General features: G+C 38.7%; 1 protein-coding gene across 1 annotated transcript; it reads left to right on the top strand.

Annotated features, from left to right (window-relative positions):
- Positions 1-43,781: 43,781 nt before the first annotated feature.
- LOC122565559 (mucin-16-like) lies at positions 43,782-97,213 on the top strand. The gene is made up of 70 exons (XM_087975846.1): positions 43,782-43,974; positions 44,274-44,420; positions 44,665-44,826; positions 47,812-47,982; positions 49,350-49,517; positions 51,007-51,120; positions 51,973-52,130; positions 52,219-52,286; positions 52,746-52,915; positions 53,536-53,562; positions 55,267-55,427; positions 55,577-55,644; positions 56,179-56,348; positions 56,520-56,546; positions 57,876-58,036; positions 58,189-58,256; positions 58,783-58,949; positions 59,125-59,151; positions 59,789-59,949; positions 60,098-60,165; positions 60,700-60,866; positions 61,042-61,068; positions 61,700-61,860; positions 62,010-62,077; positions 62,886-63,052; positions 63,228-63,254; positions 63,892-64,052; positions 64,202-64,269; positions 64,804-64,970; positions 65,145-65,171; positions 65,803-65,963; positions 66,113-66,180; positions 66,989-67,155; positions 67,331-67,357; positions 67,992-68,152; positions 68,291-68,358; positions 68,947-69,116; positions 69,280-69,306; positions 70,840-71,000; positions 71,148-71,215; positions 71,657-71,826; positions 71,985-72,011; positions 73,682-73,830; positions 73,919-73,986; positions 74,862-75,031; positions 75,183-75,209; positions 77,063-77,211; positions 77,397-77,464; positions 78,532-78,701; positions 78,859-78,885; positions 80,097-80,245; positions 80,334-80,401; positions 81,180-81,349; positions 81,508-81,534; positions 82,526-82,674; positions 82,767-82,834; positions 83,671-83,840; positions 83,999-84,025; positions 84,923-85,071; positions 85,165-85,232; positions 86,776-86,945; positions 87,120-87,146; positions 88,472-88,632; positions 88,738-88,805; positions 90,017-90,186; positions 90,583-90,755; positions 90,968-91,035; positions 91,505-91,665; positions 93,872-93,984; positions 95,573-97,213. The coding sequence occupies exons 1-70, from the start codon at positions 43,782-43,784 to the stop codon at positions 95,663-95,665; spliced, it is 7,848 nt and encodes a 2,615-aa protein (XP_087831972.1). The 3' UTR covers positions 95,666-97,213.
- The last annotated feature ends 46,966 nt before the right edge of the window (positions 97,214-144,179 follow it).

Consider the following 144,179-nt stretch of genomic DNA (forward strand, 5'->3'; position numbering starts at 1 on the left):
ACCACTGCACTGGCAACCTCTTCAGAAACTCTTGCATCAACTACCACACCTGGTGCAACAAGCACCTTGACTTCCACTCCAGCATCGACAAGCATCTCAACATCACCGCTCACGACCAGTGGTGGGTTATCAATAATCATTATCGCCAGTTCCACCTGATTGATGGAAATCCAGTGTAGAGGCTGATGGAATTCAGAAAGTTTATCAAACATTTCTTCAGCTTCTACTTTTAGGTCTTTGACACTGCAGGTCTCAAGAGTACGGGTTGTTGCTGGTGCATTTCACAAGCTTCAATTTTTATATGTTTATTGTCCTGCCAAATTTCACAAACTGTGGTAGCAAAAGAATATAGCACACTGTACAATGGGTGACATTTGCACCATTTGATTCCAAGTGGCCTGATAGCCTGACTAAACCTATTACTTACTTTTCACAGTCACTCTCGAAACCTCAACCAGTGCAGAGACCACGACTGAAACAGTGACTACAACATCAACTCCAGAACCAACAAGTTCAACAGCACAAACAACTGCAATCAGCTCCGCTTCAATATCAGCAGTGGAATCGACAACAGCTTCAACAACACAGGGCTCGACTTCAACTGGTCAGTGGAAATAAAAAAATTCCTTATGTACATTAAATTTGATTGCATTCAATACAAAACTGCATAAAGAGAAGGTGGTGGATTAAGTCAAAATACTACTGCATTTTTGTTCATAATTATGAGAACGAAAGTGAGTTACATAAATTTTCTTCCCACTTCTGTTTCAATGAGACATCATCCCACCATTACATATTGAATCAATTAGAATAGCGAGGACTTATCGCATATAAAGGCAATGTGTAAACTCATACATAACTAAAAATATTAATACTAATTGAATGTATGTTTCAATTATGCCATTAATTACATTCACTGCTACAGCAGAAACATCAACTGCAAGTACAGTGACCACTACTGGAGTACCGAGTTCTACGTCAACTGCTGCATCCACCAGTACAGCTGAATCAACAACTACAAGCAGCTCCACTACAACCACTGCAGCTGAATCCACAACAACCGAAACAACACAAGGACCTACAACAACTGGTGAGAATCCTTTTACCTTTGTGTTGTAATTTATTAATATGCTGAAAATGTGTTGCAGGAAAAGCGCAGCAGGTCAGGCAGCATCCAAGGAACAGGAGAATCGACGTTTCGTGCATAAACCCTTCATAAGCCCTTATTAATTTATTAATATCTCAATTTGAGCAGTACTTGGTCAAAAACTCAATGAATAAACAATAACTGTTGTTCCCAGACTCTAGTAATTTTACTCAGACGTTAATTGATTTGCCAGCTTCACATTCACAGATTGATCTTTCCCGATGAAGTTTGGAAAGCAGCTTTACATCTCATTGTGAATAAATCAATGCAGTTTGTAAATCAAAACACATTTCTGTGTATGGTTTTCCTTGTACACCTATCTGAATCGCATGTCCCACTTTCACTGCACCAACAGAAATATCAGCTGCAAGTACAGACACAACCACTGCACTGGCAACCTCTTCATCAACTCTTGCATCAACTACCACACCTGGTGCAACAAGCACCGCAAGTTCCACTCCAGCATCGACAAGCATCTCAACATCACCGCTCACTACAAGTGGTGAGTTTGCCATAAACATTATCGCCAGTACCCCCTGATTGATGGAAATCCAGTGTAGTAGCTGATGGAATTCAGAAAGTTTAGCAAACATTTCTTCCGCTTCTACTTTTCGGTCTATGACCCTGCAGGTCTCAAGAGTACGGGTTGTTGCTGGTGCATTTCACAAGCTTCAATTATTATATGTTTATTTTCCTGCACAATTTCACAAATTGTGGTAATAAAAGATTATACCACACTATACAATGGGTGAACATTTGCACCATTCGATTCCAAGTGGCCTGATAGCCTGACTAAACCAATTTCTTACTTTTCACAGTCACTCTCGAAACCTCAACCACCAGTGCAGAGACCACGACTGAAACAGTGACTACAACATCAACTCCAGCACCAACAAGTTCAACAGCACAAACAACTGCTAGCATCTCCGCTTCAACATCAGCAGTGGAATCGACAACAGCTTCAACAACACAGGGCACTACTTCAACTGGTCAGTGAAATAAAATTTCCATATGTACATTAAATTTGGTTGCATTCAATACAAAACTGCATAAAGAGAAGGTGATGGATAAAGTCAAAATATAACTGCATTTTTGTTCATAATTATGAGAACGAAAGTGAGTTACATAAATTTTCTTCCCACTTCTGTTTCAATGAGACATCATCCCACCATTACATATTGAATCAATTAGAATAGCGAGGACTTATCGCATATAAAGGCAATGTGTAAACTCATACATAACTAAAAATATTAATACTAATTGAATGTATGTTTCAATTATGCCATTAATTACATTCACTGCAACAGCAGAAACATCAACGGCAAGTACAGTGACCACTACTGGAGTACCGAGTTCTACGACAACTGCTGCATCCACCAGTACAGCTGAATCAACAACTACAAGCAGCTCCACTACAACCCCTGCAGCTGAATCCACGACAACCGAAACAACACAAGGACCGACAACAAGTGGTGAGAATCCTATTACCTTTGTGTTGTAATATATTAAGTCCTCAATTTGAGCAGGAGTTGGTCAAAAGCTCAATGAAGAAACAATAAATGTTGTTCCCGGATTTTAGCCATTTTACTGAGATGTTAGTTGATTTGCCATCTTCACATTCTCATTTTGATCTTTCCGGATGAAGTTTGGAAAGCAGCTTTACATGTCATTTTGAATAAATCAATGTAGTTTGTACATCGAAACACATTTCTATGTATGGTTTTCCTTGTACACCTATCTGAATCGCATGTCTTACTTTTACTGCACAAACAGAAACATCAACTGCAAGTACAGAGACAACCACTGCACTGGCAACCTCTTCAGAAACTCTTGCATCAACTACCACACCTGGTGCAACAAGCACCTTGACTTCCACTCCAGCATCGACAAGCATCTCAACATCACCGCTCACGACCAGTGGTGAGTTATCAATAATCATTATCGCCAGTTCCACCTTATTGATGGAAATCCAGTGTAGAGGCTGATGGAATTCAGAAAGTTTATCAAACATTTCTTCAGCTTCTACTTTTCGGTCTATGACCCTGCAGGTCTCAAGAGTACGGGTTGTTGCTGGTGCATTTCACAAGCTTCAATTTTTATATGTTTATTGTCCTGCCAAATTTCACAAACTGTGGTAGCAAAAGAATATAGCACACTGTACAATGGGTGACATTTGCACCATTTGATTCCAAGTGGCCTGATAGCCTGACTAAACCTATTACTTACTTTTCACAGTCACTCTCGAAACCTCAACCAGTGCAGAAACCACGACTGAAACAGTGACTACAACATCAACTCCAGAACCAACAAGTTCAACAGCACAAACAACTGCAAGCAGCTCCGCTTCAATATCAGCAGTGGAATCGACAACAGCTTCAACAACACAGGGCTCGACTTCAACTGGTCAGTGGAAATAAAAAATTCCATATGTACATTAAATTTGATTGCATTCAATACAAAACTGCATAAAGAGAAGGTGGTGGATTAAGTCAAAATACTACTGCATTTTTGTTCATAATTATGAGAACGAAAGTGAGTTACATAAATTTTCTTCCCACTTCTGTTTCAATGGGACATCATCCCACCATTACATATTGAATCAATTAGAATAGCGAGGACTTATCGCATATAAAGGCAATGTGTAAACTCATACATAACTAAAAATATTAATACTAATTGAATGTATGTTTCAATTATGCCATTAATTACATTCACTGCTACAGCAGAAACATCAACTGCAAGTACAGTGACCACTACTGGAGTACCGAGTTCTACGTCAACTGCTGCATCCACCAGTACAGCTGAATCAACAACTACAAGCAGCTCCACTACAACCCCTGCAGCTGAATCCACAACAACCGAAACAACACAAGGACCTACAACAACTGGTGAGAATCCTTTTACCTTTGTGTTGTAATTTATTAATATGCTGAAAATGTGTTGCAGGAAAAGCGCAGCAGGTCAGGCAGCATCCAAGGAACAGGAGAATCGACGTTTCGTGCATAAACCCTTCATAAGCCCTTATTAATTTATTAATATCTCAATTTGAGCAGTACTTGGTCAAAAACTCAATGAATAAACAATAACTGTTGTTCCCAGACTCTAGTAATTTTACTCAGACGTTAATTGATTTGCCAGCTTCACATTCACAGATTGATCTTTCCCGATGAAGTTTGGAAAGCAGCTTTACATCTCATTGTGAATAAATCAATGCAGTTTGTAAATCAAAACACATTTCTGTGTAATATTTTCCTTGTACACCTATCTGAATCGCATGTCCCACTTTCACTGCACCAACAGAAATATCAGCTGCAAGTACAGACACAACCACTGCACTGGCAACCTCTTCATCAACTCTTGCATCAACTACCACACCTGGTGCAACAAGCACCGCAAGTTCCACTCCAGCATCGACAAGCATCTCAACATCACCGCTCACTACAAGTGGTGAGTTTGCCATAAACATTATCGCCAGTACCCCCTGATTGATGGAAATCCAGTGTAGTAGCTGATGGAATTCAGAAAGTTTAGCAAACATTTCTTCCGCTTCTACTTTTCGGTCTATGACCCTGCAGGTCTCAAGAGTACGGGTTGTTGCTGGTGCATTTCACAAGCTTCAATTATTATATGTTTATTTTCCTGCACAATTTCACAAATTGTGGTAATAAAAGATTATACCACACTATACAATGGGTGAACATTTGCACCATTCGATTCCAAGTGGCCTGATAGCCTGACTAAACCAATTTCTTACTTTTCACAGTCACTCTCGAAACCTCAACCACCAGTGCAGAGACCACGACTGAAACAGTGACTACAACATCAACTCCAGCACCAACAAGTTCAACAGCACAAACAACTGCTAGCATCTCCGCTTCAACATCAGCAGTGGAATCGACAACAGCTTCAACAACACAGGGCACTACTTCAACTGGTCAGTGAAATAAAATTTCCATATGTACATTAAATTTGGTTGCATTCAATACAAAACTGCATAAAGAGAAGGTGATGGATAAAGTCAAAATATAACTGCATTTTTGTTCATAATTATGAGAACGAAAGTGAGTTACATAAATTTTCTTCCCACTTCTGTTTCAATGAGACATCATCCCACCATTACATATTGAATCAATTAGAATAGCGAGGACTTATCGCATATAAAGGCAATGTGTAAACTCATACATAACTAAAAATATTAATACTAATTGAATGTATGTTTCAATTATGCCATTAATTACATTCACTGCAACAGCAGAAACATCAACGGCAAGTACAGTGACCACTACTGGAGTACCGAGTTCTACGACAACTGCTGCATCCACCAGTACAGCTGAATCAACAACTACAAGCAGCTCCACTACAACCCCTGCAGCTGAATCCACGACAACCGAAACAACACAAGGACCGACAACAAGTGGTGAGAATCCTATTACCTTTGTGTTGTAATATATTAAGTCCTCAATTTGAGCAGTAGTTGGTCAAAAGCTCAATGAAGAAACAATAAATGTTGTTCCCGGATTTTAGCCATTTTACTGAGATGTTAGTTGATTTGCCATCTTCACATTCTCATTTTGATCTTTCCGGATGAAGTTTGGAAAGCAGCTTTACATGTCATTTTGAATAAATCAATGCAGTTTGTACATCGAAACACATTTCTATGTATGGTTTTCCTTGTACACCTATCTGAATCGCATGTCTTACTTTCACTGCACAAACAGAAACATCAACTGCAAGTACAGAGACAACCACTGCACTGGCAACCTCTTCAGAAACTCTTGCATCAACTACCACACCTGGTGCAACAAGCACCTTGACTTCCACTCCAGCATCGACAAGCATCTCAACATCACCGCTCACGACCAGTGGTGAGTTATCAATAATCATTATCGCCAGTTCCACCTGATTGATGGAAATCCAGTGTAGAGGCTGATGGAATTCAGAAAGTTTATCAAACATTTCTTCAGCTTCTACTTTTAGGTCTTTGACACTGCAGGTCTCAAGAGTACGGGTTGTTGCTGGTGCATTTCACAAGCTTCAATTTTTATATGTTTATTGTCCTGCCAAATTTCACAAACTGTGGTCGTAAAAGAATATAGCACACTATACAATGGGTGAACATTTGCACCATTCGATTCCAAGTGGCCTGATAGCCTGACTAAATCTATTACTAACTTTTCACAGTCACTCTCGAAACCTCAACCAGTGCAGAGACCACGACTGAAACAGTGACTACAACATCAACTCCAGAACCAACAAGTTCAACAGCACAAACAACTGCAAGCAGCTCCGCTTCAACATCAGCAGTGGAATCGACAACAGCTTCAACAACACAGGGCTCTACTTCAACTGGTCAGTGGAAATAAAAAATTCCATATGTACATTAAATTTGATTGCATTCAATACAAAACTGCATAAAGAGGAGGTGCTGGATTCAGTCAAAATATTACTACATTTTTGTTCATAATTATGAGAACGAAAGTGAGTTACATAAATTTTCTTCCCATATCTGTTTCAGTGGGACATCATCCCACCATTAGATACCGGATCAATTAGAATAGCGAGGACTTATTGCAGATAAAGGCAATGTGTAAATTAACACATCTTTCAATATATTAAGACGATGTGAATGTAAGTTTCAATGATGCCATTAATTCCATTCACTGCAACAGCAGAAACATCAACTGCAAGTACAGTGACCACTACTGGAGTACCAAGTTCTACGTCAATTGCTGCATCCACCAGTACAGCTGAATCAACAACTACAAGCAGTTCCACTACAACCCCTGCAGCTGAATCCACGACAACCGAAACAACACAAGCGGCTACAACAACTGGTGAGAATCCTATTACTGTTGTGTTGTAATATATTCAGACCTCAATTTGAGCAATAGTTGGTCAAAAACTGAATGAAGAAACAATTAATGTTGTTCCTTGATTTTAATAACTTTACCGGGACGCTAGTTGATTTGCCTGGTACCCATTCACATTTTGATCATTCATGATGAAGTTTGGAAAGCAGCTCTACATCTCATTGTGAATAAATCAATGCAGTTTGTCATCCAAAACACATTTCTGTGTATGGTTTCCCTTGTGCACCTCTCTGAATCGCGTGTCTTACTTTTACTGCACCAACAGAAACATCAACTGCAAGTACAGAGACAACCACTGCACTGGCAACATCGTCAGCAACTCTTGCATCAACTACCACATCTGGTGCAACAAGCACCGTGACTTCCACTCCAGCATCGACAAGCATCTCAACATCACCGCTCACGACCAGTGGTGAGTTTGCCATAAACATTATCGCCAGTTATACCTGATCGATGGAAATCCAGTGTAGTAGCTGATGCAATTCAGAAAGTTTAGCAAACATTTCTTCCGCTTCTACTTTTATGTCTATGACCCTGCAGGTCTCAAGAGTACGGGTTGTTGCTGGTGCATTTCACAAGCTTCAATTTTTATATGTTTATTGTCCTGCACAATTTCACAAACTGTGGTAATAAAAGAATATAGTACACTATACAATGGGTGAACATTTGCACCATTTGATTCCAAGTGGCCTGATTGCCTGACTAAACCTATTTCTTACTTTTCACAGTCACTCTCGAAACCTCAACCACCAGTGCAGAGACCACGACTGAGACAGTGACTACAACATCAACTCCAGAACCAACAAGTTCAACAGCACAAACAACTGCAAGCAGCTCCGCTTCAACATCAGCTTCAACCACACAGGGCACGACTTCAACTGGTCAGTGGAAATAAAAAATTCCATATTTACATTAAATTTGATTGCATTCAATACAAAACTGCATAAAGAGAAGGTGGTGGATTAAGTCAAAATACCACTGCATTCTTGTTCATAATTATGAGAACGAAAGTGAGTTACATAAATTTTCTTCCCACTTCTGTTTCAATGGGACATCATCCCACCATTAGATACCGGATCAATTAGAATAGCGAGGACTTATTGCAGATAAAGGCAATGTGTAAATTAACACATATTTCAATATATTAAGACAATGTGAATGTAAGTTTCAATGATGCCATTAATTCCATTCACTGCAACAGCAGAAACATCAACAGCAAGTACAGTGACCACTACTGGAGTACCAAGTTCTACGTCAATTGCTGCATCCACCAGTACAGCTGAATCAACAACTACAAGCAGTTCCACTACAACCCCTGCAGCTGAATCCACGACAATCGAAACAACACAAGCGGCTCCAACAAGTGGTGAGAATCCTATTACTGTTGTGTTGTAATATATTCAGACCTCAATTTGAGCAGTAGTTGGTCAAAAACTCAATGAAGAAACAATTAATGTTGTTCCCTGATTTTAATAATTTTACCGGAACGCTAGTTGATTTGCCTGGTACACATTCTCATTTTGATCTTTCCTGATGAAGTTTGGAAAGCAGCTCTACATCTCATTGTGAATAAATCAATGTAGTTTGTACATCGAAACACATTTCTGTGTATGGTTTTCCTTGTGCACCTATTTGAATCGCACGTCTTACTTTTACTGCACCAACAGAAACATCAACTGCAAGGACAGAGACAACCACTGCACTGGCAACCACATCATCAATTCTTGCATCAACTACCACATCTGGTGCAACAAGCACCGTGACTTCCACTACAGCATCGACAAGCATCTCAACATCACCGCTCACTACCAGTGGTGAGTTTGCAATATACAATTATCGACAGTAGCACCTGATTGATTCCAATCCAGTGTAGCATCTGAAGGTATTCAGAAAGTTTTGAAATCATTTCTTAAGCTTCGACTTTTAGGTCTATGACCCTGCAGGTCTCAAGAGTACAGCTTGTTCCTGGTGCATTTCACAAGCTTCAATTTTTATACATTTATCGTCCTGCAAAATTTCACAAACCGTGGTACTGAAAGGATATATCAAATTGTAAGATGGGTGAACATTTACACCATTCGATTCCGAGTGGCCTGATTGCCTGACATAACGTATTACTTACTTTTCACAGTGACTCCAGAAACCTCAGCTACCAGTGCAGAGACCACAACTGAGACAGTGACGACAACATCAACTCCAGCACCAACAAGTTCAACAGCACAAACAACTGCAAGCAGCTCCGCTTCAACATCAGCAGTGGAATCGACAACAGCTTCAACAACACAGGGCTCTACTTCAACTGGTCAGTGGAAATAAAAAATTCCATATGTTCATTAAATTTGGTTACATTCAATAGAAAACTGCATAATGAGAAGTTGCTGGATTAAGTCAAAATATTACTGCACTTTTGTTCATAATTATGAGAACGAAAGTGAATTACATAAATTTTCTTCCCACTTCTGTTTCAATGAGACATCATCCCACCATTACATATTGAATCAATTAGAATAGCGAGGACTTATCGCATATAAAGGCAATGTGTAAACTCATACATAACTAAAAATATTAATACTAATTGAATGTATGTTTCAATTATGCCATTAATTACATTCACTGCTACAGCAGAAACATCAACTGCAAGTACAGTGACCACTACTGGAGTACCGAGTTCTACGTCAACTGCTGCATCCACCAGTACAGCTGAATCAACAACTACAAGCAGCTCCACTACAACCCCTGCAGCTGAATCCACGACAACTGAAACAACACAAGGACCTACAACAACTGGTGAGAATCCTTTTACCTTTGTGTTGTAATTTATTAATATGCTGAAAATGTGTTGCAGGAAAAGCGCAGCAGGTCAGGCAGCATCCAAGGAACAGGAGAATCGACGTTTCGGGCATAAGCCCTTCATAAGCCCTTACTAATTTATTAATATCTCAATTTGAGCAGTACTTAGTCAAAAACTCAATGAATAAACAATAACTGTTGTTCCCAGACTCTAGTAATTTTACTCAGACGTTAATTGATTTGCCAGCTTCACATTCACAGATTGATCTTTCCCGATGAAGTTTGGAAAGCAGCTTTACATCTCATTGTGAATAAATCAATGCAGTTTGTAAATCAAAACACATTTCTGTGTATGGTTTTCCTTGTACACCTATCTGAATCGTATGTCCCACTTTCACTGCACCAACAGAAATATCAGCTGCAAGTACAGAGACAACCACTGCACTGGCAACCTCTTCATCAACTCTTGCATCAACTACTATACCTGGTGCAACAAGCACCGCAAGTTCCACTCCAGCATCGACAAGCATCTCAACATCACCGCTCACTACCAGTGGTGAGTTTGCCATAAACATTATCGCCAGTACCCCCTGATTGATGGAAATCCAGTGTAGTAGCTGATGGAATTCAGAAAGTTTAGCAAACATTTCTTCCGCTTCTACTTTTCGGTCTATGACCCTGCAGGTCTCAAGAGTACGGGTTGTTGCTGGTGCATTTCACAAGCTTCAATTATTATATGTTTATTTTCCTGCACAATTTCACAAACTGTGGTAATAAAAGATTATACCACACTATACAATGGGTGAACATTTGCACCATTTGATTCCAAGTGGCCTGATAGCCTGACTAAACCAATTTCTTACTTTTCACAGTCACTCTCGAAACCTCAACCACCAGTGCAGAGACCACGACTGAAACAGTGACTACAACATCAACTCCAGCACCAACAAGTTCAACAGCACAAACAACTGCAAGCATCTCTGCTTCAACATCAGCAGTGGAATCGACAACAGCTTCAACAACACAGGGCACTACGTCAACTGGTCAGTGAAATAAAATTTCCATATGTACATTAAATTTGATTGCATTCAATACAAAACTGCATAAAGAGAAGGTGCTGGATTAAGTCAAAATATAACTGCATTTTTGTTCATAATTATGAGAACGAAAGTGAGTTACATAAATTTTCTTCCCACTTCTGTTTCAATGGGACATCATCCCACCATTAGATACCGGATCAATTAGAATAGCGAGGACGTATTGCAGATAAAGGCAATGTGTAAATTAACACATATTTAAATATATTAAGACAACTTGAATGTAAGTTTCAATGATGCCATTAATTCCATTCAATGCAACAGCAGAAACATCAACAGCAAGTACAGTGACCACTACTGGAGTACCAAGTTCTACGTCAATTGTTGCATCCACCAGTACAGCTGAATCAACAACTACGAGCAGTTCCACTACAACCCCTGCAGCTGAATCCACGACAACCGAAACAACACAAGCGGCTCCAACAACTGGTGAGAATCTTATTACCTTTGTGTTGTAATATATTATGACCTCAATTTGAGCAGTACTTGGTCAAAAACTCAATGAAGAAACAATTAATGTTGTTCCTTGATTTTAATAACTTTACCGGGACGCTTGTTGATTTGCCTGGTACACATTCTCATTTTAATCATTCCTGATGAAGTTTGGAGAGCACCTCTACATCTCATTGTGAATAAATCAATGCAGTTTGTCAACCAAAACACATTTCTGTGTATGGTTTCCCTTGTACACCTATCTGAATCGCATGTCCCACTTTCACTGCACCAACAGAAACATCAGCTGCAAGTCCAGAGACAACCACTGCACTGGCAACCTCTTCATCAACTCTTACATCAACTACCACACCTGGTGCAACAAGCACCGTTACTTCCACTCCAGCATCGACAAGCATCTCAACATCACCGCTCACTACAAGTGGTGAGTTTGCCATAAACATTATCGCCAGTACCCCCGATTGATGGAAATACAGTGTAGTAGCTGATGGAATTCAGAAAGTTTAGCAAAGATTTCTTCCGCTTCTACTTTTATGTCTATGACCCTGCAGGTCTCAAGAGTACGGGTAGTTGCTGGTGCATTTCACAAACTTCAACTTTTATATGTTTATTGTCCTGCACAATTTCACAAACTGTAGTAATAAAAGAATATAGCACACTGTACAATGGGTGAACATTTGCACCATTCGATTCCAAGTGGCCTGATTGCCTGACTAAACCTATTTCTTACTATTCACAGTCATTCTCGAAACCTCAACCACCAGTGCAGAGACCACGACTGAGACAGTGACGACAACATCAACTCCAGAACCAACAAGTTCAACAGCACAAACAACTGCAAGCAGCTCCGCTTCAACATCAGCAGTGGAATCGACAACAGCTTCAACCACACAGGGCTCTACTTCAACTGGTCAGTGGAAATAAAAAATTCCATATGTACATTAAATTTGATTGCATTCAATACAAAACTGCATAAAGAGAAGGTGGTGGATTAAGTCAAAATACCACTGCATTTTTGTTCATAATTATGAGAACGAAAGTGAGTTACATAAATTTTCTTCCCACTTCTGTTTCAATGGGACATCATCCCACCATTAGATACCGGATCAATTAGAATAGCGAGGACTTATTGCAGATAAAGGCAATGTGTAAATTAACACATATTTCAATATATTAAGACAATGTGAATGTAAGTTTCAATGATGCCATTAATTCCATTCACTGCAACAGCAGAAACATCAACAGCAAGTACAGTGACCACTACTGGAGTACCAAGTTCAACGTCAATTGCTGCATCCACCAGTACAGCTGAATCAACAACTACAAGCAGTTCCACTACAACCCCTGCAGCTGAATCCACGACAACCGAAACAACACAAGCGGCTACAACAAGTGGTGAGAATCCTATTACTGTTGTGTTGTAATATATTCAGACCTCAATTTGAGCAGTAGTTGGTCAAAAACTCAATGAAGAAACAATTAATGTTGTTCCCTGATTTTAATAATTTTACCGGAACGCTAGTTGATTTGCCTGGTACACATTCTCATTTTGATCTTTCCTGATTAAGTTTGGAAAGCAGCTCTACATCTCATTGTGAATAAATCAATGTAGTTTGTACATCGAAACACATTTCTGTGTATGGCTTTCCTTGTGCACCTATCTGAATCGCATGTCTTATTTTTACTGCACCAACAGAAACATCAACTGCAAGTACAGAGACAACCACTGCACTGGCAACCACATCATCAATTCTTGCATCAACTACCACATCTGGTGCAACAAGCACCGTGACTTCCACTACAGCATCGACAAGCATCTCAACATCACCGCTCACTACCAGTGGTGAGTTTGCAATATACAATTATCGACAGTAGCACCTGATTGATTCCAATCCAGTGTAGCATCTGAAGGTATTCAGAAAGTTTTGAAATCATTTCTTAAGCTTCTACTTTTAGGTCTATGACCCTGCAGGTCTCAAGAGTACAGGTTGTTCCTGGTGCATTTCACAAGCTTCAATTTTTATACATTTATCGTCCTGCAAAATTTCACAAACCGTGGTACTGAAAGGATATATCAAATTGTAAGATGGGTGAACATTTACACCATTCGATTCCGAGTGGCCTGATTGCCTGACATAACGTATTACTTACTTTTCACAGTGACTCCAGAAACCTCAGCTACCAGTGCAGAGACCACAACTGAGACAGTGACGACAACATCAACTCCAGCACCAACAAGTTCAACAGCACAAACAACTGCAAGCAGCTCCGCTTCAACATCAGCAGTGGAATCGACAACAGCTTCAACAACACAGGGCTCTACTTCAACTGGTCAGTGGAAATAAAAAATTCCATATGTTCATTAAATTTGGTTACATTCAATAGAAAACTGCATAATGAGAAGTTGCTGGATTAAGTCAAAATATTACTGCACTTTTGTTCATAATTATGAGAACGAAAGTGAATTACATAAATTTTCTTCCCACTTCTGTTTCAATGAGACATCATCCCACCATTACATATTGAATCAATTAGAATAGCGAGGACTTATCGCATATAAAGGCAATGTGTAAACTCATACATAACTAAAAATATTAATACTAATTGAATGTATGTTTCAATTATGCCATTAATTACATTCACTGCTACAGCAGAAACATCAACTGCAAGTACAGTGACCACTACTGGAGTACCGAGTTCTACGTCAACTGCTGCATCCACCAGTACAGCTGAATCAACAACTACAAGCAGCTCCACTACAACCCCTGCAGCTGAATCCACGACAACCGAAACAACACAAGGACCTACAACAACTGGTGAGAATCCTTTTACCTTTGTGTTGTAATTTATTAATATGCTGAAAATGTGTTGCTGGAAAAGCGCAGCAGGTCAGGCAGCATCCAAGGAACAGGAGAATCGACGTTTCGGGCATAAGCCCTTCATAAGCCCTTACTAATTTATTAATATCTCAATTTGAGCAGTACTTAGTCAAAAACTCAATGAATAAACAATAACTGTTGTTCCCAGACTCTAGTAATTTTACTCAGACGTTAATTGATTTGCCAGCTTCACATTCACAGATTGATCTTTCCCGATGAAGTTTGGAAAGCAGCTTTACATCTCATTGTGAATAAATCAATGCAGTTTGTAAATCAAAACACATTTCTGTGTATGGTTTTCCTTGTACACCTATCTGAATCGTATGTCCCACTTTCACTGCACCAACAGAAATATCAGCTGCAAGTACAGAGACAACCACTGCACTGGCAACCTCTTCATCAACTCTTGCATCAACTACTATACCTGGTGCAACAAGCACCGCAAGTTCCACTCCAGCATCGACAAGCATCTCAACATCACCGCTCACTACAAGTGGTGAGTTTGCCATAAACATTATCGCCAGTACCCCCTGATTGATGGAAATCCAGTGTAGTAGCTGATGGAATTCAGAAAGTTTAGCAAACATTTCTTCCGCTTCTACTTTTCGGTCTATGACCCTGCAGGTCTCAAGAGTACGGGTTGTTGCTGGTGCATTTCACAAGCTTCAATTATTATATGTTTATTTTCCTGCACAATTTCACAAACTGTGGTAATAAAAGATTATACCACACTATACAATGGGTGAACATTTGCACCATTTGATTCCAAGTGGCCTGATAGCCTGACTAAACCAATTTCTTACTTTTCACAGTCACTCTCGAAACCTCAACCACCAGTGCAGAGACCACGACTGAAACAGTGACTACAACATCAACTCCAGCACCAACAAGTTCAACAGCACAAACAACTGCAAGCATCTCTGCTTCAACATCAGCAGTGGAATCGACAACAGCTTCAACAACACAGGGCACTACGTCAACTGGTCAGTGGAAATAAAAATTTCCATATGTACATTAAATTTGATTGCATTCAATACAAAACTGCATAAAGAGAAGGTGCTGGATTAAGTCAAAATATAACTGCATTTTTGTTCATAATTATGAGAACGAAAGTGAGTTACATAAATTTTCTTCCCACTTCTGTTTCAATGGGACATCATCCCACCATTAGATACCGGATCAATTAGAATAGCGAGGACTTATTGCAGATAAAGGCAATATGTAAATTAACACATATTTAAATATATTAAGACAACTTGAATGTAAGTTTCAATGATGCCATTAATTCCATTCAATGCAACAGCAGAAACATCAACAGCAAGTACAGTGACCACTACTGGAGTACCGAATTCTACGTCAACTGCTGCATCCACCAGTACAGCTGAATCAACAACTACGAGCAGTTCCACTCCAACCCCTGCAGCTGAATCCACGACAGCCGAAACCACACAAGCGCCTACAACAACTGGTGAGAATCCTATTACCTTTGTGTTGTAATATATTAAGACCTCAATTTGAGCAGTACTTGGTCAAAAACTCAATGAAGAAACAATTAATGTTGTTCCTTGATTTTAATAACTTTACCGGGACGCTTGTTGATTTGCCTGGTACACATTCTCATTTTAATCATTCCTGATGAAGTTTGGAAAGCAGCTCTACATCTCATTGTGAATAAATCAATGCAGTTTGTCAACCAAAACACATTTCTGTGTATGGTTTTCCTTGTACACCTATCTGAACCGCGTGTCCCACTTTCACTGCACCAACAGAAACATCAGCTGCAAGTCCAGAGACAACCACTGCACTGGCAACCTCTTCATCAACTCTTACATCAATTACCACACCTGGTGCAACAAGCACCGTTACTTCCACTCCAGCATCGACAAGCATCTCAACATCACCGCTCACTACAAGTGGTGAGTTTGCCATAAACATTATCGCCAGTACCCCCGATTGATGGAAATACAGTGTAGTAGCTGATGGAATTCAGAAAGTTTAGCAAAGATTTCTTCCGCTTCTACTTTTATGTCTATGACCCTGCAGGTCTCAAGAGTACGGGTAGTTGCTGGTGCATTTCACAAGCTTCAACTTTTATATGTTTATTGTCCTGCACAATTTCACAAACTGTAGTAATAAAAGAATATAGCACACTGTACAATGGGTGAACATTTGCACCATTCGATTCCAAGTGGCCTGATTGCCTGACTAAACCTATTTCTTACTATTCACAGTCATTCTCGAAACCTCAACCACCAGTGCAGAGACCACGACTGAGACAGTGACTACAACATCAACTCCAGAACCAACAAGTTCAACAGCACAAACAACTGCAAACATCTCCTCTTCAACATCAGCAGTGGAATCGACAACAGCTTCAACAACACAGGGCACGACTTCAACTGGTCAGTGGAAATAAAAAATTCCATATGTACATTAAATTTGATTGCATTCAATACAAAACTGCATAAAGAGAAGGTGGTGGATTAAGTCAAAATACTACTGCATTTTTGTTCATAATTATGAGAATGAAAGTGAGTTACATAAATTTTCTTCCCACTTCTGTTTCAATGGGACATCATCCCACCATTAGATCAATTAGAATAGCGAGGACTTATTGCAGATAAAGTCAATGTGTAAATTAACACATCTTTCAATATATTAAGACAATTTGAAAGTAAGTTTCAATGATGCCATTAATTCCATTCACTGCAACAGCAGAAACATCAACGGCAAGTACAGTGACCACTACTGGAGTCCCAAGTTCTACGTCAACTGCTGCATCCACCAGTACAGCTGAATCAACAACTACAAGCAGTTCCACTACAACCCCTGCAGCTGAATCCACGACAACCGAAACAACACAAGGACCGACAACAAGTGGTGAGAATCTTATTACCTTTGTGTTGTAATATATTAAGACCTCAATTTGAGCAGTAGTTGGTCAAAAGCTCAATGAAGAAACAATAAATGTTGTTCCCGGATTTTACCCATTTTATTGAGATGTTAGTTGATTTGCCTGGTACACATTCTCATTTTAATCATTCCCGATGAAGTTTGGAAAGCAGCTTTACATGTCATTTTGAATAAATCAATGCAGTTTGTACATCAAAACAAATTTCTATGTCTGGTTTTCCTTGTACACCTATCTGAATCGCATGTCTTACGTTCACTGCACAAACAGAAACATCAACTGCAAGTACAGAGACAACCACTGCACTGGCAACCACTTCAGCAACTTTTGCATCAACTACCACACCTGGTGTAACAAGCACCGTGACTTCCACTCCAGCATCGACAAGCATCTCAACATCACCGCTCACGACCAGTGGTGAGTTTGCAATAATCATTATCGCCAGTTCCACTTGAATGATGGAAATCCAGTGTAGAAGCTGATGGAATTCAGAAAGTTTATCAAACATTTCTTCCGCTTCTACTTTTAGGTCTGTGACCCTGCAGGTCTCAGGAGTATGGATAGTTGCTGGTGCATTTCACAAGCTTCAATTTTTATATGTTTATTGTCCTGCACAATTTCACAAACTGTGGTAGCAAAAGAATATAGCACACTGTACAATGGGTGAATATTTGCACTATTCGATTCCAAGTGGCCTGATAGCCTGACTAAACCTATTACTTACTTTTCACAGTCACTCTCGAAACCTCAACCACCAGTGCAGAGACCACGACTGAAACAGTGACTACAACATCAACTCCAGAACCAACAAGTTCAACAGCACAAACAACTGCAAGCAGCTCGGCTTCAACATCAGCAGTGGAATCGACAACAGCTTCAACAACACAGGGCTCTACTTCAACTGGTCAGTGGAAATAAAAAATTCCATATGTACATTAAATTTGATTGCATTCAATACAAAACTGCCTAAAGAGGAGGTGGTGGATTCAGTCAAAATATTACTACATTTTTGTTCATAATTATGAGAATGAAAGTGAGTTACATAAATTTTCTTCCCCCATCTGTTTCAGTGGGACATCTTCCCACCATTAGATACCAGATCAATTAGAATAGCGAGGACTTATTGCAGATAAAGGCAATGTGTAAATTAACACATCTTTAAATATATTAAGACAATTTGAATGTAAGTTTCAATGATGCCATTAATTACATTCACTGCAACAGCTGAAACATCAACTGCAAGTACAGTGACCACTACTGGAGTACCAAGTTCTACGTCAACTGCTGCGTCCACCAGTACAGCTGAATCAACAACTATAAGCAGTTCCACTACAACCCCTGCAGCTGAATCCACGACTACCGAAACAACACAAGGACCGACAACAACTGGTGAGAATCTTATTACCTTTGTGTTGTAATATATTAAGACCTCAATTTGAGCAGTACTTGGTCAAAAACTCAATGAAGAAACAATTAATGTTGTTCCTTGATTTTAATAACTTTACCGGGACGCTTGTTGATTTGCCTGGTACATATTCTCATTTTGATCATTCCTGATGAAGTTTGGAAAGCAGCTTTACATCTCATTGTGAATAAATCATTGCAGTTTGTCAACCAAAACACATTTCTGTGTATGGTTTTCCTTGTGCACCTATCTGAATCGCGTGTCTTACTTTTACTGCACCAACAGAAACATCAACTGCAAGTACAGAGACAACCACTGCACTGGCAACCTCTTCATCAACTCTTGCATCAACTACCACACCTGGTGCAACAAGCACCGTGACTTCCACTCCAGCATCGACAAGCATCTCAACATCACCGCTCACTACCAGTGGTGAGTTTGCAATATACAATTATCGACAGTAGCACCTGATTGATTCCAATCCAGTGTAGCATCTGAAGGTATTCAGAAAGTTTTGAAATCATTTCTTAAGCTTCTACTTTTAGGTCTATGACCCTGCAGGTCTCAAGAGTACAGGTTGTTCCTGGTGCATTTCACAAGCTTCAATTTTTATACATTTATCGTCCTGCAAAATTTCACAAACCGTGGTACTGAAAGGATATATCAAATTATAAGATGGGTGAACATTTACACCATTCGATTCCGAGTGGCCTGATTGCCTGACATAACGTATTACTTACTTTTCACAGTGACTCCAGAAACCTCAGCTACCAGTGCAGAGACCACAACTGAGACAGTGACGACAACATCAACTCCAGCACCAACAAGTTCAACAGCACAAACAACTGCAAGCAGCTCCGCTTCAACATCAGCAGTGGAATCGACAACAGCTTCAACAACACAGGGCTCTACTTCAACTGGTCAGTGGAAATAAAAAATTCCATATGTTCATTAAATTTGGTTACATTCAATAGAAAACTGCATAATGAGAAGTTGATGGATTAAGTCAAAATATTACTGCACTTTTGTTCATAATTATGAGAACGAAAGTGAGTTACATAAATTTTCTTCCCACTTCTGTTTCAATGAGACATCATCCCACCATTACATTTTGAATCAATTAGAATAGCGAGGACTTATCGCATATAAAGGCAATGTGTAAACTCATACATAACTAAAAATATTAATACTAATTGAATGTATGTTTCAATTATGCCATTATTTACATTCACTGCTACAGCAGAAACATCAACTGCAAGTACAGTGACCACTACTGGAGTACCGAGTTCTACGTCAACTGCTGCATCCACCAGTACAGCTGAATCAACAACTACAAGCAGCTCCACTACAACCCCTGCAGCTGAATCCACGACAACCGAAACAACACAAGGACCTACAACAACTGGTGAGAATCCTTTTACATTTGTGTTGTAATTTATTAATATGCTGAAAATGTGTTGCTGGAAAAGCGCAGCAGGTCAGGCAGCATCCAAGGAACAGGAGAATCGACGTTTCGGGCATAAGCCCTTCATAAGCCCTTATTAATTTATTAATATCTCAATTTGAGCAGTACTTAGTCAAAAACTCAATGAATAAACAATAACTGTTGTTCCCAGACTCTAGTAATTTTACTCAGACGTTAATTGATTTGCCAGCTTCACATTCACAGATTGATCTTTCCCGATGAAGTTTGGAAAGCAGCTTTACATCTCATTGTGAATAAATCAATGCAGTTTGTAAATCAAAACACATTTCTGTGTATGGTTTTCCTTGTACACCTATCTGAATCGTATGTCCCACTTTCACTGCACCAACAGAAATATCAGCTGCAAGTACAGAGACAACCACTGCACTGGCAACCTCTTCATCAACTCTTGCATCAACTACTATACCTGGTGCAACAAGCACCGCAAGTTCCACTCCAGCATCGACAAGCATCTCAACATCACCGCTCACTACAAGTGGTGAGTTTGCCATAAACATTATCGCCAGTACCCCCTGATTGATGGAAATCCAGTGTAGTAGCTGATGGAATTCAGAAAGTTTAGCAAACATTTCTTCCGCTTCTACTTTTCGGTCTATGACCCTGCAGGTCTCAAGAGTACGGGTTGTTGCTGGTGCATTTCACAAGCTTCAATTATTATATGTTTATTTTCCTGCACAATTTCACAAACTGTGGTAATAAAAGAATATAGTACACTATACAATGGGTGAACATTTGCACCATTTGATTCCAAGTGGCCTGATAGCCTGACTAAACCAATTTCTTACTTTTCACAGTCACTCTCGAAACCTCAACCACCAGTGCAGAGACCACGACTGAAACAGTGACTACAACATCAACTCCAGCACCAACAAGTTCAACAGCACAAACAACTGCAAGCATCTCTGCTTCAACATCAGCAGTGGAATCGACAACAGCTTCAACAACACAGGGCACTACTTCAACTGGTCAGTGAAATAAAATTTCCATATGTACATTAAATTTGATTGCATTCAATACAAAACTGCATAAAGAGAAGGTGCTGGATTAAGTCAAAATATAACTGCATTTTTGTTCATAATTATGAGAACGTAAGTGAGTTACATAAATTTTCTTCCCACTTCTGTTTCAATGGGACATCATCCCACCATTAGATACCGGATCAATTAGAATAGCGAGGACTTATTGCAGATAAAGGCAATATGTAAATTAACACATATTTAAATATATTAAGACAACTTGAATGTAAGTTTCAATGATGCCATTAATTCCATTCAATGCAACAGCAGAAACATCAACAGCAAGTACAGTGACCACCACTGGAGTACCGAATTCTACGTCAACTGCTGCATCCACCAGTACAGCTGAATCAACAACTACGAGCAGTTCCACTCCAACCCCTGCAGCTGAATCCACGACAGCCGAAACCACACAAGCGCCTACAACAACTGGTGAGAATCCTATTACCTTTGTGTTGTAATATATTAAGACCTCAATTTGAGCAGTACTTGGTCAAAAACTCAATGAAGAAACAATTAATGTTGTTCCTTGATTTTAATAACTTTACCGGGACGCTTGTTGATTTGCCTGGTACATATTCTCATTTTAATCATTCCTGATGAAGTTTGGAAAGCACATCTACATCTCATTGTGAATAAATCAATGCAGTTTGTCAACCAAAACACATTTCTGTGTATGGTTTTCTTTGTACACCTATCTGAATCGCATGTCCCACTTTCACTGCACCAACAGAAACATCAGCTGCAAGTACAGAGACAACCACTGCACTGGCAACCTCTTCATCAACTCTTGCATCAACTACCATACCGGGTGCAACAAGCACCGTTACTTCCACTCCAGCATCGACAAGCATCTCAACATCACCGCTCACTACAAGTGGTGAGTTTGCCATAAACATTATCGCCAGTACCCCCGATTGATGGAAATACAGTGTAGTAGCTGATGGAATTCAGAAAGTTTAGCAAAGATTTCTTCCGCTTCTACTTTTATGTCTATGACCCTGCAGGTCTCAAGAGTACGGGTAGTTGCTGGTGCATTTCACAAGCTTCAACTTTTATATGTTTATTGTCCTGCACAATTTCACAAACTGTAGTAATAAAAGAATATAGCACACTGTACAATGGGTGAACATTTGCACCATTCGATTCCAAGTGGCCTGATTGCCTGACTAAACCTATTTCTTACTATTCACAGTCATTCTCGAAACCTCAACCACCAGTGCAGAGACCACGACTGAGACAGTGACGACAACATCAACTCCAGAACCAACAAGTTCAACAGCACAAACAACTGCAAGCAGCTCCGCTTCAACATCAGCAGTGGAATCGACAACAGCTTCAACCACACAGGGCACGACTTCAACTGGTCAGTGGAAATAAAAAATTCCATATGTACATTAAATTTGATTGCATTCAATACAAAACTGCATCAAGAGAAGGTGGTGGATTAAGTCAAAATACCACTGCATTTTTGTTTATAATTATGAGAACGAAAGTGAGTTACATAAATTTTCTTCCCACTTCTGTTTCAATGGGACATCATCCCACCATTAGATCAATTAGAATAGCGAGGACTTATTGCAGATAAAGTCAATGTGTAAATTAACACATCTTTCAATATATTAAGACAATTTGAAAGTAAGTTTCAATGATGCCATTAATTCCATTCACTGCAACAGCAGAAACATCAACGGCAAGTACAGTGACCACTACTGGAGTACCGAGTTCTACGTCAACTGCTGCATCCACCAGTACAGCTGAATCAACAACTACAAGCAGTTCCACTACAACCCCTGCAGCTGAATCCACGACAACCGAAACAACACAAGGACCGACAACAAGTGGTGAGAATCTTATTACCTTTGTGTTGTAATATATTAAGACCTCAATTTGAGCAGTAGTTGGTCAAAAGCTCAATGAAGAAACAATAAATGTTGTTCCTGGATTTTACCCATTTTATTGAGATGTTAGTTGATTTGCCAACTTTACATTCTCATTTTAATCATTCCCGATGAAGTTTGGAAAGCAGCTTTACATGTCATTTTGAATAAATCAATGCAGTTTGTACATCAAAACAAATTTCTATGTATGGTTTTCCTTGTGCACCTATCTGAATCGCATGTCTTACGATCACTGCACAAACAGAAACATCAACTGCAAGTACAGAGACAACCACTGCACTGGCAACCTCTTCAGCAACTTTTGCATCAACTACCACACCTGGTGCAACAAGCACCGTGACTTCCACTCCAGCATCGACAAGCATCTCAACATCACCGCTCACGACCAGTGGTGAGTTTGCAATTATCATTATCGCCAGTTCCACCTGATTGATGGAAATTCAGTGTAGAAGCTGATGGAATTCAGAAAGTTTATCAAACATTTCTTCCGCTTCTACTTTTAGGTCTGTGACCCTGCAGGTCTCAAGAGTATGGATAGTTGCTGGTGCATTTCACAAGCTTCAATTTTTATATGTTTATTGTCCTGCACAATTTCACAAACTGTGGTAGCAAAAGAATATAGCACACTGTACAATGGGTGAATATTTGCACTATTCGATTCCAAGTGGCCTGATAGTCTGACTAAACCTATTACTTACTTTTCACAGTCACTCTCGAAACCTCAACCACCAGTGCAGAGACCACGACTGAAACAGTGACTACAACATCAACTCCAGAACCAACAAGTTCAACAGCACAAACAACTGCAAGCAGCTCCGCTTCAACATCAGCAGTGGAATCGACAACAGCTTCAACAACACAGGGCTCTACTTCAACTGGTCAGTGGAAATAAAAAATTCCATATGTACATTAAATTTGATTGCATTCAATACAAAACTGCCTAAAGAGGAGGTGGTGGATTCAGTCAAAATATTACTACATTTTTGTTCATAATTATGAGAATGAAAGTGAGTTACATAAATTTTCTTCCCCCATCTGTTTCAGTGGGACATCTTCCCACCATTAGATACCAGATCAATTAGAATAGCGAGGACTTATTGCAGATAAAGGCAATGTGTAAATTAACACATCTTTAAATATATTAAGACAATTTGAATGTAAGTTTCAATGATGCCATTAATTACATTCACTGCAACAGCTGAAACATCAACTGCAAGTACAGTGAGCACTACTGGAGTACCGAGTTCTACGTCAACTGCTGCGTCCACCAGTACAGCTGAATCAACAACTATAAGCAGTTCCACTACAACCCCTGCAGCTGAATCCACGACAACCGAAACAACACAAGGACCGACAACAACTGGTGAGAATCCTATTACCTTTGTGTTGTAATATATTAAGACCTCAATTTGAGCAGTACTTAGTCAAAAACTCAATGAAGAAACAATTAATGTTGTTTCCTGATTTTAATAACTTTACCGGGACGCTAGTTGATTTGCCTGGTACATATTCTCATTTTAATCATTCCTGATGAAGTTTGGAAAGCAGCTCTACATCTCATTGTGAATAAATCATTGCAGTTTGTCAACCAAAACACATTTCTGTGTATGGTTTCCCTTGTGCACCTATCTGAATCGCGTGTCTTACTTTTACTGCACCAACAGAAACATCAGCTGCAAGTACAGAGACAACCACTGCACTGGCAACATCTTCAGCAACTCTTGCATCAACTACCACACCTGGTGCAACAAGCACCGTGACTTCCACTCCAGCATCGACAAGCATCTCAACATCACCGCTCACGACCAGTGGTGAGTTTGCCATAAACATTATCGCCAGTTATACCTGATTGATGGAAATACAGTGTAGTAGCTGATGCAATTCAGAAAGTTTAGCAAACATTTCTTCCGCTTCTACTTTTAGGTCTATGACCTGCAGGTCTCAAGAGCACGGGTTGTTGCTGGTGCATTTCACAAGCTTGAATTTTTATATGTTTATTGTCCTGCACAATTTCACAAACTGTGGTAATAAAAGAATATAGTACACTATACAATGGGTGAACATTTGCACCATTTGATTCCAAGTGGCCTGATAGCCTGACTAAACCTATTTCTTACTTTTCACAGTCACTCTCGAAACCTCAACCACCAGTGCAGAGACCACGACTGAGACAGTGACGACAACATCAACTCCAGAACCAACAAGTTCAACAGCACAAACAACTGCAAGCAGCTTCGCTTCAACATCAGCAGTGGAATCGACAACAGCTTCAACCACACAGGGCACGACTTCAACTGGTCAGTGGAAATAAAAAATTCCATATGTACATTAAATTTGATTGCATTCAATACAAAACTGCATAAAGAGAAGGTGGTGGATTAAGTCAAAATACCACTGCATTTTTGTTCATAATTATGAGAACGAAAGTGAGTTACATAAATTTTCTTCCCATATCTGTTTCAGTGGGACATCATCCCACCATTAGATACCGGATCAATTAGAATAGCGAGGACTTATTGCAGATAAAGTCAATGTGTAAATTAACACATCTTTCAATATATTAAGACAATGTGAATGTAAGTTTCAATGATGCCATTAATTCCATTCACTGCAACAGCAGAAACATCAACAGCAAGTACAGTGACCACTACTGGAGTACCAAGTTCTGCGTCAATTGCTGCATCCACCAGTACAGCTGAATCAACAACTACAAGCAGTTCCACTACAACCCCTGCAGCTGAATCCACGACAACCGAAACAACACAAGCGGCTACAACAACTGGTGAGAATCCTATTACTGTTGTGTTGTAATATATTCAGACCTCAATTTGAGCAATAGTTGGTCAAAAACTGAATGAAGAAACAATTAATGTTGTTCCCTGATTTTAATAACTTTACCGGGACGCTAGTTGATTTGCCTGGTACATATTCTCATTTTAATCATTCCTGATGAAGTTTGGAAAGCAGCTCTACATCTCATTGTGAATAAATCAATGCAGTTTGTCATCCAAAACACATTTCTGTGTATGGTTTCCCTTGTGCACCTATCTGAATCGCGTGTCTTACTTTTACTGCACCAACAGAAACATCAACTGCAAGTACAGAGACAACCACTGCACTGGCAACATCTTCAGCAACTCTTGCATCAACTACCACACCTGGTGCAACAAGCACCGTGACTTCCACTCCAGCATCGACAAGCATCTCAACATCACCGCTCACGACCAGTGGTGAGTTTGCCATTAACATTATCGCCAGTTATACCTGATTGATAGATATCCAGTGTAGTAGCTGATGCAATTCAGAAAGTTTCGCAAACATTTCTTCCGCTTCTACTTTTCGGTCTATGACCCTGCAGGTCTCAAGAGTACGGGTAGTTGCTGGTGCATTTCACAAGCTTCAACTTTTATATGTTTATTGTCCTGCACAATTTCACAAACTGTGGTAATAAAAGAATATAGCACACTGTACAATGGGTGAACATTTGCACCATTCGATTGCATTCAATTCAAAACTGCATAAAGAGGAGGTGCTAGATTCAGTCAAAATATTACTACATTTTTGTTCATAATTATGAGAACGAAAGTGAGTTACATAAATTTTCTTCCCATATCTGTTTCAGTGGGACATCATCCCACCATTAGATACCGGATCAATTATAATAGCGAGGACTTATTGCAGATAAAGGCTATGTGTAAATTAACACATCTTTAAATATATTAAGACAATTTGAATATAAGTTTCAATGATGCCATTATTTACATTCACTGCAACAGCTGAAACATCAACAGCAAGTACAGTGAGCACTACTGGAGTATCGAGTTCTACATCAACTGCTGCATCCACCAGTACAGCTGAATCAACAACTACAAGCAGTTCCACTACAACCCCTGCAGCTGAATCCACGACAACCGAAACAACACAAGGACCGACAACAACTGGTGAGAATCCTATTACCTTTCTGTTGTAATATATTAAGACCTCAATTTGAGCAGTACTTGGTCAAAAACTCAATGAAGAAACAATTAATGTTGTTCCTTGATTTTAATAACTTTACCGGGACGCTTGTTGATTTGCCTGGTACATATTCTCATTTTAATCATTCCTGATGAAGTTTGGAAAGCAGCTCTACAACTCATTGTGAATAAATCAATGCAGTTTGTCAACCAAAACACATTTCTGTGTATGGTTTTCCTTGTGCACCTATCTGAATCGCGTGTCTTACTTTTACTGCACCAACAGAAACATCAACTGCAAGTACAGAGACAACCACTGCACTGGCAACCTCTTCAGCAACTCTTCCATCAACTACCACACCCGGTGCAACAAGCACCGTGACTTCCACTCCAGCATCGACAAGCATCTCAACATCACCGCTCACGACCAGTGGTGCGTTTGCCATAAACATTATCGCCAGTTACACCTGATTGATGGAAATCCAGTGTAGCAGCTGATGCAATTCAGAAAGTTTAGCAAACATTTCTTCCGCTTCTACTTTTAGGTCACATGAGTACGGTTAGTTGCTGGTGCATTTCACAAGCTTCAATTTTTATATGTTTATTGTCCTGCCAAATTTCACAAACTGTGGTCGTAAAAGAATATAGCACACTATACAATGGGTGAACATTTGCACCATTTGATTCCAAGTGGACGAAAGTGAGTTACATAAAGTTTCTTCCCACTTCTGTTTCAATGGGACATCATCCCACCATTACATATTGAATCAATTAGAATAGCGAGGACTTATCGCATATAAAGGCAATGTGTAAACTCATACATTACTAAAAATATTAATACAAATCGAATGTAAGTTCCAATTATGCCATTAATTACATTCACTGCCACAGCAGAAACATCAACAGCAAGTACAGTGACCACTACTGGAGTACCGAGTTCTACGTCAACTGCTGCATCCACCAGTACAGCTGAATCAACAACTACAAGCAGCTCCACTACAACCCCTGCAGCTGAATCCACGACAACCGAAACAACACAAGGACCTACAACAACTGGTGAGAATCCTTTTACCTTTGTGTTGTAATTTATTAATATGCTGAAAATGTGTTGCTGGAAAAGCGCAGCAGGTCAGGCAGCATCCAAGGAACAGGAGAATCGACGTTTCGGGCATAAGCCCTTCATAAGCCCTTATTAATTTATTAATATCTCAATTTGAGCAGTACTTGGTCAAAACCTCAATGAAGAAACAATAACTGTTTTACCCAGACTCTAGTAATTTTACTCAGACGTTAATTGATTTGCCAGCTTCACATTCACAGATTGATCTTTCCCGATGAAGTTTGGAAAGCAGCTTTACATCTCATTGTGAATAACTCAATGCAGGTTGTAAATCAAAACACATTTCTGTGTATGGTTTTCCTTGTTCACCTATCTGAATCGCATGTCCCACTTTCACTGCACCAACAGAAATATCAGCTGCAAGTACAGAGACAACCACTGCACTGGCAACCTCTTCATCAACTGTTGCATCAACTACCACACCTGGTGCAACAAGCACCGCAAGTTCCACTCCAGCATCGACAAGCATCTCAACATCACCGCTCACTACAAGTGGTGAGTTTGCCATAAACATTATCGCCAGTACTCCCTGATTGATGGAAATCCAGTGTAGTAGCTGATGGAATTCAGAAAGTTTAGCAAACATTTCTTCCGCTTCTACTTTTCGGTCTATGACCCTGCAGGTCTCAAGAGTACGGGTTGTTGCTGGTGCATTTCACAAGCTTCAATTATTATATGTTTATTTTCCTGCACAATTTCACAAACTGTGGTAATAAAAGAATATAGCACACTGTACAATGGGTGAACATTTGCACCATTCGATTCCGAGTGGTCTGATAGCCTGACTAAACCTATTTCTTACTTTTCACAGTCACTCTCGAAACCTCAACCACCAGTGCAGAGACCACGACTCAGACAGTGACGACAACATCAACTCCAGAACCAACAAGTTCAACAGCACAAACAACTGCAAGCAGCTCCGTTTCAACATCAGCAGTGGAATCGATAACAGCTTCAACCACACAGGGCACTACTTCAACTGGTCAGTGGAAATAAAAAATTCCATATGTACATTAAATTTGGTTGCATTCAACACAAAACTGCATTCTGAGAAGTTGCTGGATTCAGTCAAAATATTACTGCATTTTTGTTCATAATTATGGGAACATGGATGTGAAACATTAATTTTCTTCCCACTTCTGTTTCAATGAGACATCATCCCACCATAAAATACTGGATCAATTAGAATTGCGAAGACTTCTTGCAGATTCAGTCAATGTGTAAATTAATACATAACTAAAAATATTAAGACAATTGAATGTATGTATCAATGATGCCATTAATTCCATTCACTGCAACGGCAGAAACATCAACTGCAAGTACAGTAACCACTACTGGAGTACCGAGTTCTACGTCAACTGCTGCGTCCACCAGTACAGCTGAATCAACAACTACAAGCAGCTCCACTACAACCCCTGCAGCTGAATCCACGACAACTGAAACAACACAAGGACCTACAACAACTGGTGAGAATCCTATTACCTTTGTGTTGTAATATATCAATATCTCAATTTGAGCAGTTGTTGATCAATGAAGAAATAACAAATATTGTTCTCACACTCCAGTAATTTTACTGAGATGTTAGTTGATTTGCCAGGTTCAGACTCTCATTTTGACCTTTCGCGATGAACTTTGGAAATCAGCTTTACATCTCTCAGTGAGAATAAATCAATTCAGTTTCTAAATCAAAACACATTTCTGTGTATGGTTTTCCTTGTGCACCTATTTGAATCGCATGTCTTACTTTTACTGCACAAACAGAAACATCAACTGCAAGTACAGAGACAACCACTGCACTGGCAACCTCTTCATCAACTCTTGCATCAACTACCACATCTGGTGCAACAAGCACCGTGACTTCCACTCCAGCATCGACCAGCATCTCAACATCACCGCTCACTACCAGTGGTGAGTTTGCAAGAAACATTTATCGCCTGTTCCACCTGATTGATTGCAAACCAGTGTAGCATCTAATGGAGTTCAGAAAGTTTATCAAACATTTCTTCCACATCTACTTTTAGGTCTATGACACTGTAGGTCTCAAGAGTATGGGTTGTTGCTGGTGCATTTCACAAGCTTCAATTTTTATATATTTATTGTTCTGCCAAACTTCACTAACCATGGTACTAAAAGAATATAGCACACTATACGATGAGTGAACATTTGCACTATTTGATTCCAAGTGGCCTGATTGCCTGACTAAACTTATTTCTTACTATTCACAGTCATTCTCGAAACCTCAACCACCAGTGCAGAGACCACGACTGAGACAGTGACTACAACAACTACTTCAACTGGTCAGTGAAATAAAATTTCCATATGTACATTAAATTTGGTTGCATTCAATACAAAACTGCATAAAGAGAAGGTGATGGATTAAGTCAAAATATAACTGCATTTTTGTTCATAATTATGAGAACGAAAGTGAGTTACATAAATTTTCTTCCCACTTCTGTTTCAATGGGACATCATCCCACCATTAGATACCGGATCAATTAGAATAGTGAGGACTTATTACAGATAAAGGCAATGTGTAAATTAACACATATTTAAATATATTAAGACAACTTGAATGTAAGTTTCAATGATGCCACTAATTCCATTCAATGCAACAGCAGAAACATCACCAGCAAGTACAGTGACCACTACTGGAGTACCGAGTTCTACGTCAACTGCTGCATCCACCAGTACAGCTGAATCAACAACTACGAGCAGTTCCACTACAACCCCTGCAGCTGAATCCACGACAACCGAAACAACACAAGCGCCTACAACAACTGGTGAGAATCCTATTACCTTTGTGTTGTAATATATTAAGACCTCAATTTGAGCAGTAGTTGGTCAAAAGCTCAATGAAGAAACAATAAATGTTGTTCCTGGATTTTACCCATTTTATTGAGATGTTAGTTGATTTGCCAACTTTACATTCTCATTTTAATCATTCCCGATGAAGTTTGGAAAGCAGCTTTACATGTCATTTTGAATAAATCAATGCAGTTTGTACATCAAAACAAATTTCTATGTATGGTTTTCCTTGTGCACCTATCTGAATCGCATGTCTTACGATCACTGCACAAACAGAAACATCAACTGCAAGTACAGAGACAACCACTGCACTGGCAACCTCTTCAGCAACTTTTGCATCAACTACCACACCTGGTGCAACAAGCACCGTGACTTCCACTCCAGCATCGACAAGCATCTCAACATCACCGCTCACGACCAGTGGTGAGTTTGCAATTATCATTATCGCCAGTTCCACCTGATTGATGGAAATTCAGTGTAGAAGCTGATGGAATTCAGAAAGTTTATCAAACATTTCTTCCGCTTCTACTTTTAGGTCTGTGACCCTGCAGGTCTCAAGAGTATGGATAGTTGCTGGTGCATTTCACAAGCTTCAATTTTTATATGTTTATTGTCCTGCACAATTTCACAAACTGTGGTAGCAAAAGAATATAGCACACTGTACAATGGGTGAATATTTGCACTATTCGATTCCAAGTGGCCTGATAGTCTGACTAAACCTATTACTTACTTTTCACAGTCACTCTCGAAACCTCAACCACCAGTGCAGAGACCACGACTGAAACAGTGACTACAACATCAACTCCAGAACCAACAAGTTCAACAGCACAAACAACTGCAAGCAGCTCCGCTTCAACATCAGCAGTGGAATCGACAACAGCTTCAACAACACAGGGCTCTACTTCAACTGGTCAGTGGAAATAAAAAATTCCATATGTACATTAAATTTGATTGCATTCAATACAAAACTGCCTAAAGAGGAGGTGGTGGATTCAGTCAAAATATTACTACATTTTTGTTCATAATTATGAGAATGAAAGTGAGTTACATAAATTTTCTTCCCCCATCTGTTTCAGTGGGACATCTTCCCACCATTAGATACCAGATCAATTAGAATAGCGAGGACTTATTGCAGATAAAGGCAATGTGTAAATTAACACATCTTTAAATATATTAAGACAATTTGAATGTAAGTTTCAATGATGCCATTAATTACATTCACTGCAACAGCTGAAACATCAACTGCAAGTACAGTGAGCACTACTGGAGTACCGAGTTCTACGTCAACTGCTGCGTCCACCAGTACAGCTGAATCAACAACTATAAGCAGTTCCACTACAACCCCTGCAGCTGAATCCACGACAACCGAAACAACACAAGGACCGACAACAACTGGTGAGAATCCTATTACCTTTGTGTTGTAATATATTAAGACCTCAATTTGAGCAGTACTTAGTCAAAAACTCAATGAAGAAACAATTAATGTTGTTTCCTGATTTTAATAACTTTACCGGGACGCTAGTTGATTTGCCTGGTACATATTCTCATTTTAATCATTCCTGATGAAGTTTGGAAAGCAGCTCTACATCTCATTGTGAATAAATCATTGCAGTTTGTCAACCAAAACACATTTCTGTGTATGGTTTCCCTTGTGCACCTATCTGAATCGCGTGTCTTACTTTTACTGCACCAACAGAAACATCAGCTGCAAGTACAGAGACAACCACTGCACTGGCAACATCTTCAGCAACTCTTGCATCAACTACCACACCTGGTGCAACAAGCACCGTGACTTCCACTCCAGCATCGACAAGCATCTCAACATCACCGCTCACGACCAGTGGTGAGTTTGCCATAAACATTATCGCCAGTTATACCTGATTGATGGAAATACAGTGTAGTAGCTGATGCAATTCAGAAAGTTTAGCAAACATTTCTTCCGCTTCTACTTTTAGGTCTATGACCCTGCAGGTCTCAAGAGCACGGGTTGTTGCTGGTGCATTTCACAAGCTTGAATTTTTATATGTTTATTGTCCTGCACAATTTCACAAACTGTGGTAATAAAAGAATATAGTACACTATACAATGGGTGAACATTTGCACCATTTGATTCCAAGTGGCCTGATAGCCTGACTAAACCTATTTCTTACTTTTCACAGTCACTCTCGAAACCTCAACCACCAGTGCAGAGACCACGACTGAGACAGTGACGACAACATCAACTCCAGAACCAACAAGTTCAACAGCACAAACAACTGCAAGCAGCTCCGCTTCAACATCAGCAGTGGAATCGACAACAGCTTCAACCACACAGGGCACGACTTCAACTGGTCAGTGGAAATAAAAAATTCCATATGTACATTAAATTTGATTGCATTCAATACAAAACTGCATAAAGAGAAGGTGGTGGATTAAGTCAAAATACCACTGCATTTTTGTTCATAATTATGAGAACGAAAGTGAGTTACATAAATTTTCTTCCCATATCTGTTTCAGTGGGACATCATCCCACCATTAGATACCGGATCAATTAGAATAGCGAGGACTTATTGCAGATAAAGTCAATGTGTAAATTAACACATCTTTCAATATATTAAGACAATGTGAATGTAAGTTTCAATGATGCCATTAATTCCATTCACTGCAACAGCAGAAACATCAACAGCAAGTACAGTGACCACTACTGGAGTACCAAGTTCTGCGTCAATTGCTGCATCCACCAGTACAGCTGAATCAACAACTACAAGCAGTTCCACTACAACCCCTGCAGCTGAATCCACGACAACCGAAACAACACAAGCGGCTACAACAACTGGTGAGAATCCTATTACTGTTGTGTTGTAATATATTCAGACCTCAATTTGAGCAATAGTTGGTCAAAAACTGAATGAAGAAACAATTAATGTTGTTCCCTGATTTTAATAACTTTACCGGGACGCTAGTTGATTTGCCTGGTACATATTCTCATTTTAATCATTCCTGATGAAGTTTGGAAAGCAGCTCTACATCTCATTGTGAATAAATCAATGCAGTTTGTCATCCAAAACACATTTCTGTGTATGGTTTCCCTTGTGCACCTATCTGAATCGCGTGTCTTACTTTTACTGCACCAACAGAAACATCAACTGCAAGTACAGAGACAACCACTGCACTGGCAACATCTTCATCAACTCTTGCATCAACTACCACACCTGGTGCAACAAGCACCGTGACTTCCACTCCAGCATCGACAAGCATCTCAACATCACCGCTCACGACCAGTGGTGAGTTTGCCATTAACATTATCGCCAGTTATACCTGATTGATAGATATCCAGTGTAGTAGCTGATGCAATTCAGAAAGTTTCGCAAACATTTCTTCCGCTTCTACTTTTCGGTCTATGACCCTGCAGGTCTCAAGAGTACGGGTAGTTGCTGGTGCATTTCACAAGCTTCAACTTTTATATGTTTATTGTCCTGCACAATTTCACAAACTGTGGTAATAAAAGAATATAGCACACTGTACAATGGGTGAACATTTGCACCATTCGATTGCATTCAATTCAAAACTGCATAAAGAGGAGGTGCTAGATTCAGTCAAAATATTACTACATTTTTGTTCATAATTATGAGAACGAAAGTGAGTTACATAAATTTTCTTCCCATATCTGTTTCAGTGGGACATCATCCCACCATTAGATACCGGATCAATTATAATAGCGAGGACTTATTGCAGATAAAGGCTATGTGTAAATTAACACATCTTTAAATATATTAAGACAATTTGAATATAAGTTTCAATGATGCCATTATTTACATTCACTGCAACAGCTGAAACATCAACAGCAAGTACAGTGAGCACTACTGGAGTATCGAGTTCTACATCAACTGCTGCATCCACCAGTACAGCTGAATCAACAACTACAAGCAGTTCCACTACAACCCCTGCAGCTGAATCCACGACAACCGAAACAACACAAGGACCGACAACAACTGGTGAGAATCCTATTACCTTTCTGTTGTAATATATTAAGACCTCAATTTGAGCAGTACTTGGTCAAAAACTCAATGAAGAAACAATTAATGTTGTTCCTTGATTTTAATAACTTTACCGGGACGCTTGTTGATTTGCCTGGTACATATTCTCATTTTAATCATTCCTGATGAAGTTTGGAAAGCAGCTCTACAACTCATTGTGAATAAATCAATGCAGTTTGTCAACCAAAACACATTTCTGTGTATGGTTTTCCTTGTGCACCTATCTGAATCGCGTGTCTTACTTTTACTGCACCAACAGAAACATCAACTGCAAGTACAGAGACAACCACTGCACTGGCAACCTCTTCAGCAACTCTTCCATCAACTACCACACCCGGTGCAACAAGCACCGTGACTTCCACTCCAGCATCGACAAGCATCTCAACATCACCGCTCACGACCAGTGGTGCGTTTGCCATAAACATTATCGCCAGTTACACCTGATTGATGGAAATCCAGTGTAGCAGCTGATGCAATTCAGAAAGTTTAGCAAACATTTCTTCCGCTTCTACTTTTAGGTCACATGAGTACGGTTAGTTGCTGGTGCATTTCACAAGCTTCAATTTTTATATGTTTATTGTCCTGCCAAATTTCACAAACTGTGGTCGTAAAAGAATATAGCACACTATACAATGGGTGAACATTTGCACCATTTGATTCCAAGTGGACGAAAGTGAGTTACATAAAGTTTCTTCCCACTTCTGTTTCAATGGGACATCATCCCACCATTACATATTGAATCAATTAGAATAGCGAGGACTTATCGCATATAAAGGCAATGTGTAAACTCATACATTACTAAAAATATTAATACAAATCGAATGTAAGTTCCAATTATGCCATTAATTACATTCACTGCCACAGCAGAAACATCAACAGCAAGTACAGTGACCACTACTGGAGTACCGAGTTCTACGTCAACTGCTGCATCCACCAGTACAGCTGAATCAACAACTACAAGCAGCTCCACTACAACCCCTGCAGCTGAATCCACGACAACCGAAACAACACAAGGACCTACAACAACTGGTGAGAATCCTTTTACCTTTGTGTTGTAATTTATTAATATGCTGAAAATGTGTTGCTGGAAAAGCGCAGCAGGTCAGGCAGCATCCAAGGAACAGGAGAATCGACGTTTCGGGCATAAGCCCTTCATAAGCCCTTATTAATTTATTAATATCTCAATTTGAGCAGTACTTGGTCAAAACCTCAATGAAGAAACAATAACTGTTTTACCCAGACTCTAGTAATTTTACTCAGACGTTAATTGATTTGCCAGCTTCACATTCACAGATTGATCTTTCCCGATGAAGTTTGGAAAGCAGCTTTACATCTCATTGTGAATAACTCAATGCAGGTTGTAAATCAAAACACATTTCTGTGTATGGTTTTCCTTGTTCACCTATCTGAATCGCATGTCCCACTTTCACTGCACCAACAGAAATATCAGCTGCAAGTACAGAGACAACCACTGCACTGGCAACCTCTTCATCAACTGTTGCATCAACTACCACACCTGGTGCAACAAGCACCGCAAGTTCCACTCCAGCATCGACAAGCATCTCAACATCACCGCTCACTACAAGTGGTGAGTTTGCCATAAACATTATCGCCAGTACTCCCTGATTGATGGAAATCCAGTGTAGTAGCTGATGGAATTCAGAAAGTTTAGCAAACATTTCTTCCGCTTCTACTTTTCGGTCTATGACCCTGCAGGTCTCAAGAGTACGGGTTGTTGCTGGTGCATTTCACAAGCTTCAATTATTATATGTTTATTTTCCTGCACAATTTCACAAACTGTGGTAATAAAAGAATATAGCACACTGTACAATGGGTGAACATTTGCACCATTCGATTCCGAGTGGTCTGATAGCCTGACTAAACCTATTTCTTACTTTTCACAGTCACTCTCGAAACCTCAACCACCAGTGCAGAGACCACGACTCAGACAGTGACGACAACATCAACTCCAGAACCAACAAGTTCAACAGCACAAACAACTGCAAGCAGCTCCGTTTCAACATCAGCAGTGGAATCGATAACAGCTTCAACCACACAGGGCACTACTTCAACTGGTCAGTGGAAATAAAAAATTCCATATGTACATTAAATTTGGTTGCATTCAACACAAAACTGCATTCTGAGAAGTTGCTGGATTCAGTCAAAATATTACTGCATTTTTGTTCATAATTATGGGAACATGGATGTGAAACATTAATTTTCTTCCCACTTCTGTTTCAATGAGACATCATCCCACCATAAAATACTGGATCAATTAGAATTGCGAAGACTTCTTGCAGATTCAGTCAATGTGTAAATTAATACATAACTAAAAATATTAAGACAATTGAATGTATGTATCAATGATGCCATTAATTCCATTCACTGCAACGGCAGAAACATCAACTGCAAGTACAGTAACCACTACTGGAGTACCGAGTTCTACGTCAACTGCTGCGTCCACCAGTACAGCTGAATCAACAACTACAAGCAGCTCCACTACAACCCCTGCAGCTGAATCCACGACAACTGAAACAACACAAGGACCTACAACAACTGGTGAGAATCCTATTACCTTTGTGTTGTAATATATCAATATCTCAATTTGAGCAGTTGTTGATCAATGAAGAAATAACAAATATTGTTCTCACACTCCAGTAATTTTACTGAGATGTTAGTTGATTTGCCAGGTTCAGACTCTCATTTTGACCTTTCGCGATGAACTTTGGAAATCAGCTTTACATCTCTCAGTGAGAATAAATCAATTCAGTTTCTAAATCAAAACACATTTCTGTGTATGGTTTTCCTTGTGCACCTATTTGAATCGCATGTCTTACTTTTACTGCACAAACAGAAACATCAACTGCAAGTACAGAGACAACCACTGCACTGGCAACCTCTTCATCAACTCTTGCATCAACTACCACATCTGGTGCAACAAGCACCGTGACTTCCACTCCAGCATCGACCAGCATCTCAACATCACCGCTCACTACCAGTGGTGAGTTTGCAAGAAACATTTATCGCCTGTTCCACCTGATTGATTGCAAACCAGTGTAGCATCTAATGGAGTTCAGAAAGTTTATCAAACATTTCTTCCACATCTACTTTTAGGTCTATGACACTGTAGGTCTCAAGAGTATGGGTTGTTGCTGGTGCATTTCACAAGCTTCAATTTTTATATATTTATTGTTCTGCCAAACTTCACTAACCATGGTACTAAAAGAATATAGCACACTATACGATGAGTGAACATTTGCACTATTTGATTCCAAGTGGCCTGATTGCCTGACTAAACTTATTTCTTACTATTCACAGTCATTCTCGAAACCTCAACCACCAGTGCAGAGACCACGACTGAGACAGTGACTACAACAACTACTTCAACTGGTCAGTGAAATAAAATTTCCATATGTACATTAAATTTGGTTGCATTCAATACAAAACTGCATAAAGAGAAGGTGATGGATTAAGTCAAAATATAACTGCATTTTTGTTCATAATTATGAGAACGAAAGTGAGTTACATAAATTTTCTTCCCACTTCTGTTTCAATGGGACATCATCCCACCATTAGATACCGGATCAATTAGAATAGTGAGGACTTATTACAGATAAAGGCAATGTGTAAATTAACACATATTTAAATATATTAAGACAACTTGAATGTAAGTTTCAATGATGCCACTAATTCCATTCAATGCAACAGCAGAAACATCACCAGCAAGTACAGTGACCACTACTGGAGTACCGAGTTCTACGTCAACTGCTGCATCCACCAGTACAGCTGAATCAACAACTACGAGCAGTTCCACTACAACCCCTGCAGCTGAATCCACGACAACCGAAACAACACAAGCGCCTACAACAACTGGTGAGAATCCTATTACCTTTGTGTTGTAATATATTAAGACCTCAATTTGAGCAGTACTTGGTCAAAAACTCAATGAAGAAACAATTAATGTTGTTCCTTGATTTTAATAACTTTACCGGGACGCTAGTTGATTTGCCTGGTACACATTCTCATTTTAATCATTCCTGATGAAGTTTGGAAAGCAGCTCTACATCTCATTGTGAATAAATCATTGCAGTTTGTCAACCAAAACACATTTCTGTGTATGGTTTTCCTTGTACACCTATCTGAATCGCATGTCCCACTTTCACTGCACCAACAGAAACATCAGCTGCAAGTACAGAGACAACCACTGCACTGGCAACCTCTTCATCAACTGTTGCATCAACTACCACACCTGGTGCAACAAGCACCGCAAGTTCCACTCCAGCATCGACAAGCATCTCAACATCACCGCTCACAATAAAAAATAAGCATCTGAAGTAATTCAGGAAGTTTAAAAAACATTTCTTCCACATCTACATTTTGGTCTATGACACTGCAGGTGCCAGAGTAGAGGTTGTTGCTGGTGCATTTCACAAGATTCAATTTTTATACATTTATCATTCTGCAAAATTTCACTAACCATGGTACTAAAAGAATATAGCACACTATACGATGAGTGAACATTTGCACCATTCGATTCCAAGTGGCCTGATTGCCTGACCAAACCTATTACTTACTTTTCACAGTCACTCCAGAAACCTCAGCTACCAGTGCAGAGACCACGACTGAGACAGTGACTACAACATCAACTCCAGCACCAACAAGTTCAACAGCACAAACAACTGCAAGCAGCTCCGCTTCAACATCAGCAGTGGAATCGACAACAGCTTCAACAACACAGGGCTCTACTTCAACTGGTCAGTGGAAATAAAAAATTACATATGTACATTAAATTTGGTTGCATTCAACACAAACTGCATTCTGAGAAGGTGCTGGATTCAGTCAAAATATTACTGCAGTTTTGTTCATAATTATGGGAACATAGATGAGAAACATTAATTTTCTTCCAACTACTGTTTCAGTGTGACACCATCCCACCGTTATATTCTGAATCAATTAGAATAGCGAAGACATATTGCAGAGTCAGGCAATGTGTAAATTAATACATAACTAAAAATATTAAGACAAACTGAATGTACGCATCAATGATGCCATTAATTACATTCACTGCAATAGCAGAAACATCAACTGCAAGTACAGTGACCACTACCGGAGTACCGAGTTCTACGTCAACTGCTACGTCCACCAGTCCAGCTGAATCAACAACTACAAGCAGCTCCACTACAACCCCTGCAGCTGAATCCACAACAACCGAAACAACACAAGCGCCTACAACAACTGGTGAGATTCCTATTACCTTTGTGTTGTAATATATTAATATCTCAATTTGAGCAGTACTTAGTCAATAAAGTCAATGAAGAAACAACAAATGTTGTTCTCACATTCCAGTAATTGTACTGAGATGTTGGTTGATTTGCCAGATTCACATTCTCATTTTGATCTGTCCCGATGAACTTTGGAAAGCAGCTATACATCTCTCATTGTGAATAAATCAGTTCAGTTTGTAAATGAAAACACATTTCTGTGTATGGTTTTCCTTGTGCACCTATCTGAATCGCATGTCTTACTTTCACTGCACAAACAGAAACATCAACCGCAAGTACAGAGACAACCACTGCACTGGCAACCTCTTCATCAACTCTTGCATCAACTACCACATCTGGTGCAACAAGCACCGTGACTTCCACTCCAGCATCGACAAGCATCTCAACATCACCACTCACTACAAGTGGTGAGTTTGCAATATACAATTATCATCAGTTCCACCTGATTGATTGAAATCCAGTGTAGCATCTGAAGTAATTCAGGAAGTTTTGATTACCTTTCTTCAGCATGTCCTTTTAGGTCTATGACACTGCAAGTCTCAAGATTACGGGTTGTTGCTGGTGCATTTCAAAGCTTCAATTTTTATATTTTATCGTCCTGCAAAATTTCACTAACCATGGTGCTAAAATAATATACCAAATTATCAGATGGGTAAACATTTGCACCATTCGATTCAAAGTGCCCCGATAGTCTGACAAAACCTATTACTTACTTTTCACAGTCATTCCAGAAACCTCAACCACCAGTGCAGAGACCACGACTGAGACAGTGACGACAACATCAACTCCAGCACCAACAAGTTCAACAGCACAAACAACTACAAGCATCTCCGCTTCAACATCAGCAGTGGAATCGACAACAGCTTCAACAACACAGGGCTCTACTTCAACTGGTCAGTGGAAATAAAAAATTCCATGTGCTAATTAAATATGGTTGCATTCAATACAAAACTGCATCATGGGAAGTTGCTGGATTAAGTCAAAATATTACAGCATTTTTGTTCATAATTATGAGAATGTAGGTGAGAAACATTAGTTTTCTTCCCACTCCTGTTTCAATGAGACATCATTACACCATTATATACCGGATCAAAAAAAACACAGACTTATTGCAGCTAAAGGCAATATGTAAATTAATACATCCTAAAAAATATTAATACAAACTGAATGTTCGTATCAATGATGCCATTCATTCCATTCACTGCAACAGCAGAAACATCAACTGCAAGTACAGTGACCACTACTGGAGTACCGAGTTCTACGTCAACTCTTGCGTCCACACGTACAGCAGCTACAAGCAGTTCCACTACAACCCCTGCAACTGAATCCACGACAACCAAAACAACACAAGGACCTACAACAAGTGGTGAGAATCCTATTACCTTTGTGTTGCAATATATTAATATCTCAATTTGAGGAGTAATTGGTCAAAAACTCAATGAATAAACAATAAATATTGTTCTCACATTCCGGTAATTTTACTGAGACGCTAGTTGATTTGCCATCTTCACATTCTCATTTTGATCTTGCCCGATGAACTTTGGAAAGCAGCTCTACATCTCATTGTGAATAAATCAATGCAGTTTGTAAATCAAAACACTTTCTGCGTATGGTTTTCCTTGTGCACCTATTTGAATCTCATGTCCTACTTTTACTGCACCAACAGAAACATCAACTGCAAGTTCAGAGACAACCACTGCACTGGCAACCTCTTTATCAACTCTTGCATCAACTACCACATCTGGTGCAACAAGCACCTTGACTTCCACTCCAGCATCGACAAGCATCTCAACATCACCGCTCACTACAAGTGGTGAGTTTGCAACATACAATTATCGCCTGTTCCACCTGATTGATTGAAATCCAGTGTAGCATCTGAAGGAATTCAGGATGGTTTGATGACATTTCTTCAGCATCTCCTTTTAGGTCTATGACACTACAGGTCTCAAGAGTACGAGTTGTTGCTGGTGCATTAAATAAATTAAATATGGTTGCATTCAATACAAAACTGCATCATGAGAATTTGCTGGACTAAGTCAAAATATTACAGCATTTTTGTTCATAATTATGAGAATGTAAGTGAGAAACATTAATTTTCTTCCCATTTCTGTTACAATGAGATATCGTCCCACCATTATATACTGGATCAATTAGAATAGTGAGGACTTATTGCAGATAAAGGCAATGTGTAAATTAATACATCCTTCAATATATTAATACAATTTGAATGTAAGTTTCAATGATGCCATTGATTCCATTCACTCAGCAGCAGAAACATCAACTGCAAGTACAGTGACCACTACTGGAGTACCAAGTTCTACGTCAACTGCTGCGTCCACCATTACAGTTGAATCAACAACTACAAGCAGCTCCACTACATCCCCTGCAGCTGAATCCACGACAACCGAAACAACACAACGGTCTATAACTGGTGAGAATCCTATTTACTTTGTGCTGCAATATATTAATATCTCAATTCGAGGAGTAATTGGTCAAAAACTCAATGAAGAAACAATAAATGTTGTTCCCGGATTTTAGCCATTTTACTGAGATGTTAGTTGATTTGCCATCTTCACATTCTCATTTTGATCTTTCCCGATGAAGTCTGGAAAGCAGCTTTACTTCTCATTGTGAATAAATCAATGCAGTTTGTAAATCGAAACACATTTCTGTGTGTGGTTTCCCTTGTGCACCTATCTGAATCGCATGTCTTACTTTCACTGCACAAACAGAAACATCAACTGCAAGTGCAGAGACAACCACTGCACTGGCAACCTCTTCATCAACTCTTGCATCAACTACCACATCTGGTGCAACAAGCACCGTGACTTCCACTCCAGCATCGACCAGCATCTCAACATCACCGCTCACTACCAGTGGTGAGTTTGCAATAAACAATTATCGCCAGTTCCACCTGATTGATTGCAATCCAGTGTAGCATCGGAAGGAATTCAGGAAGTTTTGAAAACATTTCTTACGCATTAGTTTTCGGTCTGTGACACTGCAGGTCTCAAGAGTATGTGTTGTTGCTGGTGCATTTCACAAGTTTCAATTTGTATATGTTTATCGTCCTGCCAAATTTCATAAACCATGATACTAAAATAATATACCAAATTATCCGATGGGTAAACATTTGCACCATTTGATTCCCAGTGGCCTGATTGCCTGACAAAACCTATTTCTTACTTTTCACAGTCACTCCTGAAACCTTGACCACCAGTGCAGAGACCACGACTGAGACAGTGACTACAACATCAACTCCAGCACCAACAAGTTCAACAGCACAAACAACTGCAAGCAGCTCCGCTTCAACATCAGCAGTGGAATCGACAACAGCTTCACCAACACAGGGCACTACTTCAACTGGTCAGTAGCAACAAAAATTTCATGTGTAAATTAAATATGGTTGCATTGAATACAGAACTGCATCATGAGAAGTTGCTGGACTAAGTCAAAATATTGCAGCATTTTTGTTCATAATTATGAGAATGTAAGTGAGAAACATTAATTTTCTTCCCAATTCTGTTTCAATGAGACCATTATATACCGGATCAATTAGAATAGCGAGGACTAATTGCAGATAAAGGCAATGTGTAAATTTATACATAACTAAAAATATTAAGACAATTTGAATGTAAGTTTCAATGATGCCATTAATTCCATTCACTGCAACAGCAGAAACATCAACTCCAAGTACAATGACCACTACTGGAGTACCGAGTTCTACGTCAACTGCTGCATCCACCAGTACAGCTGAATCAACAACTACAAGCAGCTCCACTACAACCCCTGCAGCTGAATCCACGACAACCAAAACAACACAAGGGCCTACAACAACTGGTGAGAATCCTATTACCTTTGTGTTGCAATATATTACTATCTCAATTTTAGCGGTACTTGGTCAACAAAGTCAATGAAAAAGCAATAAATGTTCTCAGATTCTGGTAATTTTACAGAGGGGCACATTGATTTACCATCTTCACGTTCTCATTTTGATGTTTCCCGATGAAGTCTGGAAAGCAGCTTTACATCTCATTGTGAATAAATCAATGCAGTTTGTAAATCGAAACACATTTCTGTCTATGGTTTTCCTTGTACACTTACGTGAATCGCATGTCCTACTTTTACTGCACCAACAGAAACATCAACTGCAAGTACAGAGACAACCACTGCACTGGCAACCACATCATCAACTCTTGCATCAACTACCACACCTGGTGCAACAAGCACCGTGACTTCCACTCCAGCATCGACAAGCATCTCAACATCACCGCTCACTACAAGTGGTGAGTATCCAATAAAAAATTATCATTTGCTGCATCGTTATCCTAGCATTATAAAAATGCATTAATTGCAGTCGCTGCTTTGGTTCTGTCACAGGCTGCCATGTTAGTATGTGTACCATTTATGTTTGATCAAAATGGCTGCAAGTTAAAGCAATTTGGAAATTAATGCATTTTTTTGTTTGCATTATTCTCATTTGATGGTTGTGCTGTAATAAATCATTAATTATTTCTGCTTCTGCACCAGAAGTTTCTACTGCAAGTACAGAGACTACCACTGGAGTCCCAATCTCTACGGCACCTCTTGCACCATCAAATGCCACAGCATCAAAAACTACAAGTAGCTCCAGTCCAACACCTACAGTTGCATCCTCAACATCTGAAACAACACAAACATTGACAACAACTGGTGAGAATCTTGTATAATGGTGGCTGAGAGAACTTTTGATGAGGACCCGTCTACTGAGGTAGTGTGGGCTGAGGTTAGAAAAGGAGAGGAGAGGTCATACTTCTTGGAGTTTTTTTATAGGCCTCCGCAGAGTTCCAGAGAGGTGGAAGAGAGGATTAGTAACATTATTCTGGCTAGGAGTGAATGGAACAGCGTGGTCATCATGGGGCACTTTAACTTACCCAACATTGATTGGAAATGTTATAGCTCTAGTACGTCGGATGGATCAGTTTTTGTCCAATGTGTACAGGAGGGTTTCCTGACACAGTATGTCGAAGGGCCGACAAGAGGGGAGGCCACACTGGATCTGGTGCTTGGTAATGATTTAGTTGTAGGTGAGCACTTTGGAGAGAGGGACCATAATTCAGTTATGTTTAGTTTAGTGACGGAAAGGGATAGGTACGTGCCACAGATCAAGAGTTATCAATGGGGCAAGGGCAATTATCATGCGATTAGGCAGGAATTAGAATGCATAGAATGGGGTTGCAAAATGCTGGGGATGCAGACAATCGAAATGTGGAGCTGGTTTAAGGAACAGATATTGTGTGTCCTTGATAGGTATGTGCCTGTCAGGCAGGGAGGAAGTGATAAGGTAAGGGAACTGTGGTTTACAACAGAAATTGCATCTCTTGTTAAGAAGAAGAAGGAGGCTTATGTGTTGATGAGGCAAGATGGTTCAGATGAGGCGATGGAGAGTTACAGATCTGCCAGGAAGGATTTAAAAAGAGAGTTAAGAAGAGCAAGGAGAGGACATGAGCAGTCTTTAGCAAATACAATAAAGGAGAACCCCTAAAGCTTTCTCTAGGTATGTGAGGAATAAAAGGATGATTCAGGTAGGAATAGGGACAGTCAAAGACAGAAGTGGGAAGTTAAGTGTGGACCCTGTAGAGATTGGAGAGATACTAAATGAACATTTATCATCGGTGTTCACTCAGGAAAACGACGGCATTGTAGAGGAGAAGAATGAGGTACGAGATATTAGACTAGAAAGGATCAAGGTTAGTGACGTACAGGTGTTATCAATTCTAGAAGGAGTGAAAGTAGACAAGTCCCCTGGGCCGGATGGGATTTAACCGAGGATTCTCTGGAAAGCTAGGGAGGAGATAGCAGAGCCTTTGGCTTTGATATTTGAGTCATCATTGTCTACAGGTTTAGTACCTGAGGAATGGAGGATTGCAAATGTTGTGCCTTTTTTTCAAGAAGGGCAGCAGAGATGACCCAGGTAATTGTAGACCAGTGAGCCTTACTTCTGTTGTAGGAAAGCTTTTGGACAGGATTATGAGAGATAAGATTTATAATCATCTAGCACGCAACAATTTGATTTCAGATCGTCAACATAGTTTCGTCAAGGGCAGGTCGTGCCTCACTGAATTTTTTGAGAAGGTGACCAAGCATGTAGATGAGGGTAGGGCAGTTGACGTGGTATACTTGGACTTCAGTAAAGCCTTTGATAATGTTCCACATGGCAGGCTGATGGAGAAAATGCAGAGGCATAGAATTGAGGGTGATTTAGCAGTTTGGATTAGAAACTGGCTGTCTGGAAGAAGGCAGCGAGTGATGGTTAATGGAAAATATTCAGTCTGGAGTCCAGTTACTAATGGTGTGCCACAAGGGACCACTGCTGTTTGTCATTTTTATAAATGACTTAGACGCAGGCATAGGTGGATGGATTAGTAAATTTGCAAATGACACTAAAGTCGGTGGAGTAGTGGGCAGTTTGGAAGAATGTTACAGGTTGCAGGGGGACTTGGATAAATTGCAGAACTGGGCTGAGAGATGGCAAATGGAGTTCAATGCAGTTAAATGTGAGGTGATGCACTTTGGGAAGAATAACAGGATGACAGAGTACTTGGTCAATTGAAAGATTCTTGGTAGTGTGGATGTGCAGGTAGATCTTGGAGTCCATGTGCATAGATCCCTGAAAGTTGCCACCCAGGTGAATAGTGCTGTTAAGAAGGCATATGGTGTGTTAGGTTTCATTGGTAGAGAGATTGAGTTCTGGAACCATAATATCATGCTGCAACTAAACAAAACGCTGTTGCGGCCACACTTGGAATATTGTGTACTGTTCTGGTCGCCCCATTACAGAAGGGATGTGGAAGCATTGGAAAACGTGCAGAGGAGATTTACCAGGATGTTGCCTGGTCAGGAGGGTAGGTCCTATGAGGAAAGGCTGAGAGACTTGGGTCTGTTCTCATTGGAAAGAAGAAGGTGATAGATTTAAGACAGATGTCAGAGGCAAGTTCTTTACGCAGAGAGTCGTAACGGAGTGGAATGCCCTATTTGCTAAGGTAGTCAACTCAGCCACATTAGGGAGATTTAAACAATCCTTAGATAAGCACATGGATGATTTTGGGATAGTGTAGGGGGACGAGCTGAGAATAGTTCACAGATCGGCGCAACAATGAGGGCCGAAGGGCCTGTTCTGCGCTGTATTGTTCTATTTTCTATGTTCTATGTTATCTTTGTGTTGCAATCTATTTCATTCAATTTTAAAACTGTATTTGAAGTGTAAACTGTTGTAAGTATATCAATGATAGTGTTTTTCCTGTTTATAACAACATAATAATTGAACTCTGGTTTGCCAGATGTCCCTTTTCTTTGTCTTTTCCAAATGAATTTGGCCAAGTAACATATATGTGTAGTTGTTCACCAATTATTGAAAATTGGAAGTCGATCTGATTTTCTGAGTGTTCTGTTCCTGACCCAAATGATAATAATCTGATTATCCATCATACTTGTGCGTTTTTGACCACTGTGATAAAGATTCAAGAATTTGCGGATGTTGCTTAATGTATTTTCCCTGCTGTAATTTTGATCCATTTCTCCCAGTAAGTAATTTGCACTAAACCAAAATATAATTATCAACAGCAGCTTGTAAATGAATTTATGTTCTTTATATTTGAGTTGGCTTCATTTCAAAAATGTCATTAATCGCTTTCACAGCTACATTAGAAACCTCAACCACCAGTGCAGAGACCACGACTGAGACAGTGACTACAACATCAACTCCAGCACCAACAAGTTCAACAGCACAAACAACTGCAAGCAGCTCCACTTCAACATCAGCAGTGGAATCGACAACAGCTTCAACAACACAGGGCTCTACTTCAACTGGTCAGTGGAAATAAAAATTCTGTCTGTAAATTCAATGTTTTTGCAATCAAATTAAAACATGCTTGTGTGCCTCTTACTTCAAATTGATTGTAAGTTTCAATGATGCCATTAATTACATTCACTGCTACAGCAGAAACATCAACAGCAAGTACAGTGACCACTATTGGAGTACCAAGTTCTACATCAACTGCTGCATCCACCAGTACAACAGAATCAACAACTACAAGCAGCTCCACTACAACCCCTGCAGCTGAATCCACAGCAACTGTAATAACACAGGCACCTACAAGAACTGGTGAGAATCCTGTTACCTTTCATTGCAATGTAATGATTTGTAATGTTTAGCGATACTTGCAGAACAAATTGAATGAAGAAACAACAATTGCTTTTTCTTAATTGCATTAATTTTACAGACAGATGGGATGATTTACCAGCTTTCCCTTCTCTTTTTGTCTTTTCCAAATATCTTTGTAAAATAGTTTTACATCATATTATGAATAAATCAATGCAGTTTGTAAATCAAAACACATTTCTGTGTATGGTTTTCCTTGTACACCTATCTGAATCGCATGTCCTACTTTCACTGCACCAACAGAAACATCAACTGCAAGTACAGAGACAACCACTGCACTGGCAACCTCTTCATCAACTCTTGCATCAACTACCACACCTGGTGCAACAAGCACCGCAAGTTCCACTCCAGCATCGACCAGCATCTCAACATCACCGCTCACTACAAGTGGTGAGTTTTCAATAAACAAGTATCACTAGTTCCACCTGATTGATTGCAATCCAGTGCAGTATCTAAATCAATTCAGGAAATTATGAAAAAATTTCTTAGACATACTTTGAATTTCATTATAATGCAGGGTACAAGCTTACAGGGATGTTACTAGGTGCATTTCGCAAATTTCTATTTTCATACATTTATCTTACTTGACAATGTTACTTACAAAGTGGCTTTAACAGAACGTGGCAAATTATAATCTGGGTGAACATTTGTCACATTTGATTCCAAGTGATGTGATAGTCTGATAAATGCCATTTATCTTTTTCACAGTCACTCCAGAAACCTCAACTACCAATGTAGAGACCACGACTGAGACAGTGACTACAACATCAACTCCAGCACCAACAAGTTCAACAGCACAAACAACTGCAAGCAGCTCCGCTTCAATATCAGCAGTGGAATCGACAACAGCTCCACCAACACAGGGCTCTACTGCAACTGGTCAGTGGAAATAAAAAATTCTATCTGTTCAATCAATTCTATTAGTTTGTCTTCATGCCAGTTTAAACTCAAAATATTGTTTATGATTATGGACATTTGCCTGTTGCTTCAAATATGCCTTTACTTAACCTCACAGCATCAACAGAAACCTTGAGTACAAATACCCCGACTATCTTCACAGGACCATCCTCTACATCAGCTGAGGCATTGACAAGTACAACAGCAGCAACAACTGCAGGGAGCTCTACCGAAGCACTAACAACTGTATCAACCACAATAACAGTAACATCACTCACTACAAAAGGTGACTTGAAAATATATTTGTATCACCAGTTGTATTTTTTTTCAACCTAATTCATATTCTAAATATTAAATGATAGAATGGCTGAATTTTGTTTAGTTCTGTTATTCCCGATATAATCCAGGACAAAAACATGTGCTTGCACTTTGCCCATTTGCTGTTATTGCATCATTATCTTATGAAGTACATTTCATTAGCTCTAAATGTGAATGAAGCATTGTTGTTTTCTATGCAGAAAGATACTGCTGTTCAAAAGTTACTCTTTATACCATTGATAAAAGCTGCTTAAATTTATTTAGTCCAGTCATATGTGCACTAGTGCTTGTACTGTGGAATATACCTGTCATATCTGATCTGATTTTGAAATGTGCTGCTCTAACATGAAGAATTCCAGGGGTCCCGAGCAAAATGTTATCTGATTTGGTCTGTTCTTTGTGGCACTTCCTCATAGCTCAGAACATCGCCTATGCCCACTTACATAACACAGATCATTTCAGGATGTACCTCATCACAGATGCCACAAAGACAGGTGGGGGGACAGATTGTGTTGAGGAAGTTGGGAATTAGCAGAAGGACTTGGACACACTCAGCGAGTGGACAAAGAGGTGACAGATGGAATACAGTGTGGGTAAATGGGAGGTTCTGCACTTAGTGGGAAGAATAGAAGTGTAGACTATTTTCTAAATAAGGAAAGGCTTCAGAAATCTGAAGCACAAAGCATCTTGGGAGTCCTGGTTCAGGATTTGCTTATGCTTAACTTGAAGGTTCAGTTGGTAGATGGCAAATGCAATGTTGGTATTAATTTCGAGAGGGCAAGAACACAAGAATGGGGATGTACTGCTGAGGCTATAAGGCTCAGATTGGACCTAATTTGGGACATTTGAGCAGTTTTGGGCCGTGAATTTAAAGAACGATGTGCTAGAGTTTGAGGGGATTCTGAGGAGGTTGGAGAATGACCCTCTGGATGAAAGTGTTGTTAAATGAGAAGCAGTTGAGGACTCTGGGTCTATAAATGATGGCACTAAGAAGAATGGGGGGGGGGGGAGTATGATTGAAACTTACTTAGAATACTGAGAGGCCTGGATAGAGTGGATGTGGAAATGTTTCCACTAATAAGAGAGACTAGGACCTGAGGGCAGAGCCTCAGAGTGAAGGGGCAACTCTTTAAAACTGAGATGAGGATGAATTTCTTCAGCCAGAGGGCACTAAATCTGTAGAACGAATTGCCACAGAGGGCTGTGAAGTCCAGCCATTTAGTGTATTTAAGTTTAGTAAGGGGAACACCAGTTATAGGGAGAAGGCAGGCAAATGGCATTGAGAAACTTATCAGCCATAATCATATGGCAGAGCAGACTCGATAGGTTTCTGCTCCAAACCTGATGGCCTTATGGTAGGTGGATCATAGCATATTATAACATCACATAAAAACTTTAGACTAAATAAGACAGCTCCATGAAGATTGGCATAACAATATGAATCTTCTATTTATCAGCAGAAATGACCTCTCCATCTATTCAAACCTCAACAAATTTCCCTGTCACCAGCTCAGCAATAACGGTATCCACCAGTGAAGCATTGACAACAAACACAACACACTTCTTCACAGGTACAGACTAGAACAAATTGTGAGATAATAAACAAACATTTTTCTGACAGTACCTATATCCAGAGATTTTTTAAACCAGCGTGATGTTTTTCTGAAATGTATATTTTTAAACCATTATTCAAAATTCAAACAGCAATTGAAATATCCCTCAGTTTTAATAAAGAAATGGGGCCAGTGTGTACCCCAAGAAGACCTCAAATACTTTGTTAGTGGAATGACTAGGCTGGATGCCCAATTCACCTGAAACATTTGTGCAGTGGGCCTTGTTAACACTGGAGTTTGGCTACAATATGCCAGCCTGCCTGCTGAAGCCCCTCACTATCATATAGTCCAGTCAGGCTCTGAACAAGGAGCAGAAAAGTTCATGAGGGCTTTAAGCTTAGTGAAGAAAGACAATATAATGAAGGAAATTGTCAAATCTATCAAGTCAGGGAGGGAGCTGGGCAGTAATTCCTGCCTCTGGTGCATTTTTGAAGATGGGTTCTCTATGTGCATGTGCATCAGCCTTGTCCAGTTCTGATATTCTCTTTGAGAAGCTGGTATCGTGTCACGAAATCACATTTTATTTACATGTGGAAAGTTTTTGACATTAATCCAGCTTCCTCAGAGCCAGCCCTCAGAGTGTGTGAGAATGTCTGACATTCCTGTTCTTATCTGTCAGCCAGGGCTCCCTGATTGGATCATATTAACAGCCCCAATCAGGAGACTCATTCTCTGAGGTCCACCTGACTGACCTCATTGTAATCACGACAAGACCAAATCTAGAAGGATGTCACTTAATATATTGTCATATTTATTTGAATGGATTTAAGTGTTTTCATCAAATTTTACTTGCACCTCTTTGTCTTACAGTTGAACCCCCCATTGTGCCTAAAACTGACAAGCCAATTCAAACTCAAACAAAAAAATTTAATGTAACATTTACTGTGCTCTCACTGCCATTCACACCAGTTCTACAAAATCTCACTTCCCCATTATACCTGGCTGAATCGAAAAATATTCTTGAGGAGGTAAGCATGATATCCAAGTGAAGAAGGATGAATGGATTCTATGTCATTTGATTCTTGTAATAAATGTTTTTTTTTTAATTTTCTACAGCTCAATAATCTGTATGCAAACAGCAAAGTAAATTCAACATTCTTGAATTGTCAACCAATATCGTTTAGGTAAGCAATTACATTTTACTGCAGAAGTTGCTAATTAGAATGATTACACTCTCTATATGAATTCAATTAGTTTGTATTTTATTGGTATCCCCAAAAGGCAAATTATGTTAAAAAAAAGACATTTTCTTTTTATCATACTCCGATGACGCTATTCCCTCATGCAATAATATGATCCCATACTTACAATCTTCTCAAGTTTCATTTCACTCATTCATTGGATGTGGATGTTTGGTTCTGTAGTAAACTTCCTGCTATTGAATAACCTCAGCTTGAATTGTGCAGATGCATAATGCTGGTTATCCTTTCAAATGTCATGCAACATAATTAAGTCAAAAGGGAAGAATATGCATTAGGTTGATTTCAGAAATCAGTTCTTCAAACACAATAAATTAATTCGGTTATTTACTATTATGTTGATGATGTTATAATAAATTAATCACTGGTATTTTTGTGTATCAGATCTGCAAATGATGGTAACAGTACAGTTGAAGCATTCTGTACTTTTATAAAGCCTGTTAATGGCCAGCAAGTTGATGAAGTTCAACTCTACCATGAATTCCGAGACAACACAAATGGCATCACCAGCTTAGACAACTATTCATTGGACAGCAACAGCCTCTATGTAGATGGTACATACTCATTTTCATTAAATATTTTTGACTTATCTTACTTACTGATTTTTATTCACTCTGTAACACTCTATTTTATAGTCAATTTCAAGTTGAAATGTGATCCTGTCACCATCTGTCTTGCTTGAGACGTTCTGTTTGACCAATTGCCCCACACTCTGACCCCTGAATTGCCAATTCCTTGCCATTTCTGGTCTACTCTTTCTCACAATCGTTATCTACTGCCTCATTCCTAATCTACTGTCTCTCACATTCTGATCTGCAACCTGCTATTCACTCCTTATCTTTGCTTCACTCATTGATTTCTTTTATCCTTATCTCCCGACACTTGTTCAATCACTTCCGATCTTCAGGTCTTGCTAATTGATTATGCAATCAAAGAGATAAAAGCTTTCAAACATATTTTATTTAAAGGCGCATTTTCATGCAGAGTGCTGATGGTGAGCTTCCCTTTAACATTCCAATGTCTTCAACTTCTAATCAAATGTAGAAAATATTATCTAAGCTGTCACCTCTATGCTTTACTGGAATTATTTATTTCTTAATTGCAGTTAATTATATGCCACTAAAATATTTTTGAATAAGCTTATTCATCTTTTTCAATATATTTGCTTTTCCAGGTTACCATGAATCAGCAGTTCTAACAAGTAAGATATTTATCTCTCAGTTAGTATTACCCTTCAACGTTTTTAGAAATTGAACCAGTTTAACGTAATATCTTTCAACATCTTGTCCAGAATCATTTTGGGAAAATTTCTTCCACCTGCTAAGCATATCATAAGTACATTCTTTGCAGATGATCTAAGGATTCTGTTACAGCAAGTACACAATAGATATTCTTCAAACATAAATTTAAAAATAATGAAAGCCAACAGCATAGCCCCAAGCACCAATGGCTGTTATTAAAGGAAGGCAACTGATGCTAAGCTTAACCTAAGGGTCAGCATTCCTCAGGTGATAATGAGAAAGTGGGGCTTTTGCAGTAAGCACAGCTAGTACAAGAATTGTACCCATGCTGTTGTCACTATTCTGCATTGCAAACTAGCTGTCCAGTCAACTGAACCAACCAACCCCTTTTTAAGAATAGACAATACAATTGTTGAAACATCTGGTAAGATAATTCATTATCGAGTCAGTATAATTGGAGATCTGGGAGATCTAGATTTTAAATCCAGGACCTGTTTACATATTACAGTCAATGCCTGATAACTGCCCCTATTATACAAAGGCATTCCTCTCTTTGCTAAAAAAAAACCTGTTTAATAATAAAATCTCAAACATTTGACATCTTAATCAGTTCCCAGAAATTCTATCCCTGTTGAAAATTACAGTCTAGGATAGGAATCAATTGTTTTAAAGCAGAAAGGCAAACGTGAGACACTATTATCCTTTTCAACATGTTCCCAAATTTATCAGTTATAGGAGATCATGAAATTATCTGAAGTTTTAGCTAACACTTCCTTACAAAGTTAAAAATCACACAACACAGGTTATAGTCCAACAGGTTTAATTGGAAGCACTAGCTTTTGGAGCACCGCTCCTTCAACCACCTGATGAAGGAGCGTCGCTCCGAAAACTAGTGCTTCCAATTAAACCTGTTGGACTATAACCTGGTGATGTGTGATTTTTAACTTTGTACACCCCAGTGCAACACCGGCATCTCCAAATCATGACTTCCTTACAAGGATTTCCACAAATATCTTCTGAAAGTCCCCATGAATTGCATTCATTGATATTCCTCTTTTACTTTTTAATCACCTCTTCAAAAAACTGAATCACATTCGCTGAGCCTCTCTGAGTTGCTGAAAAATTTCAGACTATTCACTCTCTGCTTAATTATTCAAGTGGTTTGCCAACAATTTTTCCTATTCTCTGTTCTATGATCATTGGTCTACAACATAATTTCCCTCAAATTTCCCAGTATCTCATTCAAATCATCAACCACCTTCATCTCAGCAGGCTTTCAGGCCATTTCCATTTGCTGCTTAAAAAAAATTCTCCATATTACTCCTGAAAATCTTATGCAAAATCTTAAACTTGTGGCTTCCAATCATTGCAACACCAAATGGAAAACATTTTGCTTTTATCTGCATTGCCTAAACATGTCATAATCCTTTACAAATGAAGTGTGAATTGCCATTCCTCTTAGGAGAAAATCTTTCACATTGCCAATGTAACTTGACAGCAATCTATCTGCCAGCATCTCAACAATTCCTGATATGTTGTCCAATCTCTTGCAAATCATGATTAGTTTCCAGATTTTGTATATTTTGGCAGGAAGTCAAAAACAAATGGAAAGGCTGATGCTCATTGTGTTCTCAGAATAATGTACTCTTTTTGTCTCCTGTTAGCAATAACACCAGCAGTGACAACAACGCAAACTCCAAATTTGGGAGAGAAGCCCATTGAATTTAATGTGACATTTGTCATCACTAACCTAGAGTTCATACAAAGTCTACAAGATTCCAGTTCCTTGTTGTTTAATTCTACATCAAATGATATTTCTGGACAGGTAACAAATTGAATATGTCATTATATGAGCAACTAATGTAGTTTTTTTTAAGATTAAGAGCTGTCTAATTAAGGAAATGTTTCATAGAAGCATTTTTATAATCTTTGAAAATATCACCCCCTAACAGTGTAATTATTACCTTATTTCAGCTCACTACCCTATTCAATGAGAGTAAAATTAATGCAACATTTTCACATTGCAAAGTTGTTTCCTTCAGGTGAGTTCCTTTTATCTTTTAAAAAATTAAATTTCCATTCAAGATTAATTAAAAATACCATTGCATTGTTTAAAGCGAGAAGGTAGTAATAATTGGAGCCATGTAAAGATGACTCAAAATACTTATATTTAGGCAGTGTAATACACAGGTATACTTACTGGCTGTATCTTGTGTGCAGTGTTGTGTTTGCCATGCTATTGTCTCATATTTGGTTTACATCAGTGCATTGAAATCATCATTAGTTCTTCCACATTACATTTAAAGTTGAATCACTGAACCGCTTTCCTTTACTCTTTCACTCTTCCATCCTCTTGACATTTAACTATACAAATATTAACAATGGAGGACAGATCCTGTGTTTCAAAGTTTTGAAAACACTGATAATTGGGAAGTTATTTTAGCTACTGCTACAGGGGATGAATGAAGCTCTATTGTAATAGCTACAAGGTATGAATGTAAACTAGATTATACATTGCTATTTTTGGAATGATTTCACATTCAGTCAATCAACAAAGTGTTTTTTTTTTCTAACAGTTTGGCAAATGGTGGCAGCACCAGTGTGTATGCAATCTGTACATTTAGAAATGATTCCACCGCTGAGGAGATTGATAAAGTTACTGTGTACCGTGAATTCAGAGACAACACAAAGAACATATCTACCTTAGGAAACTATTCGCTGGACAACAACAGCCTCTACGTAAATGGTATTTAGCATTTAAAGGACATATTGTGTATATTTCAGTTTATATATGTTTGAATAATTCATTCATCTTAAATTTAGTTTGTTTTAAACAATGCACAAAAGATAGCATACTCTTTCAGGAATGTTTCCACGTGATGGATCTTGCTCACGATATTTATATCTTTTTCCATAGGTTATCATGAATCAACATTTTTCCCAAGTAAGTAAACTTTCCTTTCTTAATTCCATTGTTGTTCCACTTTCAATCCTGTATTAAAATGAAGGCAAGACCTTTACTCATGAATGTCCCTAGATTCTGAAATCAACCAATCTTATTGAGGATGCAGTGTCTCCAAGGTAGTCCTTGTGTGTCATTTATTTAAATTATTAAATTGAGCATTCTTTGAAGGCTCGACCAATGGTTGCATTTGTTACCTCATATCTATTATGCATGATCCACAGAATGACACAGCTGATCCCAAATCTGTAAGAAACAAGGAAATCAGATAGTATTTGAAACAGCACACTTCTGAGATGTCCCATGATAAGACATAGTCAGTACTCAAGAATAAATTAATGCTAAAATGTTGTAGTTGCTCAAGTGAATTAAGGATCCAAACATAGCAAATATTTTAATCTACCAGTCTGCACACAAGGATACTGCTCAAAAGATACTGTGCAATTAACAAAGTTTTCATTACGTAATTAGACACATTAGAGCCTGTGACTCTGTATTGCATGTTGTCACGTCCCCTTAAAATGCAGGAAACAATGACATGCATTTTAAGGAGATGTGTCATATTATATTGCAGATCTCTCATTTGGATACAAATGGTGAGGATAAATACTTCTCATTGCTTAGCATTACAATCTCCTGTTAAGTCCATGTCCCAAGATCATGAAACTGCAAATAGATCCCTGTTTGCAGAAATTTCTCTTTGTAATGTTAAAACAAGTTGCTTCTATAAATACAGCATTGTGGTTACTGTATTACAATTTGTGTTCCAAAGAAGAGTCATTGGACTCAAAATACTACCTCTGCTTATCTCCCAACAGATGTTGCACAGATCTGCTGAGTTTCTCTAATACTTCATATGTTTTCATTCCCGTAGTTATACTCTTTGTACATCTAAGTGGCTTATATCTCCTCCAGGTTTGTGCAGAATTAAGCTGACATTCATAAAGGTGTAATTTATTCATTCAATTGCTGCAGCTCATGTCATGCCTACACGAAGCTCCCAGCCTGCTGTATGCATATAGTGCCCATTCTGTAGTTGTGCAATTAATTTCTTACCTGTGTGTATCCACACAAGATATTTGCTAACACAGCCTTAATATGTACTGACACCATGCAGGAAAAATTAAAATAAAATCACGTCTCAAATGAATAAGCCTCTCTGTCATTAACCATCTGCTACTCATTTTTACCATTGTTGTTTAGATAATTAGCTAGATGCACAAGTACTTGACCTGTTGTCCACTTCATGCTCACTTGAAAAATTGATATTTATTGTATTCACAGATTAGTGTTCTCTTTATGTCTCCTTAGCAATAACACCAGTGGTGACGACAACACAAACACCAAATGTGGCAGACAAGCCCATTGAATTTAATGTTACATTTATAATCACCAACCTGATGTTTACACAAAGTCTACAAGATTCCAGTTCCTTGTTGCATAATTCTACATCAGATATTATTTCCAAGCAGGTAACAAATAGAATCTGGTATTATTCCAACAAGTATTTTATTTCTGATAAGTTAAGAGCTATGTTACTGGTAAAAGAAAATGAATGGGCAAAGTATTTTTAAAATTATTGTGCAGTTCAGCATGTAACAGAATGATTGTGAATTTATTTCAGCTCACTGCTCTGTTCAATAAGAGTGAAATTAATGAAACATTTTTACATTGTCAAGTCATTTCCTTCAGGTGAGTTTCAGTTGTTTCAAAAGTGATAATTTCGGGAAAAGTTATTAAGAAAATCAATGTGCATTTTTAAACCTAATAGTGATATGCTTCAAATCCTGTAATAAAGTTTAAAAATGTGAACATCTGTACAACAGAGAGCTCACAAAGGTGTATTTCATGGTTGAATGTTGTACATATGTTGAGTGATTTGTGATGCTAATGTTTCACATTAGTTTTACACTTGTGTGTTTAATCATGATAATTAATTCATCATTTAATTCACTTGAAACTGAACCAGTGAATTGCTTTGTTCACTTTTTACTCTCTTTGATGAATTTGGCATCTAATAATTCATTTGATCAGTGAATTAGCAGACAGCTGTGTTTTATTCATGACCAGAAAGACAATTGGAAATTATGCAGATTAATAATATGCTGAATGATTTCAACTTTATTGAAGTACACATACTATTCCTGAGGGGATGAATGCTGATTAGCGTGATAATACAATTTTTACTTAACCTCTGAAATGCATTTTGTTCTCACAGTGTGGCAAATGTTGCCAACACCAGCGTGTATTCACTCTGCAAGTTTAGAAATGATTCTACGCAGGATGTTGACAGGGTCACTGTGTACCACGAATTCAGAGACAACACAAACAACATCTCCACCTTAGGGATCTACTCATTGGATAATAACAGCCTCTACGTAAATGGTATGGAACATTTAAAGATATATGTTGTGCACTTGAATTTTATTCTACATGATTAGCCATTTCATTCAGAATGAATTAAGTCCATTTCAAACAATGCATGAAATTTTGCTACCATTTCTAAAATGAAAATTCCACATAGTACATGACACTTACAACATTTCATTCTTTTGTACAGGTTATCATGAAACAACACCTTTACCAAGTAAGTCTGCTTCTTAGCCTTAGGTTCATGTGCAGTTTGTTGTATTCCCATGGTAAACTAAAAGCAACTCTTCCACTTATGAGTGTTACTGTATTTTCAAATAAAATTATTCTCATGGGAATGCAATGATTTCCACATCATTCTTATGCAATATGCACATGCTATTAGTGCTGAAATTAAATTCCAGGATTGAGAATTTTTCTTAAAGGTTCAACTAATGGCCTTGCTTTCAACTTGCATCTCAACTCTTTGATGTCAGGTGTATTAAAGCGAGATACGGAAAGTGCAACGAGTGCCAAAATGAATAGTAGGTAATAATTGAAATTGAACTAAAAGCAGCAAACTAAGATTCTACATGGAAATACATAGTCCATTAGTAGTGAAGTAGTTCACTGCAAGATACCTGATGGTCCAGATGTAGTATAAACTGACAACATGCAGTAAAAATGACAAAAAGGGCGCTCAGATGAACATGCATATGTGTAAACATTCATTAAAGGTCAGTTTTATTGAACTTTGTGGTTAGTATATTCATTTAGACATTTAGGCATTTTGCTTGCTGTATAGATGAGTACATCTGGAATCTATATGTTTGTTGTATTCTCAGACTCATGTTGTCCTTTATGTCTCCTGCTAGCAATAGCACCAGTGGTGACAACAACGCAAACTCCAAATTTGGAAGGGAAGCCCATTGATTTTAATGTGACCTTTATCATCACCAACCTTGAATTTACACAAAGTCTACAAGATTCCAGTTCCTTGCTGTTCAGTTCTGCATCAAATATTATTTCTCAGCAGGTAACAAATATATTACAGTATTATCGCAACAACTATATGTCGCAGATAGATTAACTCTTATGTTACTGGTAAAAGAAAATGGTTTATCTTCTTTTTCCAATCATTGAGAGTTTCACCCTGTAACAACATGATTTCTACTTCATTTCAGCTCACTGCCCTGTTCAACAAGAGTAAAATTAATGAAACATTTTTACATTGCAATGTTGTTTCCTTCAGGTGAGTTCAGTTTGTGTTTAAAAATGACAATTTCTGCAACTGTTATTTAAAAAATCAATATGCATTTTAAAAATTGGGAAATTAGATGCATGGAATGATGTAATAAAGTCTGAAAATGTGAACACCTATACAACAGAAAATCACAAAGATATATTTCATGGTTGAATGTTGCATATACTGTTGAGTGATTTATGATCGTGTTGTTTAATATTTCAGTTACATGGTGCAGTTTAATTGTGACTTTTAATTCATTGAATGGTCTTTGACCTTGAATCAGAGAACAGCTTCCTTCACCTTTTGATTCACTTTGACTCTCTGACCCTTTATTTCTCGAATACTCAGTGAATATTTAAACACCCGTGTTTCGTACTCAAGCTTTTAAGAATAGAATTAGTTGTAAATTATCCAAATAGGTGGTACATTGAATGATTCCAACTTTAGTGAACTACCTATAATATTCATGAGGGGATGAATGATGATTAGCGTGATAATACAATTTTTACTTAACCTCTGAAATGCATTTTGTTCTCACAGTGTGGCAAATGTTGCCAACACCAGCGTGTATTCACTCTGCACGTTTAGAAATGATTCTACGCAGGATGTTGACAGGGTCACTGTGTACCACGAATTCAGAGACAACACAAACAACATCTCCACCTTAGGGATCTACTCATTGGACAATAACAGCCTCTACGTAAATGGTATGGAACATTTAAAGATATATGTTGTGCACTTGAATTTTATTCTACAAGATTAATCATATCATTCAGAATGATTTAAGTCGATTTCAAGAAATGCATGAAATTTTGCTCCAATTTCTAAAATGTAAATTCCACACGGTACATGACACTTACAACAGTTCAATCTTTTGTACAGGTTATCATGAAACAACACCTTTACCAAGTAAGTCTGCTTCTTATTTTTAGATTCATGTAAAGTTTGTAGTCTTCCCATGATAAACTAAAAGCAACTCTTCCACTTATGAGTGTTACTGTATTTTCAAATAAAGTTATCTATGTGGGGACTCAATGGTTTCCCTATTATTCTTGGGCATTAATATTTTTCTCTGTAATGTTGAAGTTGAATTCTGGTATTGAGAATTCTTGAATTTTCATTTAATGTTTGTCTGTTACTTTGCATCCAATCTTCTTGGTATAAGGAGTATTGCAAACTGTTAATTAAATCTAGATGGCATTATACAGAATATAACACTTGCTCATAAATCGACAACAGAAATCTGAAATTTCCAGTGTGAAGATCTATTTATTCGGTTTATTCAGTTTAAACAGTTCATTCCAAGACATCTGGACATATAGTTTGTCTGCACAGACAGCATGCAGCAAAATCAGAAAAACACGCACTCAAATGGGCAAATATATCTCTCAACATTTACAGAATGCTGTCAATAATCTTGAACTTTGTTGTTTGGATATTTGTTTAGACCTTTACGGCTTTTGTGGGTTGCAGGAAGGATGTTCATCTGGAAATGTATATTTTAATTTCAGACTAATGTTCTCCTTGTGTCTTCTGCTAGCATTACCACCAGCATTGCCAACAACACACACTCCAAATGGGACAGAGGAGCCCATTGAATTTAATGTGACCTTCACAATCACCAACCTTGAGTTTACACAAAGTCTACAAGATTCCAGTTCCTTGCTGTTCAGTTCTGCATCAAATATTATTTCTCACCAGGTAACAAATATATTACAGTATTATCGCAACAACTATATGTCGCAGATAGATTAACTCTTATGTTGCTGGTAAAAGAAAATGGTTTACTCTTCTTTTTCCAATCATTGAGAGTTTCACCCCGTAACAATATGATTTCTACTTCATTTCAGCTCAATGCCCTGTTCAACAAGAGTAAAATTAATGAAACATTTTTACATTGCAATGTTGTTTCCTTCAGGTGAGTTCAGTTTGTGTTTAAAAATGACAATTTCTGCAAATGTTATTGAAATAATCAATATGCATTTTTTAAATTGGGAAATTAGATGCATGGAATGATGTAATAAAGTCTGAAAATGTGAACATCTATACAACAGAAAATCACAAAGATATATTTCATGGTTGAATGTTGCATATACTGTTGAGTGATTTATGATCCTGTTGCTTAATTGGCTTGGTGGCACGGTGGCACAGTGGTTAGCACTGCTGCCTCACAGCACCAGAGACCCAGGTTCAATTCCTGCTTGAGGCGACTGACTGTGTGGAGTTTGCACGTTCTCCCTGTGTCTGTGTGGATTTCCTCTCACAGTCCAAAGATGTGCAGGTCAGGTGAATTGGCCATGCTAAATTGCGTGTAGTGTTAGGTGAAGGGGTAAATATAGGGCTATGTGTGGGTTGCGGGTCAGTGTGGACTTGTTGGGCCGAAGGGCCTGTTTCCACACTGTAAGTAATCTAATATTTCAGTTACATGGTGTATTTTAATTCATTGAATGGTCTTTGATCTTGAACCAGGGAACAGCTTCCTTCATCTTTTTATTCACTTTGACTCTCTGACCCTTCATTTCTCGTATAATCAGTGAATATTTAAACACCCGTGTTTCATAATCAAGCTTTTAAGAATAGAATTAGTTGTAAATTATCCAAATAGGTGGTACATTGAATGATTCCAACTTTAGTGAACTACCTATAATATTCATGAGGGGATGAAGGATGATTAGCGTGATAATACAATTTTTACTTAACCTCTGAAATGCATTTTGTTCTCACAGTGTGGCAAATGTTGCCAACACCAGCGTGTATTCACTCTGCAAGTTTAGAAATGATTCTACGCAGGATGTTGACAGGGTCATTGTGTACCACGAATTCAGAGACAACACAAACAACTTCTCCACCTTAGGGATCTACTCATTGGACAATAACAGCCTCTACGTAAATGGTATGGAACATTTAAAGATATATGTTGTGCACTTGAATTTTATTCTACATGATTAGCCATTTCATTCAGAATGAATTAAGTCCATTTCAAACAATGCATGAAATTTTGCTACCATTTCTAAAATGAAAATTCCACATAGTACATGACACTTACAACATTTCATTCTTTTGTACAGGTTATCATGAAACAACACCTTTACCAAGTAAGTCTGCTTCTTAGCCTTAGGTTCATGTGCAGTTTGTTGTATTCCCATGGTAAACTAAAAGCAACTCTTCCACTTATGAGTGTTACTGTATTTTCAAATAAAATTATTCTCATGGGAATGCAATGATTTCCACATCATTCTTATGCAATATGCACATGCTATTAGTGCTGAAATTAAATTCCAGGATTGAGAATTTTTCTTAAAGGTTCAACTAATGGCCTTGCTTTCAACTTGCATCTCAACTCTTTGATGTCAGGTGTATTAAAGCGAGATACGGAAAGTGCAACGAGTGCCAAAATGAATAGTAGGTAATAATTGAAATTGAACTAAAAGCAGCAAACTAAGATTCTACATGGAAATACATAGTCCATTAGTAGTGAATTAGTTCACTGCAAGATACCTGATGGTCCAGATGTAGTATAAACTGACAACATGCAGTAAAAATGACAAAAAGGGCGCTCAGATGAACATGCATATGTGTAAACATTCATTAAAGGTCAGTTTTATTGAACTTTGTGGTTAGTATATTCATTTAGACATTTAGGCATTTTGCTTGCTGTATAGATGAGTACATCTGGAATCTATATGTTTGTTGTATTCTCAGACTCATGTTGTCCTTTATGTCTCCTGCTAGCAATAGCACCAGTGGTGACAACAACGCAAACTCCAAATTTGGAAGGGAAGTCCATTGATTTTAATGTGACCTTTATCATCACCAACCTTGAATTTACACAAAGTCTACAAGATTCCAGTTCCTTGCTGTTCAGTTCTGCATCAAATATTATTTCTCAGCAGGTAACAAATATATTACAGTATTATCGCAACAACTATATGTCGCAGATAGATTAACTCTTATGTTACTGGTAAAAGAAAATGGTTTACTCTTCTTTTTCCAATCATTGAGAGTTTCACCCTGTAACAACATGATTTCTACTTCATTTCAGCTCACTGCCCTGTTCAACAAGAGTAAAATTAATGAAACATTTTTACATTGCAATGTTGTTTCCTTCAGGTGAGTTCAGTTTGTGTTTAAAAATGACAATTTCTGCAACTGTTATTTAAAAAATCAATATGCATTTTAAAAATTGGGAAATTAGATGCATGGAATGATGTAATAAAGTCTGAAAATGTGAACACCTATACAACAGAAAATCACAAAGATATATTTCATGGTTGAATGTTGCATATACTGTTGAGTGATTTATGATCGTGTTGTTTAATATTTCAGTTACATGGTGCAGTTTAATTGTGACTTTTAATTCATTGAATGGTCTTTGACCTTGAATCAGAGAACAGCTTCCTTCACCTTTTGATTCACTTTGACTCTCTGACCCTTTATTTCTCGAATACTCAGTGAATATTTAAACACCCGTGTTTCGTACTCAAGCTTTTAAGAATAGAATTAGTTGTAAATTATCCAAATAGGTGGTACATTGAATGATTCCAACTTTAGTGAACTACCTATAATATTCATGAGGGGATGAATGATGATTAGCGTGATAATACAATTTTTACTTAACCTCTGAAATGCATTTTGTTCTCACAGTGTGGCAAATGTTGCCAACACCAGCGTGTATTCACTCTGCACGTTTAGAAATGATTCTACGCAGGATGTTGACAGGGTCACTGTGTACCACGAATTCAGAGACAACACAAACAACATCTCCACCTTAGGGATCTACTCATTGGACAATAACAGCCTCTACGTAAATGGTATGGAACATTTAAAGATATATGTTGTGCACTTGAATTTTATTCTACAAGATTAATCATATCATTCAGAATGATTTAAGTCGATTTCAAAAATGCATGAAATTTTGCGCCAATTTCTAAAATGTAAATTCCACACGGTACATGACACTTACAACATTTCAATCTTTTGTACAGGTTATCATGAAACAACACCTTTACCAAGTAAGTCTGCTTCTTATTTTTAGATTCATGTAAAGTTTGTAGTATTCCCATGGTAAACTAAAAGCAACTCTTCCACTTATGAGTGTTACTGTATTTTCAAATAAAGTTATCTATGTGGGGACTCAATGGTTTCCCTATTATTCTTGGGCATTAATATTTTTCTCTGTAATGTTGAAGCTGAATTCTGATATTGAGAATTCCTTGAATTTTCATTTAATGTTTGTCTGTTACTTTGCATCCAATCTTCTTGGTATAAGGAGTATTGCAAACTGTTAATTAAATCTAGATGGCATTATACAGAATATAACACTTGCTCATAAATCGACAACAGAAATCTGAAATTTCCAGTGTGAAGATCTATTTATTCGGTTAATTCAGTTTAAACAGTTCATTCCAAGACATCTGGACATATAGTTTGTCTGCACAGACAGCATGCAGCAAAATCAGAAAAACACGCACTCAAATGGGCAAATATATCTCTCAACATTTACAGAATGCTGTCAATAATCTTGAACTTTGTTGTTTGATATTTGTTTAGACCTTTACGGCTTTTGTGGGTTGCAGGAAGGATGTTCATCTGGAAATGTATATTTTAATTTCAGACTAATGTTCTCCTTGTGTCTTCTGCTAGCATTACCACCAGCATTGCCAACAACACACACTCCAAATGGGACAGAGGAGCCCATTGAATTTAATGTGACCTTCACAATCACCAACCTTGAGTTTACACAAAGTCTACAAGATTCCAGTTCCTTGCTGTTCAGTTCTGCATCAAATATTATTTCTCACCAGGTAACAAATATATTACAGTATTATCGCAACAAGTATATGTCTCAGATAGATTAACTCTTATGTTACTGGTAAAAGAAAATGGTTTACTCTTCTTTTTCCAATCATTGAGAGTTTCACCCTGTAACAATATGATTTCTATTTCATTTCAGCTCACTGCCCTGTTTAACAAGAGTAAAATTAATGAAACATTTTTACATTGCAATGTTGTTTCCTTCAGGTGAGTTCAGTTTGTGTTTAAAAATGACAATTTCTGCAAATGTTATTGAAATAATCAATATGCATTTTTTAAATTGGGAAATTAGATGCATGGAATGATGTAATAAAGTCTGAAAATGTGAACATCTATACAACAGAAAATCACAAAGATATATTTCATGGTTGAATGTTGCATATACTGTTGAGTGATTTATGATCGTGTTGCTTAATTGGCTTGGTGGCACGGTGGCACAGTGGTTAGCACTGCTGCCTCACAGCACCAGAGACCCAGGTTCAATTCCTGCTTGAGGCGACTGACTGTGTGGAGTTTGCACGCTCTCCCTGTGTCTGTGTGGATTTCCTCTCACAGTCCAAAGATGTGCAGGTCAGGTGAATTGGCCATGCTAAATTGCCTGTAGTGTTAGGTGAAGGGGTAAATATAGGGCTATGTGTGGGTTGCGGGTCAGTGTGGACTTGTTGGGCCGAAGGGCCTGTTTCCACACTGTAAGTAATCTAATATTTCAGTTACATGGTGTATTTTAATTCATTGAATGGTCTTTGATCTTGAACCAGGGAACAGCTTCCTTCATCTTTTTATTCACTTTGACTCTCTGACCCTTCATTTCTCGTATAATCAGTGAATATTTAAACACCCGTGTTTCATAATCAAGCTTTTAAGAATAGAATTAGTTGTAAATTATCCAAATAGGTAGTACATTGAATGATTCCAACTTTAGTGAACTACCTATAATATTCATGAGGGGATGAAGGATGATTAGCGTGATAATACAATTTTTACTTAACCTCTGAAATGCATTTTGTTCTCACAGTGTGGCAAATGTTGCCAACACCAGCGTGTATTCACTCTGCAAGTTTAGAAATGATTCTACGCAGGATGTTGACAGGGTCACTGTGTACCACGAATTCAGAGACAACACAAACAACATCTCCACCTTAGGGATCTACTCATTGGACAATAACAGCCTCTACGTAAATGGTATGGAACATTTAAAGATATATGTTGTGCACTTGAATTTTATTCTACATGATTAGCCATTTCATTCAGAATGAATTAAGTCCATTTCAAACAATGCATGAAATTTTGCTCTAATTTTTAAAATGAAAATTCCACATGGTACATGACACTTACAACATTTCAATCTTTTGTATAGGTTATCATGAAACAACACCTTTACCAAGTAAGTCTGCTTCTTATTTTTAGATTCATGTAAAGTTTGTAGTATTCCCATGGTAAACTAAAAGCAACTCTTCCACTTATGAGTGTTACTGTATTTTCAAATAAAGCTATCTATGTGGGGACTCAATGGTTTCCCTATTATTCTTGGGCATTAATATTTTTCTCTGTATTGTTGAAGCTGAATTCTGGTATTGAGAATTCCTTGAATTTTCAATTAATGTTTGTCTGTGTTGCTTTGCATCCAATCTTCTTGGTATAAGGAGTATTGCAAACTGTTATTTAAAGCTAGATGGCATTATACAGAATATAATAATTGCTAGTAAACTGACAACAGAAATCTGAAATTTCCAGTGTGAAGATCTATTTATTCGGTTTATTCAGTTTAAACAGTTCATTCCAAGACATCTGGACATATAGTTTGTCTGCACAGACAGCATGCAGCAAAATCAGAAAAACAAGCACTCAAATGGGCAAATATATCTCTCAACATTTACAGAATGCTGTCAATAATCTTGAACTTTGTTGTTTGGATATTTGTTTAGACCTTTACGGCTTTTGTGGGTTGCAGGAAGGATGTTCATCTGGAAATGTATATTTTAATTTCAGACTAATGTTCTCCTTGTGTCTTCTGCTAGCATTACCACCAGCATTGCCAACAACACACACTCCAAATGGGACAGAGGAGCCCATTGAATTTAATGTGACCTTCACAATCACCAACCTTGAGTTTACACAAAGTCTACAAGATTCCAATTCTTTGTTATACAGTTCTGCATCAAATATAATTTCCCACCAGGTAACACGTAGATTTCAGTATCATACCAACACATATTTTGTTTCAGTTAGTGATAAAAGAAAATGATCTACTGAAATTATTTTACAATTTATGAAACCTTTCCCTTCCACTAAAAGTTTGTTTATGTCTTTATTTCAGCTCACTGCCCTGTTCAACAGGAGTAAAATTAATGCAACATTTTCACATTGCGAAGTTGCTTCATTTAGGTGAGTTATTTTTGTGTTCAACCAAAATAATTTCTCTGATGGTTAAGTGAAAGATTGACAAGTTAACAATTTTTGGAACAATGTTAGTTCACCAATATCATCTCAAGAGCAATTGGAGATGGGTATTAAATGTTGGTCCACATAGCCCACATCCACTGGATGAACTGTTTAAAAATAGTTTGAAAGTGCTAGGATTGACACAACATAATACCCACAAATATATCTTTCAATGTTGAATGTTACACATAAGGCTGAATGTTTTCTGATGCTATTGCTTCATATTTGTTTTATATTGCTGCATTTTAATCATTGTCACCAGTTCTTCTAAATGGTATGAGACGTTACCCTGTGAACTGCTGGTTTACCTTTTGTCTGGAGGATGTTTTGGACACTTACTTCCTCAAGTACTGTGTTAGAGGACTGACACTTTGAGAACAGTGACAATTGAAAGTTATTTTAATCAATGGTGCATAGGACAATTGAATTGCCCAAAGTTTGTGAACTTTTGAATGTTAATTAGAATGATGAATAATATTTTCAAGACAGCTTCCTTTTTGGTTAATTTCCACAAATCATTTTTTTCTGCAGCCTTGCAAGTATTGGAAACACCAGTGTGTATGCAATCTGCACGTTTAGAAATGATTCTACTGCTCAGGAAATTGATAAAGTTACTGTGTACCATGTGTTCAGAGACAACACAGAGAATATCTCCACCTTCGGAATATATTCACTGGATAATAACAGCCTCTACGTAAATGGTATTGATCAGTTAATAATGATATTATGTTCAATAGAATTTTATTTTTGTCATTTAAATATAGCATTAAAATTGAATTCAGTTCATTTCAAACAATGCACAAGTTTTATTCCACTCTTTAATGATAAAATTTTATCTTTCACTCACATTTTTTTTTTATATAGGCTACCATGAATCAATTCCTTTACCGAGTAAGTATACTTCCCATTACTTAGTTCACTTATTATTTCTTTTTTAATCTCATGGTAAAAAAATGCAGAATTCTTTTCTACGATAAAACAAAATCCAATAATTCCCGTACATTCCTTGTGAATAATTCTTTTTCTGTATGATGACTGAGTTAAATTCTGTAATTTAGAATACTTTGAAGATTCAAACAATTGTTTGTGTGTCTCTTGCATCCAGTCTCCTTCATATGTGGACTTTTACAGCCTAACACCATTTGGGATAAAACAGTCCACTAGGCACTGTGGTAGAATCCCTCTACTTCTGGGCTAAGATCTGGATTCAATTCCCACCAGTCTCAGACATGTGTCATTACATGCCTGAACAGGAGATTAAAGTAACTAAATCAGCCCCTTTGATTGCACCCCATCCATGAACTTCAGCATTCACTCCTTCAGCACTAATGTGCAATGACAGGAGTGTGGACTATCTAAAAGATGCACTACATTAACTTAAGAAAGGTCTTCCAACAGCTGCTTCCAAAACGCAACTTCAACCACATAGCAGAAAAAGGCTGCATGCAAACATGACCACCAGCAAGTTGCCTTCCAAGTCATACCATCCTGTCTGGGAACTATAACACTGATGCTTCATAATTCATGGCTTATCCTGGAACTCCTTCAAAACTGCACCGTGGTTGTCCCTACTCACCAAGGACCGCAATGGCTCAAGAAGGCAGCTCACCATTATGTTCTCTAGGGCAATTAGGGTTGGGAAATAAATGCTGGCTTAGACAGCAAGTCCACATTCCCTGAACGGATAGAAAAATAGAAAAAAAAAATCACAGAAATAATGCTTGTAATTAGATCTGCAAGACTGGAGGCAAAAGACTTGGAAAAAATATTCAGTCCAAGACAACTGACGATCCAAGCATTTTGTTTTATTCTTGACTGGAATATTTGTCTCACTGTTGAGTCTGGCATTTGTTGCCAATCAAAAATTGAACAGAGGTGCTTACTAAACCATTCCAGAAAGCATTTAAGAATCATCCATATTGCTATTGGTCTCAAGGTGCAAGCAGATCAGCCAAGGTAAGGGCAGCTGATTTCTTTCCCTTAAGGACATTAGGAACCCTCATCTTCCCCCACCTTGATGCATAAAGGCAGCAGGTAGACGGGAACACCAATTTGTTTACCATTACCGAGACCAGGTTTGAGTTCCACATTTCATTCAGTGAATTTATACTCCACAAACTGCTGTGGTGGAAAACCTCTCCCCAATGTATTAGCTTAGGTATCTTAATTATTCATCCAAGATACCATTGCACTATCTCAACCAAATCAAGTACCCACTTATACCCATGTATATCACATAGTAGAAGAAAAAAAACTGTGTTCTGCAATGCTCAAACATATTATGTCCACATGTCAACAGTTCTTGCTTGTCTGGAACATTGTTGTGAGGAACTTTTTCTGGATTTGTGTTTATTTTGCCTGAAATACAAAATGACAATGTTTACTGTACTCTCAGATTACTGTTCTCTTTATGTTTCCTGTTAGCAATAACACCAGCAGTGTCAACAACACAAACTCCAAGTCCAGAAGAGCAATTTATAGAATTCAACGTGACGTTTGTTGTCATTAACTTAGAGTTTACACAACCTCTACAAGATTCCAATTCATTACTATTCAACTCTGCTTCAAATATTATTTCTCACCAGGTAATAAGAAGATTACAGCATTATACCAATAACGATTACTTCTCAGAAAAAAAGGCAGTGTAGCATTGACTGATGCTTTAATTGAAATAAAATAATTTAACTGTAAGAGATTTTTCTTCTAAAACTGTGATTATGATTTTGTTCCAGCTCACCGAACTGTATGGCAAAAGCAAAATTAATGCAACATTTTTAACTTGCCAAACTATTTCTTTCCGGTGAGTGGCCATTTCTGTAATTGCAAATTAGACTGAAGATTAATTAAAATTATGAAGCCACAGTGTTCAATGTTAAAAGGTAACAATGCCTGAAATTATGTTCGACTTGTTGTATATTATACTTGGCAGAAAACAATATTCACTCTGAGAATCTTGTGCATACCTCCATTGCATTTGAAGTATTAGTCAAATAAGTTTTTCTTTTAGCTGTTCCTTTCCAGCTTTGAAGTTTGGAGCACCCTGATAGTCAGTGATGAAGGGCATATTTTTGAGAACAGAGTTAATGGGAAAGTATTTCAATTGCTGGAGCAGAAGTTGATTCCAATTCGTTTGAATTCTAAACATTATTAGTGACTATCACAATGTTAATTGTAAAAAAAACTTGACAGATCAACTTTTATTCTTTGCTAAACCTTCTAACTGAATTTTATTTTACAACAGTCCAACAAATATTGGCAGTACCAGTGTGTACTCAATCTGCACGTTCAGAAATGAATCTACATCCGAAAAGGTTGATGAAGTTATTGCCTACAATGTCTTCAGGAACAACACAAAAAACATCTCTACCTTAGGAGCATACTCACTGGACAATAACAGCCTTTACGTAAATGGTATTGATCATTTAAAGAGAATATTCTGTTCCATTATATTTTCCATTAGTATTTCAATATATTATTCAGATACAGTTCAATTAATTTTAAACATTTTTTTTTCGCGGAGATTCCAATTAACATACTTTGTACCAAATACTTGTAATTGTTTTTTTCAGGTTACCATGAATCAACTCCCTTGCCCAGTAAGTCTTATATTGTTTCTTAGTTCCATTAATATTTCTCATTAGTTGTGAGAGTGGCACAAATTCTGGTTTTAGTTTACTAGCTTTATCGATACATTATTAAATGACCCTATTATTGCAAATGAAACGTTTCTCTTTTCTTAATCGAACTTTTAGTAAAATTCTCAGCTTGAAAATCTGCTTTTAGTTCAACTATAAGTTTTTACACTTCTGTTAATTTTACTTAATGTGTAGATTTTGAATAGACTGAGTTTCATACCTGCCACCTGAAAAGCTGAAATGCATTGCTATTGATGCTGGCTGTCTAGCAGGCTCCAACAAGTTTTAATTAAAATGAGATTTCCACCCCTCATCTGGGAGAAAGTTAAACCACAAAGAGTTACCAATAAATCTGATTGACAGCAATTCCATAGCCCCAAGTGCTGCATATAGCAAGCTGCCCCCCAGAGTTTAAGTCTTAGGGTTTAATCTTTGATAGCTCCTTCCAAACCCCATAACCTCTACCTTCTAGAAGGACTAGCAGATACATGGGAATAACATTCTAGCAAGTTCCACTCCAAGACCTTCATCATGCTGACCAGACACTGTATCATTGCTCCTTCAGTATCACTGGGTCAGCATCCTAGCCCTAACTCTCTAATGACATTGTGAGTGTACCTGCACCAAATGGACTGCAGCGGTGGCTTAGTGATTAGCACTGCTATGATCTATGATCGATTCCAACCTTGGGTGACTGGTTGTGTGGAGTTTGCACATTCTCTTCTTGTCTGTGTGGGTTTTCACTGGGTGCTGTGATTTCGTCCCAGAGTCCAAAGACTAGGTAGATTCGCCATACTAAATTGACCTTAGTGTCCAGGGATGTGCAGCCTAGGTGGACTAGCCATGGGAAATGCAGGGTTTCAGGCTTAGGGTGGGGGGTCTGGGTCTGGGTGGGTTGCTTTTTGGAGATTTGATGGGCCAAGTGGCCTCTTTCTGCACACAGTCAGGATCCTACAATTCTATGAAGAAAGCAGGTCACAGCCACTTTCTTAGGGACAAATTAGTGATGGACAATAAATTCTCGCCCAGCCAACATTGCTGACATCCCATGAATGAATAAAAAAGAAAGGGACAGGCTAAGGTTACATCTGGACCCTCCCACCCATCCCCATCTACTTCCCACACTGAGCAAGTTCAATTTCAGCGACTCCCTTCAGCTCTAGACCCCTCCTGCTAGACTAAACATTGAAGCTGGGCATCCATTTGTTTGCCCCTTAACAACTTCAATTGAGGCAGGGACTGACTGAGGTCTCACACTCACCACCATAAAATTACAGAAAAGTCAGGAGAGGTGTGAACTTGACCCTCTCCACCTGCCCTGCACACCTACTGGTGGAAGAACATAAAACTATGATATCTAAGTCAGTAAGAATGAAAAAATGTTTCTTAACAGAGAAGCAATCAGTCACACATTCCTTGGTTAGGGCAGCTTTTGTACCAAACACATTTATGAAAGCAATAAGTTCTTTTTGTGTGAAAAAGACAAACTTTTCCATCCCAACCTGCCACAAAGTATTTTGATGTGATTTCTGTTTTCTTGGTTTATTCAAACTTCACTCTGGAAGAGAAACGATACAATTGCAAAGATCATTTTACTCCCAGTTTAACATTTCTTCAATTTATTTTAACAGCACCAGTTGTGACCACAACTGCAAACCCGCAAGTCGAGTCCTTCGATTTTAATGTGACCTTCATTGTTACTAACTTGGTACCAACAACAAATCTAATAGCATCCAATTCTGCACTACACAAATCTGCCTCAAATATTATTAATTTCCAGGTTAGTTGATAATTTAATTATGAATACAGATATATTATTTCATTAAATACAGAATTTTCCCAATACTGTGTCTGTTCCTTTCCTTCAGTTAAACAACGTGTTTACAAACAGCAACATCAATAGAACATTCTCAAGCTGCAGAGTTCAATCATTCAGGTAAGGAATGTTGACATTACTTCAGTCTTATTATTGTTATTATCATTACTATTTCTAAACTTATTAAGAATAATTAATACTGCAAAAATAGTTAGAACTATGATGTATTCTCTCAGGTTCTTATTGCTGTCTCAGTACTCAAATCTAATTGATATACTCGCTGAAGGAAATTGTTTGTGGCTTTGATCGATATTTGTCCCATATGACTTTGTGTGCAACGGGGCATGATAAAGCATGGTGTCATGGTAAAGCAAATTATGTTCCAAAAAATTGCTGGTCTTAATAAGATCGCTCCCCCCCAAAACAATCCAGGGAACAGGGTGAAAATGTTGCACTCTCAGGAGGACAGTCTGTTCCCTCCCAGACTAGCCATTTCACCAGTGCCCTCGCTGCTTGCTCCTCTAGCTAGCGCACCCAGAATTCTGCTTTCTATATCAGGAAGGCATAGCTTGCAAGTTGGCCTCCTAATCCCAATACTTGAAGTCATCTTCCAAGGTCATTTGTACTCACTTCCACTCAACATGTAGCCTGCACTTTCAACAGTAAGCACTTAGAGCTGGTAACCAGGATTGTGAAGCTAAATAAGCCAAATATTCAATTCCTTTCAAAGATATGCATCTTATGGGCAATCTGTCAACTAGGGAATACTTAGCAACTGTGTCTTAAATAGAGCAAATGCAAGTTGAGAGTGAGTTGCAAAGAATTATTCAGCAAAAACTCTGAGCTGGCATTCATTTTAGTTGCAACACATAGAACTTCCATATATTTTGATGTTATACATTGATGTCCAAAAGGTCACAGAAGATTCTCTTAGGCAAATTGAATTTATGGTGTTTCTTAATTTATTTAATTAAATAACATTTTCCATTTTACAGTCCAGCAAGTGCTGTGAGTACCAGTGTATACACAATCTGTACATTCAGAAATGATTCCAATCCTCAGGAAGTTAATAGAGTTACTGCGTACCACGAGATCAGGGACAACACAAATGGAATTTCCACCCTGGGAGCATATTCACTGGATAGCAACAGTCTCTATGTGAATGGTATTTATCATTTAAAGATCTTTTCTTTCATGTTGAATGTGTTTCTATGATCAATTTGGGAAAGTGTAACTAAACTAATGTATCCTGTTGCACAAAGTGATGATGAATTTCCAGCTGACTCATTTTACAGAAGACATATTTTGATTTTCAGGTTACCATGAAGAGGCTCCTTCAGCCCGTGAGTATGGTCCCTGTTTCTATTGTCTCTCATGATTTTCTTTATTGCAATAGAAAACCTTTATTCAATTCTAGTTATAAATTGTCAAATACACACACATCATAGAGCTAGTTCACCATTATTTTCCAGTTGGATTGTATATCTAAATTCTTGGACTGAGAGTGTTTATGACTTAACTTCTGTAAATGATGTGTTATCCTTTCCCCTTCACATGAAGCATTTCTTGACAGGCTAACAAGATAGCTGTTTCTTGCTGTTAGGAGAAGCAACTAACAGTATCTGAAATTAGAACTGTTGGCCAAATTTAGACATAAGCCAGAAATTTTGGGATGATGAGATTTCTCTGCCTGCCTGCTACCAGAAGAATGAATGGTGAACACACTGGCACCAATAGTGGCTGGCCTATAGCCATTTGATTTCCCCAATCAAATATTAATTGGCAGGAGTCGTGACTTCTACCTTTCACTCAGGAGGAAGTCCCATCTTAAGGAGTTAGCATTCAATGTGATTGCTGACACCTCTCTAGCAGCACTGAAGCTACAGTGAACAGGATAGGAATGCAAGTAATCCCCAGGGTCTAAGTTCAGGGAACAGAATCAAACAAATATGCAGGAGGGGTTAAAGGCCTGCAGGGGATCAGTGTGATTTTGGGTGTGGGGGTGTTGTTCGTGAAAAGATTAAGATGTGTGTTGTGGTATAATTGCATATATGTAAATCACATGTACAACTGAACTCATGAATCAAACATCATTAAGAGTAAAGAGACCAATATATAATGAGTATGTGAGGAGAGAGGTGTCAGCCACCAGTCAGCTGTAATTGCTAACCAATGTGTACAGACGCAAACAAAGGGCTGTTATAATTCGCAAGGAGTTGAAGAGCCTTACTTAGTGATAGGAGCAATGTAGCCGAAAATGTGTTGCTGGAAAAGCGCAGCAGGTCAGGCAGCATCCAAGGAGCAGGAGAATTGACGTTTTGGGCATGAGCCCTTCTTCATGAGCCCTTCTTCCTCCTCCAGCATCTGCAGTCCTCACTTTCTCCCTCTCCTGCTCCTTGGATGCTGCCTGACCTGCTGCGCTTTTCCAGCAACACATTTTCGGCTCTGATCTCCAGCATCTGCAGTCCTCATTTTCTCATAGGAGCAATGTAGGCTCATGGATTGGGTATGCACAGACAGCCACACCCTGAAGATATCTCCAGTTCGCATTCTCATGGTACATGTAAGAGTAATGCCTCAAGCCTCAAGAGAAAGGTTCATCCATAGCTTGTGGGGGGGAGCCCTTGATGTTGAAACTGTTGTAGGAGACATACCCCATCCTTCCCACTCAAGGCCTGAGCAGGGTCACATCCCCCATTCCCCTAAATGTCTCCCGTCTTCTTGGAAATTTGGCTGTAAATGGGCCATAAGCAATGATGAATTCAGTTGGCGCCAGGATGGATAGGCTGACCAATGGCACTCACCTGTCCCCTGGAAAACTATGGCAAGGTGGATTAGTAAGGCCAGTTTAGAGATTCCTCCTCTCCCTCTACCTCTCTGCATACCCACCAGGAAGGCAAATGAAATATTCTGCAATCCAAATCAGTGAGAAAAGTTGAGAGATGTTTCCACACAGAGAAGCAATCAGTTGCAAATGCAATGGTTAAGACAGCTTCTGTACCAAGCACATAGATGTTCTTTGTGAAAGGGTGAAAAATTCTCCATCCTGCCTCAAAGGTCTCTAACAATGGCATGAAATATTCTGATGTAGTGTCTAAATTCTTGATTTATTTTACCTTCAATGTGGAATAGAAATGATAGAGTTGCAAAGTTTTTTTAGCGCTCAGCGTAATGATTACTTAATCTTTCTTAACAGCACCATTTGTGACCACAACTCCAAATCTGCAACCACAGTCTTTTGATTTTAATGTGACCTTCATTATTACTAACCTGGCTGCAACAGAAAATCTAATATCATCCAATTCTGCACTGCACAAATCTGCCTCAAATATTATTGCTTACCAGGTAAGTTGGCAATTTACCTGAAATTTACCTACTGTATCCAGGAATCTTTGTACCTAAGGTGGCACATTTGAGTACACATGACAGTAAAGCTAATCAATTCAATTAAATTACCTATCCATACAAATATATGTTACTATTAATTATAGGATTTACCTTCTAATATTGGACTATTCCTTTTGTTCCAGCTGAACAACCTGTTTAGAAACAGCAATATCAACAAAACATTCTCAAGTTGCGAAGTTCAATCGTTCAGGTAAGTAACATTAATAAAGAAAATTAACATCTGTTTCCAGTTTATTACTAATTTTAGTAATAAAAAATATTACAAAAATGGATGAATCATTTTGACATTAATCAGATTACTGATTGCTGTTTCAGTGCTCTAACCAGTAGATGTCTGATCATCTTTGATATATTTACGAATGATAAAAGGTTTGATTGCTGTGAGCAGTATTTGTCCTACATTATTGAAGATTATGTTGTGGAAAGGGCAGGGCTTCCCAAGTCCCAAGTGGGGTCATGAGTTGAACCTCTGAACGAGGTTTAGCATCTATGCTTCTTCTCCAATTGAGCTTTGCTCTGTCCTAACCCAATGTTATCACCAGTCTAACTGCTCCCCCCGACCCCTACTACTTTCACCACTCTTATTGGAGGATTTCAACAATCTTCAAACTTCAGAATGGGTCACTGTTCGAAAATATTTGGCAAGCGCTGGAAAAGGGGTTTGCAGAGTGGCACAACAATCCAGAAATCTATCCAACAAAGACGTTGCCACAGGAAATGGGCAGTGGCTTCATGAAACATGAATATCCTGCAATCCCATGAGGATAGTCTCTCCAACTGTATCTTTTTTACCTGGCCTTCCCAAACATATGCCATTCATACCTGAAGGGCACAATCAACAATGGAGCCTTCAAAGCCCACTGCCTAAGGCTATGCTCCAAAGCCATCTGCAGTCTCACCCATTGAACATCATTAGCCTGCACTCTCACTAAAAGGCTCAGAGAGTAGGCAGCCAGGATATTGGGGCATAATAGGACAAACAATTCCTTTCAAAGATACTAATTTTCTGGTGGTCAAATTATGAACAGAAAGATACTCAGCAACTGGAACTGCAGAGCAAAGTGCAAACTCAGAATCCTGAGGTGCAAAGAGATATTTAGAAATATTCTGAGCTGGCACTCACTTTAATTGGAACAAATTCAAACTTAGCTCTCAATACCATAAACTGATGCTCACAAGAGCACTGAAACATCAATTCACCAACCTTATTTTATCACAATATTTCTTAATGTAGTTTAATAACTTTGTATTTTACAGTCCAGCGAATGCTGCCAGCACCAGCGTGTACACAATCTGCACATTCACAAATGATTCAAATCCTCAGGAGGTTAATAAAGTTACTGCGTACCATGAGATCAGGGACAATACAAAGGCCATTTCCACTTTGGGAGCATATTCACTGGATAGCAACAGCCTCTATGTGAATGGTATTTAGCATTTAAACACCTTTCATTTTATCAATTTGAATGATTTTCTTCTGAATGATTTGGGGAATTTAACCCAAACTAATAGATATTATTGCACTAATTGGTGATGAATGTCCATCTGACTCATTTTATAGAAGAAACGTTTTTGATTTTTCAGGTTACCATGAAGAGGTTCCTTCAGCCCGTGAGTGTGGTTCCTGTTTCTATAGTTTCTTAATACTTCGTATAATTGTTGTGGGAAACAATAAAATCAACCTATACTAATCTCAGTTCATCAGTTGACAAACACATGCTCCTCATTGAGATTACAATGTTTCCCATTTCAACTATTATTTTCTGGTTTGATCACTTTGATAAATGCTTGAATCCAAACATTTATGACAAGGAGACTTTGTGAGTGCTGTCCCCCTCTCCCAACAGCCTGCTAACTTACCTGCATGTAACATGTAACAAATATCAAGCACTACTTAAATTAGACCAGTTGCCCAAATTTGGATATAAGCACGAAACTCTGGCCAGGAATTTTAGGATGATGGGATTTCCTTTCTTGCTTGCTGAATATTTCCTGTTGAATGTATTGCTATCATTGCTGGCTGCCTGCGCCATTCAGTGTTTGAATGAACTGGGGATGGGATGTCTGCCACTTACTGCCAAGCCCTAGAGTGATGCTATCCAGTCTGGTTGGTTGGCAACTCCATAGATCAAGCAATACCCTATATTGTAGAGGACAAGACAGCAAGTCGCCCTCAGACCTAAAGTCCTAGGAGTAATACAAGACAAATGTGGGGATCTCAGTGTATGGATGGACAGTGGGAGTAAGAATTGTTGGGCAGACTTAGTGGGGTGAGGTGTGAGCAGGATCACTTTCCAGGATTCTTCCTTGAACCTGAATGCCTCTTTGTTTGCTTGAAATTTAGGCAGGGCAGAAAATGGTCTTTCATCAATAGGCACTTAAGGAGCTCACTGGAAAGGGTGAGCAGGCTGGGGTGTATGCCTCGCCTGTGACACCACAACATTATGGGAAGACTGGGGAGAGTAGATTGCTACTTGTGTAGTCAGTTTGGGAACACAGACTCCATACCTGCTGGTGATAGAATGTAAAATGTTGCACTCCAAGGCTGTAACAAAATTCAGGGAATTTCTACAAAGAGAAGCAATTAGCCACTTGGTTACTGGTTAGTGTCCCAAATTCAAGGGACAGAGATAGGTATTCCTTGTCAAAAGGAGACAATAATAGCCATGACACTATACTTTAAAAACCTTGATCGGCATTCTAAAATAGTCTGATGTGGTTTCTATATTCTTGATTTGTTTTCCCTTTATCTGGAACAGAATAATGCAAGTATGGGCTTTTTTCAATCTCAATTTAATGCTTATCTATTCTTTTCTTAACAGCACCATTTGTGACCACAACTCCAAACCTGCAAACAGCTCCTTTTGAATTTAATGTGACCTTCGTTATTACTAACTTGGTCCCGACCGCAAATCTAATATCTTCCAATTCTGCATTGCACAAATCTGCATCAAATATTATTGCTTACCAGGTCAGTTAACAATCTGCTTATCAACACTGATGTATAATTTCATTAGATACAAAATCTCCCCTAATACACTGATGTTCCTTTCCTTCAGTTGGACAACCTGTTTACAAACAGTAACATCAACAAAACATTCTCAAGTTGCAGAGTTCAATCGTTCCGGTAAGGAATTTAAAAATCTATTTCAACATTTAAAATGAATAATACAAATATGACTAAAATATCTTGGTATTATTCGGAATCCTGCTTTTCTTTTCAGTGCTCAGATCAGTAATGTTCAAGTTCTGGTAATTTGTTGATTTAACACATACACTTACTGAAATGTTTAGAGGGCTGTGAGCAATATTTATCCTATTTATCTGAGGATTACAATGTGCAAAGGGACATTCAGTGTCAGAACAGTTCAGCAACTGATTCTCAGACAGACTGCCTCCCTCGAAAATGGGCATTGATGGAGCATGAATGTGCTGCACACTCAGGACAACCTGTACCCTCCAAGATTGACCACTTCACCAGCTCTTTCCCTGCTCTCTGTCGACAAGCTAGCCAACTCTATCTCCTAAAATCTATATCCTCCAAAGTCATCTGAGGTCTCCTTCACTGAATGTCAGTAGCCTTCCACTTTCAACAGTAAGCATCTAAGGCAAGCAGGCAGAATTATGGCACATAGTAAATCAAACCTTTCACATCCTTCAAAAGATATTCAGATGACTTATCTGGTCTGTGAAATATCAACAGGAGGATACGCAGTAATTATATCTCCTGCACAGCCAAATTGGAAAGAGTTATTCAGTAAAGATTCTCATTCACTCCAGCTGTAATACTTTGAGGCTTATTTCAAGCAATTGATGCTCTTATTAGCACAGAGGCTTCTTTCTCTAACCTCATTTTGTGGTGATGTTTCCTAATTAATTTTGTTTATTAACTTTGTATTTTACAGTCCAGCAAATGCTGCCAGTACCAGTGTGTATACAATTTGCACATTCAGTAATGATTCCAATCCTCAGGAGGTTAATAAAGTTACTGCGTACCATGAGATCAGGGACAACACAAAGGCCATTTCCACCTTGGGAGCATATTCACTGGATAGTAACAGCCTCTATGTGAATGGTATTTATTATTTTTAAGATTTTCTTTCTATCATAGTGAACATGTTAGTGTGATCAAATTGGGGAAATTTCAATTGATCTAATGTATCTTATTTCACTAATTGATAATAAATTTCCACTTGACTCATTTAATAATAGACACATTTTTGGGTTTTTTAGGTTACCATGAAGCAGCTCCTTCAGCCCGTGAGTGTGATTTCTGTTTCTATATTTTCCTAAGACTTCCTTTTATTGCTGTGGGAAATAACAAAATAATTCTACATTAATAAATTGTCAAACACATGCACATCAATGGGGAGGGGTAATGTTTCGCAATGATTCACTATTTTACAGTTTGATCATCCATGTAAATTCTCAAATTGGAATATTTATGTCTTAACAAAGATTTTATATGCTCTATGTTACCCTCTTCCCTTCACAGACAAGTAAAAGAGATAATAGGAACATATAAGGACAAGCTATCAGTAATTGAAATCTGACCTGCCACCCAAAGTTGAACCTAAGCACTAGATTACACCCAGGAATTTTTGAATGGTGGGATGTTCCTTCCTTCTATCTGAAGTTTCAGTGGCAAACATATCACAGCCACTACTAACCAGACCTAGTGGTGAGCCACCTCACTTTCTGACCTTTCCCCATCACTGAAATTCTCCTGCCAGCCCAATAATTTAGTTTGGATGGGAAACGATCAATAACCAATCATTAATGGATAATTTCAGAGCCTCAAAGGGAGCAAGGAAAGGGCAGATCATCCTATATTCCTCAACTGAATCCTACAGTAAAATCCAGGTGGTTGACTCCAGGGTAAAGACATCTGAAGAATTTTGCTGGCTACCCAGTTCCCTTGCACACCTTTCAATAGAGGAGCAGAAGATTTTGCCTTCCAAGTTTGTAACATAAAAGGAGAAGTTTTTATGTGAAGGAGCAATCAGTTATATTGTCACTGTTTAGGGGAGTTTCATTGCCAATCACATTTATGAGAGTAAAAGGTTCTCTTTGCTAAAGGAAGACAAACTTTTCTATCCCATCCTGTCTCAAAAGACTCTGACAACAGCATAAAATATTCTAATGAGGTTTCTATATGCTCGGTTTATTTAAACTTCATTCTGGAATAGAAATATTACAGTTAAGAAATTCTTTTATTCTCAGTTTAATAACTATCTTTTTTTCTGAACAGCACCATTTGTGACCACAACACCAAATGTGCAACCACAATCTTTTGATTTTAATGTGACTTTCACTATTACTAACCTGGTTCCAACAACAAACTTAATATCATCCAATTCTGCACTGCATAAATCAGCCTCAAATATTATTGCTTACCAGGTAAGTTTGTAATTTACTTATCTATACAAATGTATATTGACATTAATTACAAAATTTGGTCTCTAATACTGTGGCTATTCCTTTCCTTCAAGTTGAACAAACTATTTACAAACAGCAACATCAATAAAACATTCTCAAGTTGCAAAGTTCAATCGTTCAGGTAAGTAATGTTGACAATAAACTATATCAGTATCTGTTTCAAGTTCATCAGGAGTACAAAAATGGTTAAAATCTCTTGCTATCTTTCAGAATTCTGCTTGTTTTCTCAGTGTTAAAAACATTAATATTAGATCTGTTCATTAAATTGATATAGTTTAGATAATTGGGAATATTATGTTTCAGAACTGCAATGTACAAATGTGTTTTAATAGTGTCACTATAATCTAGCAATTTGTCCTCCAACAGTTTGTTTAAATGTCTGTTTAGACAATGGGTAATGATTCCAAAGATCATGACATTCCACTTTCAGGACGATAGCTTGTGCCCCCCATGGCTTGCTACTCTCATGCCCTTCCTGCCCTCTGCCTGCCAATTAGCTCAGCCACAGGTCTGCCCTCCAGGTCAGGCAGGTGAAACCCGCATGCAAGCCTTCTAGCTCCACTAATTGAGACTGAAATCCAAGGCCCTCAATAAACCCCTCCGTTAAACACTTTTAACAGCAAGTCCTGAGTGCAGGTAGCCAGCATTTTGCAGCATAATAAGCCAAACTTTTCAACCCTGTTCAAATTTACTTCTCTGATAAACAAATTATCAAGTGAAGGATACTCAGCGTCTGCAATCCTGCAGAAACAAACACAAACTCAGTCCTCAAGTGTAAAAAATCATTCAGCAAAGATTCTTGGCTGACATTTACTTTAGTTCTAACAAATTGACATTTAGTTGCAACATTATAATAATATACCATATAATATACCATAATAGTGCAGAAGCTTCTGCCTACCAACCTGATTTGTTGCAATGTTTCCTAATTTATTTAAACAACTTTGTATTTTACAGTCCAGCGAATGCTGCCAGCACCAGTGTGTACACAACCTGCACATTCACAAATGATTCAAATCCTCAAGAGGTTAATAAAGTTACTGCGTACCATGAGATCAGGGACAACACAAAGGCTATTTCCACCTTGGGAGCATATTCACTGGATAGCAACAGCCTCTATGTGAATGGTATTTAACATTTAAAGATATTTTACCTAATCACATGGAACAATCTTTTGTGAATAATTTGGTGAAAATTTAAGCAAAACTAATGCATCTCATTGCACTAATTGGTGATGAATTTTCATCTGATTGATTTTATAGAAGACATGCTTTTGATTTTTCAGGTTACCATGAAGTAGCTCCCTCAGCCCGTAAGTATGGTTCCTATTTCTGTTGTTTCTTAAGACTTTCTTGTGCGACAAAACAAAATATTTCATTATTAAACACTGTTCATCATTTGGCGGACATGCACACTGCATTGTTGATGATACCCATTTACAACTGATTCCCCATTACTTTCCAGTTTGTTTATTCAGATAAATTGTCAAAATGAAATGCTTAAGTTTAATAGAAATTTTGCATGTGCTTTTATTATATCTCTGCAGTCCTTAATGATTAACCAGCTGATAACATAGTTGTGAGCAACATTTAAGGAGAAGCTACCAGCAACTGAAATTATCTCAGACTTAGCAAAAGACTCCAGATATTTTACAGACTCAACAAATTCAAGAGAACTTTCTATTTCAATTTGCAATCAGTTATGTGACCACTGATTAGAGCAAATTTTCTCCCAATACCACATGTAGACATGTATAGGTACCAGAGAGCTTGGGTTTAAGGTAAGAGGGGAGAGATATCAAAGGGTCCAGCGGGGCAATTTTTTCACAGAAGGTGGCGAGTGTCTGGAACAGGCTGCCACAGATAGCGGTGAAAGCAAGTTCAATTTCATTATTTAAGAAACATTTAGATAGGTACATGGATGAGATAGTTATGGAGGCATGTGGACCAAACACAGGCAAATGGGACTAGTTTAATTGTGAAAATGGGGCTTGCATAGGCAAGTTGAGTTGAAGAGCTATAGACCTCCTTGACTGTATGAGGTACTCTTTGAAAAAGACAAACTCTACCACCAGTTCTCAAATGTAGCCTCATGTTCTTATATTCATTTCTTTATTTTTGATTTATTTTCATCTCTGGAATGCAAATGGGGCAATTGGGAAGATTTATTTTCATTCTCAGTTAATGTTTATTTACTTTTTTCTTAACAGCACCATCTGTGGCCACAACTCCAAATCTGCAAACAAAGCCTTTCGATTTTAATGTGACCTTCATTATTACTAACCTGGTTCCAACAGCAAATCTAATATCATCCAATTCTGCTTTGTATAAGTCTGCCTCAAATATTATTGCTTACCAGGTCAGTAAACAATGTCATTATTAATATGTATACATACTTACATTAGTTATAGAATTTATTTCCTCTAATACTGTGTCTATTCCTTTCTTCAAGTTGAACAATCTGTTTATAAGCAGCAACGTCAACAAAACATTTTCAAGCTGCAGAGTTCAATCGTTCAGGTAAGGAAAGTTTATACGAAATCCAATACTAGCTTCAACAATGTTTCTAATTTTGTAAAAAAAGTATTCTAATAATGTTTAAAATTCTAAACCTTCTTCAGGATTCAAGCTGTTGTTTCAAGACTCAGATTATTCTGCTTACTAATATAGTTGCTGCTTTAGCCAAAAGGGATTTCTTGTAGGTCACCAAATAGTTGATCTTATTTTGGTGTGAGAACTAAAGTCCCTGTCATGTAGACAAGAAAATGTCTCAGCTGGCCGAACCCTTCCATTCTCTTCATCTTACGGGGCAAACTAGGAGAAAGTGAGGACTGCAGATGCTGGAGATCAGAATCAAAAAGTGTGGTGCTGGAAAAGCACAGCTGGTCAGGCAGCATCTGAGGAGCAGTAGAGTTGATGTTTTGAGCATAAGCTCTTCATCAGGAATGTGGGCAAGCTATCAATTAGATAACGGTCAGCAATCAAGAGGAGGCAATAGCGTAGTGGTAGTATCACTAGATTGTTGATCCAGAGACCTAGGTAATGTTCTGGAGAGACCTGTATTCAAATCCTGCTGTGGCAGATTGAGGAATTTTAATTCCCCAAAAATTGGGGGTGGCTCGGTGGCTCAGTGGTTAGCACTGCTGACTCACAACACCAAGGTCCCAGGTTTGACTCCAACATCGGGCGACTGTCTGTGTGGAGTTTGCACATTCTCCCCTTGTCTGTGTGGGTTTCCTCCGGGTGCTCCGGTTTCCTCCCACAGTCCAAAGATGTGCAGGTGAATTGGCCATGCTAAATTGCCCATAGTGTTAGGAGAATTAGTTAGAGGGAAATGGGCCTGGGTGGGTTACTCTTTGGAGGGTAGGTGTGGACTTGTTGGGCCGAAGGGCCTGTTTCCACACTGTAGGGAATCTAATCTAATCTAAAAAAATCTGGAATTAAGAGTCTGATGATCACCATGAAACTGTTGTCAACAGAACTCATCTGATTCACAGATGTCCTTTAGAAAAAGAAGTCTGTCACCTTTACATGGTCTGGTCTGCATGTGGCTTTAGACCCATAATAATGTGGTTGACTCGTAATTGCCCTCTGGATAATTATGGGCAATAAATGCTGAGCTAGCCAGCAATGGCCACATCCTGTGAACGGATAAAGACAAATAAATCTGTTGCTTTCTGTGGAGAACATTGCAAACTTGAGGTGGGAGATATTCTTCAGCAAGAATTTTCAGTTGGCATTGATACGAGCTACAATTTTGGCCCCGGTCCTCAATGTTGTACATTGATACCTGTAGCTCATGTAGGCTTGTGTCTGCCAACCTGACTTTGAAGCAGAGCAGACATTCATCACAGAAAATGTCACAAAATGGTTGGTATCGAATCAACAACTCATTATATATAGCACTTGAAATTTAATTCCACAGACTGTAATAATCCTAAATATCAGGCGTTAAGTACAATGGGTGGTCAATCTAATAATGTCCACTTGGCACTATTATCTGAGACAAATTTCTACCCAATGTTTTCTCACTCATTTAATTAACTATCTGTTTGTCTTACAGTCGAACAAATGTTGGTAGCACCAGTGTGCATGCAAACTGCACATTCAAAAATGATTCTAATCCTCAGGAAGTGAATAGAATTACAGTGTACCATGAGATCAGGGACAATACAAAGGAAATTTCCACCTTGGGAGCATATTCACTCGATACCAACAGCCTCTACGTGAATGGTATTTAGCATTTAAAAGAGATGTTCTGTTCTGTTACATTTAAGTCGATTTGAATATTTTACTCCAAATGAATCAGAGAGATTTCAAGCAATCACATTAATTTTTAGTCTGCTCATTCATAATGCATTTCAACCTGGTTCACTTGATAGAAAACATGTGTTTTTGGTTTTTCAGGTTACCATGAATCAGCTCGTTTAATCAGTGAGTATTATTTTCACTACAGTCATAGCACTCACCTTATTATTTGTTCAGAATAGGCCAACTTTTGATGAAATATCCAACAGTTTAGTAATCAGGCACTAGTACAGTCAAGATTTGAAATCAAGAGTTGGGAGTTGACCGATCCAATCAAGGACATTAAAAAAAAGTGTGTTCTTTGCACCCAGTGATAGTGAGGCAGAAGAGGCTGGATATGCCTTTCATTTGTTCCCATTGTCTGAATCCAGTACATGCACCTTGGTTGCACTGATGTCATCTCTACCAGAAAATCCTAAGGTGGTATTCGATATTGGGCAAAATGCCTCTTTGACTGACTGTGTTCTACACACAACCAGATTGAGCACACATACCAGTTTAAGTGCAGCAGAGATCTGGCTTTGTGCTATTTTAAGTTGTTTAACAGATGATTCCTTGATATGTCACCCAGTTTGAACAGGCTAGAGAGATTCTATACACCAGGACAGTTTTGGATACTTGCAAACTGAGGTTCTTGGAGCTTAATAAAATCTATGAAGAAGCTATATTTATTTACTGACTGGATGGCATGACTGTCTTTCCAGATGTTTTTCACTGCCAGTCATTAAAAAGTGATCCTACTTTTTAGATGATTTGATAAAACCAGGAATGAACAATTATGCAACTTCTTTAGTGCTCCTTTTAAAATCACAGGGTGGAGACTGACCCTCCCTGAAGGTGGCTAGAGAATATATAATTGGGCTCTGGACAGATTCCTGCCCCCTTCTTAACACCTTGCCATTAAGATTTTGATGTGAAGATGGGACCTTCTTGGCCTATCGTCCATTAAGGCCCTTTTGTGGTGTATCAATGGTCAGCACCAAATATGCCTGCTTCCATAATGAGTCCCAGAAGGGAACATTGCAGCTGCAGTTCTTTCACTCCAAAAGGAAATAATTCTGTCATTGTATATGTTTGTATGTTTGCCTATGAGGATACTGGTGTATGGTTGCATACACCAAGATAAATAAAGATATGTTATTCGCAAAAAATAAACAACCAACAAGGTGTCCAAATTTAAAATAAAACAAAAATCCATGTTTTAACTTGAATATAAATGTATTTCAGAAAACAGCCTTTTCTCACATTATCCAATGGAACAGATGGATTAAATACAATCAGATTTGTAATACTATAGCATTTGGCAAGGCAATGCTACAGGCCAGAGTTTAACTGAAAAGTGCTGATCTCAGAATCAGAACTTTTTAATTCATATATAATTAGTAAAGTTAGGAAATATTTTGTTATAGATTATTGTATTGCCTGTATAATTATTTACTCTTTCCTTATAGCGGAAGCACCTGTTGTGGCAGTGACGCTACAACCAAATAAAGGGACAAAACGCAATGACTTTAATGTCACTTTCACAATAAAAAACCAGGAATTTGGATCAGAATTACAAAATATCAATTCTGCTGAATATATAACTACATCAAGAAATGTTATTAGTTTGGTAAGTTGACACTGGAATTTTGTTTAATTGATTGATATAAATCAGAATGCTTTGATGATGTGTTTCTCTATCCCAAATCAATTTCTTTGCATATTTTGTTCACAGCTTGACAATTTGTACAAAAGCAGTAAGATAAATGAAACATTCACAAATTGTGAACTGGTATCTTTCAGGTAAGATAAATATCTGTTGATTTGTGACTTAAGTCCCTATGCCTATCTTGGGTCCATATCCCTTGATACCCTTGCTTAATAAAATATTTGTCTCTCAGATTTAAATTTAACAATTGAACAAGCATCGACTGCCATTAGAGGAAGACAGTTCCAAACCTCCACTACTTTTTGAGTGTAGAAATGCTTTCTAACATCTCTCTGGAATGGCCGGCCCTAATTCCTAGACTATGTCCCCTGGTTCTAGATCTTCAACCAGGAGTAATAGTTTACCATCATCCACCCGGTCTTTCCCTGTTCCCTGAAGATCTTGATGAGATCACTGCTTAACCTTCCAAATTCTTAATTTGACTAATCTATCCTAATCAGTTAACCCCTGAAGATCAAGTATCATCCTTGTAAACCTGCATTGAGTGTTGTATAGGGCAAAAACATCCTTCCTAAGATGGGGTTGTGGTGCCCAGATCTGCTTGCAATACTTTAAGTGGGTCTAACTCGGGTTTTGTATCATTGCAGCATAACGTATGCAGGCCTTCCCTCCAAGTCTTACGTTTTAATCTAATGAAGAATATAAGCTTTGAATATCTTTGAAGTATGGTAATGACACTCATGCCCAACACTACACAGCTGATCCTGGCAGAATCTGCCAGCTGTGGGGCACATGGGCTGAGCCTCAACAGCCAAATGATGTCATTTGTGTCTGTAGAAGGCAGGGTCACTGGTAGAGAGAATGGGGTGGCTACCAAGAAAACAGCTGAATTTGGTCCAGATGGTCATCTTTCTGGGGTTGCTTTACAAACTTAATAAGATAATACCGGGTGAAACTTGTGTGCTAAGCTGATGGTACCTCAGGTAATAAATGAAGGCCAAGGAACTGGAACATCTAAAGGATTAATTGTCCTTATTAACTACAGCATTCCTCTTCTTTGAAACTGACACAAGTAAGTCAACTGACATAGCTGGTGGGGGTCAAGATTAGAGTGGTGCTGGCAAAGCACAGCAGGTCAGGCAGCGTCCGAGGAGCAGGAAAATCGACGTTTTGGGCAAAAGCCCTTCATCATGATGAAGGCATTATATTGTAAGCATTAAGGCAATTAGCTATTTTCCAAATGATTCTTATTTCTGAAAACTTTGCATTATCAGTACACTTTAATAACTCAGTGCTAAAAAAGGCTGTGTTTGGAATGATTTTAACATTGTTTTTCTTTGAACAGTTCTGCAAATCAAGGCAATACTAAAGTTGAAGCACACTGTTCTTTTAAAAATAATCCCGCAGTTCCAGGAGTTGATAAAGTCACTGTTTATAATGAGTTCAAAGACAACACTGAAAAAATCACCGCATTAGGAATATATGCACTGAACCAAGACAGCCTATATGTAGATGGTAAGTATTGTGTCTAATTAAATGATTTTCCTTGTAAAATAAAACACATATTGCATTTTTGTCGCAGCTTAAACTTAAAATTAATCACATTTGAAAGGTTTTCAGCAGTTATGAACCATACAAACTCCAAAGGTCTCAGTATAGTAAAAGCAAAAAAACATTAGCAGCCATGCTTGCTGCTCATTTCGAATCATCCTCAAAGTTTGTACGGATTATCAAGATGCAGATCACAAGACCAGAGATAAAAGATGGTTCATTTTTCATTTAAAACAGACAATAAATATAATTGTGAATCTTTTAATTGTCTTGAAACTAATGCATTACAGTGTTGAATAATAGGTGATATCCTTGCTGAAACCCTACATGAGAGATTTACATTTCACCTTTCAATTTCAGGTTATCACGAATTGGAACCAACTACAGCGCCGACAATATTGCCACCCGAAGTCCGAGAAGGCGATTTGCCATTTGAGGTTAACTTCACCATAATAAACAGAAATTTCATTGAAGCACTTAACAACCCAAATTCCCCTGAATACCAAAGCATTGTTGCCAATGTTACCAAAATGGTAAGAATTATTTTCCAGTCATTCTATAAATTTAAACTTGAAGAAACCAAGTGCAAAATTATTTTCTAAGTGAACGTTTTCTTCATCTGTATTTAATAACTGTACTTTTGTTGACAAATATATAAACATTCAGCTTTTTCTGTTAGACTTATTGCACGTTTCTTGAAAAGTTTGCAATGCAATGTATATTTACTACTGTGTATACTTTGCAGCTTGAACAGTTGTATAAAAACAGTGCTTTAAAGGACAGCTACCGTATTTGTAAAGTTACAGGACTGAGGTAAGGGATTTACTTCGCCTATTAGGCATTGAGATAAAACAGAGAATTCATCTTTTAGATTGAGCCCATAACTAGCAAACGAAACAGAAACTAAATCTGGCATGTGAACTGCTTACTAATACAATTTTTAAATTTGTATCTGGAATTAAATTCAAACATAGATATTAATAGATACTGACCAATTGCAGTAAAACAATTAATTTATGTACATATAGATTTATGGAGCTTAAGATGGTGTTCTGATTAACTGTGCCTTGTGAACAGTGTCACAAGGGATGTAACAAACAGAAAATTTAGCCACAGAAAGTGTCCTCAAGTATAAGTAGACATTTGCAATATACATTGAATCACTAAATCTTTAATGATACTTTGGGATAAGTGTTGTTCCAATTACTCTAATCCAGTTACTCTGCTCATTTAAGTTATAATTGACTGAAGTCATCATTCTTCCTGCCATTCTTACCAACAGAATTGGATCAGTGAAATGTATCTGCACATGTTACTTCGATCCTGCTGCTGTGAGTGAACCAGTGACAGCAGAACAAGTCAAAGCAGAGTTTGCCACTGGAACAAATGCAACAAACTTACTTGGAAATGTATACCAGCTGAGAAATACCAGCTTGGCAGTCGGTAAAGTATTGATTTTAAATGTATTTATTTCTAACAATTCTATTATTACATGTTAATCATTAATTAACAATATTGAGTTATTAATTCTGAAGAAAGTGGATAGAGTGGGGATTTTGTAAGGGAGTCATTTAATAATATGGAAAAGGATTGTTTAGTTTGTGTCAAGTAGGCCACATCTCAAGTTTGGCTTCTATTAATAACTTACACATCTTATTATAGTGGTGGTAATTATAATTTTTTTTCATGTAGGCACATTTGTTCACCTAGATTCTGGAAAAGCTTTCCAGTATTCCTTGGTAATATCAATTTGGTTTTAGCTTTCCAGGTTTGGGGTTTGAGGGGATTAGCAATAAATACCTGTTTTGTAAAATTAGTTTTTGTTATCCAGCATGATTCCTGTACACCTTGAATTGCAACTAATTTCCAAAGACATACATTTCCCATGCAAATTTGAGGTAAATTAACACCAAAATTAGCATCTGCAAAACAGGAAAAGTATAACCATACCCACTGAAAATGAGAAGTGTGAGAACATTTTCAGGAGGGAATGTGAGACTACTTGGGTTTCACACCTGGTGCAACTAGCATTGAATTCACAAAGAAGCAGGTTTTCATTTAATAATTGAATGGCCCAGATTTTATGGTTGAAACAATAGTGATTCTATCAGTGCTCGACCACCGTTTCATTACGACATATGTGCCATTAAATGTAAAGATCAGGAAATCTGAACTCTCTTCTTCGTTCAAAAGCTTCACAACAACAGTGAAATAAAACAAAGAACTATGGATACTGAAAATACTGAGTTCTTCAACAAGATACTGTTTCACTACAATAGCATCTTGTGAGCAACTCACCATTCAAATATGTGCAGTATAAGAAATTCAGGTACTCATGTGAGTGATACCAACTGAATACACAAAAAAGCTAGATTTTAGTGCTTGATTAGTCTTGATTATTTACCGTCAATCACTATGACACCAAAAGTTGATTTAATTTACAAAATATCATTTCTTCAGAGTTGGTAATTGTATTGTCAAAAAAGTTATCCAAATTTACTTACATTTTTGTCCCTTTAATCTCTCATTATAATCCCATGTTTTTCATTTATTTATTTTGCTTTCTGCACAATTTTGCTATTAAATTGACACCAATAACTTGTTCATTCAAATTAAGACATTGCAACTATAAAATTATTTCCTTCGCACCCAATTAGTACTACAAGTGGCTTTTTACATTTGTAGCACACGTGCAGATTTCTGGTAAAAGTTGCAGTAGACATCACTTTCATGAGTGACAGAGTTAACAGGGAGCCTCCCCCACTGGCTGGAGTCCTGCATCACCCCTTTGGGGAAGACCTAAATGGCACTTGGGTGAATGATGCTCAATTAAGGACCTCAACCTACCACCACTAATATTTATCCAAGGATTTTTCCTTCAAAATTAGTCATCCCTTTTGCCATTTTAAAAAATTCAAAGCCTTTAAAAATGCAAAGAATGCCTCCAATTAAAGCATCTGTTTTTCATCCTTAAGTGGAGATGAGCATGATGTCTGGCTTGTAGAAACATAGAATATAGAAGCAGGAGTAGGCCATTTGGCCCGTCAAGTCTACTCCACCAGTCAGTAAGATTATGGCTGATTATTCAAGTCAGTTCCCGTTTTTTTCCCCATACTGTTTGATCCCTTTGACCCGAAGAACCATATCTAACATTAAAGGTGTTGCTGTCAACTGTTTTATGTGGCAGAGAATTCCACAGGCTCACCACTCTTTGAATAAGAAATTTCTCCTCACCTCAGTCGTAAATGGCTTACCCCATATCCTCAAACTGTGATTCCCAGTTCTGGACTCCCCCGTCATCAGGAACATCCTTTATGTATTTAACCTGTTTGGCCAATCCAGGCGAGATCTTTGTTGAATATCTGCTTCTGACACAGTGCAGTATCAGAACATGCATTTGACTCCAATGTCAAGACTCTCAACCAATAATGGAAAATCATGTCATCTCTCTCTGGCTCCATTTCTTCTTAATGACAGTGGCCCCAGTTTAAGTGCAAGATTACACAATCACATCATGTAATTCTAAACCATTTATGCTACTGAGCTAAAACTGCACACTAACTTAAATCATAATGCATCCCTGAAGATGGTTGGGGAAGCAAATTATAATTTGTATCATGGTTAATTGTTCCAAATTTACTTTGTGCAGAAGCTAAAGCACCAATCTTCAGTGGCAGGACAGAAATACCATATTGGGCAATCATATTGATCGTGTTGGGGATACTGCTCATCCTTTTCCTGCTCTTCCTCCTTTGTTTATTTGTAAGTACATGTAATTGTTCAATATTGTGCAAAGCTGAATGCTAGAAATGAGAATCATATAATAAAAAATAACTCACTGATTGTGAGGCCAACACCAGTAAGGAGACATGATATCTTAGATCATTGATTAATTCAATGACAGGGATCATTTGTTTTCAAGATCCATTTGATAAGTGTATTCTGCATTTGAAATGGCAATGTTATCAGACTTCATTTAGAATGAAAAGAAAAACAATCCTGAAAACACCAGGCAGGACAAGCCGCATCTCTGGAGGGAAAGAACAGGTCAATATTGCAGGAAGAGTCTTCCCTTTCAGGGTGGGGGGAGAGAAATAGGTGAATGATTTGATTTGATTTATTGTTATCATGTGTACCTAAGTACAGTGAAAAGTTTTGTTTTGCATGCAGTACAAGCAGATCATAACATACAAGAAAATACAGATCATAGGATGTTTAGACAGAGCGAGGCACCCAAGTTTATGGCTGTAGAGGAGGTACACAAAAACAAAATCAACATTAGACCTAAAATTAAAGTTGTCCGTTCAGCAGTCTGATAACAGCCAGGAAGAAGCTGTTCCTGAACCTGTTGGAACATGTCGTTATCCATCTCGGATGCTCCAAATCCCAGAGAGGGGGTCCCAGGTGCCCCTAGAGCCACCTCGAGGAGTTTGCTCCATAATCAATAGTGCTTTCCCCCCTTGACCACCTATCGTTTAATATAAGTTGCTTTTCTGAGGGCACCTCCATTTTGAGGGACCCTGAGGAGCTGACCAAATTTCAATGGGACCCACTGCTCCTGGTTGTATACTGAGGTATCAGGGTTGCAGATCCTCTGGTTGGACCAGCAGAACCAGGAGCCTGTCTGTTATTCTGAATTGAAAACACAGAGCTGGACCCACTGTCAGCAATCACAAGCTCAGGTTCTATTTCTCATCCTGACTTGTGGATCCCAAAACCTGTGGTAAAATTTCAGCCCAAATATTTAGTGTCGCAGTACATTGTGATCAGCTCCAGTTCTATGTAGCACAATGGACGGCAAGATTCCTCTACTGGCTCCAATGCATGACAACCTCCTTTGAACATATTCTCAAATTTTGTTTTAGCCAGCAGATCCTTTTTTTTCCCATCTGGTGGCATCCAATCAACTGCCAATCTTGCTATGCATCTATCTAGGAAATCAATTACATGTTCTGCCAGTCTCAGTTGTCTCTCTGTCAGAATGTCCTGTTGGAGTCTCTGACTAATCTGTGCAGCACTCCATTGGTGATATTGTCTGTCCAAGTGATACCCAGGATTTTGTCAAGGCAACACTGGTGGAAGTCATTCAACTTATTTGATATTTTTGCTGCTGTCTTCTGTGTCTTCGTGGCATAGATTGAATTTGGCAATACAATGAAAATACTGTAAAATAATCTTTCTTTATTAAAACAAACTGAAAATAGCACTGAGCTGTACTTAGTTGGTAAGAAGGGCAGTTCAGTGATATACATAGATAATGTTACAGAATTTTATCTACACAAGTTATATAATGTTCTCTAACAAATTATAACATCTGGTACTTTACTCATGGAACATTTTGATCTTTCAGATTACATTATGTTTGAAAAAGAAGTTTCAAGGATCCTACAACATGATGCAAAATCCTACTGGAGTCTATTTTCCACATCAGAAATTCTACTGATCAATAACAAACATGCAAATTACTTACATATTTACCAATCATGCAGTACTGAAAAGAACATGATTACAGTTATGTAGTTACTATTTAATGTTGGATTCCAAATTGAGAATGCATGCTTATTACTGAAAGCTAAATTCTGCCTAAAAGCACGAAAAAAGATACATAATAATTTAGAAATAGTGATCATTATAAATATTGGGCAAAAATAATTATTTTAATCAGTTAAATATTTTAAGAAGGAATGAACAAAGTTATGATTAATAAACACAAAAAACATCTTCACCCAAATTATTGTACAATTCAAAGATTTGTCTCTAATTGGTCAATCCTTTTGAACTGCTAATTAACTCAATATAAGCTGCCTTAATAATTAGGAAGTAATTGACTAAGGTGTTAAATATAGCACTGTCATCGCTCAGTTCACTTTTCTTATTAGTCATATTCCAATGAAAGAATAAAAACTTCCAGATGTTCTATATTCAAGAGGGATACATTCAAGATTCTATTTGGAGTATGACACATTCAAATTCCATTCATTCATTGAGGAATAGATAAATAAGACAATGTCAAAACTGACAAACAGCTGAGTCCATTTGAAGTAGATATGTGGGAGGCTGGAAAAACACAGCAAGCCAGGCAACTCCAGGAGGTGGAGAAGCCAATGTTTTGGATATAACCCTTAGTCCTTTCCTTGTAAATCACTTTCAGTAATTTATTATCACAGTTGGTTGTCTTCTGCATTATCTCAAATGTTATATTTATCTGTATTATGTTCAATTCAACATCCACTATTGCTGTTGTGATCAAATAGTAATATTATATATTTGTAATAAATTATTTTAAATAATTTACATAACACGACAAAAGTATTTATTAAAATGTTATTTTTCTGGGAGTTGAACATTTACAGTGTAGTCTATTTTTGTAAGTCCTGGCACATAATGAAATCCAAGAATAAACAATTCTTTGTTATATTTCATTTTTTTATTGCAAGTATCTCATTTATAATTCAAATATTACAGAATATGACTGTTGGATTAAATTTAAACGATTGTAAATGGAAAACATTGACTGAGAAACTAGGAATAATGCTAATGTCAATGCAACTGATACAAACTTGAGTTAATTAAAACTAATCATTGTAATGTAATGAAGGTCACATAAAGAGGTGTAAACATTTAAACAATATATGTCTCCTACTTAAATCCTAAGTCGAGCCATGACATCTGCAGTTATGCCAGTCGGTTTTTAAACTATACATGCAGCTTCTTCTCAGATGAAGTTGAAACAAAATTGATCAGCCAGGGAGTTCCTTGTTAGGGACATCCATTAACAAGATAAATTATTTATATAAGAACATAAACCGTTACAGCAGAAGTAGGTCATTCGGCCCATTGACTCTGCTCCATGATTCAATGAGGTCATGGTTGATAATCCTCAACTCCACCTTCCTGCATTTTCCCCAAAACCCTTGATTCCCTTACTGATTGAAAACGCCTACCTCAGCCTTGAATATACTTGATTTGGCGATGCCAGTGTTGGACTGGGGTGTACAAAGTTAAATTAAAAATTACACAACATCAGGTTGTAGTCCAATACCTTTTCTTATTGAGAATGTAACTTTTTAAAAAAGTTTTGCGATTTACATATGAAAGAACTGAAACCAATTTGGTCATTCTAACAGATGAGAGACTTAACAAACAATCCGGGTCTTTTTCAATATATTTTCAGTTATATCACACTGTAAACTTTTGCGATAAATTCTGTGTCTTACAATCTTATACTCCAAACTACCTGATGAAGGAGCAGTGCTCCAAAAGATAGTGCTTCCAAATAAACCTGTTGGACTAGAACCTGGTGTTGTGTGATTTTTAACTTTGAATTTACTTAGTGACGTAACCTCCACAGCCCTCTGTGGTAAAGAATTACATTTGAAGAAGGAATAAGACTATGCTCCTCAGCCCTTTGAATTTGGTCCATTATTCAATTTTAACATTAACTCTACATTCCTGCACTTTCCTGATAATCTATCAACCTTGTGCTAATCTTAAGTCTATCTACCTCTGCCTTAAAAAAATTAAAGATTCTGCATCCAATTCCACAGACTGACTACCTTTCAGACAAGAACTTCCATCTCTTTTCTGTCCTGACTGGATGACCCCTTACTCTCAGATTATCTCCTCTAGTTCCAGATCCTCCCACTAAGGGAAACATGCTCCCTGCATTTACCCTGTCAAGCAGACTGAAAACAGCATGGAGTACAGGGCTAAACTACTAAACATTTCCTCATAAGACATCCATCCATACCCAGGATCAACCTAAGGAACTTTCTCTGAAACTGCCTCCAATACCAGATATCTTTCTTTAGATAAGGGGGCTGAAACTGTTCACAGTATTCCAGTGTGGTCTAACTAGTGCCTTGTATGTTTTTAGCAAGGCTACCTTATTTATGTACTCCATTCTTTTTGTGAGTTACAGAATCAAAGAGTAGTACTGAAAGTAAAGTAAACCATTTACATTTCTGTATGGGAACATTACAGAGCTTGCCACATTACTATAGAAGAAGGCTACGGGGACAGGAGGCTATTTTGTTTAATTTACCTGGGTGTCCTCTCAGAAAGCAAGCAGGAGCAGTTTGCTTTGGTTCATTCAACTAAGAAGAGTGAAGCAGCTGAAGAGAATTTGAAGTCAAGCTTGCACTTTAAGCAAACAGAATTCCAGCTTTAATCATTTACCACATGAATTGTGAGTGCAACTCAACCTCAGTTTGGAATTTCTGATGAAGCTAAAAGATTTGCCTGGAAATTGGAAGAAGACTTGTACAGCGCAGCAATGTTGTAAATAAAGCCTTAGCCATTTTTTCACTTTGAATGTTTGACAGAAATATCGTATATCAAAGCTATCTTTCAGGACAATGAATAGCCTGGTAGATCACTATTTACTGTATACCATGTAAACTTACTAGCCTGCCATTTTCAGAAATGAAAAGTGCTCATTTACTCCAAAGTACCCTGGAAATGTCAAAGCATTTGAAAACATAACAGGAAGTTAAGTAAGCTGTTTTATCTTGCAGTGTCTATGCAGTGATATTTTCCACGACCAGAATGTTGCGGTTAGTCCAAAAAAATGTTTTGCCTACCAGACAATTAAGCAATGTTGTGCCTGAGTTTCAATGTCAGTATGATATCAGGTATATACAGCATACATCCGACCTTTGGCTGATGTAATCGAACAGAATGTAACTTCAATTGTCCGTAACAGGTATAGTATAAAATCATACTAAACTATACTTTCATAACCCAAAACAAGATGCTAGATATGTACTTACTGAATAGGCTTGAGTAATCTACTAGCTAAAATAAGTGCCAATTTAAGATAATCAGTTGTTATGGAGCTCATTTAATTTAGCTAGGAATGACACACATTCACATGTAGGGACCCATTCCCTGCAAACAAAAGGAATAAGTACAAACCTTGCTCCTTTATTGAATTGATCAGGAGACTGGGGAACCTATAAAGGAATATAACAATTACGAGCAGGAATGAGTAGTTTGGTGCATTGAGCCTACACTGCCATCTGATAATCACGGTCGGTCTGATTGTGGTCTCAATTCATCCTTCCCGTCTGCCTCCACACCACTTCACACACTTGACCATCAGGCAGGTGGAGTTTAATTTAGATTAATGTGAGGTGCTGCATTTTGGAAAAGTAAATCAGAGCAGGACTTATACATGTAATGGTAAGGTCCTAGGGAGTGTTGCTGAACAAAAAATCCATGGAGTGCAGATTCATAGTTCCTTGAAAGTAGAGTTGCAGGTAAATAGGATAGTGAAGAAGGCATGTGATACGCTTTCCCTTATTGGTCAGAGCATTGAATATAGGAGTTGGGATGTCATGTTGCGGTTGTACAGGACATTGGTTAGGCCACTTTTGGAATACCACGTGCAATTCTGGTCTTCTTCCTATAGGAAGGATGTTGTGAATCTTGTAAGGGTTCAGAAAAGATTTACAAGAATGTTGGCAGATTTGGAGAATTTGAGGTATAGGGAAAGGCTGAATAGGGTCGGACTGTTTTCCCTGGAGCATTGGAAGCTGATGGGTGACCATGTAGAGGTTTATAAAATCATAAAGGGCATGGATAGAATAAACAGACAAGGTATTTTTCCCTGGGGTGGGGAAATTCAGAACTAGGTAGGTTCAGGGTGAGAGGGGAAAGATATAAAAGGGACCTAAGGGACAATGTTTTCATGCAGACAGTGGTACATGTATGGAATGAACTGCCAGAAGAAGTGGTGGAGGCTGGTACAATTACAGCATTTAAAAGGCATCTGGATGGATATATGATTAGGAAGAGTTTAAAGGGATATGGGCCAAGTGCTGGCAAATGGGACTAGATTAGGTTAGGATATCTGGTTGGCATGGATGAGTTAGACCAAAGGGTCTGTTTCTGTGCTGTACATCTCTATGATTATGACTTTAAAAGTTATCTAACTAAACCTTGAATATATTTAATGAGCCAATTTCCATTGATTTCTAGGGAAGGGAATTCCACATTGTGTGAAAGAAACAAAAATTTCTTCTTTCAGCTTTAAATGGAACATTCTCTCATTTTTAATTGAGTCTGCAATTCTAGATCCACCCCCTCCATGAGAAACATACGTTAAAATTCCATCACTGATTTTAATACCTGGGACTTCTATAGATTGAATAGTTTGAGAAAAATACTTATTTAATTTCGCAGGGATCGTTCCCTCCGGAATAGCTTAGTGCATTCCTCAACCACCACCACCAACCCCCTTCCCATAGCACCTTGCCATGTAACTGCAGAAGGAGCATCACCTGCCCCTTCACCTCTTCTCTGCTCACCATCTAAGGGCCTAAACAGTCTTTCCAGGTGAAGCAGCATTTCATCTGCACCTCCTCCAATCTTGTTACTGTATTTGCTGCATCCAATGTGGCCTACTCTACATTGGAGAAACCAAACACAGACTGGGTGACCAATTTGCAGAACACCTCTGGTCTGTGCACAAGCATGACCTTCCCATAGCTGGTCATTTTAACACATTCTGCTTGCATGCCCACTTGTTTGTCCTTGGTGTGCTGTAATGCTGCAATGAATCACAGCGAAAACTGCAGGAACAACATGTTATCTTACAACCTTCTGGGCTCAATATTGATTTCAACACTTTCAGATTGTGAACCCATTCCTTCCCTTTCTTTTAGCTTTGCTTGTTACATTCTTTGTCACCATGTCCTCTCTCTCCTCCTTCCACTCCAGTGGGATTGTCTGTTCTTTCCCGTTTGGCAGTTAGACACACCATGGTTTTGCCATTCTCACATTCCAATCACTTAATCTGAACTATCAACATCCTTTTTCCCCCAGCACTCCAACACCTACTCCCTCCACTCCCCAGGCCACTATTAGATAAATGCTACCCCTCCACACTTCATGTGAACTCTGATGAAGAGTCATCTAGACTCGAAACATTAGCTTGCTCTTTCTCCATGGATGCTGCCTGACTCATTATGATCTCCAGCACTTTTTATTTTCAGCCACAGAAATTAGTTGGCCAGACAAATTAACAAGTGTTGTAAAATAAAGCAAAATTGTCTGAACCCAGATTAACATTTTTAATCAAAGGGCACTGAAACTAATCCACCAGTCAGGAGTGAAGAGTCCTGCATTTTTTATTTCAATCTACACCATAATGCTTAGTGTCACATACTGGAGATTAAATACCTTGCATGTAATTATTGAGTGTGAAAACAATGAATTGAGACTTCTGAACACGGCATCTGGGTGAATTTAAAGCAGCTCCTTTAGATATAGCTGATCAGGAATCTTTTAGCCTGGAACCACCTGGATAAAGCTTTTTCTCTTTGGCATCTCAAGGAACAAAGCACCTGGTGACATTATATTATCCCAACACATTGTTTCCTGTTAGCAAACCAAAGTGATCAGTGCTATAATATGTAACCTCTACACCATGAGCTGTTATTTTGTACTAACTTTTGGTGTGAACCCTTATTGAATACCTTTCAGAAATTGAAGTACAACATTATAAGCCATCTCCTTTATGCACAAACAAGAACAGAAATTGCTGAAGAAACTCAGCAGATTTGGCAGCATCTATATGGAGAATTCAAAGGTAACATTTCAGCGACCTTTCTTCAGAACTGATGGCAGTTAGGAAAAGGTTGGTATTTATGCAGAATATAGGGCGGGGGATGGGTGAGAGTAAACGATATTTCGACATGGGGCCAAAGAGAGGGAAAAACAGTTGGACAGAAAAAGGCTTGGGCAAAATTCAGCCTGGAAGTACAAATAGCTGCTAATGGAGACAATTAGTAGCTGACAATGTGTTGTGTATGGTAACAGCCCACGTGATGACAAGACCTGGTGTGTGGATTGGGGGTAAGGATATGGGAGAAGGTGCTCAAGCCCGAAAAACATTGAACTCGACATTGAGTCCAGAAGGCTGCAGAGTTCCCAAGTGGAAACTTAGCAGCTGTTCCTCCAGCTTGCGCTGAGTTTCAGTGGAACACTGCAGCTAGCTTGAGAGAGAGATGTTAGCCAGGGAGGATGGTGTTTTCAAATGTCAGGCAGCTGGAAGCTCAGAGTCGATTTTGGGTACAAAATGTAGGTTTTCTGCAAAGCGGTTTGTTTCCAAATGTAGAGGAAACCACATTGTGAGCAATGAATGTAGTAGACTAGATTGTGTGAAGTTCAGGTAAAGTGCTGTGTTGCCTAGGCGTATTTGGGGCTTTGAATGGTCGGGAGAAAGGAAGTAAATCGGCAGATACTACACCTTCTGTGATTGCAGGGGAAGGTGCCGTGGGACTATGGGGGAGGTGTTGAAAGGGAAGAAAAACTGGACTAATGTGACCCAGAGGGAACAGTCCTTGCGGAAAGCTGACAAGGGAGGGGAGGGCAATATGTGCCTTCAGGTGGCAGAAATGGTGCTAATGATCATCTGGATGTGGATACTGGTGGGATGGTAAGTGAGGACAAGAGGACCCCTGTGGTTGTTCTGAGAGGGAAGAGAGGGAGTGAGAGCTGAACTGCAGAAGATGGGTCAGTCCCAGCTGAGGGCCCTGTTAACTATGTTACTGGTGAACCCTCAGTTGAGAAAGAATGTGGATATTTCAAAGGTCTTCTTATTGAAATTGGCATCAGCAGAATAGAGGAAACGGAGATGGAGGACCTTTGAGAATGGAATAGAGTCTTTATAGGAAGCAAGGTGTGAGGATGTAGTCAAATTAACTGTGGGAGTCAGTGGATTTGTGGTGGATACTGTTGGTGAGCCTACCTACAGAAATGGAAACAGAAATGTTGTGGAAGGGAAGGGATGCGAGGAGTCAGGGATGGACGAAGTGAAGGTGAGAGCAGGGCCAAAATTGGAATAGATAAACATTTCCCAGATTATGTTATTGATATATTGGAAAAATAATTGAAATAAGAGGAGATTTATTTTGTGGGGTAGGGTCAGGCAGAAACAATGGGTCTGCCCAAGAAGCCCTGTTTATGGACTTGGAAAGGAGGTAGAAGCTGGCTGTGCAGAGTTGGGAGACTATGATGTTGGAGGCAGTGGAGTAGAGATCACCAGATGAAAGTAGGGTACTGACCGTTGTGGATACAATGGCCTGGTGGGTGTCATAGTCCAAGGGGAGATAGGAGGAGGTATCTGAGAGCTGGCACTCAGCCTCTGCAATGAGAAGTTAATATGCCAGACTATAACCGCACCACCGCGCTTAATTACAAAGTCAGGGTTGGATTTAAGAGCACGGAGTGCAGTCATTGCAAGGTAAGGGGGTGGGGGTGGGGGGCTGAAAATTTGATGCAATTAATGTCGTGTCAACAGTACTTGATGAACAGATCAAGTGTAGTTAAAAGACACAGGGAGGGGTCCAAGTGAAGGGGCAGTGTTGGAGGTGGGCAAAGGGGTCTGTGGGATGGGGTGAGGACACTTATCCAAAGAAATAGATACAGAGGCAATGGCAACAGAAAAGTTCAATGTCACATTGTGACCAAAATTCATTCAGGTGCAGGCGCAGACGGATAAAACAGAGTCTTTTGCTGAGTACAGAATGTTCAGCATCAGAGAGTGAAAGGTCATAAGGGATAGTAAACATCAGAAGGTAGGATTGGGACAGAGAGAGGGAAGGGGAGGGGAGGAAGGTTCCAAGGGAGGTGTGTGTATCCGTGACTTAGTGAAAAAGTAATTAATATGCATCTTGTGTTTCTTATTGCCTGAAAGGAAAAGAAAGACTTCTTGTTAGGATATCAAATAAGGCGAAGGATGAAGTGGAACTGGGTGCAGGTCTGAGCCATTGTGAGGCGATCCCCTTGCTGCAACTTGCTTATTATTTCCTCAAATAACTTTTAGAGATCATCACTGGAGATATGAAGCCACCAGGGCCTGTGAGCAGATATGTTTTTTATGGGTATTTATCACAGGGCAAGGGGTCACAGGGAAGAGAGAGTCACAGAAAAGGGTGAGCGGTAGTGGGCCTTTCAGTGGGCACTTCCTTAATCCCTCATGCCTTCTGTCAATAACCTTGTAAAACCTTTCTCACCAGCTGGGAAGGCTGATAATCTAATTGGCAGCTGGTTAAGGACCTTAAGTGGGCTGTTATTTTACTATATGCATTAATTAGTGGTGAGTCAAGAATGTGGCCAAAGGATCTCTCTATCTTGTACTTAATTTCTGAGGTGGTAAAAAGGGAGTGAGTATCCTCTGGGTCTAACTCACCCAATTATTTTTCTTTCTCACCACCTTTGTCTTCACCTGTACAGTCATTCTTTCTGTGCTTATTTTCTCCATGCCAAAGCCTCAATCAAAATTTGTGTTTGTCTTGATATCCATAAGAAAGAAAGCTTCTTTTCTCAGCAATATTCAATAAAGCTTGCTTTTGAAATCGAGTGAGGTAGTTCTGTCAGCTAATCACTGGGTGGTCAAATTTCTCTTTAAATGTTAACAATGGACATGTCTCAGTGTTATTATTTGCTGAATATTGTTGAATAAGTTACATTAGAATTACATATTTTATTCTATTAGTATTGGTGGTACTGAGAAGAACAGTTCATCTTACCTCTCTCTCTCACACAAGCATTAGTACCAGGATATCTCCAAGTGTAATCCATTCCTGACAAAGGCATTCATCGAGAAGAGGAATAAGCAGAATGCTAGCAATCCAGCTGCAGGAGCTGGCAAGACATGTTGCCAAATCTTCCAGTCTCTGGATCATTGGAGGCCAGAAGTTTGTTTGAAGATGCCATCAGATTCCTGCAGAAATCCTTACCTGGGACAGAATGGCCAGGATCTTCTTGTTTGTGACTCAAAGTTAGTATTGAAGACTTCAAAAAATTCCTAAGTACTTAGAAAATAATTTCCCTGGAAATGCTCATCAGAAAATGTCCAGTTGAACTCCTGGATAACTCCAAAACTGACACTCCATTCAATCATTCAGACCCCTTGGCGACCACCCCGATCTCCTTGATGTCCAAACCTTGATCTCACAAATACTCTTCATTCAACCACCCCATCAAAATCTGACTACCCTACAAGCTTTTAATTCATCTACCCACCAATAATGATCCACCTCACCCACCCTATTCAAATACTAACCTAACCACCTCATCCATATGACCCATCTGCCCACTTACCTCATCCATCCTAACCATGAATCAAAACTAACTCTCACAATTTCCCATTTATCCATTTCTCAACTATTAACCTCATCCACCCTATCCACTCACTGCATGTATCTACCCATTGACTAAAATTAAAAGACTATTCCTTTACATTTCCTTTATGGTAGGTGGTGGTGTAAAAATGGTATATACCCTGCTTCAGTTCTGCTTTTGAAGCCACACAATGGATTCTGAACTCTACATTCCTGAAGGACCCGGAAGAAACATTGAGTCAGGGGAATTTTTAAGTGGATGTGTATATGCTGCTGCTTCTTGGAAGATTTGAGGCACAGTGAAATGCCAAACCGTGGATACCTGCACAGGTATAATGCCTGTAAAACGATAGCTTATATTTATATAGTGCTTTCACTACAACCAGATGTCTCAAACTGCTTTAAAACCAATAAATGCTTTGTAATTTGCAGTTATTGTTGAATTTTTGGAAATGCGATGTCTAATTTGAGCTCAGCAAATTCCTGAAAACCACAATGTGATAATGACTGGATAATTTGTATTCTTTTACAATGGGACAAATATTTACCAAAACACTAGCTTTAGGTCCTTTGAAACAGTACCAAGCATTACATCCATACTTATAGGATCTTTCTTTAAAGATTCACCCAAAAGGTAGGACTTCTGATAATATATTACTTCTTCAGTGATGCACAATACCAGCCTTTACTTCATGTTCAAAATCTACAGTGGACCTTGAACCCAGAGCCCTTGCAATTTAAGGGCATTGTGCTGCCAACTGAGCACAGCTGACACCATAAACAGCAACTCAAAGCTTCCAATATCTGGATATAAATTGTGAGATTAATGTTGGAATGCCAAGGAAGTCCTACTGCCACACCCGCATGGAATTTGCCCAGGAAATGTACATTTTTGATATATTGATTCCCACTGCTCAAAACACTGCACGAATGTCTCATTAATGAACCCAGTCAAGTTTCAGTGTAAAGAGACTTGGGCCAGATACATCAAACTCACCAGGATATTTACCCTGGAGATGTTATGCTAATTAATACTTGAGCCAGAGCAGTCAGCATAACTCAACTGAACACCAGAAAAATCAGCATTTTTGCTCAAACATCCCTTCTGACATGAATCGAACCAAGAACCTATTTGACCTGCAAACCACATGACAACATCTCCCTTACCAATGATCTGAATAATGTCTACCCACCTACTCCTACAGCTCTAACCTATCACCTACCACAAGTCATGGAGCTTTGAAATCTGAACTGATTACAGTAGATACTGTCACGAAAAGGGGACATGTTTTCCCTTCTACCAGTTTTTCTTGGAACTTGGTCTTCTCCTAGATTGGTTGTGCTGACCCTTTGATGCTTCAGACAGGAACAGAAATCCCCAAAATTTGGTATCAATGTGTAGTAACAATATAAACCATATATTCTATTATCCTACATTATGCTATTCCCCAAGAATAATCTTTCCCCATCCCAAAACTTTTCCATGTTAAATTCTCATCCATCTACATTCGACCATAAAATAAAATATTATGCTTATTATATAGTAATTTATTTTCTAACATATTCAGCTTTGTTTATATTAAAACAAAACCCAGGGCAGGTCGGAATTCTTCTCAACACCAACATGGAGTTATGAGCCAACATGTGGATTGTGATTATAATCTATGTGCCCTGAGCCACATGGCATAGAGACTCAAGAATAAAGAAAGTAAATACAAGACTAAAAGAGTTGTGTGGGAAAGAGGGGTTCCTTTTCTTGGGGCACTGGCATCATATTGGAACAGGAGGGTTCTGTACCATTGAGACAGTCTCCACCTGAACCGAGCTGGGACCAGTGTTCTAGTGAAAAGGGCAAATAGGATGGTCAGCAGCACTTTAAACTAGAAAGTAGAGGGGAAGGGAAGGATAAAACTCCAAGAAGTACATTGATCAATGGGAAGCAATGCTGAAGATTAACATCTGTGGGGGTGGATTCAACTGCACTGAAAAATACAAACAAAAAGGAAGGAGAAATCAGGAGAGGTTATTAAGGTCTCCAGTACACAAAACATGACAAAGTGTTTGGAAAGGATTAGGAATCAAACTTCGAACACACTGGATAAATGAATAACAATGAGAAGAGGGACAACCATTACAGGACTGAAGATGTTGTATGTGAATGGGTGTAGTAAGTGAACTTGTGGTGCAGATCGAAATCGGCAGGTATGATGTGGTGGACATCACAGAGATGTGGCTGCAAGGAGATTAGGACTGGGAGCTAAATACCCAAGAATAAACATCCTATTAAAAAGACAGGCAGGTGGGCAGAGGGAGTGGGGTTGCCTCGTTTGTAAAAAATAAAATTTATCAATAGCAATAAACAAATTAGAGTGAGATGATGAAGAATCAGTGTGGTAGAGTTGAGGAACCACAAAGGCAAGAACACCATAATGGGAGTTAGCTCCAGACCTCCAAACAGTAGTCAATATTTGGGGCATCAGATACACCAAGAGATAGAAAAAGTTTTGTAAGAAAGGCAAGGTTACAGTGATCATGGGGGGATTTCAATGTGCAGGTGGATTGGGAAAACTAGGTTGGTAGTGGATCACAAGAAAAGGAATTTGTAGAATATGTACAAGATGGCTTTTTGGAGCAGCTTGTGGTGGAACCCAGTAGGGAACAGGTATTTCTGGATTTTGTGTTGTGCAATGAGGCAGACTTGATAAGGGAGCTTAAGGTGAAGGAACCCTTAGGAGGCAGTGACCATTATGTGATAGAATTTACTCCACAGTTTGAGAGGGAGAAGGTGAAATCAGATGTAATGGTATTACAGTTGAATAAAGGCAACTACAGAGGCATGAGGGAGGAGCTGGTTAAAATTGACTTGGAGAGGAGCCTAGCTGGAAAGACAGTGGAACAGAAATGGCAGGAGTTTCTGGGAGTAATTCGAGAGGCATAGCAAAAATTCATCCCGAGGAAAAAGAAGCATTATAAGAGGAGGATGAAGCAACCATGGCTGACTAGGAGAGCAAGGGACAGCATAAAAGCAAAAGAGAAAGCATATAATTTGTTGAAGGGAAGTGGAAGCCAAAGGATTGGGAAGCCTACAAACATCAACAGAGAACAAGGAAGAAAGAAATATAATCATAGAATCCCTACAGTGTGGAAACAAGTCCACATCGATCCTTCGAAGATTAACCCACCCACACACATTTCCTTACCTTACGATTCTACATTTACTCCTGACTAATGCACCTAACCTACACAGCCCCAAAACACGATGGGCAATTTAGCATGGCCAAACCTGCGCATCTTTGGATGGAGAGAAAAGATCAAATATGAGGTAAGCTAGAGTTTCTTTAGATATATAAAGGGCAAAAGAGAGGCAAAAGTTAGATATTGGGCCAGTGGAAAATGATGCTGGTGAAGTAGTAATGGGAAACAAAGAAGTGGCTGAAGAACTGAATAAATCCTTTGGGTCAGTCTTCACGGTGGAAGGCATGAGTAATATCCCAAAAATTCAAGAGAATTGACGGTGAGAGATGAGTATAGTGGCCATCACCAAGGAGAAGCTGTGAGAAAGACTGAAAGGTTTGAAGATATATACATTGCCTATACAAGATGGGCTATGCCCTATAGTGCTGAAGGAAATAGCTTAAGAGATAGTGGTCTTTCAGGTATCACTGGAGTCAGAAATGTCCCAGAGGACTGCAAAATTGCTAAAATAACCCCCCCCCCCCCCCTTTTAAGAAAGGAGCAAGGCAAAAGATGGGAAATTATAGGCCAAATAGTCTGACCTCTGTTGTTGGTAGGATTTGGGAGTCCGTTGTGAAGGATGAGATTTCTGAATAGTTGGAAGTGCACAGTAAAATAGGGCAAAGTCAGCATGGTTTCACCAAAGGGATGTCATGCCTAACAAATCTGTTTGAATTATTTGAGAAGTTAACGAGCAGGTTTGACCAAGGAGAGCCAATGGGTGTTGTCTACATGAACTTCCAGAAGGCGCTTAATAAGGTGCCATACAGGAGGCTGCTGAGTAAGATAAAAGCCCATGGCATTATAGGGTAGGTACTCACATGGATAGAAGATTGGCTGTCTGGCAGAAGGCAGAGCATGAGATAAAAGGATCCTTCTCAGGATGGAAGCTGGTGACTAGTGGCATTCCACAAGGGTCAGTGTTGGGATCACAACTTTTCACTTTATACATTAATGATCTGGATGAAGGAACTGAGGACATTCTGAGTAAGTTTGCAGATGATACAAAGATAGATGGAGGGGCAGGTAATATTGAGGAGGCAGGGAGGCCTCAGAAAGATTTAGACAGGTTAGGAGAGGAGACAAAGAAGTGGTAAATGAAATACAATGTGGGAAAGTGTGAGATCTTGCACTTTGATTAGAATAATAAAGATATGGACTATTTTCAAAATGGAGAGAAAATTCAGAAATCAAGTGCAAAGAGTTTTGGGAGTCCTATTTCAGGTTTCTGTTAAAGTAAACTTGCAGGTTGAGTCAGTAGTTAGAAAAGCAAATATAATGTTGTCATTCGTCTCGAGAGGTCTAGAATATAAAAGCAGAGATGTACTTGTGAGAATGTATAAGGCTCTGGTCAGATCACATTTAGCGTATTGTGAGCAATTTTGGCCCCCATACCTCAGGAAAGATGTAATGCCCCTGGAGTGGATCTAGAGGAGGTTCATGAGAATGATCCCAGGAATGAAAGGGTTAACATATGAGGAACATTTGAGGACTCTGGGACTACAGAGTTTAGAAGGATGAGGGGGGACCTGATTGAAACTTTCAGCATACTTGGCTTGGACAGAGTGGACGTTAGGAAGATGTTTCCATGGGCTAGACTTGCAGAGTTACATTGTATGTTGCTCAAAAACTGCATGAATTCATGTAAAACTCTGTTATCTCACTTGTTAGATTAGAATCAATCTAAACATCATGGCATAGACAGAGAACACAGAGGGCGAACACCTTCAACATATTGTCTAGCTAACATCAATTGTTACAGCTAACCTGAGAATGCAACTTTTAAAAAAAAGGTTTTGTGATTTACACATGAAAGAAGTGAAACTATCATGGTATTCAAACAGATGAAAGACTCAACAGATAATCAAGGTATTTTTCAATGTATAATTTCGGTTATATCACACTGTAAATATTTGCTATTAATTGTGTTTTAGGATTGAGTCCTCCTGATGAAGGAGCGACGCTCTGAAAGCTAGTGTGCTTCCAATTAAACCTGTTGGACTATAACCTGGTGTTGTGTGATTTTTAACTTAGTACACCCCAGTCCAACACCGGCAGCTCCAAACCATCTCTGTTTTGAGTCCTCGTTATCTGCCATAAGCTTCCCTTTTGAACTTATTCAATCCAATACACTTGTGTCCAAGACACTAAAATTCTCTGGACTGCTTAGTCCTATCTTTCACTTGTCTGGGGAACATGATGGCCCTGCTTTCTAATTTTTTTAAATAAATATCTCCCATTGCTCTAGTGAAGATTTTTCTACGAGTAGCTGCCCACAGTTCACTTTTGTCCAGCTCCCATCATATCACATTAAAATCAACTTTTTCCAAATTCAGAGCCTCTATTTGCAATTCATCTTTGTCCTTTTCCATAAGGACCTTAAATCTTACTGAGTTATGATGACTAGTACCAAAACAGATCCCTACTGTTACTGCTACCACTTGCACAGCTTTGCCCAAAATTAAGTTCAGCATCACCCCTCTCTTGTGGGACTCTCTACATGTGACTTACAAAGATTTCCTGCATACATTTTAAGAATTCTAGCCCTTCCAAGCTTTTCATACTTTGCCTACTCCAATTAACATTCCCCTATTATTTTTTCATTTCTCTGAGATTTGTTACATATTTGTCCTTCTATCTCAGCCAGACTGTTTGGGGATTTGTAGTATACTCCCAATAATACGCTTTTTTTTAGTTGATTTGCTGTACTTGGAATGTCTTGCTTATTGGCTCTTCCCTGGCTGTGACTTCAACAGCATATTCCAGTCCACAACTATGTAATAATAACCATTGGTGAAACCCGCTTTTAACCTTTCTTTCATATTTTCCTGGAAGTGGAGACCACAAAAATATTGCCAAGAAGTAACTCTGCTGAGAGCAGGAAGGAGGTTGGGGCTAGTGATTGTCAGGCTCTCATTCTTCTAAAGAAATATGTAAATTGCTGGATTAGAAACATCAGCTCTGCCTTCTCTCCATCGATGCTGCCAGACCTGCTGAGTTTCTCCAGTATTTTCTGAATTTGTTTTGGATTTCTAGCATCCATAGTTCTTTGTTCTTTTCACCTCATTATTTCAAGTCATTATCTCCCCTTTTGAAGTTTCTTTGACACTTTTAAGTGTTACATTCCATCAATTCCACATAGAAGTTTTGCCAGCCAACCCCTGAATTTACATCTGAAGTTATTTTGTCTCTATAGCAGACCTCTTTTGAAAAAAAAAACACATTTTGGAATTAATGGCTGAAATGATCTGTACTATTTTGGAAATTACCATCCAGTCACTCCAAGGACCAAGAATGGAAGGACAGCGAAATAGTTCTAGGTCAGAATTATGTGTGGCTTTGAGGTCTCAGATATGAATAAAGGATAGTAGCAGGCTCATAGATTACAACTCTCTCATGGAGGGGGACAACTTTTTTCCCATTAGTTAAACCTTCCAGCCACTATAAAGCCTGTTCCAAGGGAACTAATTAACACACCTATGTATTTTGACAGCTGGCCCAATCTCATTGCCACCAACATTAGAAAGCCAATGCTATATAGGAAGCCGAAAGAGCTTAGATGCACAGGCTGATGTCAGGAAAACAGGTTCTGCAGGCCTTTGGGGTATTCAGATGCATTCCCCACAAACTAAATCCACACGTAACTTTCTCTATAGGCCTCATCACCCTGGTCCTCATGTCATCCTTCACCCCATTTGCCAATACTGGATGGCAGGTCTCAGCTCAATCCTTGGGTTTAACCTTTATTGAGTGCTTATGCATGGAAAGACTGTAAAGGCTATCAGTCCTGGCAGGTTATTGTGGTGATGGAGCTGCAGGTTAGTTGCTTAGCTAATCGCCCACAAAAGCAATTGAAGTCTTGCAATAAAGCAATTAGCATTCAATTGCTGTGGGGTTACTGGCAAGACTGTAAACGGGCTCACTGTGCTAAAACTTTACCCAGGTGTTGGGGATAAGGATGATAATTGAGGTATTAACTATGAATGAATTATTCTTGATTGAAAAAAGATTCAATTTTTCATTGATCTTTATCTCAATAACAAAAGTAACTATCCTAATTTTATATTCTAACAGTGATTTCAGTCTAGATTCCATTAGTAAAACCTGCAGCAACAGCATCTTGAGAAACAGAGCTAAGCTCTGTATGGGGTGGAGTGAGGAATGAAGGAGTGGTGGTTCTTGAACTTTCTGAACATATTGGATAAGCAGCCATTTGGTTCAGTAGTAGTGGTAGGTAGGCATTGACGCTTCATTCGGTTGCAACTGGGGAAACGAGAAGAGATTGAATACATTTTATCTTGAGACTTTCTCTCAATTAGTGGCAACAATATTTTCATTGAACTAGCAAGCAATGAGTGTTCTCTTTCAGAAGTGACTTCTCCTAAATTATATCTTGTATGTTGGCTACGTGAGTCTGTAGGCACACCATTTCTCTTCCATTTCAAACAACGTCAATGTCCTGGGAAGGAATAAGAAGCTGATGAAGATTGTATATTATTATCCACTTTGTATCATGGAACTGTTACCTTCATATAAAATTTTGAGACATTGGACTAGAAGTAGGCCATTCAATAAGTTTGATTCACCGCTCTCCAGTCTTTTATCTATAACCCCTTGACTGTCTTACAGATTAAAAATCTGTCAATCGCAACTTTGAATATATTTAATGACCCAACCTCAACAGTCCTCTTCAGTAAAGAATCCCACAGATTCACAACCTGCTGATAGAAGAAATTGCTCCTCATCTCTGTCTTAAACAGCTGACCCCTTATTCTGAGGTTATGCCCTCTTGTTCTACACGCTTCCATAAGGGGAAACAATCTATTCACGCTGATTCTGTCAAGTCCTCTATGAATCTCGCAAGTCTCATTCCTCTATATTCCAATGAGTACAGGCCCAATCTAAATCTCTCCTCATAAGACAGTTCTTCCATAACTGCTATCAGCCCAGTTAACCTTCTGTGACTAAGCCAAATGCCAGTGTGTCGTTCCATAGTTTTAGCAATACCTCCTTACTTTTATATGCCATTTCCTTTGAAATAAATGCCAACATTCCATTTGCCTTCCCTGTTACCCACTGAATTTGCTTCTAGCATTTTGTGATTTCTCCACTTAAATAATATTCAGCTTTTTTCTTCTTGTCAATGTATATTAATTCACATTTCTGCCATATTACATTTCATCTGCCAGGTATTTCGCCCATTCACTTAACCTGCCTTTGTCCTTTTGTAGACTCTTTGTGTCATCCTCAACACTTGCCTTTCTATCTATTTTTGTGTCATCTGCAAATTTGGCTATAGTACATTCACTTTCCTCATCCAAGCCACTAAAATGTATTTTAAGTTATTGTGGCTCCAACACTGATCTCTCTGGCACACCGCTGTTTGCAGATTGCTAGTCTGAAAATGCCCCACCTTATTCCAATTCTCTCTCTTCATTTAATTAATAAATTCTCTAACAATACCAATATACTGTCTTCAACAGCATGCGTTTTAACATAATATGTACCTTTTATTGATTCTGCTTATTATCGCAAAGAGTACGGGACGGCACGGTGGCACAGTGGTTAGCACTGCTGCCTCACAGCGCTTGAGACCCGGGTACAATTCCCGCCTCAGGCGACTGACTGTGTGGAGTTTGCACGTTCTCCCCGTGTCTGCGTGGGTTTCCTCCGGGTGCTCCGGTTTCCTCCCACAGTCCAAAGATGTGCAGGTCAGGTGAATTGGCCATGCTAAATTGCCCGTAGTGTTAGGTAAGGGGTAAATGTAGGGGTATGGGTGGGTTGCGCTTCAGCGGGTCGGTGTGGACTTGTTGGGCCGAAGGGCCTGTTTCCACACTGTAATGTAATGTAATCTAATCTAATCTAATACAGCGGACAGCTGAAACTGACAACCGGGAGCGGCAGGGACAGGCCACTATAAATGCTGGAGGAAACACCACAGAAGCGCTTCACAGGAGGCTCCCAAGCACTGAGGATGTCACCTAGACAGGGGACGAAACGTCTGCAACAAAAATTTCCAGCTCGGCGAACAGAACCACAATATCTCAAAGAATTCTCGTAACTTTGTCAGGCATCATTTCTTCTTCATGAGGCCACTCTAACATGTTCCCAAAATAAACATCAAGCTAACTGGCCTTTAGTATCCATCGTTTGTCTCTGTACCATTTCAAATACATGGGTTACATTGGCAATTTTCCAACTGCCTGGTATTTTTCTAGATTCTAAGAATTCCTGGAAAATTACTACCAGTGCATTCACTGTCACCGTCATTGCTTCCTTTAATAGCCTTGGATGCATCCCATCAGATCCGGAAGACTTACTAGGATTTAGCACCATTCATTTCCCTTGCACATTTTTTCTAATAATATTTTAATGTGATTTATTATAGAAGTTATTTACAGGTTATATATTAACATAAATTAGCTGCCCACTCCATGATCACCAATTTGCATTAATGCCAGGTTACCCTGAGAAAATATGTCAATCTATTTGTCACTGCAGACCTAATCTGCAAACATAAAAATCGAACTGTACTTTTTTCCAGCAGGTGTCATGCTCATCTGTTCACAGGAAGCCATAAGCAATGTGGCTAATGTAGAACCTGTAGATTTGATGTACTAATATTTCTAACGGGCTTTTGATAAGGTGCTACATCAAAGGTTACTGAACAAAATAACAACTCATGGTGCAGGGGGTGCCATATTATTATAGGTAAATGAGTGGTTAGTTATCAGGAAGCAGCCAGTATGGATAAATTGATCTTTTCCAGGTTAGCAAGCTGGAACTATTGTGATCACTTTTCAGCACCACTTTAATCTTCACTCTCTTGTGACCACTGCCTGGGCTTCAACTATTTGTGCTTTATATGAATGACGTGGATCGAAGGGCTGAATGCATCATAGCTAAATTTGTTAAAGACACCAAGATAGATATTAAATTGTTAAGCTGAGGTTTAGAGCATACAAGGGATAAAAATAGATGAAATGTTTGGGCAAAAATTGCCAAATGGTGTACAATGCAGGAAAATATGAATGTGTTCACTTTGGCAGGAAGATCAGTACAACTTGCCATGGTTGTTCTAATAACTGTACGTGATGAGGCAGTGTTTAAAACAATTACAACAAATTTTAAAAACTTATAAATCTGCAAATAAATCTGTAATTTGACACCATTATGTTTGAACAGCAACAACCAAGAGTGTTAGTTCCACATGATCCTCCTCCACGCTATCATAGCTGGCAATAGATCACAACAATAGTTTGTTATTCTCTCATTTTTTTAAACTTGCAGTAGATTGTAAAGAATCAGGGAGGTACAGCTGATAAAACTACAAGAGCACTCAACGCTTATTGACTGTTAGTGTTTTGACTGTTAGTATATCTATGATCAATGCTTCAGTGGAGCTCACTTATTACGACAGGAGCTGCTGTGAAAGTCTGTACTGTAATTGATGTCTATGTGCAGTTGATCTTTCTTTCCTAGTTTTTAAAAGAGATAATGATGTTACTCCGGCAAATGTTACATCAGGAACAACATCAAAATATTCTTACATTTGCAAAGTACTGTTGTGTTTTGGTAAAACTTATATTTTGTAAGCTTCTCAGTAACCTGACATAGATGGGCTGATCAGTAAAAATCACCGAGTGTTATTTTTGCGTGAATTTATTCCTGCAAAGCTTTTTCTGATGATACACCACTATAATAGTTTGTTTGTTTCTATTTTATTTGCAATGAATTAAATGAAATCAGTATGGAACAGCAGGTTAGGGAGCACTAGTTTACTCACCAGTGATTTTGTGATTGCTGTTGCTTCAGCTGTCAACACTTCAGCAGAGCTCGAGGTAGTTGCTGATGCTATTTTACTTATAGAGTGGAGTGTCAGAGTGGAGACTTTTTTTTTGCAGTGTCTTTCTGTTACTAAATGAGGTGACATTGTTATTCAGGTAAACAGAAACTATCCTAATATATCATTTTACACTGGTTAAACTCGTGTATAATGTACCTGATTCAGCAACACCACAAATAAATGCTGCAATAACAATAGAGATCAGAGGGTACTAAAATAAATAGTCCCTGAAATTAGGCATGGGTCCTCTAAAAGGTGAGGTACATTACTATTGCAGAAGTATATGGAAGAGCATTTGAAGATCAGGAAGCACCAACAAACATTGAAATAGACTGCAGTGACTGCAACATTCAATTAACTGTCAGTTTAAAATCATGCAGGCAACATGTAAACTTTGTATAGCCTGACGATAGTGATGTGCACCTAGTGCTGGATGGCTGCATAGGAAGCTCAAGTTCATGTGAGGGTAACACAATATAACTTTCTTCACTTCTTAAAGCTAGATTGAAATGCTTAAAGGTGAAGTGCATCTGGTGACAGCACGCATTGGAACTGGTTAAAGGGTGTATTTGAAAACCAGCAAAAGCCAACAAAAGAATCAGAGAATGTTCTCCGTATATTTTCCAAAGTCATGGAAGTGCCCAACATAAAGTGAGTAGGTTAGAGAAGAGAAATTCTGATTCTTCATAAGTAATGAATTCTGAAAGTAATTCATTACTTATGAGGAATCAGTCATGAATGGTGGCTCAGTGGTTAGCACTGCTACCTCACAGCGCCAGGGACCCGGGTTCAATTCCTGCCTCGGGCTCCTGACTGTGTGGAGTTTGCACATTCTCCCTGAGTCTGCGTGGGTTTCCTCTAGGTGCTCTGGTTTCCTCCCACAGTCCAAAAAAAAGATGTGCAGGTCAGGTGAATTGGCCATGCTAAATTGCCTATAGTTGGATGCATTAGTCAGGGATAAGTGTGGGGGATGGGTCTGGGTGCATTGCTCTTTGGAGGGTTGGTGTGGACTTGTTGGGCCGAAAGGCCTGTTTCCACAATGTAGGGAATCTAATCTAATTACAGATAAGTTAATAGGGATTGGAAAACAGAGTGATCTACTTATTTTACATTTCTCATGTCTGCCTACATCGCTGGACCAGCTTTGCAGATCAGTGTGGACAGTCTAGCCACTGGGCTGAAAGTAGCTTACTGACTGCACACAACTGGTCAAACTTGGTCAGTGCAACTTCAAATGCCATATTCCATTCATTTTAGCACTAACTTTATTTTCTTTCTCTTGCCAACACTCTTTATCAACTGTGATTCATAGTTGAATACTTACCTCACCCTCACATACAATGCTGCAAGTTGCATATTGACATTTAACAGCTTGCACACACTGCCAGTCCTTAAATTTAAAGAGGCTGGAAGTTTGGAAAGTGTTACTGAAGAAACTTTGGTGAGTTGATGTGGCAGAAATGTCACTAAAATGAGCTCTTCATTATCTTGACACTTTTCCTGTCCTCTTACAAAAGTTTGTCCATAATAGGTTAACATTCAGGAAGACCTGACCATTGACTCCAGTTGTCAAGGGAATTTCAGGTAAGACCAGAAAGTGAAACAAAGGATGTCTTAAGATTCCATTAAACGCTGATGTCTACCAATTACTTCCCTCCCTGAAGGAATACTCTGCCAAACTAAACATCAATTAGAAGAAGAAATGTGGGTGGCAAGGACACAGGCTGCTTTCTTGTGTGAAATTTCATTACCTGTCATTAGCTATGGCTTCTAAGCCTGATGAAGCTGGCTCAGACACCTTGGACATTTCCATCTGACTCAATCTGCAACGTGTGTGAAAGAACAAGCAAGAGGATAAAACTTACTTGACATCAACTTCACTGCACAGCCCTTGTGGGTACAAATTCCTAATTTTAAAATAGAACAACCCTCATGCAGGTTATGGCATCATCACCATTCTAAATAGGATGGACTCAAAACAAATAAAGCCCTTCAAAATTGGGTTCCCATGAAACACAGTGGCCACTAGGAAAGCAGAATTGTATTTGAAGGCAATCAGTTTCTGTTCAATATCACTCATGGGTCTTCATATTTCTCACTAGGCCAACATTCATTGCCTATCTCCAGTTGCATTGAGAAAGTGTTGGTGTGGTGTCTCCTCGAGCCGTTGCAATCCAAGGGGCGAGCTACATCCACAGTGCTGCTAGGGAGGGAGTTCCAGAACTCTGGTGGTGAAGGAGCAATGAAAAATTCCAAGTTAGGATGTATGTGTCTTGGAGGTGAACCTGTATGTTCCCATGTAGTCCTTAAGATTAAAGGGGCTGCAAGTTTGGAAAGATTTATTGAAGAAGTTTTGGCAAGTTTCTGCAGTGCATCCTCTAAATGGTACACACTGCTGTCAATGTATATTGGTGATGCAGGGAGTGAATGCTGAGCTTGGTGATTCAGGTGATCAGTCAAGTTGGGTGCTTTGTCCTGAATTGTGTCATGAATCCTGACTGTTGTTGTAAAGAAGGCGTTTGATATGCTTTCCTTTATCGGTCAGAGTATTGAGTACATGAGTTGGGAGGTCATGTTGCGGCTGTACAGGACATTGGTTAGACATTGATTGGAATATTGCATGCAGTTTGGGTCTCCTTCCTATCGGAAAGATGTTGTGAAACTTGAAAGGGTTCAGAAAGGATTTACAAAGATATTGCCAGGGTTGGAGGATTTGAGCAATAGGGAGAGGCTGAACAGGCTGGGGCTGTTTTCCCTGGAGTGTTGGAGGCTGAGGGGTGACCTTATAGAGGTTTACTAAATTATGAGGGGCATGGATAGAATAAATAAACAAAGTCTTTTCCCTGGGGTGGGGGAGTCCAGAACTAGAGAGTATATGTTTAGAGTGAGAGGCGAAAGATATAAAAGAGACCTAAGGGGCAACTTTTTCACGCAGAGGGTGGTACGTGTATGGAATGAGCTGCCAGAGAAAGTGGTGGAGGCTAGTACAACTGCAATATTTAAAAAGCATTTGGATGGGTATATGAATAGGAAGGCTTTGGAGGGATATGGGTCGGGTGCTGGCAGGTGGGACTAGATCGGGTTGGGATATCTGGTCGGCATGGATGGGTTGGACCAAAGGGTCCTGTTTCCATGCTGTACATCTCTATGACTCTATGATTCTATCTTGACAAGTGGAGAGTATTCCATCACACTCCTAACTACAGACAATGAACAAATTGTGAAGAATTAAGGTACTTGCTGTAGAATTCCGAGCCTCTAACTTGTTCTTGTAGACACAATATTTATAGATTAGATTCCTTACAGTTTAGAAGCAGGCCCTTCAGCCCAACAAGTCCACACTGACCCTCTGAAGGGTAACCCACCCAGACCCATTTCCCTCTGACGAATGCAACTGACACAATGGACAATATAGCATGGCCAATTCACCAGACCTGCACATCTTTGGAGGAAACTGGAGCACAGGAGGAAACCCGCGTAGTCAAAGGGAGAATGGGCAAATGCTATGCAGACAGCCACCCAATACAGGATCCAAACCTGGGTCCCTGGTACTGTGAGGCAACAGTGTTAACCACTGAGCCACCATGCTGCCCCAATCTGGCTGGCTCAGTTCAGTTGCGGGTCAAATATTGCACCCATGATGTTGATAGTGAGGATTCAGCAATGCTAATGCTGTTGAACCTCAAAGGGCAATAGTTAGATTCTCTCTTGTTGGAGATGATTATTTCTTGGCACTTGTGTGTTGTAACTGTTAGTTGCTAATTACCAATCCAAACCTGTTCAGATCTTGCTGCATAAGATCAAGATTGCTTCAGTATATGAGGGGTCACAAATGGTGCAGAATATTGTGCACTGATCAGCAAATATCCTCACTTTTGCCCTTCCGATGGAAGGAGGGCACTGACGATGTAACTGAACATGGTTGGCTCTAGGACCTTACCCTGAGTGACTCCTACAATGATGTACTGGGCTTGAGACTTTTGACCTCCAATAGCTACAACCATCTTCCTTTGTGAAAAGTATGACTCCCAGGAGAAATTTTGTCCTTTGATTACCACTGACTTCTGTGTTGAAAAAGCCCCTGGACACCTTTCTTGTCAAATGCTGACTGCAAGGTTAGTTATCCTCACCTCACATTCCTTAGCACTGCCATACAATACATTAACTCCAAACCCCTTTTGTCCCTTCCTGTAGTCTAGGGCACTTAGTATGTTCCCACCATCATTATCCTTTTCCGTTGCCATAGACAGATATATCATTTTGTACACATGATAAACCTGGGCATGGACAGTTCTCAATGTTTGTGAAGAATTATGCAAGATCCTGCACACAATGACATTTAAGAGCAAAAACAAACAGACTTCAGAATGCCTGAGCATGAAGATAATTTTCTTTAGAGGTTTACGCCTTTTTATATGTCACTGACATTTTTAAATAAGTTTGTTTTAAAACCAGCTTTAACAGTAATGTATGACCATTACAACAACATACGTAACAACATATTATCTATCTATTATTCCAGGTGACTTTGTTTTCATTAACGAAGTGAAAAAACATTTAATGGAATCTTAAGACATCCTTTGTTACACATTTTGGTCCTACCTGAGAAAGTCTGCTCCTGTTGATTCTGATAATTTAGCCATGAATCAAACATTTGTGGGAGTTTTGGCAAATCTGAATCATGCAATAGCGTAACTGAAAGGATAACAAATAAAGATAATGGATATTCAAATCTTTTGTATTTTCTACTTATGGTGTTAATATTTTCTGAACTGGTCCTTGAAATCTCTTGTGAGATCAGAGATAAGTTGTTGATTTGTTTTATTTCACAAGCACGTGAAGGCACAGAATTCGGATTCAAAGAATTAAATGAATACAAGTTATCATTACACATACTACAAAATAATGAACATACTTTATTTCCCCTCATCTTGTTTTATATAAGTCAATTGTTATTTATACTTTATTCATTTGGGGACATGATGGTGAACTGTTTTCTTGAACTGATGTTCAGCATTTCATGTGGTAGACCCACAATGTCATTAGAAAGGATTCAGACTAGTGACATTAACAAATGATATTTCCAAATCAGCATGACGAATAGCTCAGAGGATAACCTGTCAGTAGTATCCCTATGTATCTGCTGCCCTTATTCTTCTCACTGGTTAAAGCCACAGGTTTGGAAGATGTTGTCTAAGGAGACCTTGTGAATGTCTGCAATACATCTTGCAGATGTTACATACTCCTGCTGATGAGCACTGGTGATGGAGGGAGTGAATGTTTGAGGATGTGGCTTCTCGAATGTTGAATTGAATTTATTGTCACATGTGCTGAGGCACAGTGAAAAGCTTTGTCTTCCGAGCAATGCAGGCAGATCACTGAGTTAAGTAGCATAGATAGTAAATAATAAGTAAACAGAGGCAAAAACAAAAATACAGATACAGGCGAATGTTAAGAGTTTGTGAGTCCATTCAGTATTCTAACAACGGTAGGGTAGAAACTGTTACAAAACCTGCTGGTGCATGTGTTCAGGCTTCTGTACCTTCTCCTCAATGGTAGAAAAACATTGCCAGGGTGAGATGATCTTTAAGAATGCTGGCAGCCTTTCCTTGACAGCGGGCCTGGTAGATGGATTCTATAGATGGGAGGTTGGACTTTGTGATTGTCTGGGCCGAGTTCATCACTCTCTGTAACCATCTCCGATCTTGAATGGTACAGTTGCCATACCAGGTAGTGATATATCCAGACAGAATGCTCTCAATGGCGCACCTATAAAAGTTGGCAAGGGTATTCACCGTCATGCCAAATTTCTTCAGCTGCCTGAGGAAGAAGAGATGTCGTTGGGTCTTTGTAACCAGCGTTTCCACATGAAGAATCCAAGAAAGCTTGTTGTGGATAACCACTCCCAGAAGCTTGACACTCTCCACTTGTTCCACCTCTGTGCTGTTGTTGTGCAGGGGGACATGATGTTGTCAAAGCTACGCTCAATTAGGCAAATTAGGCATATTCTACACTCTTGATTTATACCTTGTTGATTTGGTTGGGCTTTTGGAAGTCAGAAAGTGAGTTATCTGCCACATGATTTCTAGCCTTTGAGCTGTTCTTGTAACCACTTTATTTATATAGCTAGTCCTATTCAGCTTGAGGCCAATGGCAATTCCGAGCATATTGACAGCGAGATGTTCAGCATTGGTAATGTAATTGAATGTCAAGGATGATGGTCAGACTTACTCTTGTTTGAGACCACTGTTGCCTGGAACTTGTGTAGCACAAATGTTACCTGCCTCTTGTCAGCCCAGGCCTGGCTATCATTCAGTTCTTGCTGCATTTGGACTTAGAATGCTTCAATGTCTGAGGAGCTGTGATTGGTATTATTCATTCATCAGCGATCATCCCCACTTCTGACCTTACGAAGAAACAGCTGAAGATGGTTGGCCTTGGACACTTATCTGAGGAACTCCTGCAGAGGTGACCTAAAGGTCAGATGACCAACCTCCAACAACTGCAACTATTTTCCTTTGTGCAAAGTATGAGGCAACGAACAGATAGTTTACCGCTGGATTTCCACTGAACTTGATTTGCTATGTTCAAACAATGTAATCTTGATATCAAGGACCGTCAAGCTCACCACCCCTCTGGAGTTTATTATGCTTTTAGCTGGTTTTCAACTCCATTTGTCAAAACTGAATGGTTGAGCTGAGGCAGACAATCCATGCTAATCTCTTGGGTCCATAGACTTCAAGACACAACAGTTATGAGAGTTCACCAAAACATGCTTTGATTTTGGGAAAACAACTGAAAAGGCTAGTTCATTGATATTTTAACTACACACGTTTAAAAAGCTTATATACTAGTTATAAAAAATAACTTTTGATTAATTTATTCATGGGACACAGACTTCACTGACTAGCCTAATTTATTAGACGTCCCTAATTGTCGAAACATTTTGTGTCAATACATTTCATTTCTAAAAAATCCTTAAATGTAAATCTTTGTCAAATATTTTCTGTGAAAAACAATTTATACAAATACTAAGAATTGCTTTCACTTCTGCCATCTGCTTGACATGTAATACAGCAAACTATTCCAGCATACCTTTTAGTATAATCAGCATTCATAAAAACCAAAAAAATGTAAGCAGGAATAAATAATTCAGCCCTTTGAGCCTTCTTTGCAATTCATTAAGGTCTTCAACTTCAACACCCTTATTCTACACCATCCCCATATCCCTTCATGGTTTCTTATGTAAAAATCCATAGATCTCAATTTTTAACAAATTCAGTAACTAAGACTCCAGCTGCCTAGTGAAGAACCCTTCTCAGTCCTAAATGGCCTGCTCCTGATTCTGAGACTGTATCTCCTTGATTCAGGACAACAAACCCCCATGCCCACTTCTTCTACCCTTCTCCACCATTTAAGCCAGGAAAAACATCATTCCTGTATTTACCATATCAAGCCCTGTAAGAATTCTGATTGTTTAAATAAGATCACCTCTCATTTCTCTATATTCCAGGAAATAAAAGGTCTAGTCTGTTTCATCTTTACACATAGAACAATCCCTCCAGAGTTTGTTGAACATTTGTTGAACTCCCTTCATGGTAAGTGTATCTCTCTATCGTAAGGATGGCACAATCGCACACAATGTCACCAAAGCTTTATATAGTTGCAGTTGTTCAAAATCACACAACAACAGGTTATAGTCCAGTAGGTTTATTTGAAAGTACAAGCTTTTGTAGTCCTGTTCCTTCATCAGGTAACTACTGGATCTGATGATGGAGCAGTGCTCTGAAAGCTTGTACTTTCACATAAACCGGTTGGACTATAATTTGGTGTTATGTGATTTTTTAAACTTTGTCCCACCCTAGTCCAACACCTGCACCTCCACATCATAGTTGTATTGAGAACATCTTTACTCCTATAAACAAATCCTCTTGGAATAAAGGTGAACATACCATTAGAAAAACTGCTTGGTGTACCTGCACAAATTGTTTCAGTGACTCATGTACCAGCTTATCCAAGCACTTTTAAAACTCGGCAATTCACAACTGTTCGACATTTATAAAGTACTCTGCATTTCTTTGTTATAGAGTAATAGAGTTATACAGCATGGAAATAGTCTAACCAATCCACACCAATCATAATCCCAAACTAAACTAGTCCCACCTGCGTACGTTTGCCCCATGTCCCTCCAAACATTTCTTATTCACAAGCGAAAGTGGGTATTGCAGATGCTGGAGCTTACAGTCAAGATTAGAGTGGTGCTGGAAAAGCACAGCAGGCCAGGCAGCATTGGAGGAGCAGGAAAATCGACGTTTCAGGCAAAAGTCCTTCATCAGCCCTTCTTATTCACATACAAATTCAAATACCTTTTAAATGTTGTAACTGTACCTATATCCAGCACTTCCTCTGAAAGTTCATGCCACACATGAAGCATGTGTTAAAAAGTTGCCCTTTATATATATTTTTAAACCTTTCTCCTGTCACCTTAAAAATATGCCCCCAATCTTGAAATACCCCACCCTAAGGAAAAGACACCTGACATTCATCTTATCCATGACCTCATGATTTATAAGCTTCTCTCAGATAAACTCTCAACCTCCTACCCTCCAGTGACAAAAGTTGCGGCCTATCCTTCTAACTCAAACCCTCCATTTCGAGCTGGAGGAGCATTTTGCCCTGACAGGGAATGAAAAGTTCAGCAAGCAGGCAGAACTCAAGCAAGTGGAAGTTTATTCATGCAGGAACCAGTTAAAGCAGGGGAAGGGCCAAAGATCTTCTCTGAATCTGGCTTCAATGGACAAACTCACTTAATGTTTGGCTCAGATCAGAAGGTAAATCAAAGACACATTCTAACTTGTACAGTAAAAAGCAGTATTTGTATACATTCCTGTAATAAAATGATGACATACAATGTGATTACAGTCCTTCCCTCCTAATCCATGCACCTAATGCAGTAAAACACTTAATCAGCGGTGAGCATTCTGATGTCCAGCCTCACATTCCCATGATTTCACGATGTTAACAGTCATTATAATCTCTAGGTCTTGGGATCTTTCTATGCAATCTATTCATTCGCATCGTAAAATTTATTGCTATATCCCTTTGGGTCTCTCAGGCTGGCTCTATCTGTAGAGACGGTATTGAATTCCATTACTTAGTGTATCTCATGTGCTGTCTTTATCAAATTCAGTTATTATTCTTATATTACCCACTGTCCTAATTATGTGTGCAAAAATACAAAAGACAGTTTTAATCAGTTGCAATAAGATTTGTTGAATTAATTTTTGTTTGGAAGTTAGTTATAAAGTGTAAGGTTAAATACAGCTTTTCCTACTCCCTGGACCTTGTGATTAATGGGCTGTAAGCAATCTATTTTGTTCAGAGAGCATGATGGCATTTCCTGAAGCTAATTAACTTTCACATTTAGATCTAAATGCTTTTCCTTTAATACTTTTATTAGGTGTTGGTTACATGTATATATTTTTTATGCTAAAAACTATCCTTATGATTCCCAAGTGAATTACTAACTAGAATCTCTTGCAGAGTAATTCATTTCAAAGAAACAATGACAAAATAACTTTAACTGTTGTCCTAGTAATGAGTTATCCTGTGCTTGGCATTCATTCATTCACCGGGGCAATTACTTTTCCATTAATGAGGGCTAAGATTACTTGCTTGTCTATTTTAGAGACATGCGCTTATCAGTACAGTCTGGTAGAGGGTACTCATGGCCTTGGTGTAACTTTGTTCAAAGTTATTGTCATTTTCTTTAATTAAAGGCTAGAACAGACTGTTAGTCTTATTTATCTCCTGTCAGCCACCTTGTGTTTTCATTCTAATGCAGGCTGCCTCTTTCTGTTTGTCAGCCATTTCATGTGAGCAGACATGGGCCATTTTGTTATAAGCATGTACAATACACTCCAACACTGCCAACAACCTAATAAATCTCTTCAGGACCCTTTCCAGTTTAATAATATCCTTTCTATAACAGAACTGTACACAGTTAAACATCATATTCTACCAGCTTATAGTTCCTTCACCTCTGAAAGCTAGTGCTTCCAAATAAACCTGTTGGACTATAACCTGGTGTTGTGTGATTTTAACTTTGTTCCTATCCTAGTCCAACACTGCCACCTCAAAGTCAGAACTATACACAGTATTCCATAAGTCGTCTCACCAATATCCTCTACAACTTCAATATAATGTCCCATATAATGTCTGTGGTGGAGAAGCTCTTGGAGAAGATACTGAGAGTAACATATTTGCACATTTGGAAGAAAATGGACTAGTTAGTGACAGGCAGCATGGTTTGTACAGGGAAGGCCATGTCTCACCAATTTGATTGAATTTTTTGAAGAGGTGACAAAGATAATTGATGAGGGAAGGGATGTGGATGTAGTTTTTATAGACATTAGTAAAGCATTTGATAAAGTCCCATATGGTACAAAAACTAAAATTACATGGGCTGGTGTTCCACAGGGATCAGTCTTAGGTCCTATGTTATTTGAAGTATATATAAATAATCAGGAGGAAAATGAAGGTGGTCCGATTAGTAAGTTTGCAGATCACACAAAGATTGGTGGAGTTGTTGATAGTGCCATCAATTGTGAAAGGATACAATAGGAGAGAGATTGGCGGCTTGGGTACAGAAATGGCAGATGGAGTTTAATCCAGATATATGCAAGGTGATGCATTTTGGAGGATCAAACTTAAATGTGAATTCCACTGTAAATGGCAGACTCCTTAGGAACATTAACATACAGATGGATCTGAGCGTGCAGGTCCTCAGTTCCCTAAAAGTGGTAATACAGGTGACCAAGGTGATTAAGAAGGCAGATGGCATGCTTGCCTTCATTGGATGGGGCTTGGAGTACAAGAATTGACAAACCATGTTACAGCTATATAAAACCCTTGTTAGGCTGCAATCGGAGTACTGTGTGCAGTTTTGGTCACCATACTACCAGAAGGAAGTGGAAGCTTTGGAGAGAGTGCTGAAAAGGTTCACCAGGATATTGCCTGGTCTCAAGGATATATTCTTCCAAATGTGCAATGAGTAAAGGTTAAAAAGACTAGGATTTTTTTCACTGGAAAGACAGTTCTTGAGAGAGAACCTGATAGAGGTCTACAAAATTATGAGAGGCATAGATAGGGTGGATAGTCAGAAACATTTTTGCGGGGTTGAAACTTCAATTACAGTGGGGGTGAGGGGTGGTGGTTGGGGCACAGGTTCAAGGTGAGAGGGTGAAAGTTGAAGGGAGACGTGCAAGGGAAGTTTGTTCATGCAGAGAGTGTTAGGGGCTGGAACACACTGCCAGAAGAGGTGGTAGAACCAGGCATGTTGGCGATATTTAAGAGGCATTTGGATTGTTCCATCAAATGGGAGGGAATAGAGGAATTCAGACCGAATAAGGTTAAAAGGTTGTTTTTAGATTGGTTAGGGCATGATGATCAGCACAGGCTTGAAGGGCTGAAGGGCCTGTCCCTGTGCTACACTTCTCTTTTGTTCTTTGTTCTTCTTTTGTGTCCCAGTACTCAAAGTTCTGAACAATGAAGGCAAGAATGCTAAACACCTTATTAATCATCCTATCTATATCTTCCTACCAAAGCGGATAAACAAGGAGTAATTACTTGTTACAGCTATGCCTGTCAATAAAAAAGCTAGATTTTATTTGCTTTTGTTTTACTCAGTAACATAACATTTGGGAGTCGGAGTAGGCTGTATAACTGCTTGATCTTGCTTTGCTATGGATTTAGCAAGTGATCTCACACACTCAAGTTCTTTCATATGAATATTCATAATTGGAAATTGTTCTATTGTGACCAAGTAAGAAGGAACCAGCTGCCCTCTTGTTAACCCCTCTCATTTAGCGGCAAAAATATATTTAATTTCCTTTCAGCATACAATTATCATACTTCAATTAACATATACATTGTTTGAAAATCAAGGAGTCAATTACCTTGGTATTTGAAAGATAGGTGAATTTTGGGACATACAAACCTTTATAAGATTATGACAATAATCATACATGCAACAACAAATACAGGTTATAAATTTAAAAGAGAGAATGTCTGGCACAGATAGGGAAATAAATAGGGTACAGTGCTGGTCTGAGATAATAGGTGAACTCCTATGTGACTGCTTGAAGTTGGTGGCCTGATCCATATTCAAGAACTCAGCGGCCAACCTAACTGAATATGCCATTCCCATCACAGACTTCATCTGTAAGTGTATAGAAGACTGTGTGCCAAAGAAGTCAATCCAAGTTTTCCTCCTTCAGAAACCATGGATGAACAGAAAGATCCAATCCCTACTGAAGTCCAGGTCTGAGGTGTACCAGACCTATACAGGAAACCATATTTGCAAAGCCATCATGGACACCAAGTGACAATACCAGACTTAACTAGAATCACAGACTAACCATATGAACATATGTCAACTGTGGCAAGGCTTACATTACATAACAGGTTACAAAGTGAAGCAGAATCGCTGACAACAATGCATTCCTTTCTGTTAAGCTCAATGCATTATATGCTCATTCTGAACAGAAGGTCAGTGAAATGTCACCTGCCGCATCAGCCTCAGGTGCACCTATACTACAGACACCGCTGTAGGAGTCAGATTGGCCTTCTTGAGAATGAGGCCACAAAAAGCAACTCACGTGGATGCAGTCCCTGTCCGTGTACTCAGATCCTGGGCTGACCAGCTGGCAGAAGTATTTGTAAACATCTGTAACCTCTAATCTTCAACCAATTTGGGTTAGTAAATTTGCGGATGACACTAAAGTGGATAGAGTTGTGGACAGTGCGGAAGGGTGTTGCAGGTTACAAAGGGGCATAAATCAGCTGCAGAACTGGGCTGAGAAGTGGCAAATGGAGTTTAGTGTAGAAAAGTGTGAGGTGATTTAGTTGGAAGGAATTTTAGGAATATAGAGTGCTGGAATAATGGTAGTGTGGATGAGCAGAGAGATCTCGGTGTCCATGTGCATAGATTCCTGAAAGTTTCCACCCAGGTTGATAGGGTTGTTAAGAAGACATATAGTGTGCTAGCTTTTATTGGTAGAGGAATTGAGTTTCAAAGCCATGAGGTCATGTTGCAGCTGTACAAAACTCTGATGTGGCCACACTTGGAGTATTGAGTACAGTTCTGCTCACTGCATTATAGGAAGGATGTTGAATCATTGGAAAGGGTGCAGAGGAGATTTACCAGGATGTTGCCTTGTATGGAGGGAAGGTCTTATGAGGAAAGGCCGGGGGACTTGAGGCAGTTTTCATTAAAGAGAAGGTTAAGAGGTGACTTAATAGAGGCATACAAGATGATCAGAGAGTTAGATAGGGTGGGCAGTGAGAGCCTTTTTCCTTGGATGGTGGTGTCTAGCATGAGGAGACATAGCTTAAAATTGAGGGGTGATAGATATAGGAAGATGTCAAAGGTAGATTCTTTACTCAGAGAGTAGTAAGGGTGTGGAATGCCCTCCCTGCAACAGTAGTGGACTTGCCGATATTAAGGGCATTTAAATTGTCATTGGATAAATATATCGATAATAATGGAATAGTGTAGGCTGGATGGGCTTTAGATTGGTTTCACAGATTGACACAACATCGAGGGCCAAAGGGCCTGTACTCCGCTAGAATGTTTTATGTTTTCTACTTACTCCGATGTGACGTTCCCATCTGTTTTAAGATGACCACTATCTTCCTGGCACTAAGGAAAAAGCAGGCAAAATGTCTTAATGACTATAGCCCAGGCTAACATCCATAAGTTTCAAGAGATTAGTAATGGCACACATCAACCCCAGCCTCACAGATTGCCTTGATCCACTATAATTTTCCTACCATCACAACTGTTCCAAGGCAGACACTATTTCCCTGACTCTACTCTCATCCTTGGAACATCTGGATACAAGGAAACCCAGGTCAACCTATTATTTATTGACTTAAGTTCCACCTTCAACACCATAATTCCAATAAAAACCTTCACCAAGTTCTGAAACCAAGGAGACTGCTCTTCCCTCTGCAACTGAATCCTGATCTGCAGACTACAATCAGTAAGGATAGGCGACACCTTCTCTTCCACAATAACCCACAACACCAATGCACTGCAAGACTGCTTACTCAGCCCCTTACTATTCTCCTATGTGACTGTGTGACCAAATTCAGCTCCAACTCTATTTACAAATTTACAAAAATTACATGACAAATAGTGGGTTGAATCTCAAACAATGATGAGACAGAATACAGGAAGGAGCTAGTCAACTTACTGGCATAGTGTAAAGACAACAATCTCTCACTCAATATCAGCAAAATGAAGGAGCTGGTTATTGGCTTCAGGAACAGAGTAGAGGACATGCTTAGGTGGACGTAATCCTATTTTTTAGGAGTAAATATCACCAACAACTTCTCCTAGTCCATCCATGTCAACATTACAATCAAGAAAGTACACCAATGCCTGTGTTTCCTCAGAAGGCTAATAAATTTTGGCATTCCACAATTTTTACAGACATATCATAAAAACCAGTCTAATCAGACATATCACAGCTAAAATGGCAACTGTTCTGCAGAAGACTACAAAAGACTACAGAGGAACACACCTCAGCCCATCATGACAATCAGCTTTCTTTCCATTGACTGTCAATACTTCTATCTGCCTCTGCAAAACAGCCAACATAACCACAGACCTCTCCCACAGCAGTTATACTCTCTTCCACCATCTTCCATCATGTGGAAGATAAAAAAGTTTGAAAAAATATACCAAAAGAAGTTTCATTTAATCTTCAAACAGTTTTTAAGAAACAACTTGTTTCCCTCATTCCAAATTGTGTTTTCACTTCTGGGAATATCATGGGCGGAACCCCCAAATTTATTATAAACAAGTAAGCTAGAGAAATCTCTTCCACAATAACCCACAACACCAATGCACTGCAAGACTGCTTACTCAGCCCCTTACTATTCTCCTATGTGACTGTGTGACCAAATTCAGCTCCAACTCTATTTACAAATTTACAAAAATTACATGACAAATAGTGGGTTGAATCTCAAACAATGATGAGACAGAATACAGGAAGGAGCTAGTCAACTTACTGGCATAGTGTAAAGACAACAATCTCTCACTCAATATCAGCAAAATGAAGGAGCTGGTTATTGGCTTCAGGAACAGAGTAGAGGACATGCTTAGGTGGACGTAATCCTATTTTTTAGGAGTAAATATCACCAACAACTTCTCCTAGTCCATCCATGTCAACATTACAATCAAGAAAGTACACCAATGCCTGTGTTTCCTCAGAAGGCTAATAAATTTTGGCATTCCACAATTTTTACAGACATATCATAAAAACCAGTCTAATCAGACATATCACAGCTAAAATGGCAACTGTTCTGCAGAAGACTACAAAAGACTACAGAGGAACACACCTCAGCCCATCATGACAATCAGCTTTCTTTCCATTGACTGTCAATACTTCTATCTGCCTCTGCAAAACAGCCAACATAACCACAGACCTCTCCCACAGCAGTTATACTCTCTTCCACCATCTTCCATCATGTGGAAGATAAAAAAGTTTGAAAAAATATACCAAAAGAAGTTTCATTTAATCTTCAAACAGTTTTTAAGAAACAACTTGTTTCCCTCATTCCAAATTGTGTTTTCACTTCTGGGAATATCATGGGCGGAACCCCCAAATTTATTATAAACAAGTAAGCTAGAGAAATCAACTCACTTCATTTTTAGCTCTACATGGTCAGTCGTAAGAATTATTTTTGCTTCTTTTTAGCCCACAACTATCAGACTTCAATAAAAATGTCGTTTACTCAAAAATAAAGCTAATTATATACTTTTCTGAAAAATTATCATGCCAAAGTGTATTAAAACAGTGGATACAAATTTCTTGATGTCAGTTCAATTGGCTGGTTTGGATATGTTTGGATAAAAGCGGTAATTTAATACAGGAAGTTTATTCCACATGGATCTCCCAAAGCTTGCCATAATCTGTGATCATGTGACAACTACAGCCATTTCTGACCAAGTTCTTTACTTTTCAAAAATATTCTGGTTCATGAAAGAGCTCGAGTATAACAATTATATGATGGTCCACATTTACCATCACTATATTAAGGAGCTGAGCTCTAATCGTTGCTGCTCTTGTGTGATTGATATCATACTAATCATTAGTTTGCAAATTCTGAAGACTTAAAGGATGCCACAGACATCCTGCTTATTCATAGATTTCTATATTGTATCCAAAATCATTTGAACTTTTAATACCTGGAAACATAGGAATTAGGAGCAGAAGTAGATCATTTGACACTTGGAGCTTTCTCTACTTTTCAGTAAGACCATGGCTAACCTGATTGTGGTCTCAAATCTATCTGCTAGTCTATCCACTGTCATAACCATTGACTCCTTGTCTAACAAAAATGTATCGAACTAAACCCTGAATAAATTCAATGGCCATTAATTTCTGGCAAAGAAAATCACATAGACAAATGACCCACTGATAGAAAGGAGACTTATCCTTGATTCTCTCTAAAAATACTCATTTATAAACTACATCTCTGAGTTTTAATCTTGCCCATGAGGAAACATTCTCTTGGTAGCCACTCTAACAAGTTCTCTCAGATTTTTTATCTTATTTATTTAAGGAAAAAAAAACATATGGATAACTAGCAGAATTAGAACATTCAGTTTGCTGGCTGGCTCCTTCACTGAGTGTGATTAATCATGTTTTTGGGTGGTGCTGGGATTTTCTTCAGGGAGGTGTCCTGTGCATTCCTAAGAAAGTTAGAGATATTGTTGACTCTTTTAATTAGAGAAACAAGATTAGTCTTTTTTTTCTGTTAACCAGGAATAAATATCTTTCTTTACAATATTAGACTTAAAACAGATAGAACATGAATAGCAGCTTTGAAATCAGCGATACCAGGATTTTCTGAAATTAGTTTGACCTTATGAGAAAGATAGAACATTGAGAAACACCTCTAACGTAAATGCAAAACAGTTTTTTTTGGGAGTGTTATACCAGAGTCATATCTAGATTCGGACCTTGAAGGGATTGTTCTGAGCCTCCTGAAAAAGTCAGTTGTAGTTTTGCTTGAATGTCATGGATTGCAAGCCCAGTAAGATGTCAAAAAGGAGTGTAAAAAGTGGTTGTGCCATCTGCAGACTTTCTTGAATACTTTATAACTTCACTGAGTGTTTAGTTTAAAGATGAGAGCTTTTTCAGTGACATTCACAAAATGTGTGTAATGAGAGAGATTCTGTGCGCATGCATTCTCTCCTAGATAGTCATGACTGTAGTTGGCCATTAAAATATTGTATTCAAAGCTGCTGAGCTTCAATGGCAACAGATAAAACTTTTGTTTTAATTGTTCTAGGTTAATAAGTGCAGCATTTATTGCAACAGATATACAACTTAGGAAAATGACTCAAAATTAGTCAGCATTGAAACTTGGTGAAGAAAAAAAACCCACTCCCAAGGCATTTTGGGTGTGGATTTGACTTTTTGTGGCCATTGTAAAGATTGCGCCTATTATTTATTACACACTGAACCTAAATTACCTTCAATGGACAAAGTAAGGTGTGGTTTTTGGAAAAGTCAGACATGTCAAAACACATCACATTTAGAGATGTAATTTACTTCAAACAAGAAAGGTTTCAAATACTCCTGCATCATTTTCCTTGAGACAGTGCATTCTCACTTACTGCGACCATAATCCTACACCTTCTGGAAAATGAAACGTAAAAAAGTAATATTATTTGTGCATTTAATTATGCTTTGCCTCCATGTGTCAGGTAAGAATTTAAAATAAATGATAATTTAGCTAATACTTGCAATATGTGAATTTATTATTATATTCTTCATGAGTAGTTTGTGAAAATTATTATTACCCTTTTGAAAAAAAGCAGTCAATTGGATAATGTTGGAAATTGGTTTAAATGTATTAGATTACAGGTAAACTTTCAGGAACAGAAGGATATAACAAAGGGAGTTATGCAGTTGGCATTTGGTTAAAAGTAACATGAGACCTGATACCCAGAAGGTGTGTTCATTGTGAATGTAACTCAATCTATTTTATTCAGTGTTGTCGGTGTTTAGTCAATAAAATGCACTGTCACATTATTGCTCAAGTATTCCCTGTGGGAATGTAGTGAATTGTAAATATTCCTTAATTGTTGAGGTAAATTAAGGGTCATTAAGCATGCTAGACTGCTATTATTTAGTTGAATGGGCATGATTTTTTCTCAGATTGCAACTAAATTTCGTTTGGATCCTTACATGTCTAAAATTAGGGATGTATAAATTTTGCAAAGTTTGTTACATCAGCATGATAAAAATATTGATATCATTGAAAAATGAAGTCAATTACAAAAAGAACTAAAATAAAGGCTTCTACAGCTCATTTATGGCATGATTAGTACTGAAGAAGATATTGTAGAACAGGATGTACTCTATGTTTGACGAAAGGTATAAAAAGGAATTACAAACATCCTTTTATTTACATATGATAAAATCATATGATGCCAGAGAAAATAATTCCAGGTACTCATTTAATCAGCTCAGATTTTTGCACTGGTCATAATGATCAAACTGCGAGTGTTGGCCATCATTATTAATGAAAGCAAATTCTGGAGTTCATATATGCAGTTAAAAGAAAAAAATCCAGAGATTGCTGACAGAGATTCTTTCTTTGCTGAAGTGACAAAATAAACCTGTCATTGCACACTGTAAATTTCACTGTAAAACCTCTTGAAAAAGCTGCACTGTGTTGAATGAGATGTTTTAATGGTGTAATAAATTCACAATCCTTATTTTTAATTCTTTAGCTAGCCCTCAGAAAGAGAACATGAAGATCAGAAAGGAGGGGAAATTAACAAACTGCAAGACAACAATTTAATTTTCTGTAGTATTGATTAAACATAAAATTCATCATTGATCATTAAGTACTCAGGTTTGATAATGAACAATACCAGGAAAAAATGATAGAATTGGGCAAAGTGTTTACAAATTAAACCATTACAATAGTGCTGGAGGACATATGAGTTAAGAACAGGAGTAGGCCATTTGGTAGCTGAATTAATTATTTGAAGAAAGATGGTCTGGCAATGGAGGTAGTGCAAGGGAGATTTCCCATAATGATTCCTAGGATGGCAGGACTAACATATGAAGAAAGATTGGATCAGTTCAGAAGAATGAGGAGAGATCTCATTGAAACCTATAAAATTTGAACAGGACTAGACAGGATAAACACAGAAAGAATGTTCCCATTGACTTGGGAGTCCAGAATTAGAGGTTACTATCTAAGGATATGGGGTAGGCTATTTAGGACTGTGATGAGGAGAATTTTCTTCATCCAAAGAATGGTGACCCTGTGGAATTCTCTGTCACAGAAAGCAGTTGGTGTCAAACTTTTGAATGTTTTCACGGAGGAGTTAAGATATAACTCTTAGGGCTAAAGGCATCAAAGGTTATGACGAGAAAGCAGGAACAGAGTATTAAGTTGCATGGTGAGCTGCAAACATATTGAATAGCAAAGCGAGCTTGCAAGAGTGAATGGCTGACTCTTGCTCTTTTTCTCTACACTTCTCTAATTATTGCTGTAAAACTCTATTTTTGAAGAAAAATCAGTTTTGATTTGGTAAACAATATGAAATTAACTTAAACGGATAAAGTTTCCTTAAAGTAATAATTCCAAATATAAACTTGTGTCAATCCACTGAGCAAAATGTGAATGATAATTATAGATAATTCCGGTTGACTGACTTTACACGTCAAATTTGTAAAAGAAAAGCTAGTGTTTATATAAGTGCTATTCATATTGACTAGATCTTTCAAAATGATTTACAGTCAACAAAATACTTTAACATTTGTAAACTTTATTGAACTGGAGGAAAAATAGCAACTGATTCTCTCACACTGTGATATAATAATGACCAGCTAACTTGTTTTTGTGATGTTGATTGAGGAGTAAGCATAAAATGGAAAGTGGAGAACTGGCTGAAGGAAAATATAACCATCTTAGATGCAATGTAATGCACCTTAAATGTGTTATGTGTCTTCAGCTAGCCCATCAGACATTTGTTAAACATCAGAAATGATGGGCAGGAGGGGGAGGAGTAATTAGCAAACTGCTAAACTTCACTTTAATTTTCTGCAGTATTGATCAAGTTTAATATTCATCAAAGATGATTAGATGTTCTGGTTTGGTAATGAAAAATTACCAAAAAGACGTTTAGAAATGGGTAAACTGTTTCCAATTAAACCACTGCAGTAGTGCTGGTGGATAAGACCTTAAGACCAGAAGACCTGAAGATATCGGAGCAGAAATTAAAGGCCATTCAGCCCATCAAGTCTGCTCCGCCATTCAATCTTGGTGATAAGTTTCTCAATCCCATTCTCCTGCTTTCTCCCCATAACCTTTGATTCCCTTGATACTCAAGAACCTATCTATCTGAGTCTTAAATAAATTCAATGACTTGGCCTCCACAGCCTTCTGTGGCAATGAATTCCACAGATTCATCACTCTCTGGCTGAAGAAGTTTCTCCTTATCTCCGTTCTAAAAAGTTCTTCCCTTTACTCTAAGGCTGTGCCCTTGGGTCCTAGTCTCTCCTACCAATGGAAATATCTTTCCAACATCCACTCTGTTCAGGTCATTCAGTATTTTGCATGTTTCAATTAAATCCCCCTCATCCTTCTAAACTGCATTGCGTAAAGACCTAGATTCCTCAAATGTTCCTAATATGTTAAGCTTTTCATTTCTGGGACCATTCTCATGAACTCCTCTGAACATGCTCCAAGGCCAGCACATCCTTCCTGAGATATGTGGCCCAAAAGCGTGGGCTGACCAGAGCCCTATAAAGCCTCGGAAGAATATCGTTGCTTTTAAATTCAAGTCCTTTCAAAATAAATGCCATCATTGCATTTGCCTTCCTAATTCCTGACTCAACCTGCAAGTTTACCTTGAGAGAATCCTGGACTAGAACTCCCAAGTCTCTTTGCACGTCAGACTTCTGAAGTTTCTCCCCATTTAGAAAATAATCCATGGTTCTATTCCTTCGACCAAAGTGCATGACCTCATACTTTCTCTTGTTGTACTCTATCTGCCACTTCTTTGCCCACTCTCCTAATATGTCCAAACCCTTCTGCAGCCTCTCTGCCTACTCAATGCTACCTGTCACTCTACCCATCTTTGTATCATCTGCAAGCCTAGCCAGCATGCCCTCAGTTCCTTCATTAAGATCATTTAATGTATAAAGTGAAAAGTTGTGGCTCCAACACTGAGTCTTGCAGAACACCACTTGTCACTGGCTGCCATCCCGAAAAGGACCTTTTCTGTCCCCACTCTGCTTTCTGCCAGACAGCCAATCTTTTTTCCATGCCAGCACCTTGCCTCTGGGACCAAGGGCTAATCTGTCTGTAATTTTCCGTCTTTTCCCTTGCTCCCCTTTTAAACAGGGGTGTCACTTTAGCACGTTTCCAGTTCTCTGAACCCTTCCTGATTTTAGCTATATGAGTGTACAAGGATATACAAGTTAGGAGCTGGAGTAGACCATTTGGCCCCTCAAGCCTGTTCCACCATTCAATAAGACCTTGACAGATCCTATCATAACTTCAATCCTACATTCCTGCATGCCCTTGAAACCCGATAACTCCTTTCTTAGTCAAGAATCTGTATAAATCACCTTTAAAAATACACAATGACTTCATCGTCCTCTTGGGAAGTGACTTCCATAGATTCCTGACCCTGTATAAGAAATAAGATTTTCCCTCATCCCTGTCTTAAATTGGTGATCTCTTATTTTTAAACTGTGTTCTAATTCTAGTCTTTTATCGAAGTGAGAAAATTCTTTCTAAATCTACCTGGCAAGTTCCCTCAGCTTCTTTCAGGCTTTGCAACAAGATTACCCTTCATTCTCCAAAACTGCAATGGTTACTAGTCCAATCTGTCAATGGAACCTTCTCTGAACTGCTTCTAATGCAATTATGGCTTTTGTTTAAGTTGTACTCAATATTTGTAGATGTGGTCTTTCCAAAGCCTTGTACACTGTAGCATAACATGTCTACTTTTATATTCAATTTCCATTGTATTATACAACAACATTCCATTTACTTTCAAATATCTTGCTATATCTTCATAGTAATTTTTTCTGATTCATGCATTAGGACACAGAGTTCTTCAATCTCACTCTAATGAAATGATAAGTTGTTTTTGTATCCTTCTGGTCAAAATGCAAAAGTTCAGTTTCCCACATGTAATTATGATTAATAAAATAAACCATCTTGTTCTATATAGCAAAAAAGTGTCACTTTGACTACAGAATAAAGTGAAAGCTCACTTAATTCTGAAAACATGAGTATGAAACATATTGGTTCTGTGCCAATAGTTGCATTGTGCCAATAACTATAAATCTCTTTCCTAATATTATGATTAGACATGCAGACAAAAGAAACAAATGTTGATGCCGACAGTGTTATATTTATGTATTATTCTGCGAAATGTGTGTAAAAGCTAATGCCTTCACACATTACGAAAATTCAGCTACGACCCTCCACATTGTTATAAATTACTCTCTTAGGTATTTCCATGAGATGCTAAGTTTTGTAAAGTCATTCTGCACCTGAGTTCCAGAGCTTATGGGAGGACTACATTATTATATGACTACGTGAATTTTGCACGGCTATAATTGTTTCATCAAACCTCAGGATTAGCAGATTGCAAAATATGATGTGAAGTAAGGCTTGCACTCTTGATTTGCATCATACTTCACTTTATAGCAAACAAAACTTGGAAGAAACAAATTGACTGCTGGGAGACTGAATGAGTCAGTTAAAAATATATGAATTAATTACCTCAAATAATTCCCTGGTGTACAGACAGCAGGGTGAATTTTCTCAGTCACATGAATGTGGGCTTGGAGTTTGGATTGGGAAATAGCACAATTCCATGTTTATATGGCTTCCTGACATCATCTTCTTACAGCAAAGTTTCCTTGCATTGTACTGCCTCAGAAGAGAACAGCCAATGCATACAATTAAGGGCCCACAAGAAAGGCTATTTTCCCACAAAGATGTAACTTTTTCAGTGCCAAAGAGTCACCCACTGCTGGTCAGGAGTTCAGCAATAATTTAGCACAGGCCATCGGAAGTTGACCAAATGGAAATTACAGCTTCTCAAGGCAATTGACTAAGCCAGGAGCCTGAAAGGTGACAGTTCTTTATCATCAAATTACAGCATGAAAATATCCTAAATTGGTGGTGAAAATCATTGCTCAAAAACAAGCTGTGGGCCCATCCAAACCGTTATCCACATCATCGACAATATGGCCATATTGCCTGGGGATGTCCTGAATATAAAAAGCAGTACTGTCCTAATCTGGCTAGGTTTCATCCCAAAAGACTATTCTCAATCATCAGCAAAGTGATGAAAGGTGTTACTAACAGTGCTATTAAGCCATACTTAACAATAACCAGCTCATCAATGCTCATATTGAGCTTTACAAAGACCACTTAACTCCAGACCTCATTATAGCCTTGGTCCAAACATTGGCCAAGGAAAAGGTGCTGAATTCCAGAACTTAAGTGAGAGCGACTTTCTTTGATATCAATGTAGCACTGAACGAAGTGGAATAGAGAACCCCTGGACTAATTGAAGTAAAAGGGAATGAGGGATAAACCCTTCCTGTTGGGAGTCAAATCTTGAACAAAGAAAAATAGATGTCATTGTTATCAGTCCAAGACATAACTGCAGGAAAGTATCCTTTGGTTCAGCCTATTCAGTGGTCATTAAATCTAATTTTTGTTTTAAAATGCCTTCAGAGGTGTTGACCGGAAAGCACTCCATATGCTGTGTGGATATGATATTATACCTCTGCCTGGCTGCCAGTTTTGTGCAGTTTTGGGTGTTGCATGCACATGGATCACTTGTTTTACTGTAATGTCAGCTTGATAATTAAAATGTTCATTTTTACAAAAACCATGCACTGAGCAGCATTGTGGGCACATTGACACCACATAAACTGAAACACCTCAAGAAGTTGTCCACTCTCATCTTGTGTAATTTGAAACTGAAAATAAATGTCAGTGTTTCACTGATACACACATGTGATGAACATGGAAATGATCTCACAAGATTGTCAGTCAATGGGTTAACTTTTGAATGCTACGTAATACTAATTACAGTACAACATGTGCAGTATGATCGTGTCAGGCTAATCAGTATTTTGCCTGCACAACAGCAATGGTGAGTGTTGTTACACAGTCAACCACAGGAACACAAGCTTCTATATCACCTCCTGCCACCACAACCACAAGTCCCCCAACATCTGCAGGGTGCTCCAGTAAAGCAATTCGCACAACAGTACCTGCACCATACACATTAAACAAGTTTCACAATGCACCACACCATTTTGTACAACATTTTTCATATATTGATCAATCTATGAATCTGAAAATCTAGGATGAATTTTCATTCCTGGTTTTATGCACCACATCCAGTTCATCAACTTTTCCAGGCAGAACAACAACTAAGAGTGTACGATACAGGCAACCACAGAAACACAAGTGTGTATATCATCTCCTGTCATCACAATCACAACTCCCCCAATATCTGCAAGACGCTTTATTAAAGTTACAACAATTCACACAACAACAGTTCCTGCACCATTCACAACAAGTTTCACAATCGCCAACAGCATTTTGTTCAAAGTCTTTCATATCTTGATCAAGTCTCTTCAGTTACCTTAATACTAATGTGACCTTATTCAGCAACAGAAACTTCCACTGCAAGTACATTCAGCTCAACAACTTCACCGACCTCCACATCAGCTCCCGTCTCAACAAGCACAATATCAACATTAACACTGTCCACGACTGAAGTTTCAACAACTGAAGAATCCACAGTCACTCCAGCGGTTTCTTCAACAACTGGTGAGTATACAAAAGCACAGCTGTGAAGACTGCGTTTACAAACACTGTTGAACTACTCAAAGATGAAAGCATTGATAGCAAAAGCAACTCTGCACTTGGGTGCATGTTGCTGCTTGTACTTGCCCAGAGGTCATAATATGCAACATCCTGGGTTGTCTGCTGGTCTTAACAACAGTTCATGTTATCTCTCGTAGTATTTGGCAGTATACGTAGGAACAATACTTGGAATCAATTACACATTGATTTCTACAAGTCCGTTCTCTAATGTCCATGTAAATTTCTTTTTCTCACAGCGACAGAAACATCGACTGTCAGTTCACAGACATCCACAGAAGCTCTGACCTCTACATCGGCTTCTGCTTCAACAACCACAGCAGCAGAGACATCTACCGCAAGCTCCACACAATCATCAACATCTGAAGGAACAACAGTGACATCACTCCCCACAACAAGTGGTGAGTTCGATTGGTCTCTTCTCTATTGCACCTTTTGGATATTGCTCGATCTCCTGCAAGTCTTACAATGCAGAATGAAGGTGCAGTTGAAGAATATTGATTGTTGACAAGGAGGAGATTTCTGCAGAGTAGAAACATGTGCAAATGCAATTTACTGAGACCTGCTTTGCAGTATGATCGTGTCAGGCTAATCAGCATGTTGCATGACACCAGAATCAAAGAATCTGTCATGTTAAGTGCTGTTTCTTTCATGGTTTAGTGCACCTCATTCAGTTTGTCATCTTTTTCATGGACAACAGCAACTTTCATTGTAATTGTACAATCAACCACTGAAGTACAAGCCGAGACATCATGTCTGGCCACCACAGCCACAGGTCCCCCAACGTCTGCAGGGTGCTCTTGTAAATTCCCAACAATTCACACAACAATAATCCCTGCACCATTCACAACAAGTTTCACAATCGACAACAGCATTTTGTTCAAAGTCTTTCATATCTTGATCAAGTCTCTTCAATTACCTTAATACTAATGTGACCTTATTCAGCAACAGAAACTTCCACTGCAAGTACATTGAGCTCAACAACTTCACTGACATCCACATCAGCTCCCGTCTCAACAAGCACAATATCAACATCAACACTGTCCGCGACTGAAGTTTCAACAACTGAAGAATCCACGGTCACTCCAGCGGTTTCTTCAACAACTGGTGAGTATACAAAAGCACAGCTGTGAAGACTGCGTTTACAAACACTGTTGAATTACTCAAAGATGAAAGCATTGATAGCAAAAGCAACTCTACAGTTGGGTGCATGTTGCTGCTTGTACTTGCCCAGAGGTCATAATATGCAACATCCTGGGTTGTCTGCTTGTCTTCACAACAGTTCATGTTATCTCTCGTAGTATTTGGCAGTATACGCAGGAAAAATACTTGGAATCAATTACACATTGATTTCTACAAGTCCGTTCTCTAATGTCCATGTAAATTTCTTTTTCTCACAGCGACAGAAACATCGACTGTAAGTTCACAGCCATCCACAGTTTCTCTGACATCCACATCAGCTCCTGCTTTAACAACCACAGCAGCAGAGACATCTACCGCAAGCTCCACACAATCATCAACATCTGAAGGAACAACAGTGACATCACTCCCCACGACAAGTGGTGAGTTCGATTGGTCTCTTCTCTATTGCACCTTTTCGATGTTGCTCGATCTCCTGCAAGTAGAACATAGAACATAGAACATAGAACAATACAGCACTGAACAGGCCCTTCGGCCCACGATGTTGTTCCGAACATTTGTCCTAGCTTAAGCACCCATCCATGTACCTATCCAATTGCCGCTTAAAGGTCACTAAAGATTCTGACTCTACCACTCCCACAGGCAGAGCATTCCATGCCCCCACCACTCTCTGGGTAAAGAACCCACCCCTGACATCTCCCCTATACCTTCCACCCTTTACCTTAAATTTATGTCCCCTTGTAACACTCTGTTGTACCCGAGGAAAAACTTTCTGACTGTCTACTCTATCTATTCCTCTGATCATCTTATAAACCTCTATCAAGTCACCCCTCCTCCTTCGCCGTTCCAATGAGAAAAGGCCTAGCACTCTCAACCTATCCTCGTACGACCTGTTCTCCATTCCAGGCAACATCCTGGTAAATCTTCTCTGCACCCTCTCCAAAGCTTCCACATCTTTCCTAAAGTGAGGCGACCAGAACTGCACACAGTACTCCAAATGTGGCCTAACCAAAGTCCTGTACAGTTGCAACATCACTTCACGACTTTTGAATTCAATCCCTCTGCTAATGAACGCTAATACACCATAGGCCTTCTTACAAGCTCTATCCACCTGAGTGGCAACTTTCAAAGACCTATGAACATAGACCCCAAGATCCCTCTGCTCCTCCACCTCACTAAGAACCCTACCGTTAACCCTGTATTCCGCATTCTTATTTGTCTTTCCAAAATGGACAACCTCACACTTGGCAGGGTTGAACTCGATCTGCCACTCCTCAGCCCAGCCCTGCATCATATCCAAGTCCCTTTGCAGCCGACAACAGCCCTCCTCACTATCCACAACTCCACCAATCTTCGTATCATCTGCAAATTTACTGACCCACCCTTCGACTCCCTCATCCAAGTCATTAATAAAAATTACGAACAGCAGAGGACCCAGAACTGATCCCTGCGGAACTCCACTTGTAACTGGGCTCCAAGCTGAATATTTACCATCTACCACCACTCTCTGACTTCGACCGGTTAGCCAGTTTTCTATCCAATTGGCCAAATTTCCCTCTATCCCATGCCTCCTGACTTTCCGCATAAGCCTACCATGGGGAACCTTATCAAATGCCTTACTAAAATCCATGTAT

This window comes from Chiloscyllium plagiosum, unplaced genomic scaffold, assembly GCF_037043375.1.
Source record: "Chiloscyllium plagiosum isolate Xiang-an unplaced genomic scaffold, Cpla_swu_hap1 HiC_scaffold_28, whole genome shotgun sequence".
Classification (NCBI taxonomy): Eukaryota; Metazoa; Chordata; class Chondrichthyes; order Orectolobiformes; family Hemiscylliidae; genus Chiloscyllium; species Chiloscyllium plagiosum.

What these genes read in the sequence shown, in the direction of transcription:
- LOC122565559 (XM_087975846.1), top strand. Translation starts at nt 43,782, where the DNA reads ATGCCATTAATTCCATTCACTGCAACAGCAGAAACATCAACTCCAAGT. An exon ending in TAACAGCCTCTACGTAAATG is followed by an intron (nt 64,971 to 65,144) that starts GTATGGAACATT and finishes TCTTTTGTACAG; the next exon opens with GTTATCATGAAACAACACCT. An exon ending in CAACAGCCTCTATGTGAATG is followed by an intron (nt 83,841 to 83,998) that starts GTATTTAACATT and finishes TTGATTTTTCAG; the next exon opens with GTTACCATGAAGTAGCTCCC.